General features: G+C 35.3%; 7 protein-coding genes and 1 non-coding gene across 10 annotated transcripts; 4 read left to right on the forward strand and 4 right to left on the reverse strand.

The window, feature by feature from the left end:
* Positions 1 to 2,421: 2,421 nt before the first annotated feature.
* Positions 2,422 to 4,531, reverse strand: LOC145598838 (trihelix transcription factor GT-3b-like). The gene is made up of 2 exons (XM_081655232.1): positions 3,890 to 4,531; positions 2,422 to 3,315 (listed from the first exon to the last, which is right to left on the reverse strand). Exons 1-2 carry the CDS (start codon positions 4,220 to 4,222, stop codon positions 2,719 to 2,721), a joined length of 930 nt encoding a protein of 309 aa, XP_081511358.1. The 5' UTR covers positions 4,223 to 4,531; the 3' UTR covers positions 2,422 to 2,718.
* Positions 4,532 to 19,350: 14,819 nt separating this feature from the next.
* On the forward strand, positions 19,351 to 24,496 carry LOC145598916 (selT-like protein). The gene is made up of 4 exons (XM_081655319.1): positions 19,351 to 19,802; positions 19,889 to 19,953; positions 23,165 to 23,480; positions 23,990 to 24,496. Exons 1-4 carry the CDS (start codon positions 19,629 to 19,631, stop codon positions 24,107 to 24,109), a joined length of 675 nt encoding a protein of 224 aa, XP_081511445.1. The 5' UTR covers positions 19,351 to 19,628; the 3' UTR covers positions 24,110 to 24,496.
* Positions 24,497 to 39,255: 14,759 nt separating this feature from the next.
* On the reverse strand, positions 39,256 to 58,013 carry LOC145598108 (uncharacterized). Of its 3 annotated transcripts, none has more exons than XM_081654421.1 (24): positions 57,801 to 58,013; positions 57,233 to 57,360; positions 56,656 to 56,740; positions 47,869 to 47,922; positions 46,186 to 46,277; positions 45,980 to 46,083; positions 45,484 to 45,559; positions 44,469 to 44,925; positions 43,387 to 43,725; positions 43,107 to 43,298; positions 42,896 to 42,994; positions 42,733 to 42,805; positions 42,514 to 42,641; positions 42,091 to 42,382; positions 41,777 to 42,003; positions 41,574 to 41,698; positions 41,352 to 41,466; positions 41,175 to 41,230; positions 40,974 to 41,064; positions 40,696 to 40,876; positions 40,557 to 40,610; positions 40,341 to 40,456; positions 40,118 to 40,180; positions 39,256 to 39,949 (listed from the first exon to the last, which is right to left on the reverse strand). In XM_081654421.1, the coding sequence occupies exons 1-24, from the start codon at positions 57,852 to 57,854 to the stop codon at positions 39,836 to 39,838; spliced, it is 3,315 nt and encodes a 1,104-aa protein (XP_081510547.1). In that variant the 5' UTR covers positions 57,855 to 58,013; the 3' UTR covers positions 39,256 to 39,835. The 3 variants fall into 3 exon arrangements, with proteins under 3 accessions (XP_081510547.1, XP_081510545.1, XP_081510546.1); XM_081654419.1 differs by having other exon boundaries at positions 57,233 to 57,363; XM_081654420.1 differs by having other exon boundaries at positions 41,777 to 41,996; positions 42,087 to 42,382; positions 57,233 to 57,363.
* A 6,112-nt stretch (positions 58,014 to 64,125) lies between these two features.
* LOC145596780 (uncharacterized) lies at positions 64,126 to 65,127 on the forward strand. The gene has a single exon (XM_081652977.1). The coding sequence runs from the start codon at positions 64,126 to 64,128 to the stop codon at positions 65,125 to 65,127; it is 1,002 nt and encodes a 333-aa protein (XP_081509103.1).
* A 6,877-nt stretch (positions 65,128 to 72,004) lies between these two features.
* Positions 72,005 to 72,077, forward strand: TRNAA-AGC (transfer RNA alanine (anticodon AGC)). The gene has a single exon. It is a non-coding gene; the product is annotated as a tRNA-Ala (tRNA).
* A 107-nt stretch (positions 72,078 to 72,184) lies between these two features.
* Positions 72,185 to 89,247, forward strand: LOC145598076 (acyl-coenzyme A oxidase 4, peroxisomal-like). Its single transcript, XM_081654376.1, has 14 exons — positions 72,185 to 72,314; positions 73,347 to 73,451; positions 74,775 to 74,881; positions 75,023 to 75,100; positions 75,179 to 75,302; positions 75,460 to 75,533; positions 75,621 to 75,680; positions 75,756 to 75,865; positions 77,606 to 77,765; positions 79,950 to 80,026; positions 80,114 to 80,285; positions 80,367 to 80,459; positions 81,927 to 82,054; positions 88,957 to 89,247. The coding sequence occupies exons 1-13, from the start codon at positions 72,290 to 72,292 to the stop codon at positions 82,047 to 82,049; spliced, it is 1,308 nt and encodes a 435-aa protein (XP_081510502.1). The 5' UTR covers positions 72,185 to 72,289; the 3' UTR covers positions 82,050 to 82,054; positions 88,957 to 89,247.
* Positions 83,661 to 88,129, reverse strand: LOC145596781 (uncharacterized). The gene is made up of 8 exons (XM_081652979.1): positions 87,287 to 88,129; positions 86,432 to 87,211; positions 86,119 to 86,298; positions 85,390 to 85,976; positions 84,695 to 85,299; positions 84,224 to 84,609; positions 84,072 to 84,140; positions 83,661 to 83,981 (listed from the first exon to the last, which is right to left on the reverse strand). The coding sequence occupies exons 1-8, from the start codon at positions 88,127 to 88,129 to the stop codon at positions 83,661 to 83,663; spliced, it is 3,771 nt and encodes a 1,256-aa protein (XP_081509105.1).
* A 2,506-nt stretch (positions 89,248 to 91,753) lies between the features above and the next one.
* LOC145599388 (protein RESPONSE TO ABA AND SALT 1-like) lies at positions 91,754 to 99,853 on the reverse strand. Its single transcript, XM_081655779.1, has 2 exons — positions 99,431 to 99,853; positions 91,754 to 92,267 (listed from the first exon to the last, which is right to left on the reverse strand). The coding sequence occupies exons 1-2, from the start codon at positions 99,808 to 99,810 to the stop codon at positions 91,895 to 91,897; spliced, it is 753 nt and encodes a 250-aa protein (XP_081511905.1). The 5' UTR covers positions 99,811 to 99,853; the 3' UTR covers positions 91,754 to 91,894.
* Positions 99,854 to 142,922: the final 43,069 nt, after the last annotated feature.

The following is a 142,922-nucleotide window of genomic DNA, read 5'->3' on the forward strand; positions in this document are numbered from 1 at the left end:
ATACACACTAATAAACTATATAACGAAAGTATATGCACCATATATATAATAAAAAATTGACAATATGCTACAACTATAATCTTGTTTTAGTGCTTCCTAATGCTTTCTTTTTTCCTCATAGCTTTAATACTTGTGTTAGACCTATTATTGTGAAAGAAAAGGGATGGATGGAGCATTTTACAAGACCTGCCCGTGTATGTCTATTATTTTTGGTTTATAAGTAAATTTATTTTGATCAAATACTACAAGTACAAACTATTTTTCTAAATGATAGATTAGAATGTGAAAAGTATTAATAATGCTTTTTTTAAGGACGCCGGTAAGAAGGACCCTAATCGTATTAGCCTCAACTTTTATGGTTTGTTTAGTTCAGTATTTACGAGTTAATCACTTTAAGAGTAAGGGGTCAGGGAAGAGTTAGAGATTCCCAAGCTATCCTCAAAGTGACTCTAGTGGAGATGAACCTTCAATCTCAAGGTTAGACAGTGATATCTATCTATATATATACTAAAACATAGGGCACTCGAAACTCCACTCTAACTATACTTTGACACGTGTCGAGCTATTGTTAAAAAATTTCCCGCTTCATTTTTCACTCCTAAATATAGCAACTAAATCAAAGATTATATGTTATAATATAATATAAATATTTTATACTCATTTACTTATTACCATAATAAAACTACTTCCTTCTTATGATAATGCATGTAAAATCAGGATATAATCTCTGATTATACTTCCTTATAATGTTGTACATCTAAATATTTTTATTTATTTTGATCTTAATATTTGCTCTTAAGATTTTTTTTTTTTTTTTTTTTTTTTTTTTTTTTGACAAGAATATTTGATGGTAAGATTCATGATCTTAAGCCGTGAAAATTCTTAATTGCACTATGAGCATGTATGTTTTAACAATGGGTCGTGGGTTTGCACTTCATCATTATTGATGATGTAGTTTTTAAGAAATATACAGTATAAGAATTTTTAAAACAGTGCAATTAATTTACCTAAAACCGTGAAAATTTTATTAGATATATTAAAATGATGAGATAATTGATCTTATATAATTTTGTGGGCACATTGTGGCCTGGGATAGCGAGAAAGTGTTATAATGTTGATTAAACCTAAAGTACACATTTTAAAGGCAATCATAAACTTTCATATGTTAGGTGCTACAAAATCAGTTAAGCCACATTTTTTAAGAAAATTGGTCACGGGTTACTCGTTTAGTCAGGGTTACTCGGTCAGTTAGAGGTTACTTGGTTAGGGGTTACTCGGTCAGTTGGAGGTTACTCGGTAGATCAGGGGTTACTCATCGGTTAGTCATGGATTCCGGTTGGTCAGAATTTACTTGGTTAATTAGGGGTTACTTGGTCGTGGTCAGGGGTTACTTGTGTCATTGTGTGTTAGTCACTTACAAAAGTTGCTGAAAGGTAATATATACGGAGTAATATATATAAATGAGCATAAGTTATCCGTATTTAAAAGTTAAAATATGTAAAGGCCATAAACCTTTTTATATCTCTAAAATTAAATTTTTTTTATGTAACATTTAAATAAAATTCTAATACACAATACCATGATAAAATGGGTACAGATAAATGTGAATTTGCACGGGTATTAACATGACAAAAACCATAACTAACATTAAGCTAATTTTAGTTTCAAATTTCAGCATATATAAAATATAAACTTTCAAAAGGTATTATACTAGTATTATTATAAATAAGTGGCGGTACAACTAAGGGCTTGTTCACATTTACTTAATTTTAGTTCAGTTCATCTCAGCTCTGCTCTAATCAGTTCAGTTCAGTTCCTAATTTCTCTCTCTCATAAAATATTCATTTCAGCTCAATTCAGTTTGGTTAAGTTCAGTTCAGTTCAGCTCCAATCAGTTCAGCTCAGCTCAGTTCAGTAAATGTGAACATGCCCTAATACATCAAATTTGTATTAAGTTCCTTTGTTTATTGCTATAATGTAAGTTCACACACACATGATCGAAAATCTCCACTCCAAAAAAAAAATGCAAATTCTGTATACCAGACCATATATATATGCACATGCATACACTATAAATCAAGAACCTGAGTATGAACTCTTTTACTATATGCAAAAATGTTGTGAAAGATAGTATAAACATCAGACGTACATGCATGCACACACGGAATATATAATATGAAAATCTTCAATACAAGTATAACAAAATGCTACCAAAACCACCGAATTCATGAATTATATTTGAACTTATTAAAGTAACAGGTTAATAATTACCTTACTTTAATTTCATCATAATGGCTACTAAGCTAATAATTGATAATTACGTACCCTAAATTTTGTAAGGGAGATTAATTAGTACCCAATGAAATAAAAGTACTCAAGTCTCAATTAGTAGACTTTATAGTAGAGACAAATCAATTGAAGTGCAATTAAGAAAATTCATATAATATAAATAAATATGAAAATTAAACATGTAGCTAGCTAGCTCAACTTAGCTATTTTCCTTCCATTAAAACTACCTAAGTAAAATAAACCACTTGATGAAAAACTAAAGAAAGAAAACTCTTGTGGAAATTGAGAAAACTAACCTGTTGTATGATCTAGCTAAGCTAAGCTACAACATTTGAAGAAGAATAAAACCATGTAAATTTGAGAACATTTACATGTATGACCACAATTCACGAGCTTGTTCACGAGTTGTTCATGAGCGTATCAGCTAATTTAATCTTCTCTTCTGAGCTTATTTAAAAGAGTAGTAATAAGAGCATCCCTCTTTTCAGCCCTAGCTTCCTCCCTCATTTTCCTCTGCTCTTCTCTTTCTCTCCACCTCCTCTCCATCACCAACCTCTCATTCTCCAACGCCTCCATTCTCTGCCTCCACTCCATCTCCGCCCTCCTCCTCTCCTCCTCCCTTGCCTCGTACGCCTCCCTCCATTGCACCTCCATTTGCAACTGCTGCTTCATAAAATCCTCCAACATCTCCTTCACCGCGTTTATACTATTATTAGTATTCATAATTATACTACTAACATTAGCACCAACACCACCACCACTACTAGTCATTGTTTTCGCCTTCTTGCTCGCTTTCTTCTTAACACCGCCTTTCTCTCCGTCTGTGTCTTCATCCTCCTCCTCCTCCGATGTCATGCCTTGGCCTTGAGCTAGCTTGTTCTTCTTCATTGTCGTAGACGATGTGCCCGGTCCGCCTTCTTCCTCCGCCCACAGCATCCTCTGCATCCTAGCCGTGAATATCGCTTGCATCTCGTTGTAGAATGGGAATTGTTGCCTCATCACCTCCGGTTCCATTGTCTCACACCCCTAAGCTTCCCTCAACAAATATAATTTCAAACAAACTAATATCAAAATTAATATCCAATAATCCAATCATTTTTGTTACACTATTATCGATCCATACAAATAAGACAAGTTATTGTAAAACTGTCTCATACGAAATACTATTTTGAATTTAGCATGTCGGACACACAAACACATTTATATATAATAATAATAATTAAAAAATAAAAATAAAATAAAAAGCAATATATTAGTTGTTCTAAATCATGAAAACAAAACGCGTTGTGTTTTTTTTGAACAAACCAAAAAAAAATAATTGTAGGAAGCTAATTAAGATAGCTAGCTAGAAAATACTCTCATAACACAATTGTTTATGTAGTGAGATAGTACAAGTAAATTTAAACTAGTTTATGAGCTCTTATCTCGAGATTATATATAAATAATTTGTACCAAAAAAAATAATAATAATAATAATAAAAACTTGATTTGCAATAATATTTCTGCTTAGAGCAAACCCGTGTTTTACCTAAAAAGGGTACTGTAAAAGAGGCCGATATAGATATATATAGATATAGAAATAGATATAGAAATAGCTAACCTTGTAACGGGTGACGAGGTTTTTCCATTTGCACTTACACTGCTCAGCGCTACGATTAAAACCTTTTTCTCTCATTTTAGTAGAGATAACTTCCCAAAGAAGCTTGTTCCTTTTAGTTTCCATGAAATTCCGATCTAAATCTGCTCGAATAATTAAGAACTCTTTTGTCTCTTGAACACTCCACTGCGGGAATCTATCCCCTGTATCCACCCCCACCGTACCACTCATTTGTTGTTGTTGCTGCGGCGGCGGCTGCTGATGTTGCTGTTGCTGTTGCTGTTGCTGTTGATGATGATACTGGTGTTGATGATGTTGATGCATATGCCCTTCCATTTACGGAGTACAAACCAAAACATAAAACACTTTCAAAAAAAAAATTATATATATACGAAGTATATAAGAATTTTAAAAGAGGGGATGATTTAGATTATGATATATTTATACGAAATGAAAAGGTATAATTATTGAAAGATTGTAATCGGAACGAAGTTAATAAAGTGGGAAAAGTAATATAAGTGTGAAAGAATTTAATTAAGAGATTGATGAGACGATAAAATTGTATACGGGTTTGTAAGGAGGGCGATTCATGTTCATAAAAGAGAATATCAAATGAATTTTGAGGGAGAAGAGAAAGAGGGGAGAGAAAGGTGTTGCTGAATGTTTTTAATTTTATTTATTTATTTGGGGTTAATGAATGAATATATTTGTAGATGTCTCAATCAAAGAAGTCTAATTACCTCATCTGTCTACGCGGAATTCTTTCCTTCTCTTTTTTTATTTTTCTCTCTCCTGAGATATCACCTGTTTTTTAGAATATCCTTTTTTATATAAAAATAATAATAAAGTTCATTTTTTTAAAGGATAGGCATTTACTAGAGAATATGGAATGTGAGTTTAATTTTTTTACTTTCTCCCTTTTATTGCATACTCCTTTTTTTTTTTTTTTTTTTTTTTTTGTTTGAAAATCTTTATTGCATACTCCTTATGTCAAATAATTTGTCAAATCATTGCAAATAATATGAAACGAAGGAAGTATAAATAATTTAATTTAATTTAATTTAATTTTTTTACTTAATTAACTTTTCGATCTATTCAATCTTCGCATTTATTACTCCGTAAGTTTTAGTAGTCCATATTGTTTTACAATGTTTTCCATCGACTCAAATAATGTTTTCCTTCAACTCAACTCATTTACAATTTTAATTTATATCCGCCTACAACATGAGACTCGGATTATCTTTAAAGGTTCATGAGCGGTCCATACATCTTATACGTAGTATATTTTCTTCAATTAATGGAGATACAACTAGAGAGGAGTACTTAGGAAACCAGAGATATTCGTATATGGGTAAGAAGGTAACCGAAATGAGTACTAGCTTGACATTTGAGTTGTTACATGGTTCTATATATCATAACAAATAATGATGTCATAGTAAAAACGATAGATTTATGGTAGATTGTGAATTGAATGGATATATCTCCACTATCGTGAGTGGTAATTAAAAAGAGGATTTATTATGTTTTATGATAGTATCATAAAAGATTCATCAGCTAGTCTTCCACTCTTCTATGTGATGCAAAACACTCACTTTATATATGGTGTAACATAATTAATAGCACCATTAAACATCAGTAACCCCTACTACTAATGCGTATCCTATCAAGTAGTAACCTCATTTCAACTCTAGTGATGCTTATTGGTGAGCTTAATTAGCTTATATTATACATAATGAATAACTTAATACTCCCTCGGTCCCTCCGTTTTATATTGATCGATCTTCCTATTTAAAATCTATTATGAGGTAAAATTATATTAGTCAAATTAATGTAAAAGGAAAAAAATGAAACAAGTAAAATAACAACATTTAATTTGAAACCGTTAAATTCTTAGTTTAATAAATTCACAATTTTAATCAATATGTAATGAATATTTTATTGATCAAAGTTATATTTTGTAGACTCAATGTTGCAACAAAGTTGTGCCGAGGGAATGGAAATAATATTATGATAGTAAGATTGATCACACATTTTTCCAAAGTAGTCAAGCTTTATATATTAGACTACAAAACTGTTTGTGAATTGTGATTACTGTATTATTAGTAAGCATCAAAATATCAATTTAATTATTGAGGATCATTTTCATTTAATAATGAGTGATGTTAACACAAATGAACAAATAATTAATGACGAAAAAAATTAGAGCAAGTCACTAAAAAAATTTCCCTTTTGGATATAATCTTATCTGATATCATTTCAATTAAAAATAGTACTATAATGTCTGATTCGTTTCTTATGATCTTTGAGGGTCCATCATTTTTACTTTTTAAAGGATTTTCCCATTTGTTCCCATTGCGTTGAGGTGACATCATGCTTACGTAATACGGAGTAACTATTACTAGTAATATTTAAAGAGTAACTATTAAGGGTATATTTGGAAAATAAATTAATTAATTGTTATACTACGTAGTTTTTTATTTTTGTTTTATTTAAGAAGGATGTAGGTAAAAGGGGAAACTTGCAGCGTAAGGAAGCTAAGCTAAGGTCCGTGTGTGTATAAAAATCGTTAAGAAGTGTATACATCACAAAAGTCAAGTCCATCTCCTTCCAGAATGTACGTTTTTCAGTCTCATCAATTCATCATTTGCTTCTCTTTTTGGATTTTTTCCCCGAATTTTTTCTAATTGCATGTTTGGCCTAATTGCATGTTTGGCTAGTGACGAGTTCAAAAACAAATATTTAGTGCAATCAAATAATAATTGACATGGGTCAAAAAGTACATCAGCATTATAATAAAAATCACAATTAATAAAAATAATAACAATAATAAAAAATAAAAAAAAGTGAGTTAATTGACTCTACAAATTATAATATAGCTTTGCAAAACCATATGGCAATAGGAGGAGTAGTCCCTTTCACTTGTGATGATACTTGGAAGGTTTATTCTTCAACACTTTCCTTTACATGTAAGATTTTTTTTTAACTTTGTCTCATGTGATTTTTCGGGCTAGAGTGCTTCTTCACTCCCTCTCACATGGACCAACTCTTGGCCCAGTGAACTTTAGCTATTTAAGGTCCCATATCATGGGTTTGGCTCTGATACCATAATAAATATGGGCCTGGGCCATACCCGCAAATCAAGAAAGAGAGTTCACTTCACAAAATCAAAGGAGGTTCCATCCCAAAACCATATGGCAATAGGAGTAGCCCCTTAGCCTTATAAAGTGTTTAACTCTTTCTTCTTCAACCAATGTGGGATACTTCCATGTGGTGATACACTTCAACAATTACAGAGTAAGTTTTTAGACAATACCCTATACGACAGCAGCTCTAATAATCATTTTTGGTGCTTCTCCTAATTCTTTTTCATATTTTTTATTAAGAAAATGTGTGACAAAGATAGAGCAAGAATATTAAACGAGTTTGGGACTCTATGTTATTTTAGATTACAAGAATAAAAAGAAAGTAATTGCCTTTTGAGATAGAAATTGTACCCTGGCCTCTTCAACCTTACCTTAATTTAATCAGCATCGATCACAACTGTTCACTTATAATGCTATAGGAGTTTTGTCAGATGATGAATTGACATTTAAAAAATAGACAGCTAAATATAAGCTAGATTAGAAATTAATCATATCGTAGTATATATTTCCTATTCCCCAATTAGGGATCAATAAGATCGAGTATAATTGGTCGACAATTTCTATTGTTCTCCAATTAAAGATCGATAAGTTGTGCACAATAGTCAAAACTTAAGTTGATAAAATTCCATTCGATACAATAAAATCAAGGTGGATATAGATCTAATAAAGTCTTGAGATTCTTTTGGTATAGATTGAACTAACATGTGTGTCATCATCTTGATTGTATAATTAGAAAAATAATTAATATAACACATTGACAAGGTTGATTGTGCTTTCTCACATACATACACAAGATACATGTTAGCTAGACTAATCACTTGACTGACATGACTTGAGGGAAGAGATAAGTATTAGATGATCATCCGTGAACTAAATTTATCTGATTAATATTTTAATCAATTGATTTAACTCAGATCATACAAATGTTGCAACATTACAGCAATGGTATAAGAAAATTGTTCTGTGAAAAATGTGACTATACATACAGTATCTGTTTTGGATATATAATGAAAGTGTTTTGGTCCTGTTAATTTGGAGGTCTATACTTGTAGGAAGTTGAATATATTGCTTTATAGATCATTCCAATCATTTCATTTTTTTTTTTTTTGAGAACCTTCCAATCATTTCATAATTAAATGATATATCAAACATATTATACTGTAAAAGTTTATATCCGATGCTATGGTACGGAGTATTAGAAATGTACTCTTTTTTTTTTATTTTTTTTACTACCTTCGTTACACATTATTTGCAACGATTTGACATAAAGTAGAGAGAAAAAATGTCTAATCGTTGCAAATAATGTGTAACGGAGGTAGTATTAACATTTAGAAGTAGTTCATCCAAATATCCAATTAATTAAATTTTAAATTATAACTATTTACAATTTGTGGTAATATCCAATTAATGGGAAACATTAAAAAATTCCAAATAAAATTGAAGGATGAATGTAACTATTTAACTCAGTACTAATCATCAATCAATCAATAACTATATACTAAAAGACACACCAGCAATGACACGTGTCATCTTCTAGTGTGTCCTTAGTATATTTTTTTAAAAAAAAAATAGAAAAAAAAATAGAGAATATTACGCAAAATATTTTCTTCAAAAATTTAGGAAAACAATCGTAAAATAATATATTTACCAACTTAGATATCTAATCCTATCTTTCTACTTCTATATAAGTAATTGCTTTTTAATGTATTTAATTATTATTTATAGTAAAAAAAAAAATCATGAATATAATCTTTCAACCTAACATAATTAGCGAATGAAATTTTTTTAAAAATGTGAAATAGAAAATATAAAAAAGAAAGTTTGAATTAAAAATATAATATGTAGTCATAAAAAAAATAGTAGTATTTTAAGTTGCTAGATTTGGGATAAAATAAAAAATGACCAAATTATTTTTATATTAAAATATAGTTTTAATTAATACTCCGTAACAAAGAGTGAAAAACCGTGCATGGCACGGGATCTAACCTAGTTAATATTCAAAGTACTCCGCACTTTATGTACTCCGTAATATACAATGAGTACACGTTATAATTGAAAAATGGATGATGTTTTTTGTTTTTTTTTTTTTTCTTTATTTGGAGCATAATTGGAGGAAGGAAGCCCTAATGTATACGTCTCAACTCTCGACATTAAACACTGCTTTTCTAATTTCTAATAATATAGGAGTGCCAGCTATTGAATATTTGAATTGACAAGTTAGAGTAGATGTAAACGGAGAATTAAAAGTCAACTCATCTCAGGTGAATCAATACACTAATACTCTATTAATTTCTTTGTTTTTATTATTTGTCTTCATTCTATCATCAACATTTTTTTTTTTGGTGGTCGATTAATTCGTTGCTTTGTAGAGCAGTACTTTTTTGTGCCTACCAATTTTAAGGAAAACAAAAGTTACAGTAGATCTTAGTGACTTTTCTTTATGGTTGAGAAACACCCCTAATAATACAACTGTTTTAATTCTTACACATATGATTTTTCTAATCTTCTATATCATGTCTATCGTATGCTCTTAACTCTCTAAATATACCCAATTATCTATATACATTTTTACCCTCTTCCCCTCTCACTTTCAAAGTGTCTGACCCGTGAATATTGAATCCAAAAAATTGTGAGGGTTGATGTATGGCCAAGGTTCTTCTTCTTATACCTTAAAAAAAAAATCATATATTCATTGTCATGCATAATGAAAATAAAAATGTAATTTACCTATATTTATGCATTTGTTCGCAAGGGCCCTTTTGGGCTTTCGTGTTTTGAGTTTTTATTTTTGTAAGGAGAAAAATCCTACCGGATCGGAATCTCTCATAAGTCCTCCTTGCCTGGGGCCTCTTTTTGTACATACCTTATCCTTTTTGTTTAATTACTTACACAAGTACACCATAACACATTAACACAATTGATCTTTTAGCGAGGACTATAATAGATAATTACAAAGCGTAGTTTTTTTTTTTTGAAAGGGTACAAAACGTAGTTTAATTACACCAAAAGATGAATATATTTGGGGCAAAGCACGGGAATATGGGATGGTCCAACTATAAACGAAGAATAATAACTTTGTGGGCGTATTTTTTTATAAATATGATCATGATACTAGCTGTATCATACGACACACGATGCGTATTGTATACAATTCCGTAGTCCGTAGTATACTGGTATGATAATTATGAGATGGAGTACAGGAAAAGGTAGAGATTAAGCATCAACACTATGTGGCATGTCCCACCTCACGTGTGAACGCTTACCTTGCCCATCCACGTGTCCATCATGCAGGCGGCGTTGCTAGATTGCCTGCTGTGCAAGAATGTGGGCCCCTTCATTTCCGTTGTTCACACCTGACACCTCATTATTTTTACGTATACCGTATGTTATACCAGTATTCCCATCCTATCACTTTTTTAATTCTAACATTTCTAACCCTTTAATTTTTTTTTTTTTTTTTTTTTTTTGAAGGGGGGAGATTATATTCATTAATAAAAAGCCATACGGCACTTACATAAGAGATCAAAATCGAACAATACAAAGACAACCGAACCAATTACAAGTTCGAAATAAACGAAACTACAATTGCACGCGCAGAATGACTTTCTTAAGTACCCTTGGCTCATATAACGCTGTCCTATGCAGCCTCTTGCAAGGGGGTCTGGCAATATGATGTAATTTCTGACGAGAACCTTCATTGGCTTAGAATCTCGTACTCCTCGACCTGAAATCAAAATTGGTGTCGTACACTTCACCATAGACAAGATCAACTCCGATTCAAACACGGATATCGGCATGGAAGCAAAACCCTTTAGCCCAAACCAACAGAAGATCAAACCGAAGCCCCATAGCCAAAAAACCCGGCTTAAATCCTGCACCAGAAGATCGGTACACCGATCTGCAAGCCCCATATCACTCCAACACACCACACAAACAGAAAAAATAATAAAACTAAAAAACACACAACGACTTCTAAAAGGAAAAACAGAACGAAAACTAAACCCTAAAACAAAAAACGAAACCCTAACATCCCACCCCACCGCCAAACCGAGTCCCACCACCCACGCTATGGGATTCACCGACCCAGCCCACGAACCGCCGGAAATAAACGCACGGACCACCGAGGCCCGCCAGAGAAGCCCGAACCCCACACGCCCCTGAGCCGCTGCAACAACAACCCTACACGAGGGACTTAGAACGGCCCTACACGAGGGACTCAGAGGGAGGAAACTCCCCCTCCCCGTTCTCGTAAACCACGTCGCGGCAACGGACAAAGGGGTGGGGCGAAGGCGCGGCGGGGAGGCGGTACAAAGAAACGACGACAGGCCGGCCTCACAGTCGGAGAGGAACAACGGCGGCGGACGAAGAGGCGGTGCGGCGCCAGATGAAAGGCTGAAAAAACGAAAAACCATAACAGAAAAAGAAATAAACAAGCTAGAGGGGTAGATCGGAGGCTCGCCGACGCTGTGGCGTGGGCGGTGAGCCACACGCCCGCCGGCGAGCCTCATAGCCGGAGAAGAAGAAGAGGGGCGGCGGTTTATGGGAGAGAGAGAGGATTTTTAGAGAGAGAAAGTTTATTAACTTTATTTCGTTCAATTATCATCAATTTTTTCTAACCCTTTAATTAATGTAAGGATTATTTTTTTTAGAAAAAGAAAATAATTAATGTGAGGATTTTAAGAGTGAGGAATATACGGTTCAAGTGGTCCCCCTCACTTTTAAGGGATCTTGGATCGATTTTAATCACATGTTTTTGTGGCTCTTTACTACCAGAAAAAAAATACATATGTGGCGGCCACATCATGTGGCCAGAATTACTTATTCAGAGTCACTTATTCAGGGGGCGCTTGGATTGATTAAGGGGTAATAAAAGTCAAACCAAGCAAAATTAAAGCAAATATAGGATAGGATGAGCTAGTGATGATGTGATTGTAAGAAGATTTATATAGTGATGGTATGGTGATAGGTGAAGAAAGGGATCTATTACCCTTATTTTAGAGGTAATAGGTTACACTAGGGGGAGGGTGGGTAACCTATTACCCTCATTTTGAGTGTAATGATTCCTCCATCTCTCTCTTTTCCTTATGTCACTACAACCTTAATTCATTCATAAACACCTTGTCTCCCTATAATAATACCTTTAATCAACTATAATCTATCTAGTTTGACTTTTATTACCCCCTTAATTTATTACCCCCATTCCAAACGCCCCCTGTGCTAACCGACTGAGTAAACCCCTTAATAAGTATTCCTTAGCTAACCGAGTAACCCTTAAATAAGGAAACTCCAGAATAAGTAACTCCAATCACATAGAAAAAACACCGAAAAATTAATGAAAGGCTTTTTTCAAGGGAAATAGATTTTTTAATTAATTAATTTTATTTAAATAACTCCCTCCGTATCTAAATAATTTTGTTTAGGCTAAGTTCACTATCCTAAGCCCAATGTCCTGAAATTACGAAAATACCCTCAGTGACCCAGCCCATCGTTAATGGTTGCAAAGTACTGAATTGCCCCTAATCTGTCCACTCAAGTTCAAGATTGCCACCTGAAAAGTACAACTATAAATAGTTCTCCAATCATTAATGAAAGGGACTATTTCCTAATTCTCTCACTTTCTCTCTCTACTTTCTCTCTCTTATTACTCTTTCTCTCACTACTTTCTCTCTCTAGAAAGGGCATTCACTGACTTAAGCATCAGAGGGGCTTTCCCGGGGCAGCTAACCTTCCCTGTTTTGTAGGCCGAGTCCTCGGACTTGCAAGCGGAGCTCTCGGACTCACTCCAGCCAGGCTGAGCTAAAGGACACTTAGGCATTCGGACATTAACTTTTGGACACCTTGATATATCTTGTAATACCCTAAGACTCCCAAGAGTATTTCTGTTTCCAGAAACAGTTTTTCTTATTTTGACGGTGATTTCACAACAAAATAGTTAAAGCTCAAAAGCAGATCGAAGATAGTATATGATTTTTTTTTTTTTTTTTAAAAAAAAAAAAACATGTATTGATTGATATACTAATTTAAAGGCCTGTTCTAATTTACTGAATTGAGCTGAACTGATCTGAATGAAGTTGAACTGAACTGAAATGTTTATGCGAGAAGGAAATTAGAAACTGAATTGAACTGAGTTGAAGTGAGCTGAATTGTGCTTAACTGAACTGAGCTGAACTGAAATTAAACCGAAGAGAACAGAACCAAAGATGATTATTTATCTTTATTTTTAACTTCATCACAACTGTTGTACTTGTACTACTTGTATACTTGTATTTTTTGTTTTTCAGAAATTTTGGTGTAAAAAGTGTCATACATAATTACATAGAGATTAAAGAGCGGTGTACATTAGCATATACTCCCTCCGTTTTTAAATACTTGCTCCACTTTTCTTTTCCGGCCGTTTTTAAATACTTGCTCGTTTTCTTTTTTGGAAAGCTTTTACAATAATTAATTCATTTTTCATACTTGGTGGATTCAACATAATACTCTCTCTTCTCATATTCTTCCACTATTTTTGCTTTTCACAATTATTTATTTTCTCACCTACCCCACTACCTCCATATTTTATTACTTTATCCAATTTCTCCTAAAACTCCGCGAATGGAGAAATGGAACAAGTATTTAAAAATGGAGGGAGTACTAAACAAGAATTTAACACCTAATGACATTGAATAATTTGGATTCTAGCAAGATAATATGAAGTTCTTCAACACAAGTTTGCATAGGTCATTATTATTTTATTCAAGATTTTCCTTTGTCAACGAACGACAACGAAATATTTGAAGAATTTGACATTGTAAAATATAATTTGTTAGTTGGGAAAAAAGTCACCAAACGTCCAAAATCCACTCTGTTGTCTTCTGGCTTTTTTTGAAGTGGATGGTAAATGACTACTTTGTTTTTGTTAAAAATTTACTTGGACTACTCAAACTTAAAGATTTAGGCCCTGTTTGATTCACCTTAATTTTGATGAACTGAAATTATTTTTATTGAACTGAACTTATTTTTACTGAACTGAACTGAATTTTACTGAACTGAAATTATTTTTACTGAACTGAAATTATTTTTACTGATTTTCTATTATAATTCATCTTTAAGAAAACTGAATTTTACTGAACTGAACTTATTTTTACTGAACTGAAATTATTTTTACTGAACTGAAATTAATTTTACTGAACTGAACTTATTTTTACTGAACTGAAATTATTTTTACTTAATATTATTTTTTTTAAGGTGAAGAAAACAAGGCCTTACTTTCTCACTCCAAAGTTAGCATGTAGGATGTCCAAGTTATTCTGTAATTATAAGCTAAGCGAATAATCTATCTATAACTAATACTAAAGTAGCAACCGCTTACATCATCCTTTCCTAAAACTAGACACATGCCAGGTTGTCATTAAAAATTTTCCCTCCAAAACTATAAATGATGTCATCATGATATTTTATTTGATTTAATTAAAATTCTGATTAGCTATTTTATTATAAGTGTCAAATTTCAAAATAGTTTATCCATCTAATAATAATTTATTTTTCCTTCCTCACGTAGCCCTTTTATTACTCAAGTTTTATATGAACTCTAAATTTTATTTTTAATATTTGATGCATTGTTTATTTCGGGATTTTATTTTTTAAAAAATTTTGTCATGAAAAATAAACAAATGTTAAAAAAATTATTTGTTTCAATCGTGCATCGCACGAGACTAATCTAGTAATGTAACAAATAAGTTCAAACAAAGAGTAATAAGCTAGTTGATACTAAACGTAGGATAGATTAACTGATTAGAGGTGTCAATTCAGGTGACTAGGTCAAGTTTAAGTTTGAATCACGCTCATAGTCCCATACGAATCAAAATCTAAATCGAATTATTTTCGGATCAGACACTTCACTTTTTGACATCACGCACTAAGGTTAACACAATATGACAAATTAATAAGTCCAAATAATGGTAGCTAGTACGAGTAGTACCTTATTACTGCAGTAAACATTAGGGTTAGCTTTGGCATATTGGAAGCATGCATGCTGGGTTATGTATGCCTGGCTGTCTGACTTGATAATCTTCAACACGAGACAAACTAAAGACGTCGGCGGACGCGGCAATTATCTGTTTACCATAAAACCTATCATTGGATTAAAAATAATTGCACCTGTGTATGTGTTGGAACTCTGTTCAAGTAATATTTTGTTCTGGATTTATTAGTCCTTCCATTTGTGCCATATTCTACGGTTCTACCGACATGTACATTCACATGCATAATTTATTGTCAACTCGACTACTCGTTCACTATAATTTTACATTATTTAGAAAAATTAATCCACTACACAATTGCAACAACAACAAAAATAAAAACAAAAACAAAAAAACTTTTATACTGTTCACATCATAATATACGTAGGATTATCTTTGATTAGTTTTGTTAGTTACTGTTACTAGGCTTACTAGCTCCACAATTATTGACACAGTCAAAACTTGACATACATCCTAATGCACTAGTTGGCATTAAATTTATAAATAAATATTACTAGTAGTAAAAGTTAATATATTATGAAACTTTAATTTATACTAATATCTTTTCAACAACATATTTCATAGTAAATATTAGTTTTATTCCCGTGCAAATGCACGGATTTATAATATAAGACTTGAAAATAATAAAAGTCAATAAAAATGGAGTTAGTTTAAATGAAATGGCTTATATATAACATTTTTTTTTTTTTGAATTTGAATTCATATCATTTCTATCCTTAAAATTCTCTTGTTAGATACATTATTTAAAATATTTTATAAATTATTGTAAGTTTTTATTCATTAAATTTTTTTATCATGTTATTTTTTAAGGGAAAAAAAGAAATTAAAAAAAAAACTAAAAAAATATTTGGGCGGGAAAATTTTTGTTGTGAATGTGACATGTGTACTTAAGGGATAACTCTGGTGATTACTTTAGTATATAGTATAGATATTGTGTTCGCTGAATACATTACCCAAACACTCAAGTTAAAAGTTATTAGGGCCTGTTCATATTTACTTAATTTCAGTTAAGTTCAGTTCAGTTCAGCTCCAATCAGTTCAGTTCAGTTCAGCTCCAATCAGTTTAGTTCAGTTCAGCTCCTAATTTTCCTCTCTCATAAAATATTCATTTCAGCTCAATTTAGTTCAGTTTAGCTCTAATCAGTTCAGTTCAGTAGTTCAGCTCAGTTCAGTAAATGTGAACAGGCCCTTAGTGTATGCATCGATAAAATAGTTAGTACATATGCTTTCATCATCATAAAAGGAAACAAAAAAAAGAGGTTAGTATATGAAAAGAGGATAATTTTAGGAGCGGTTCACTAGTAGGGGTGGCAATTCGGGTCGGTGGGTCGGGTTCGGGTCAGATTTCGGGTTATGTTTAGAAACAATCAAAAATAGTGTAAAACTTAATATTATTACGAAATATGAAATTTTGGTCAAATCGGGTCGATTCGGGTTATTCGGGTTTGGATCGGTTCGGGTTCGGGTTTCTCTCAGTAACTTCGGGTCGGGTTCGTTCGGGTTATCGTGTCGGGTCAGGGATTGCCAGCCCTATTCACTAGTGTTTGTTTCAACTGTGTTGAGTTTACCAAGTTAGTTTCATGACTTACTTGGAAGTAGGGATGGCAGTGGGTTTAGGACCCTACCCAGACTCTAGGCCTTACCCTAAATTATACGGGTGTGAATATTAACTTTCTACACCCTATAGGTCTGGGTAAGGTATGGGTATAGATTAAAATTTTCGGGTTTGGGTATTACTAGACCCTACCTATTTCCATCTCTACTTGGAAGTGGAGGAGGACACATCCAAGCAGTATAACAATCAGTGGCACAATGCGTGGATTCATCAAAAGTTAATCAAACTGAAGGAGTCAACTACAATGTCATGCATGTAAGTAGGGATATGTACATAGTTATTAGAGGTGTCAAAACCAACCTAACTAAAAAAATCATCTGTTTAAATTGTAACCAACTTGATTTGACTCGAGAAATTCAAGACCCAAATCCGATCTATTACCGATCTGAACTCAGCCCTAATTCGAATTCGAAATGATATGAACTTAATCTGACACCGTTTTACTCAACCTAAACTCAATTCGACACTGATTTGACTCAACTTGAACTCAAATCGACACCAGTTTGATTGACTTGATCTCAACCTGACCCAAAATTAACCCAACAAATACCTTATTCAATCGGATCTGTTTTGACCTAACCTGATATTAACCCGACTTGATTTTAACCCAGCATGATTTCAAACCGAACATAATTTTAAACCCAACCTATTATTGACCTTCCTATTTTTTAACTTAAAACATAATTGGTACTTCGATTCATGTAATTATTGTTTGTTTCATTAATCGTTAATTAAGAACTTTTTTTTTTTACTTAAACATAACCCGACCACATAAGACAATTATCAGTCAATCTGTCATTAGTTCATTACTTATCGTCTTACTTATGCTATGTTAAGTCGTCGATAATTTGATTTTAATTTGGCTTAAAGATAAAACTGATATAGAAACTAATCTAATGAGAAAACTAATAAGTGTTAATAACACAATAGAAAAAATGACACATAAATGACCTGATAATTACTCAATAATAAGGTAGTAATTCAATAGTTACTCTGGTTTAATATAACCATATTTGAATATCGAATTTGGTCAATCCAACCCAAATTTATCAAACCAAAAAAGTATCTGAATAAGAATTAACCCAATACTGAATTAACCTTATCCTAATCAAATTGAACCAAACTTAAACGAAGCTGAATCTAAACAACCTGACCCAAAGTCATATGTCCCGAAATTGGCAGAGTCAAACCCGTTTTGAACCCGATACAAATTAATTTGAATCGATTTCAGATTTACAAGTGATATTAGTAAGGAGTATGTACCGATTAAGCTAAGATTGACTTAGTGGCCTGTAGGGATGGCAGTGGATTTGACCTGGATCCGTGGATCCGGATCCGTTTTTCACGGATCTCGGTCTTCAAATTTTAGACCCGACGGATCCGGGTCCTGCTGAAAAAAACGGATCTGGATCCGGGTCTGGCCCCTAGATCCAGATCCAGATCTGTTTACCTGTCTTTTTTTATTTTTCAATTAAAAAAAAACCTAAAATTGTGTGTTTCTTTATTAAAAATGTTGATAATGTTAGTAGTGATAAAGATTAGCCCTTTCAAGAGATGAATTTTGGACGCTCATATCAAATACATCATCGCTGTTTTTTCACTAGCTCATTTGTAAAATCATACTTTTTTCGTTGTTTATAATTTTTATTTCAAAATGTAAGTATATAAGTTGGTTATTTTGTGTTTTTAGATTAGTTGTATAGCTTTAATATATGTTGAACTTAATAACCCCCGACGGAAGTTTGTAATGCATTTTTTTACTCAAACATCACATTTATTGCAAAAAATTAGGCAAATTATATTGGACCCGTTTGGACCCGGATCCGTTGGACCCGTCGGATCTGGATCTAGGTCTTCATTTTCTAGACCTGACGGATCCAGGTCGAATATGAATCCTTAATACAAAAACGGATCTGGATCCGGGTCCATCCGGACCCGGCCCAGATCCGACCCGTTGCCATCCCTAGTGGCCTGGTAAGGATAGGATCTTCCAACTTTGAAGTCAGGTTGGGAGTTCAATTTCTACTAGGGGTAGTTTAAAGATGAAATCCTGATTATTTATTCGTTTTAACATCACAAAATTAAAAGAGCTCGATTTGTTCCTTAAAAAAACTTTTATTGTATTATCCTTTAATAAATTACTAATTGGATTTCACTACCACTTAAATAATTTCATCCAAGAATACGTTAAATGGGGTTCACCTTATCCGACACCTCATCCGCTGCTTAAACTACACCATACCACATTTCTTGCTTCCCTCCATCAAGCATAACCCCATCTTCCTCTCTCGCACACTCATTGCCACAGCCACAATATCACCTTACCAAGCACCAAAACACAGCAAGCTTAGCAGCGGACACCAACAACACCACCTTCAACTTCTCCACTCACACAACATCGTCATCAAATCATCTCCCTTTCATCACCGATACAAGCAGTCACCCCATTGCTGCTATCGCCCCTCTTCCCTCATTGTCACCGGCCCACAACAACCAACAAACACAACAGTTGAGGCACCCAACATCCTCACGAGCCACCCACATCTATTGTAACACCAACAAGGAGTTCTTTTACAAGATTATGCGTAGGGGTGTTGTAGTGTATCTCTTAGACGACACTTCATTATACGACTAACTCAATTTGTAACACATATTTTCCCCCTTCAATTTATTAAAAAAAATCTTTTACAAAAATAGGTGTAGGTTTAAGATATTATGTGACTCAGGTTAGCTTAGTTCCTTAACTCATTAAGATGTTGGTTTCAGATCGAGTCAACCGAAGTCGAGTTCGAGTTGCTGGCGAGTAGACACATCGATCGCCAATCGCCACAAATTGTCAACCAATCACCTAGTTCGAGTCATTTTTTGAGAGTTGACCATCTATAAACACAGAAACTAGTACGAGAGTCTCAAAACCCAAGTCTTTCAACTTCTTCTTCTGGTATCGCAAAATTCAGGCGATAATGGATCGAATTCAACTTCTTCTAGTCGGACTTCCTCTGTTCTTGTTTTCCACTGATATCATCAACCTTTTTCTCTCTTCTCCTCCTCCCAAACCCTCTTCTCATCACCATCATCAACAACATATTGTTAAACCCTCTTCCCCAATTCAACAAACCCTAGATTTCCCATCTCAGGTTTGATTTTCAATTGAATTTTTGACGATTTTGTTAAAATTTTGATTCAATCTGTTTGATTGTTGATATATGTTTATTTGTTGCAGCAATCGAATGCTCTGGGTTATGGACATACTGTCACTATCGATTTCTGCTCCTCTTGCTCTTACAAGTAATTAATTCTCTATTCCTACATTTTTTGATTTATTTGGAATTTAAAATTTGATGCAATTTTGGATTGAGGCTCGGAATTTTGAGAGAGTGTAGTCAAATTATTTATGATTGATTATCGAGCTAGATTTTATTTGGGTTTTCGATATTATAATAATAGATGTTTGCATTTGGAAGTGAATTTTAGTTGTGAATGTAATTAGGAATGTTTGTAGAGGTTGGAGGAGGAAGACGGGCACGGACATACCGTGAGTTTGGGATGAATTTTCTTACTGTGAAACTTAGGTGATTGTTATGCATTTATAGGCGATTTTTAATGTTGGGAAATCCCTCATCTGATGCAAGGAAGTGTACTTTTCCGAAACTTGGGATACGGATTGAGATTTGTAGGGTTATTGCAACTTGTGATGGTAATTAGATTGGATCCCTTAGGTGCTGAATCCAGTGTTTGGATACATCTCAGCATCTGCGATTCCATGGGGGTTGGGGAGCTTTTCTTGCCGGACGGATAGAGACGTCTAATATTTCTTATTTCAGTGTGAATAATGTTTGGGGGTTGGGGAGCTTTTCTTGTTCTTCGTGATGTTAGGTATTCAGATTTTGGTGTGTACCTATTACTTGAGAGTTGAGTGAGGGTTAACTGATACCCTCTTAACTATTACACTTACCTCTTCTTAAAGCGGAAGTACCTCTTCTTACCCTATCAGGTTGTGAGTATTAAAGTCTGGAAAACTAATTACTGTATGAATAACCACTCTATCTGTAATAAAAATACCAATTATAGTTCTTGACGCGAGTGATTTGCTTACCTTACAAGCCGTTAGTGATTTAATTGCATTTTCTTTGACTTGTGGTTGCAAGTATTAATATGTACTCTATTCTTTAGTACTGAATCTCAACATCTTGAGTGTTTAATATACAGAAGTGTTGCCTTTTTGAAATGACTTGGTGACTTAGTGTTGCCTTAAGTGATGTGAACAACCTATTTAAATACATGTACAAGGTACACTATATCTAATTGAAAATTCGTGTTACTAATTTGTTGATCTGAGCCCAAAGTTCATTGACATGTGCATTCATTATGAACTTCAAACAAATTGAAGTATAATTACATGCTTCACAACTCAAGAAATTGGAGCAATGAAGTATTTTCAGCAAAATTGAGTGTTTCTAGTGTCGGTGGAGGCAGTGTGTAACAGGGAGCAACTTAACTGTTATGTAAGCTAATTTAAAGGACTATTATGATGTGGACAAATAATTAAAAATTTGCTTCATTTAGCTGCAACATATGATGAATTCATATTCTGATATCAGGATATGTTTTTGTATGTAATTGAATATGATTAGATTAATCTTGAGATTTAGTCGTAGCTTTAAGTTGAGGTTTGCAAGTTGCAACTGCTCATATGCTCTATTATCTTTTCTTTTGTCAGCTATTGGGTTTCATAATCTGTTTGAACTTTGAAGTCATTGTAGAACAGAAGACTGAGAAGAGTGAATCTGCTACAAGCAATATCATTACGGATAAACTTGAGTTGTGAAAAGGATAGTTTTCCAATACCTACTTAAAAAAATTGATGTGAAAAATATTTATTGCTGGTTGAATCCATTTGCTTCAATATCATAATTTTTTATCCTGTATTATATGTTAATTTTCCAATATCTACTTTCAAAAGCTCTAAATTCATTCAATAGTATCTAATCTCACTACCGTGGGTGTAAATGGAAATTCTAATCCATAATTTTGAATTTAAATGATTACTCTCTCACAAATAAGATTTTTGGGTGTTGATGATCTGTCACCCATGTATTAAGGCCATACTACATTATTATGCACTCAAGATACCATGTACAATTAACTTTTTAATAGACAAACTTAAAAAGTTACATGTCCCTTGAAATCTAACTTAATTCCTCCTATACAAGGGCCTAAGTAATAGGGACCTAAAATTTTAGACTCTTGATAGGAGCATACTTGACTCTTAAAACCCTTTAATTCTTTCTGTACAATGGCACCACTGGACAAGAGTATCCTATACACCTTAGCAATTTTTGTCTTCAACCTTTTCCTCTTTGTCAATAAGATATAGCACTCATAACTATAGATTGAACCTCGGTGGTATTCTTTTTTTTTTTTTTTTTTCCTTTTATTTATTTATTTATTTTTTGACACAAAATAACAGGATTGGCTCATAACTAGTTTAGTGGTATTCTTGATGCTAATAAGAAGTACTAAAGAGATAGAAACTATGGATAGAAGAGTAAAATTATCAAAATAAGTTCATATGACTATACACGTTTTGAAGTCCTGAAATAGGTATGTGCCAATGGTTTTGGTTATGGGTTTGTGTATGACCTTGCCTGCAGACCTACGGTAGTTTCTTTGAGCCAGAAAATTCTAGGCGCATTTGAAAATCAAATGTCAATTGCTATACCATCTATACAGCTTTGATACTAGTGATTGCTTTCTCTTCCTTTTTATTTTATTTTATATTTTTTTTTAATGTAGCAATTATAAAGGAAAATGGAGGGAAGGGAAAGGAGAGAGTTTTTTCATTACTAACAAATCTTTCCCAGTCTACAAACATTTGATTTGGTTAAAGGGAAAAGATAATGGATCACACCACTTCCCTTTTTTCTTCTTTCAGCCATGTCATATCCAGCTAGGGAAATTGGTAATTTCAACTCTGTGTGTGTGTGTGTTGGAGGTGCTGGTGCAAGCTTTTTGCCTCCCAGACTTCCTATGATAAGTGACTAAAGATGACTTTATTTAAGGAGTAGAATATCTAGGATGCTATTCCGGCTCCACTACTGATCCTATAGATACAGTAGATTTGTTAATTTTAAAGGAAATATGTAAAATGCTTTGCATCAAGCGCACTGCCAGAAAAGAACTGTGCTACTGCATAGTGGTATCTACTAGTTTGAATAGCAGAATGTGTTTGATGTTTTACATTATCCCTTATAAAATGTTGCAAGGACTTCATGGATATTAACTACTCATGGGGTATACATGGGAGCAAGATAGTGATAACTATAGAACTGTTTTGTGTTGCATTTCTTGTAGGCTCAAGAATCCACTCTTGAAGCTTTATTGAACATCATTATTTGCTCTCCCTTGTGTGTTTTTAACCATAGAGCTGTTTGTGTTTGCGTTTCTACTATTTGGGTTTAAGAAAATTTTCTGAGATCAAGCTATTTGACTGCATCAGGGGTACTGCTGTGGCAATGAAGAATATGCTGGAAACTCAGTTTCCTGGAATTAATGTTGCTCTTGCAAATTACCCTCCACCACCTCCAAAACGTATCCTGAGCAAATTAGTTCCCGTTGCTCAAGTTGGAGTTTTTGCCATTATAATGGCAGGTGATCAGATTTTTCCTAGATTGGGGATGACTCCACCTCCATGGTTTTACACATTACGTGCCAATAGATTTGGAACGATTTCTGCAACCTGGTTATTTGGGAATTTTATTCAGTCTTATCTACAAAGCTCTGGTGCTTTTGAAGTGTATTTTGACGGAGAACCGGTAAGTTGTTTGGTTGTTTACTGTTGTCATAAATTGGTTTTTTTGTTTTCTAAAGACTTCCCATTTCTAGTGACAAGAGGTTGCACCATATTTTGATTAACTTTCATATTTTTGGGAATTTTTCTTGGAATCTGCTGAGATTCCTTCACTATATTCATATATTGTGATTTGATGAGTTACAATTGTTTTATCTTAGTGAACCTGAAGCTTCTGTCTTAGTCATTGTTCTGTTCAACTATTATCACTGAACTCAACTGATTCTTGTTTAACTTCATTTATGCTGTGAATTTATCGATTAAAATTAAAATTAATTGATTAAATTTGTTTTTTACTCGTTAGAATTGATTTTTGATTCTATAAGCTGTAGTGAGCAAATATTCGAAGTCTTCCTCTGGGTCAGTGTGTTGATAATTCTGCCTTGTGCAAAAGAGCATGTTGGCTAATAGTTTCACATGCTTCTCGAATGTATGTTGTTGCTGATCACCTCTCTGTATTATTGAACAATGTAGGTGTTTTCAAAGTTGGCACAGCAAAGGTTTCCTGGTGAAATTGAATTGAGGGATCTTATTGGCAAAAAGCTTGCTGTAACTAAAATTGTGGATGGTGCAGGGGCAAATTTGTGGTCTTAAAGCACTCCCACCTTGATTTTGGGAAAAAGAAGGTAAGCAGAAAATGCGTGCCTTGGAGACAAACAGAACCTGGTTCTACCCTAGTATTGTTAACTGAGAAATTTTATAAGCCGGTACATTTTGCTTGTAAATTTTTGATTCACCGGCAGGAAATTGATCATTATCTGACTAATGTAATCGAATTTGAAATCATAGCATGTGCTTCAGTTTATAACATGATGATTATTCCTTTATTTCTATGGTATAAGCTTTTTGACAAACAAATGTTGAACTTTAGTATGTTAAGTCTTTAGTCAGTGAGACCTAAGGTCAGGGTTTTGGAAAGGCATTGTTGAGCCTTGTAGCCTCTCTATGAACACAGATATTGATGGAAATAAAAGTAACTTTTTGCTCATCGAAGTATATAGGAAAATAAGCAAGCTCAATTTGGTCTTCAATAAGCAAGCTCAATTTGGTCTTCAATAATAATTGTGGAAGTTGGTTGCGAGCTACGTACAATATGCTCAAGATCTGATCCTTAATACTCTGATAAGGATGCAGGTTACTCCGTAGTTCACTATTTGCGGAAAGCTGATGTCTGGGGGTCTATGGGACTCATTCCGATTGAAACTAGGGTGGTACCAACTTAAAAGTTCACAATTATAAAAGTCTTTATAAGAGGAAATGAAGACAAAGGTCTAGGGGGGGGAGTAGGGGAGGGAGGTTCCATTTTTTATACTACCCCCGGTCCAATTTACTCGCAACAAAGGGGTATTATTTGTGAGACATAAAATATTCCTTTGTTGCGAGTAAATTAGACCGGAGGTAGTATTAATTAAACATCATCTATATACCCGTCAAAAAAAAAAAAAAAAAAAGTTAAATCTTGAAAGGAAAACAGATATTCACATTTCTATCCCTTTCTTTCTCCTCACCACTCCTGTTTTTGTCTTGTTATCTAGGGGTGAGCAAACCGGGTACCCGGTCAAAATTTTAGGACTCGGACTTGGAATTGGTTGGAACCGGGTCCTAAAATTCGGAACCGGAATTGAAATTGGTTTAACCGGGTCCTAAAATTTAGGAATTGGAATTGGAACCACCGGGTACCCACTTATGTATGTAATTGTTAAAATATAATACAAATTACAATTCTTATTTTAATTAGGTTCATTTTTAGCGTTTAATACTTATATTTATGTATGCATTAAGCTATTTGTATTTATGTTAGGTATTAACAATACTTTTTTATTTTACAAATTATATGCATTCAACATATTTTAATTATTTAAAATTTATTTAGTTTATAATATATTGGGTAACCGGGTACCCAACCGGTCCCGGTTCCAAAAAGTTGAGAATTGGAATTGGAATTGGTTATAACCGGGTCCTTAATTTACTACCCGGAATTGGAACCACCGGGTCCAATTTCAGTTCCGGACCCGCCAGTTCCTAACCGGTTCCAATTCCAATTCCGGGTACCCGGAATTTTTGCTCACCCCTATTGTTATCTATACAAAAATACAAAGTGCTAACTCATCGAAACAATGATATCACGACTTAGGCCCTGTTCTTTTGAGCTTCTGGGCAGAGCAGAGCAGATTTCAGCAGAGCAAAGCAGAGCAGATTTCAGCAAAGCAAAGCAGAGCAGAGCAGATTGAAGCAGAGCAAAGCAGAGCCGAGCAGATTTCATTATTATTATTATTATTATTATTATTTTTATTATTATCATTATTATAATAATAATTATTATTATTACTAATATTGTTATTATTACTATTATTATTATTATTATTACAATTATTATTACTACTACTACTACTAATACTATAATAATAATTGTAATGCTTTATTATTGTTATTAAATATTAAATATTATTATTATTATTATTATTATTATTATTATTATTATTATTATTATTATTATTATTATTACTACAACTACTACTACTACTACTATTACTATTATTATAATCATTAAATTTTATTATTAAAAATTAATTATTATTAATAATATTAATATTATTAAATATTAATTATATTATTATTAATATATTATTATTAAATATTAATTATATTATTATTAATATTATTATTATTAATATTATTATTATTAAATATTAATTATATTATTATTAATATTATTATTATTAAATATTAATTATATTATTATTATTAAATATTAATTATATACTTCCTCCGTTTTCTTTTACTTGCAACACACCTTTTAAGCACGCAGTTTTAGGAGATGATTAGTGAGGGTAAATGAGCGATTTTATCAATATAATTTTTACACGAAAATTAGAATAGAGTTAAGTATCATTTGTAAAAATTATAATGAAAAATTTGTCCATTTACATTACATAAACCACAGCTCAAAACACGTGCCACAAGGCTGTGTTGCAAGTAAAAGAAAACGGAGGAAGTATTATTATTAATAAATATTAATTATTATTAATAAATATTAATTATTATTAATAAATATTATTTATTTATTTATTATTATTAAATATTAATTATTATTATCATTAAGTATTAATTATTTATTATTATTTTTATTAAATATACATTATTATTATAATAATTCAATATTAAGTATTAATTTTAAGCAGAGCAGAGCAGGGCAGGGCAGGGCAGAGCAAATTGAAGCAGAGCAGAGCAAATTTCAACAGAGCAAAGCAGAGCAGAGCAAAGCAGAGCAGATTTCAGCAGAGCAAAGCAGAGCAGAGCAGAGCAGAGCAGCTCTAAAGAACGGGGCCTTAGTGACAACATAGAGGCAACCTTACCGATTTTTAGCCCATAAAAAAAAAAGTTAAATTTTGAGTTAGTATTCTTAGCAATGCCTCTATTTGTCTTCTTGTTTATCTTTATTTGAGTTAAAAATAATATAAAATTAGATGAAGTCCGTGCGATGCACGGGTCGGTCTATTATATTTTAAAAAAATATTTTTCATATTTATGTGATACATTTGTTATTTTATTAGTTGTACGTAATATATCATTTTCTCCGTATTTGTTTTAAAATATTAGATAAAATTTCTAATCTCAAAAGATAATATTTCGTATTTAATTAATGTAACCATTAAAGTCACATTGGTCAATTATGCTTATGTGGCACTTGAATTATTTATTAAATATAACTATAATTTATAATCCTACGTGGCACGTTAACTAATCTTAGGTGGCATTGTAGACACCCATTTGTGTCTCCCCAAAACCAAACCCAGTGATGAATGCCTTGTGCGTCGTGTCATAATCGAATTAGGTGAAAGTGATTCGAAAGTCAAGTGTCGCGGTTTAGTTTTAATTAATTTCTTTTCTCTCTGTTTTTGAAAATGGCTTTATTTATTTGAAAATATCCATTTCAGTTTATTTTGGTCCTTGATAAGGGTCCAATAATGGTGTAGATGGATGGGGCTCGAAGAGACCTTTCCAACGATATATTATAAGCCCAATTCCGATGAATATTGAGGAAGTTATGGCCAAAATACTAAACTGGGCCCGGTGCTTTATTTTAATACGGCCCAATGATCTAGAGGAGGGCCCAATATTAATTGTTATTCCTAAAGTTATTAGGATTAATTATAGTTTTCTAGAAGTTTCTAGAAAGTTCTTTTTAATTCTAATATTGATAGGATTAATAATTAATTATCTTTAAAGGTTTTTTTATTTGGAATAAAATATTGTTTTATTATCTTAAATACGTATCTTATCTTCTGTACGGATTCCGTAGATCAAGTTGATTAAAGATCGGATTCCGTGTAAAGATAAAAACGCGCTTATACAGGCTGTCGCCAGACGACAAGTCTGTCGCCACGCGACAGACCCTGTCGCCGCACGACAGACATTGTCGCGTCGCGACAGAGTCCATTCCTGGCGACAGCGTGGAGTTTTATTCCTTATCGAATTCCGTGTTTTTCTGGATTATTTTCATTATAAATAGCGTCCGGATTCCTGTTTTCAGAAGGATCAATTATCAATCATCAACAATTAATTCTCTTTTCTCTCTTGAGCACTATATGCTTTCTTTCTCTCTTTTCTAGTTTTACAATATTCCGCATACATTAGACTTAGAGTCATCTAGCCAAGTTCGAAGTTGCCTTCGCCCTAGACGTGCAAGGTTTGATATTTTCTGAGGGTTTGGTCCAAAACTAGTCTAAACTTTATTTAATTTGATTTCAATTTAATTCTTTGATTATTCTTTATTTATTTTCATTGAAGTTTACTAACTTGTGTATTTTGTTATTAGAAAGAGGTACGAGGCTTCAAAGTAAGTAGATTAGCTTACTCCCTATTTCTTTCACAATGTAGATTGCATGCTTATTATTGTTTAATATTCCTAGTATCATGTTAGGATGTTATTTTATGCTTTCTAGAATCATGTTTAGGGTGCCTCTTATCTTTTCTAATATCATGATATCATGTTAGTACCATGTTAGGTTTAAAGCTTTGATCTTTATTGCTTAGTGACATGCTAGGGTTTGTTATTAATCTTGTTAGTATCATGCCTAGGATCTTGCTATTATTATCAAGCTTTATTATGCCTTATCATGCTATCATCGTTATTGTTATTTTGTTTATTCTTATGTTGCTTGATATTATATTATTATTGTTATTGCTTGATCATGCCTTTTATGCAGGTTTAAAGGGAATTTGTACTTGAAATCACGCTTAATAAGATAATTAATAATTTGGTTTAGGCTAATGTGATTTTAATTCAAGTGATCGCCAATAATAGTATTATTTGTGCATTAATTTCAACCAACATAGATAAACAGGGTAGGATCAATATAATGTTTGTATGTTATTCGAAAAGCGTGCATGAATACGAGCAGAACAAAGTAGAGGCCTATTTTTATAGGGCGGGTCCTTTCTTTTGTAGATTGGATTCGTACCCTCATCCCCGGACCCTGTTTGGTTCAAGACCTTATGGAGTAGTTGATGGTCCTTTTGGATTGTCTTTTGGGTTTACAAGTTCCTAAAACTTGTTGGCGACTCTTTTTTTTTGCTCTTTGTCTTTCCCTTTGGAACGCCACCGTACTTTAGTGTATGATCACAGTGGGGTTCAAGTTTGGGGTTATCATAACGCTTGAAATATTCCCTCCAGTTTTTTATATGGATCAGTAAATCACAGGTGAAGAGCCTTAATTTCCAAAAGATTTGAGCAGATTTGGTTGTAAGGAAACGACCAAATTGAAAGTTCGGAGCGAGACCGAGCAATGAACAGCAGCAACAGTGGTAGAAATGAAAAAGAAATCTGTCGCCAAACGACAAGGTTTGTGACACTACCTCGTCTCGACCGTACTTCGCCGCTAAACAATCTCCCTTTATGTTGAGACATCGCCAAAGAATCACTCTACCTATTGACCCTTGATATCATCATTGCTTTTATATTTGTGCCGGTACTTTGGTGCTTTTTGCCTTTGTGAACCATTACTTTGGCACATCTACTGAACCAATATTTCGGTGCCTTGAACCATTATTCCGGTGCCTTGAACCATTATTTCGGTGCCTTATTACGAGCCGCTCTTCTCAAATCTTGATGACAACTTCCACAATCTTAGCGGGCGTTGTCGAAGATTGCCCATCTCGTGCTATCTTCTCAAATCAAGTGATAACCTTCACAATCTTAGCGAAAGCTATCAAAGAACGCTTCATCTTGAATCGTTCTTCTCAAATCTAATAATAACCTCCCCAATCATAGTGAAAGCTATTGAAGGTCGCTTCATCTCAAACCGTCCTTCTTAAATCCAAGCAATAGACTCTTTTCAATCTTAAAGCCCCCTGTTGAAGGCTCCGTGATCTCGAATCTTCAAATCTTCTTCCATCCTAGGAATCGAAATCGTTGTGAACCGTTATTTTGGTGCTTGCGATGAGCCAATACTTAGGCGCTTAAAGTTAAGTGAGACGATCTTTTGTCAGGTCGATCACTCATTGTGATTGTAATCGAGCCGACTACTAAATCATGTCAAATTGCTTATAGGGGCTAACTGGCTTACCAAGGAACCCAAAATTGCTGAGCCAGGTCTATATGACCACATCATGAAGCCACGTGACCTGTCGCTGCACCAGCGCAAGCCAAAAGTTCCTGTCGCCGCGATATCGCTCCGAACTTTTAATTTGGTCGTTTCCTTACAACCAAATCTGCTCAAATCTTTTGCAAATTAAGGCTCTTCATCTCCATATAATTTGCTCAAACTTCTCTCATCTTGGAAAAGTTTCATACATCTATACTCGCGGTTTTTCGAAAAAATCCGGAAACATTCTTGCTCGCTGGAATGTACCTGCATCTATATTTTAGACTATAGGACTTTGCTCATCTTTTATTATCTTAGGGTTGACCTAAGGCTTAGTGTTGCTTGACTCATTGATTTGACATGACTTAACTCAAATCGTTTGACACATGTGTTAGACTCCACTCGATGTGATATGACACGACATGACTCAATGACTCGTGTGTGAAGTGCGACTTGAAAATGCAAAAAAGCAAAAATTTTCGATTTTCGTCATTTTTGTGGAGGGTACCGACTTTCTCCCGAAAAAGAAAGACGTGAAAAAGAATCGAAGTGTTTAATGGTGCATGTTGAATGAGCTTAATCAAGTATATGCATTTGATACTATCCCTCAAGGTGCAAGGATTAATCCATCCTAAACTATCTTAGTTGACTCGATTATGAAAGTATTTGGGTAACTTAGGCGCGGAGGCTAAGTACTTCATACTTTGATACAATGATGATTATAAGCGATGAGTGATGTTAATATGACAAAGCATGCTTCAACATTATGTTAAGACTTCATGACAAAGGGTTCCTAATTGGGAATCTATTTGGTCATGTATCCGTGATGTGTGTGAAAGTGACACTAAGGTTAGGCTGCAAAGGCTAAGGGTATAAAAAAGTATTATTTGATAAGAGTCAAATAATGATGACTCTTAGGCTAGGTAGGCTAATGATGTAAGGATCAAGCCCCTAAGTCTAGCTCTAAGTAAATAGGGATGAGCATTGGAAATCCCTTGATATGATCATGGTGTAAGTGTGTGAATGTGAAAATGAATGCATTTTTATTATGGCCGCACCTCAATGTGAGATTGCCTACGTATCCGTTAGGAATCAGGCCAAACGTAGCTCTAGCCGAACCTCGCACAAGTGTGTGTATACCTCAAAAAGGTCTTTTTAAGGGTTGTAACGTGGTTAGGCTAAAGGTTAGAGAAGAAGGGGATAAAGGCTCAAGACCCTAAATAAGCCCCCAAGGTGTGCAACCTTGCTTTTAATTTGAAACTTTGTATTTTTATGCTTGAGGTTTTTTTTTCACTTTTGAGCTTTCTTTCTTTTTTTGTTTATTTTTTGCTCTATCTTTTTTTGCTTTTGCATTTTTTTATTTTTGTAAGTGTGGGCAATCCCGATCATGCGGTCTATCACTCACTTGGCATTCATGTTTCTCAGGCACGGTACCGAGCACTCGATAAGAGACGCAATCTGAGACATGTTCTTATCAAAGATATTTTTATATCAAAGACATTGGAACACTTGCCCTTTTGTACACTTTTATTCATTTACATTTTTTTTTTTTTTTTTTTTTTTTTGAGATCACTCAAGCTTTCATATTTGGAACTTGTATAAGTTACACACCATCCCATCCCAAGGTTAGTAGATGTGGGTTGAAAAAATGAAAGGTCTATCGTTAGACGAGGCTCAAAGTGGTTTATCAAAAAAAGGATTATGTATTTGAAGGGTGAAAGGTAATATGATATGGTTACAAGGGGTGCCTCAAATCATTGGTATACCTTGTGCTTAATTCGGCGTTTTTTTTTTTAATGCAATGATCATATGCAAGGAATTAAAATGCTCATTTTATTAAAAGGGGAAAAAGAAAAAACCTATGTAATAAATCTAAGGTAGACAAAGGGTGCCTATGCTAGACTTATTGGGGAAAGGTTTGAAAAAAGAAGAAGAAAGCATGAAATCTTAGTGAGAAGCTTGCCTTGTGTTTTGTCTCATCATTACTCCTTTTTTTTTTATTATTATTATTGTCAATCACATGACTCGAACTCGATTCAACATGCATAGATGGGAAGAGATCATGAAAGAATGAAGGGAATGATATGTGTGGAGAAAGTATGTGGAGAGTAGGAAGATGATGGATGGAAGAATATGGAAGAAAGTATGTGGAGAGTGGAAAGATGATGTGGATGGAAGAATATGGAAGAAAGTATGTGGAGAATAGGAAGAAGATGTAGATGAAGAAATAGGAATAGAATGGACCCCCACTCAAATGACGGAAAAATCGACTCATGCATGATCCTAAGACATGGTCATGGTAACATGTACAAAGTGTGTGCTAATACTAATGAGTGTAGGTGACATGTTAAGACTTGTGTCATGACCATGTGGCTAGACTATGTGACTAGACTTAAGCAAAGACTAAATTAAGACTTCACGTATGTGCATTAAACCGGACAGGCTGTGGTATTTTAGTCATAACTTTTAATCTGTGATTCTGATTGGGACGAAACAAACGCCAAATTAAAGATAAAACTCGGGGCTACAGATCCATAGGTTATACGACTCGTGGTTCTTCCTAGAACTCCGGCTATGACCAAAACAAGTTGATGCATGTGCAGTATACGGGAATAAAAATCCAGGTTGACTAAAAGGAACTATGACTCGATTTTAGGCTTTTTTTTTAATTCAAATTAATTAATTAATTAATTAAACAAAGTCTTTGACTCTTAGTGTATGATCATTGGACTTTAAGTGCCTAAACACAATTAAAGACTTAACATGGTTTGAGCCATTAATAAATTGATAAACTGATTAGTAGACTGTGAATTAGACTCGTCGTGATGACTCGAGCAAGAGAACTGGACTGTCGCTAAAACAACAGGACTGTCGCCACTGTTTAGAGCCTGTCGCCAGACGACAAAATTGTCGCCAGGCGACAGACACTAAACTGCAGCGCCACGGTCCAAACTCCTGCGCCATTGCTGGAACATTAATCTGGACTGTTTCCAGTAATTTTACTCTAAATGGACATACCTAAAGTCGTACTAAGTCGAATTGATTAAATTATTAGCCTTTAATTAATTCAAGATTAATTAATTAATTACTTAGACAAAGTCCTTTTAGTCATTAGTCAATTTATTAGTTTTGAACACAAGTCAAACAAACGGTTAGCGCACATATAATATATACACGCAAAAAGTACACATAGTTCACATAGTCACAAGATGAGTTTGCAACCTAACCATGGCTCTAGTTCTCTAAAGTTCGAGGATATGGGTTAAGTCAAAAAGGTCCATGGTTAAGAATCCACATGCATTGCACACAAGCCTGCCAAGAGGGTTGGAGCGAATGGACAAGATTCCGCGAGTGCGATAGGAGATCGGACTCGACGCCATGGTTGGATGGATTCACAAAACTTACACGTCCCCAAATCTGAGCTTTGCACAAAATAGTGGAATACTCCATTGGGCAGGCGAAGCAGGAACCCCCAGAGGGTTATATCCATATGTAGAACACATATGGGTTTCAGAAAAGTGAGAAAACGACTCAATCAATAAGCAAAATCGAGCCAACAACACTAGAAAAGGTCAAAGCAAGAAGACAGAACCCTGGCTCGGTATTGGAAGAACTTGGCGCCAGACTACAGGGACTGTCGCCGCAAAAAAGTCCCTGTCGCCAAGCGACAGAACTGTCGCCAGGCGACAGAAACTTTTTACGGGCGACAAGCCCTGTTTTCTAGACGCTAGTTCCTACATGCCTTGGCAAGTTTCTGTGTTCTTCGAATTTTCCAGATTTCGTATTATCTTTTCGATTCTAGTCATGAAAGATATTTCCCAAATTTCCTACGTGTAAAATTCCTATGGATTGACTCATGGGGTACTCCCATGAGGACCTTTTAATGCATATGACAATAATGTTAATCAAATCACGCACATGAAATACTTAGAATTTTTCGAGTCTCATCCGCTCATTCTAAATAATTGCCAAAATTTAATAAATTTCAGGAATATAAATAGAAATCCTCCCCAGTGGAGTCGCCAAAAACTGTAGGGAATATTTCAAGCGTTATGATAACCCCAAACTTGAACCCCACTGTGATCATACACTAAAGTACGGTGGCGTTCCAAAGGGAAAGACAAAGAGCAAAAAAAGAGTCGCCAACAAGTTTTAGGAACTTGTAAACCCAAAAGAAAATCCAAAAGGACCATCAACTACTCCATAAGGTCTTGAACCAAATAGGGTCCGGGGATGAGGGTACGAATCCAATCTACAAAAGAAAGGACCCGCCCTATAAAAATAGGCCTCCACTTTGTTCTGCTCGTATTCATGCGCGCTTTTCGAATAACATACAAACATTATATTGATCCTACCCTGTTTAATCTATGTTGGTTGAAATTAATGCACAAATAATACTATTATTGGCGATCACTTGAATTAAAATCACATTAGCCTAAACCAAATTATTAATTATCTTATTAAGCGTGATTTCAAGTACAAATTCCCTTTAAACCTGCATAAAAGGCGTGATCAAGCAATAACAATAATAATATAATATCAAGCAACATAAGAATAAACAAAATAACAATAACGATGATAGCATGATAAGGCATAATAAAGCTTGATAATAATAGCAAGATCCTAGGCATGATACTAACAAGATTAATAACAAACCCTAGCATGTCACTAAGCAATAAAGATCAAAGCTTTAAACCTAACATGGTACTAACATGATATCATGATATTAGAAAAGATAAGAGGCACCCTAAACATGATTCTAGAAAGCATAAAATAACATCCTAACATGATACTAGGAATATTAAACAATAATAAGCATGCAATCTACATTGTGAAAGAAATAGGAAGTAAGCTAATCTACTTACTTTGAAGCCTCGTACCTCTTTCTAATAACAAAATACACAAGTTAGTAAACTTCAATGAAAATAATAAAGAATAATCAAAGAATTAAATTGAAATCAAATTAAATAAAGTTTTGACTAGTTTTGGACCAAACCCTCAGAAATTATCAACCTTGCACGTCTAGGGCGAAGGCAACTTCAAACTTGGCTAAGAGACTCTAAGTCTAGTGTATGCGGAATATTGTAAAACTAGAAAAGAGAGAAAGAAAGCATAAAGTGCTCAAGAGAGAAAAGAGAATTAATTGTGGATAATTGATAATTGATCCTGAAAGTTGATTGAGAGAATTGATGATTCTGAAAACAGGAATCTGGACGCTATTTATAATGAAAATAATCCGGAAAAACACGGAATTTGATAAGGAATAAAACTCCACGCTGTCGCCAGGAATGGACTCTGTCGCGACGCGACAATGTCTGTCGCGAGGCGACAGGGTCTGTCGCGCGGCGACAGAGTCTGTCGCGCGGCGACAGACTTGTCGTCTGGCGACAGCCTGTATAAGCGCGTTTTTATCTTTACACGGAATCCGATCTTTAATCAACTTGATCTACGGAATCCGTACAGAAGATAAAATACGTATTTAAGATAATAAAACAATATTTTATTCCAAATAAAAAAAACCTTTAAAGATAATTAATTATTAATCCTATCAATATTAGAATTAAAAAGAACTTTCTAGAAACTTCTAGAAAACTATAATTAATCCTAATAACTTTAGGAATAACAATTAATATTGGGCCCTCCTCTAGATCATTGGGCCGTATTAAAATAAAGCACCGGGCCCAGTTTAGTATTTTGGCCATAACTTCCTCAATATTCATCGGAATTGGGCTTATAATATATCGTTGGAAAGGTCTTTTCAAGCCCCATCCAACTACACTATTATTGGACCCTTATCAAGGACCAAAATAAACTGAAATGGATATTTTCAAATAAATAAAGCCATTTTCAAAAACAGAGAGAAAAGAAATTAATTAAAACTAAACCGCGACACTTGACTTTCGAATCACTTTCACCTAATTCGATTATGTTTCGACGCACAAGGCATTCATCACTGGGTTTGGTTTTGGGGAGACACAAATGGGTGTCTACAGAAGCCCCCACTTTGACTGAGTTTGAAGAAACTTATGTTTCGAAAAACGAGAGTCAAAGTATCGATAGGGACGGAGAATGATTCAAAATGTTCTGCAATTCCAAATCATTCTTATAACGCCGATACCTGCAAACTAATCATTAGTTAAAACAGATAAAAGAGTTAAGAAACGCGTATCTTGCACCGTCGAGCACACGTCTCTGAAAGTAACCGTTTTGCTGTTGCATCGTATATTGTTTATGACAACCTCCACCGTGCCTCGTGAACGCCATCCTTGAAGATAACCATATGTCGCCGTCTTCAATATTCTTGGTGATAATCCTCCACAGTATTTCGGGAACATCATCGAAAATAACTGTATGTCGTCATCTTCTAGGTGTGGCCATACGTCGCCACGGCAGTATGTCGCCGCTATAGACAATCTCTTCTTTACCTTGAGGGACCGTCGAAGGTGACCTTACTTCGCCATCTCCAAGATTTTTGACAACTCTCCACATCCTAGGGAACGCTGTCTATCATTGCTGCTACATCTCGAGCTTTTCCTTGAATCATGGTGACAACTTTCACAATCTTAGCGAATGTCGTCGAAGACCGCCTCATCACGAACCGCTCTAACAACAAATGCAGCAAAATGGTTACGTTCAGAGACGTGTGCTCGGCGGTGCAAGATACGCGTTTCTTAACTCTTTTATCTGTTTAACTAATGATTGTTTTGCAGGTATCGGCGTTATAAGAATGATTTGGAATTGCAGATTATTTTGAATCATTCTCCGTCCCTATCGATACTTTGACTCTCGTTTTTCGAAACATAAGTTTCTTCAAACTCAGTCAAAGTGGGGGCTTCTGTAGACACCCATTTGTGTCTCCCCAAAACCAAACCCAGTGATGAATGCCTTGTGCGTCGTGTCATAATCGAATTAGGTGAAAGTGATTCGAAAGTCGAGTGTCGCGGTTTAGTTTTAATTTATTTCTTTTCTCTCTGTTTTTGAAAATGGCTTTATTTATTTGAAAATGTCCATTTCAGTTTATTTTGGTCCTTGATAAGGGTCCAATAATAGTGTAGTTGGATGGGGCTTGAAAAGACCTTTCCAACGATATATTATAAGCCCAATTCCGATGAATATTGAGGAAGTTATGGCCAAAATACTAAACTGGGCCCGGTGCTTTATTTTAATACGGCCCAATGATCTAGAGAAGGGCCCAATATTAATTGTTATTCCTAAAGTCATTAAGATTAATTATAGTTTTCTAGAAGTTTCTAGAAAGTTCTTTTTAATTCTAATATTGATAGGATTAATAATTAATTATCTTTAAAGGTTTTTTTATTTGGAATAAAATATTGTTTTATTATCTTAAATACGTATTTTATCTTCTGTACGGATTCCGTAGATCAAGTTGATTAAAGATCGGATTCCGTGTAAAGATAAAAACGCGCTTATACAGGCTGTCGCCAGACGACAAGTCTGTCGCCACGCGACAGACCCTGTCGCCTCGCGACAGACCCTGTCGCCTCGCGACAGACCCTGTCGCCTCGCGACAGACATTGTCGCATCGCGACAGAGTCCATTCCTGGCGACAGCGTGGAGTTTTATTCCTTATCAAATTCCGTGTTTTTCCGGATTATTTTCATTATAAATAGCGTCCGGATTCCTGTTTTCAGAATCATCAATTATCAATTATCCACAATTAATTCTCTTTTCTCTCTTGAGCACTTTATGCTTTCTTTCTCTCTTTTCTAGTTTTACAATATTCCGCATACATTAGACTTAGAGTCATCTAGCCAAGTTCGAAGTTGCCTTCGCCCTAGACGTGCAAGGTTTGATATTTTCTGAGGGTTTGGTCCAAAACTAGTCTAAACTTTATTTAATTTGATTTCAATTTAATTCTTTGATTATTCTTTATTTATTTTCATTGAAGTTTACTAACTTGTGTATTTTGTTATTAGAAAGAGGTACGAGGCTTCAAAGTAAGTAGATTAGCTTACTCCCTATTTCTTTCATAATGTAGATTGCATGCTTATTATTGTTTAATATTCCTAGTATCATGTTAGGATGTTATTTAATGCTTTCTAGTATCATGTTTAGGGTGCCTTTAATTCTTTCTAATATTATATTAGCATGTTAGTACCATGTTAGGTTTAAAGCTTTGATCTTTATTGTTAGTGACATGCTAGGATTGGTTATTAATCTTGTTAGTATCATGCCTAGGATCTTGCTATTATTATCAAGCTTTATTATGCCTTATCATGCTATTATCATCATCGTTATTATTTAATATTGTTTATTCTTATGTTGCTTTATATTGTTTTATTGTTATTGCTTGATCACACCTTTTATGATTGTTAAAGGGAATTTGTACTTGAAATCACGCTTAATAAGATAATTAATAATTTGGTTTAGGCTAATGTGATTTTAATTCAAGTGATCGCCAATAATAGTATTATTTGTGCATTAATATTCAACCAACATAGATAAACAGGGTAGGTTTAATATAATGTTTGTATGTTATTCGAAAAGCGCGCATGAATACGAGCAGAACAAAGTAGAGGCCTATTTTTATAGGGCGGGTCCTTTCTTTTGTAGATTGGATTCGTACCCTCATCCCCGGACCCTGTTTGGTTCAAGACCTTATGGAGTAGTTGACGGTCCTTTGGATTGTCTTTTGGGTACAAGTTCCTTAAAACTTGTTGGCGACTCTTTTTGCTCTTTGTCTTTCCCTTTGGAACGCCACCGTACTTTAGTGTATGATCACAGTGGGGTTCAAGTTTGGGGTTATCATAATGCTTGAAATATTCCCTACAGGCATAATCCTATTGTAACGTTTTAAAAATATTAATCCTATGTGGCGCTCTAATAATTTTTAAAAAATAAAAATCCTACATGGCGGTCTAAAAATTCGGGAAAAAACTCTCCTATATATATATATATATTAGATTTATACAAGTGAGGTTATTGGGAGTGAAACAATAATAAAATAGTAGTGAGTTTCTACCAAATCACAAAGAGTTGCAATTATATGAAACGGACAAAGTACTTATTGTCCTCCTCACCAAGCGTACAGGATACTCATGATGTTGGTTTTGCTTCAAGGAAAAACAGAGTGATATGCCACAAGCCAATAAAAAATGGAAGGTGTATCTCCTTCCACTCATACAATGGAAAGATTAATGGCTTAGAGACACGCATAGCAAAACGTAAGAATTGTCATTCCCGGAAATTACATGGATTGTGTTGCTTTGCTCGTATAGATATCAAATATTCGAGCTCAATGCTCACGAACAACGAAAAAATTACATCAAACTTAAGTGAACTTTCACTACTTCCTCATCCCAAACTTCAAATAAAAAATGGCATTATACATATCTGCAAAAATGGACACTGTATACAATAATTGTACACTTTTTTGGAACCAATCCAAACACAATGGAACGTATTAGGAATTCCCCTCGTGAGGAGGGTTTCCTAATGTTATCTTTTTTCTTACCATTGTTAAAAAAAAAAAAAAAAAAAAAAAAAAAAAAAAAAATCCAAACACAATGGAAACCTGTACAAATATCTTCCTCACTCAATTCCTTCAACAATAGGTTTGCAAGGTTCTGAACAGGCAGTTTCATTCTTCCAAGTATCCTCTTGCAATCCGCAGATAGCTTCATCAATCCAAGTATCCTCTTGCAGTCCACAGACTAAACATATCACACCGCAGCAACAAAATCAAGCAAATAATAAGGTTGGTGTGTCAACTTTATATCTTCCACCATTTCTTTTTCCTATTTTCCATTGTCTTCACAAGCTCATTAGCCATCGATGCAAAATTTTCAGCTTCATAACGCAGGTCTTCAGATCTTTGGTTGATTCTCTGATCAGAAGGATAAGCAGAAATTATTCATGAATTCACAAATTGCTACGGAGTACATAAGATGCATTAGAAAACTCGAGCCAAGTGGATGAGACAGCAGGGCATTTGAAAGAAACATATCTTCAGCTACAACTTTGATCTTTACAAATCGGTCTTATTTAATATTACCTCAAGTTTCTCCTGGCGTTCTAAAAGCTTGTTTCTTGCACGTTCAGCTGCTGCAGATGCATACTGAAAAAAAATATCCCATTAGAAAATGCAAACTTGGATGTATATATAGCACCTTCACAAGATACACATAGACTAACAAAGGAAAAGAGGACCAAGGCTCCCATATTAGCTGCGAAGAGGAGGAAAGTGATCCAAAGTGAAATGAAATCTAATTAATTACCTCAGTTCCCTTGTATGCGGCCATAATTTCTTCAGGTGTTCTAGTTCTGGGTTTAGGGTCAACAGAAGCCCCTTCAAATAATCTGTCTCTCTCTGCCTTTGTTGTTTTTCCCTTTGCTGAAATGCCAATGCAAACATATGGTTTTTAGAGGAAGTACAGGAGAAACAGGACCAGGGATATGCAAATATGCCTAATCTTCATAGAGTTCAAGATTACCTTGGTGGGATGAAGTTGAAGACACCATAACTGGTTCATCTATTTCAATGTCATCTGATTCAAAAGCAAAAGTATATTAGTCAGTAGAAACTAAAAGAGAAATTAAGAATGCAGCGTTCTCATTGAAAGGGGCTAGCACCTATGTCAAGCTCCTCCTCCTCCTTTTCTTCTACAGTGGTTATAGATGAATCAGGAACAACTGGCCTTGAAAAAACTTCCCGTAACTTATACAAGTTACCAGGAGGATTGTCTTTAGCATTATTTGATTTTTCCTTTTTAAAGCCCTTCACAATGTCACCAATGATGCCTGTAGGAGGAGCCTATCACACACAAAGTCATTACACTTCAAAGAAAGGTATTATGTGAATACTGACACGAGGATCGAGACAATAAATACCATATAGCTAGTGATCTCACCTGTTTCTTTTGTTTCATCGAGACGGAAATAGCTGCATCAGCAGCAGCAGCCACAATTTTATCATGAAGCGAAGGCAAAAACTCCAAAAACCTAAAATTTCAACAAAGTAAAAACTTGGTTAACATTTTCTAATGAAAGATAAATACAAGTATTAGAAAATTTGCAGATACAATTAAATAATTAACCACTGAAGGCAGAACCTTGTCTCAAATTCAGATGTAGACAAAGAGAGGAATGCCAACTCACTTCCATTTGCCTGCAATCATTAGAAGATTAGACTTCTGAGTCAGAGAATTGTTTATAAAGTAGCTATAAGTGGTCAGGTGATTAATGCACACTTTTCAAAACTAGTGTGTTATGACACGGAAACATGTTACCAGACAAATTAGTCCATGATCTGTACAACTCGCCAGCCTCATATTCGGCCTCATATTCCACCTTAGAACTGAAATTAAGGAGCTTTCTGTGAGCAGCTCCAAATCAGGAAACGACCTGCAGAGTCAAAGCATGAAAGACCTTTAAGTATGCATTTCAAGGCTAAAAACCTACAAGCATCATTGTGTCATGTAAGTTTGAGCTAGTTCTTTTTGGTATTTTACCTGACTTCAAGGTCCCCAGACTGGTAGACCAAGATAAGACCAACAACCTTGTCATCTTTTTTGAAAATGGAAGTCCAAGAACATGGTTTTGCAAGTTTCACCTTAGAAATTGGTTTGTCTTCGCCCTAGATACAACAGCAGGTAAGCCTATACACAGTGAATTGAATGATATCTACAAGGAAAGCAGAAGGCTATTGTGTTACCTGCATTACGGATTTGGTATGATATAAACGTAATGTGTTTTCACAGCAAAGCAAAAGTAGAGAATCCAGCAACCTTTCTCCAGCCACAGAGAGATGTCCAGCTCCAGTGTCTTTCAAGTCACCTCTTTTTGAAGAAGCATCTTGCTTGGACTCATCCACGATATTGGTTTCCTTATTTGACTGATCATGGTGCTCCGATGATGATGCAGACATGAAACAACTGCCTTCTAAAATGCAAAACCAAGTTTAACAACAAAGCCCAAACAGAAAAAGGCATAAATCAACCATTATTTTGTTGAATGTTTATGACTTGCCTAAGACATACATACTGACTGCTGTATGCTCCTTCAAATGCAAAGGCCGGGAGCTGATAGGACTGCCAGTCTGACAATCAACAACACTAACTTTTGCATCCTGGGTTACGGTAAACAACAACTCTTCTCCAGGCTGTTCCATATTCTTTGTCCCTAAATGCTTTGGGCCTCTGCTATAGCCATGAGCATCTGAAAATTCTTTTGAAATGATTGAAATTACTGGAAAACTAGAGTTGGCTACAGAATCTGTTGAAAACAAAACTGACAGCGAGATCATATCAAGAACTGCTACCTGAAAGATAGGGCATAAAGAGAGTAAGTTGGATCATCAAGCAAACTAAAACAGTGAGGGGAAGTAAGGAACTATTAGTAAAGGAAATGGCATCCATTTAACTAAACTCAAAGTAAAAAGAAGCTACGGACATGACTACTTTCAAATCCCACAGCAAGTTTGGCTCCAGAAGCAGAAAATTGAAGTGACTGCACTGAAGAATTCACCAAAGAGAAAACAGCTCTGCATTGAGGGCCCTTCTGTAATGGTACATCATAGACTGCAGATAACATAAAACACTGTCAGTTATGATTAAGAAGATCAAGATACCAATCTATAAATACATTGCTTACATGATATACACTACATACCAATACGTTCAGCATGATTAATCCAGTGAAGTTTTGTTCCCCCAGCTTCATTATTGAGACTGTATACACGGACCTAAAACAACATGATTGCAAAGTTAAATTCAAACATAGATGCGGACTGTTGCTAACAAGTCATCTTAAAAATATGAGAAGCAATTATCACCTCACCACAGTGAGTGCCAACAGCCAAATTCATCATTGATGCGCAAAAATCTATCTTCGTAACAGAAACATTTGAACCAGCATTAGCTACACCATGCACCTGCAAACAATTAATAATATCATTAAACAGAACAATGACCAAGGTTCATCATCCACATATTCAAGCTGATGAATGCATACATCATCAAGTTTGATGGAACAGGAACACCAACCTGACCTTCTATAACGGAAACGAGTGGAAATATCGGATTTGTGGCATCCCAAATTCGGACAGATCCATCTTGGTAGCCAACTATGTAGATAATTTTCTGTGCATTTTCTTCACCAGAGGTTATTTCCCTTTGTAAACCCCCAGTCAATGGCCACTTACTCCCTTCAGCTAGGTTCAAAGAAACTGCAGCCATCTACAATTGAAAGCAAAAAAAGGAATGCTCAGGAATGAATCTGAGAGACTATCTTAATGACCATTTTACACTGTATAATACTATGTACCTCTGAAAGCCACTTTGCCAAATTCCCATCAGAAGGTTGCAAGCTCATTTTTGCTACGGTCATTAGAGGATCAGAAGTGGGTATTACCACAGGCGACTCTGTACCAGATACAGATGATTTTTTCTCTGACTGAGAAAGTAAAGCAGACAAATCCTCTGTACAATAAAACTGCAACTTGCCCGGCCTAGTCAATACAAAAAGGCCATCAAAGTTGCTCTTCACTGTTGTCTCTAGAGATGATGATGTAACCATATCCGCAAAGGCCCCAATGAGGGAAAAGTCCACACGACGAACACTTTTTAGCATCTCCATGCCAGGAGACCATTGAAGACTCACTACCTGTCACAACCCACAACTGTACAAGAATGAGCAGAGCCAAGCAAACCCCTATGCCAAAAAGAGGAGCATATATAATTTTTTTTTTTAAAAAAAAAAAAAAAAAAAATCAAAGTTGATAACTAGACTCCCAAACATACATGATACATGAAATCAAATAAAATCAAAGATGGTCGCTATACCAAGACTCCCAAACATACATGCAACCAAAGAAAGTACCAAAAAAAAAAAAAAAAAGACTTGAACACAAAACCCCAATTTTTTTTAAAAGCTATCTTGTTTCAGCATCACCAAAATTTGCAGTCCAAACGCAATGAGCAAAAACTGATGCACAACGAAATGCAGCGAGTCCTTAAGATAAGATGAAAGAACCAATTCAAGAATCCAGAGTTGCAAATGTGCGATACCATGCTATTTGCACGTTCATTTACAGCTTCAGGAAAAATAACGAGCAACTAGCAGTCAAAATAGAAATTTGAATAATCTAGTACCACAGGAGTACTGAACTAGATTATGTATCCGAAAGAGTATAAGGTATCCAGGGCTATTCAAACAAGTTGCCGGAGAGGATGTTTTAAAGCCATAGGCTCATAGTTCATAGCAGACTAGCAGTATAGCACACAATCTACTAAGTAATATTCTACTCGTACTATAACATGGGCCAACACAGGGAAGGTAATACCCAAACATACTACCATTTAGATAAGGAAACCAAAAAAGTGAAATAAATAATTCAAATTACCAACCGTTATAACTTCTTCAGATCCTATTTCACAGCCACCATACACAAAAAGTTGGCCACCACAACTGCTTTGAGATATACTGCTTTCACCCCAGCACAAAAAAATGACAGGAAGTCTCTTTTCAGCTGAGGATAATTGAAGCTTCACAACATCATCATATGATACACCAGCGTTTTTACTTTTCGATAAAGAACCTCTTGGTATGTGCCATAGCAAAATGTCTCCATCAATATATCCTACAGCAAGCATTGAGCCAACTGAAGATGCCCAACAGAGAGCACTAATTTCTTTCTCATTCATATGTTCATGTGCATCTTCTAGTGGATCCGCGGCTAAATTACTTGGAGATTCAGATAAATGATCTTTTATACGCAAATCATTGTCACCTTTCAAGACTATAACCTTAGATTCAAGAACATCCCATAATACAAATAACCCATACTGATAGGCAATCAGTAATCTGCAAAATAACCACAGTATAAACAATCATCAGGTACATTCCAAAATAAATGTCCTGAGTGCAGCAGATTGAATGGAAATTCAGTTTTATAAAAATATTCAGTAGTAATCTATTGGAAAATTCCACACAGTGTACTCATTTTTGGGTATTTGATATAGTGCGTAGTACATTTTATAAATCCAAGATGTTCCTTTAGTCTTGACAACAATTTATATGGCGACCTTGTAAATATTCAAGTCAATTTTTTTTCCGGACTACCTTCAATCTCTCATTCTCTCCCAACTTGCATGATGACACTATCAGATGGCTGCATGGCTTATAGGAGGTGCAGGTGAAAGATTTCTCTTTAATCTGTTCAATTAGTTCAAAAATTATCTTTCTATCCTTTCATTATAATTTTTACAGTTGCCTAAAAGGTTATGAAGAACTTCAGAGGAAGAAAGAGGATACAGACTGTTAGTTATGATTATGTGCACAAGTAAATAAATCTCAATGAAGAAGTTAATAAACGAAAAGTCCAAAACATATGGATTTTCCCTAAGTTGCGGAATGACTTGCCTGTTGCCAGAGCTAGAAGGTTGAGGGAGAACTCCAACAACAGATTGATCATTAGAGAATGAGACGCCAGTCTTTTCTGCAAAGCAAGCAACATGGCTCATTGACTAAACAGAGAAAGCAGCGCAATACATCTCAAGACACATTACAAGGTAATTTAGCTAAATTAACTAGAATAGATTTAACCCAAAAAAAAAATAAAAAATAAAATAGATCACGGACACCAGATCCAACATTTAATTGACTAAACAGAAGTCATTTGCACTTCCAACATGAATAGACTGGAACACAGTCTAGTATGCTAAATTGCTAATTGAAAATAAATAACTTGATTATAAAAAAAATAAATAAATAAAATAAAAAAGAGCTCCTAAGAAAATGTCTGGCAATCTGGCGATTCATGCCCTAATCTCTAAATATGTCAAACCCCTCTACCAGGATAGTTCTCATCACTCAAGAAGCAAAATGAAAATTAGTAAATGTGAGAAGATATGATCACCAGAGATATAATCAGGGGAAATATGGTACGGCATATTTACAAGTTTTTCATCTTCGGTACCATACTGCAACACAGACACCTTACCATGCTCGTCCCCAACAAACCTACACAGTGGATCATGACAAAGTTTCACAAAATATTTGAATACTAGAGCTAAAATAACGCATGTTATAAAAATATTTTATAGGTCAGTGTTGGTGCTATACATGAATGAGGAACCTGAAATTAAGGAAAAAGCTGTGATATTAGACTCCCATTGCAAACTACATGTAATGCACTTGCTCTCCAAACTCCAAACCTGAAAACGAAGGCACCATGTATTTCAGCATTTCTAAAATAAGACATGCTATATGCAGGTTATACAGTCCTAATACAGCATGAAGAATGCAGAAAGGCTCACTAACTCCTCAACATTAAGCCAGAATGTTGTACAGTGATGTCAGAGGCCTAGTTTTCCAGAAAAACCATTGCATCCTACTCCCTCTGTCCCTCTTTACTTTTCTCCATTGGATTTTTTAACACAAATTAATGAATTTGGGACATAACATGATTCAAAAGTAAATGGTGTCTTCTTTTTTTTAGTTAATCTATGCCACAAAAGAGAGAGAGAGAGAGATTGCAGTTAATTCATTTTGGAGATTAGAGAGTATTGATGGTCTTTTTAAATTTATAGTGGACACATTATTAGGGAAAACTTGAGGATATGTCTTTAAAATTTTCCAATGAGAGCATAATGGGAATAATTATGGCCATATAAGGAAATGGGAAGCACATTTTGGGATGCAAAAAATGGAAATGGGAAAAGTAAAGAGGGACGAAAGGTTAGTCCCAAAATGATTTGGGGTCGGCTAATCATGAATCGTCATAAGATACCGTCCAATAAAGATAAAGGGACGTATCAAGGTAATCAGTTGAAAGAGTTTGAAAAAAGGTGTATAAAGTGAGAAAATTTGTTATTAACTAAAAACCATCAATTAATAGATAAAGTAGAAGTTGATGAAGTTGAATTTAAGAAAAAGGATTTAAAATTTAAGAAAGAGAATGTTTCCCTAATTCAAAATCCAATGCTTTCAAAGAATTGATATCCATAAGAAGGTTATGAGCTCGAGTTTCACGCTCATTAACTTCATATTGAAGAGCTATATATGACTATGACTTGCTTTAAAATGTTTAGGTTTTGTTGCTTATCAAAGAGTTAGAGAGGCTAAATGGTTTTAGACTTTTAGCAGAAGCGAAATAAGGATATCTTTACTAGAATAAAAACTCAAATTTTCCATAATACATCAAACATGTTATATTTCAAAATTATTATGTCTCGTGCTAAATTCAGAGTTCCAGAGATTATGTGTTAGAATCATTCAAAATACTTCAGAACTCATTCCTACGTCTTTGGCACACATATCCAGAGTTAAATGGTGAAACACAGTTTCTTTTACTGTTTAATTTCTGATGTTCAACTGTGTTTATCAACAGGACGGGAAAAAAAAAAAAAAAAAAAAAAAAAAAAAATCTTACAGCTTAAATTTAGATAAAGCCAAAGGACCGACTCCACCAATAACTTATCACATGCTAAATGGCCAATCGACACCCTAATTGGTGGCTTGGTGCATATCAAGTGACTATGACTCGGTATGTCATTGATATGGATGTGCGAATGTGCCAACAAGGCAACATGGCAGCAACTCACCTAATATCGTCCATCATCTTTCTTTGTCTTAAGTTTTAATAAGCTATCTGTTAGAAGGGTAAAAATATACTCGAGTAGTCACACCCTATCAGCTTGCACAGATTAATAAGGTGTCTGCACTCACAATTTCCCAACTAAGATCCAGAAAAATCTTGAAAACACTAGACAATGAAATTAACATGAAGAGATTATGAGAACCAACCTGAATATCATTATCGTTCAAGATGCCAACCAAATAGCCTTGGTTTTGCATAAACTGTCAAAAAGAGAGAAAAGGATGAGGATTTCCGGGCTTCTGGCCAATTTACAGAATCCTACAAACAGTGACCATCAGGGCATCAACTGTCTTAATATCTAACCACACCTTCAAGCAACATGCATTCAAATATAATTATTTGTAATAGAAATTCCCGGCAAAGCTTTACAAAAAAGAAATAAATAAGCTAATAGTCTGTTCAAATTTTGGGGTTTTAACATTACTATGATTTAATATTTCAGATAAATTTGGTTTTAATTAAAAAATCAACTCATTAAGGTCCATAAGACCATAAGAAACCTAAGGGGTTGCCAAACCTTGATCAACTAGTGTCTTTCACATCTTAAGTTCTTAACAGGTAAAAGGTGACGCTTGCAACAAGGTTCAGACTAGCCTAAAACCTCCTGTATTGGTTTGTATAACCCACTAGGCATATCAAGACAACACCAACCTCACTCTAGACTGATCATGATGATCCCACAATATTGCTTCAACCTGTCATGTCTCATGGTCATGGCTCAACACATGACCACCTTCTGGATCACTAAACCCATGAATACCATTGTTCATTAAGATGACCCCATTAAATGCTATTCATGGACCCCCAATCAAGAACATCAAGCTAGCTTTTGAGTAGGTATGTTCAACAAACTATTACCTTTTTTTTATGTCTCTGACTCTCCTGCGCTCAAAGTGTTCCAACAATTAAACAGGTAAGATCCATTCACTTTGACATGATCAAGAGACATGGTAGCCAGCTTATGAGAGTAAAACTGCTCCTCTTAGGTGAAAGTGTGAAACCTTCTTCTCCTTACTCTTATCAAAACCTCGAAAACTAATTGGTAGCCAATCTATCATAAAGCCAAAGTTTTGCCTATCACATTCTGCAAAGGCATCAAGGTTCAAAAGATCCATCTAATGCATAATTACCAAGTGTGTCAGGTCCTATATAGTGGTCTTGAGGTTCCTAGTCATGCAGATAATTGGCATCCTCCAGGAATATCACCAAGCTCATATCCATATGAAGAAGCTCAAGTAGGTTACGTTGAGTATTTCCATAAGAACCTCAAAAATTAAGAGAGCTAACTAGCTAAGAAATAAGCACTCATTCCTCTATGTAGGATTTCTAAAGTTTTCACAAATTTTCAAGCGACAGGGCATTAACTATGCATAACGTTGATACATACAACAATTTTCCTCATTTGCCAATCTATAACTATTACTTAAGCAAAAGCTAAGCAGTAAGCTCTCATTCCTCTGTGTAGGATTTCTATAGTTTTCACAAATTTTCAAGCGACAAGGCCTTAACTATGCATAACGTTGATACATACAACAATTTTCCTCATTTTGCCAATCTATTACTATCACTTAAGTAAAAACCACTATTAGCTTTATTTCCCTCCTAAATCCCTTCAATTTCCCTTTTTATTAACTATTTTTTTACTCCCTAAATTTTAGGAAGGTTTTTTAACTTTTTTTTCAAAACACTCTTAACAAACTTCGAAACTATTGTAAATGGGTCAATTGATAGTTAGGTAAAATAAGGTTAGTTTTAATTTCCCTTGAAATATTGATTTTGAATATTAAGTTTACTATATTCTACAAGATAATTTTTTTTTTTTTTTTTCAAATAAACAACAATTTTTTTTTTTAAAAAAAAAAAAAGTTGAATAATTTTTATTAGTCCATCATTTATTTTTTGTTCATGTCGAAGATAATTAAAGATTGTGATTTTTTTTTAAATAATTTGTACTTCGAGTAAGGAAAATTTGTGTACAACTACCCATTTTTTGGCTCTTTAGTGAACAACTACCCATTTTTAAGAAATTTGTTAACAATTACCCATTTATTGCAAAAGTTTGTGAACCACTACCCACAAACAAATTTTGTCCAATTTCACCGTTTGTGGGGCCCACTTTTTCGTTTCCCACCCATTAACCCCCTTCCCAACCTAATTAACCCCCTCCCTACCCTAATTAACCTACTTCCCAACCTAATTAACTCCTTCCTACCCTAATTAACTCCATTCTTGCCCCAATTAACCTCATTCCCACCCTAGTTAACTCCATTCCCACCCCAATTAACCTAATTCTCACCCCAATTAACCCCATTCTCACCCCAATCAACTCCATTCCCACCCCAATTAATCTCTTCCCAATCTAATAACCCCCTTCCCAACCTAAACCCTAAATGATATCCCTTGATTTGTTGGTTGTAGGGAAGAAGAGGTATTTGGGAAAGGGTTTAATTAGGGTGGGAAGGGGTTAATGGGGGTGGGGAGGGGGTTAATTAGGATGGGAAAGGGGTTAATGGATGGGAAACGAAAATGTGGGCCCACAAATGCTGAAATTAGACATAATCCATTTGTGGGTAGTGATTTACAAACTTTTGAAAAAAATGGGTAGTTGTAAACAAATTTCTTAAAAATGGGTAGTTGTTCAGAAAAGAGCAAAAAAAAAACAGGTAGTTGTACACAAATATTTAATGCCAAAAATTTTAATAATCGTATTTAAAAAGATTTATTTATTTGCATATAACTTAAAAATCCGATTTGCTTGAGGATTATCTAGTCTACAAATAAGAAACCAACCATGGGTTAACCCATCACTAAACCGCATTTAAGACCTGTTAAATTGTGCCTTGAATAAGATTGTATGACATATAATATGTCAACCTTGGGCACCAAGTATTTTACTTGGGCACCAATCTTGGTAATACTTGGGCACCAAGTGTTATACTTGGGCATCAAGCTTGGTAAAGTTTACCTTGGGCTCCAAGGTTAGGAGGTCTATAAATACTCCTTAGGATTAGTCATATTCATTTATCAATTTCATTAGTATTTCATAGGGTGATACTCATGGGGAATAATCATGGGATATATTCATAGGGATATTGAATGGGGATATTCAATATCACTTTGTAATATATAATCTGTAATCTGGAAAAGATCCTCAAGATCAATAAAACATTTTTCTCTCGTCTGTTCGTGGAAGTAGCCAATTTAATAATTGGTGAACCACGTAAATCTATGTGTTCTTGTTAATACATTCTTATTTTGTTTCTCCCTCACATCCGTCATAACAAGTGGTATCAAGAGCTAAGGTTCAATCTTAGTGAGGGAGATGTCTGGGGTGAATGTGAAAATCGACAAGTTCACGAGGAGAAAAAGTTTTAGACTATGGCAGATCAAGATGCGGGCGTTGCTGAAGCAACAAGGGATGTGGGCACCATTGACAAAGAAGTCAGTGGGTCCGGAAACCGTTGAGATGGCTATTCTGGAGGAGAAGGCACACTCGACAATAATGTTGTGTCTTGCAGACGATATCATCACCGAGGTCGCGGAGGAGGAAACCGCATCGGGTCTGTGGTTAAAATTGGAGAGTTTGTACATGACAAAGTCTCTAACCAACAAGTTGCTTTTGAAGCAACGTCTGTTCAGTCTTCGAATGAATGAAGGTACACTCTCAGAGATCACCTAGATCAATTAAATACAATTTTGCTAGAATTGCGTAATATTGATATTAAGGTTGATGATGAGGATGCAGCTTTATTACTGTTAGTTTCTATACCGCTTTCATATGAAAATTTTGTGCAATCTTTCATTAATGGTAGAGATACTATGACCCTAGAAGAAGTTACATCTGCTCTTCATACTAGGGAATTACGCTATAAGGCATCTGGCAGTACAGGTACAGACAATCAAGCCTCTGGATTAATGGCCAGTGGAGGTAAGGGGCATGGAAATGCCGGGAAAAGGAAAAATTAAAAACCCGGAAGTTTCAAGGAGGGTCCTAAACCAACTGATGTTTGTAATTACTGTAAAGAAAAGGGGCATTGGAAAAAAGAATGTCCTAGGAGAGTTAAATCGCAAGAAAAGTCTGGCTCTGCTGCTGTAGCAGAGGAGAATTCAAATTCTGAGGATAACATAGCTCTAGTTGCAGGTGAACAAACACATTATACTGATGTGTGGGTTCTAGATTCTGGAGCATCATACCATATATGTCCACGTAGGGAGTGGTTTACTACCTACGAGAAGGTAGATGGGGGAAATATTTCAATGGCCAATAGTGCAATCTGCAAGGCAATTGGGATAGGCTCTATCAAGATCCGGACACATGATGGTAACTTTTGCACTTTGAACAATGTTAGGCATGTTCCACAACTGACTAAGAATCTGATTTCTCTTAGCATGTTAGACAGCAAAGGTTTCAGTTTCAGGGGTGAAGGTGGAGTAATGTATGTCTGCAAGGGTTCGAATGTGGTTTTAAAAGGTGTCAAGCGTGGTACTTTGTTTTTTCTACAAGGGTACACTCTATCAGGTTCAGTTGCAGTTGCTTCATCTGAAGTGCAGAAAGGGGATACATGACCAGGTTATGGCACATGAGGCTTGGACATATGAGTGAGAGAGGAATGCAAATCCTCTCTAAGGCAGATCTTCTAGGTGGTCATAAGGTCACGGACCTTGACTTTTGTGAGCATTGTGTTTTTAGGAAATTACATCGTAGCAAATTTCCTAAAGGGCTAAAGGCATTCACAGAACTAAAGGCACTCTTGATTATATTCACTTGGATTGTTGGGGCCCTTCACGTGTGGAATCGTTGGGAGGTCATAGATATTTTGTGTCGTTCATTGATGATTTTTCAAGAAAGACTTGGTGATCTTAATGAAAAAAAAAGTGAAGCTTTCAAGAATTTCCAACAACGGAAGGCGTTAGTGGAAAATCAAGTTGGGAAGAAGATCAAGAAGCTACGAACTGATAATGGTCTGGAATTTTGTTGGTCTGATTTTGATGAGTTTTGCAAGAATGAAGGGATTGCTAGGCATCATACAGTGAGGGATACACCACAGCAAAACGGTATAGCAGAACGAATGAATCAGACACTTTTGGAGAGGGCTCGGTGCATGCTCTCTAATGCTGGATTGACTAGAAGGTTTTGGGGAGAAGCAGTCAGTACGGCATGTTATCTGATCAACCGTGGACCGCATACTGGAATTAACCTCAAAACACCTTATGAGGTGTGGTCTGGTAAGCCTGCTAATTACTCAATTTTGAAAGCTTTTGGTTGCAATGTTTATTATCATGTAAATGAGGGTAAGTTGGAACCACGAGCAAAAAGGGGAGTATTCGTAGGGTATGGAGATGGGGTTAAAGGATACAGAATATGGTCTCCATCGGAGAATAGGGTAGTAGAAATGTTGCCTTTGATGAAAATTCTATGTTTAGCCCTACTGTAAAATCCACAATTGGATCAGATAGTGGTAGTGTTGACAAACAGGTGGAGCAGCAAGTCACTCATGATGAGAGTGATGAGGAAAAGGAAGAAGATGTTCAACACAATATTTCTGAAGCGCCAAGTTCTTCAACACCAATTTTGAACAAGCTTCGTCTAGCTCTGGATCGCTCTAAAAGGGCGAATTTTGGGAAACCTCCAAATAGGTTTGGTTTTGAAGACATGGTGGCTTATGCACTACAGGTTGCCGAAGAAGTAGATGTCTACGAGCCATTTACTTATAACGAAGCGGTTACATGTACGGAGTCTACCCATTGGCTTGCTGCAATGGGAGACGAAATTGAGTCACTTCATAAGAATAAGACTTGGGATCTTGTTCATAGGCCTCCAGGGAGAAAGATTGTTACTTGTACATGGGTTTTCAAGAAAAAGGAGGGGATAACATCTGAGGAGGGGATCAAGTATAAAGCTCGATTAGTTGCAAGAGGGTTCACACAAAGGGAAGGAGTAGACTACAATGAGATATTCTCACCTGTGGTTCGACATACTTCAATCAGGGTACTACTAGCAATGGTTGCACATCAGGATTTGGAGCTTGAGCAACTAGATGTTAAAATAGCTTTTCTACATGGAGAGTTGGAAGAGGATATATACATGACCCAACCAAATGGTTTTCAAGTTCCGGGAAAGGAAGATTTGTTTGCAAGTTGAAAAGGTCCTTATATGGGCTAAAGCAATCTCCCAAGCAATGGTACAAGAAATTTGATAGCTACATGGTGGAGCTAGGCTACAACAGGAGTCCGTATGATTGTTGTGTATACCACAACAAGTTGGCGGATGGGTCTTTCATCTACTTAGTCCTGTATGTAGATGATATGTTGATAGCTGCAATGAACAAGTCTGATATTCAGAAGTTGAAGGGTCTCCTCAGTGCCGAGTTCGAAATGAAGGATTTAGGTGCGGCTCGAAAGATTTTGGGCATGGAGATTTATAGGGATCGGGGTCAAAAGAAACTTTTCTTATCACAGAAAGGTTACATTAAGAAGATTTTGTCTAGATTCGGCATGTCAATGGCTAAGTCTATAGATACTCCAAGCGCGACCAATGTTCATTTGTTGGTTGCTTTTACGCCTAAGTCGGTTGAGGAGAAGGAGTACATGTCTCAAGTTCCCTATGCTAGTGCAGTAGGGAGTTTGATGTATGCTATGGTTTGCACTAGACCGGATCTTGCACATGCTGTCAGTGTTGTCCCCTGGTAAGGAGCATTGGCAGGCAGTGAAGAGGATTTTTCGTTACCTTAGAGGTACGACTGATGTTGGTCTCATTTATGGTAGTGATGTGGCATGCTTAGTTACAGGTTTTTCGGATTCCGATTATGCTGGGGATGTAGATGGTAGAAGGTCTATGACTGGTTATGTGTTCACTCTTGGTGGTTCTGTTGTTAGTTGGAAAGCTACTTTGCAGCCTACGGTGACTTTATCTACTACCGAAGCAGAGTACATGGCCTTGACACAAGCGGCTAAGGAGGGAATCTGGCTAAAAGGACTAGTCAGTGATTTGGGAATACATCATGATCGGGCAACGGTGTATTGTGACAGTCTGAGTGCAATATGCTTGGCCAAGGATCAAGTACATCATGAGAGAACTAAGCACATTGATGTCAAATATCATTTCTTGCGAAGTGAGACGAGAATTAAGGTGAAGAAGGTAGGTACTGCTAATAATCCTGCCGATATGTTCACCAAGCCGGTTCCGCAGAGTAAGTTTCAACATTATTTGAACTTACTCAATGTTCGAGGTTGTTAGTAGCCCTCGGGGGCTAATCTGGAGCTCTTACGAGCTAATCTGGTGTCCTACGGGGCAAATCTGGTCTGGTTGTCTTTTAGGACAAATCTAGTTGCAGGGAGAGTCTGGGCATTGTGATCAATGCATCCGGTTTTGTGAGAGGATTCAAGTCAAGGTGGAGATTGTTAAATTGTGCCTTGAATAAGATTGTATGACATATAATATGTCTACCTTGGGCACCAAGTATTTTACTTGGGCACCAATCTTGGTAATACTTGGGCACCAAGTGTTATACTTGGGCATCAAGCTTGGTAAAGTTTACCTTGGGCTCCAAGGTTAGGAGGTCTATAAATACTCCTTAGGATTAGTCATATTCATTCATCAATTTCATGAGTAGTATTTCATAGGGTGATACTCATGGGGAATAATCATGGGATATATTCATAGGGATATTGAATGGGGATATTCAATATCACTTTGTAATATATAATCTGTAATCCGGAAAAGATCCTCAAGATCAATAAAACATTTTTCTCTCGTCTGTCCGTGGAGGTAGCCAATTTAATAATTGGTGAACCACGTAAATCTATGTGTTCTTGTTAATACATTCTTATTTTGTTTCTCCCTTACATCCGTCATAACAAGACCAAAGCCTACAAACTCACAAATTCTTCCTTTGCTTTTAATATATCATGTATAGTAACTTAGTCCTACAAGTGATGCTTCTAACACTTTGTTTTGATAGAAAATTAGAAGGAAAAGGAAGGGGAAGAGAAAGAAAGGGAGGGGAAAGGTGCATCAACTTTCTTTCCCAATCTCTACAATTTTGAAGGCATAATATTTATTATAAAGGTAGGAAAAATGGTTCCTCCTCACTCTCAGTCCCTTTAATTCATTCCCCTAACCTCTTATCTAAACAAGGGACCTTATTCCTTTCCCTTCTCTCCTTTTCCATCCTAACAAAGTGTAAAACTTATTCCTATAAATCGTATTAAGGAGCTTAGAAAATAGAAACTAAGACGAGAGACAGTATGAGGAAGAGAAAAATAGCAAATAATTGTATCGATATTCGATGAAATGTAACCAATAGCTTTTGAGAGCTAGTATCTCGCAATACTTTACATCAAGATGCATTTTGAATGATAACCTTTCTTCTTCTTTATTTGTTGTGTTACCTGTATATTCCCTCAAAAGGCATAATTAACTTTCTAACAAAAGTCCCTTATCGCCTTATCTTTTCGGTGGTATTGGACTTGTCCGAAGATTCCTAACATTATTTTTGACACCTCAAGATGAAGTACATTAATCTTAGGAAACACAAGGATCACAATCTGCTTTGATAGTGTGTTCGTTTTGCAGTCTTTTTTTTTACTCTTGAGACTAAATAGAAATATAGAATCATCACAACTATCAGTAGCAATTCTCTTGAGGCACAAGTTGTCTTTAATTTTGCTTCGTGATTTTCAAATGTCTTATGTATAGCAGAAATACGGCTGGGAAAATCATCAATTTTGTTAGACAGCATCTAAAATTATCGTCTTATTTATATGATTTAATGACCTACAGAGAATATATTGGTTGCACCTTTTATAAATTTCACACTAACATCAAGGACAATTAAATTTTTTACTTTAGCACTGACCTAATAGATGAAAAGAGGGATAAAAAAAAACAGAGCTCTATTCAAATTACATAATTGAATTTTCAGTCAAAGTACCTCCAAATTTTTGTAAGGCATCTCTCGTGGAGATATAAGGAGAGCTTCGATATTATATCCTCCAATCACTTTTATCCTACCATCACTGCATAAAACACAATAAACAGTTGAGTCAATGTTCATATAAGGAAGAAAACCCCATACAAAAGAGAACAAACCAGCCAAATCAGTATTCTGTATTCATAGATAACGAAAATTGTCCCCAATAGCCGGTAGTCGCATCAAAATTAGCAACCTACCTTGTCCTACATTGTACTCCCTCTATTCACATTTGATTGTCTCCACTCTCCAGACTCTCCACCCTTCTTCCTTTTTTGGAATTAGTGTCCTCTTTCAACATCAAACACCAATTCTCATAAACAACAAGACAACCAACTACAATTTTTTTAACATGGTATAATTTCCAATACAAAAGTTGATTACTATACAAACTACTTTATCACCCCATACTGAATACTCAAACAACTTACTCCACAATCCACAAAACAATAAATTAATACTCTACTATTCATATACGATAACACGATAAATGGGATCATAACAACAGACTGAAAAAATGGTAAATTCAAATACTCACAGTGTTCCAACAGCCAACAACTGTTGAATTGGATCAATAGCTAGAATTGATGCAGTACTAGGAATACCAAAGTGAATTCGAATATGCGGATCCAAGTCCGTCGGCTTAAGATTTCCATGTGGTAAATCCTGCTGCATTGTCAACAATGATTCTTAATTTTCAACAAGAATATACCATTCATCTCTATACACAAACCTTCCCATACATTTACATGCTCAATTTGCAGCAATGTCTCAGAATATAACTTTGAAAGGATTAATCTTTTATCCTTCAACTCATTATAATAAAAAAAATATTGCATTTTTGAAAAGGGGTAATGCGAATAATTAGAAAGTATGAATGAAAAATAGAAATAGAGAAAATTTTGAATTAATAAACAGACACCCAGATTAAATTGAAAAATAATAAGAAGAAGAATTTAAGATCTCATAAAACAAAACAAAATTTTAAGCTGATTCATAAGCATCGCAGAGATAATTTCATAAATTTATTAATTTTAGCAAGCAAAAATGAAAATTGAAATAAAAATGAGAGCTGAAATTATTCAAAAAAAAAAAAAATGGTGTACCTGATTATGATGATGATGATGAGTGGCTTTCTGTAACAAGCGTTTAGCGAACATTGTATTGAAGGAGAATCGGGTTTGGAAAATGATAAAGGAAAGATTGAAAAATTAATACTAGTATTAGAAGAAAATTGGAAGATTTGAAATTTGAGTAATTTTGGGGGATTGAAAACTTGAAATACTTTGGAGTGTGTTTGTTCAAGTCAAGCAACTAATTATTTTGGGTGTATTTGGCTTTGATTGGCCTGCTTCGTTTTTCTTTTTGTTTTGTCGGACTTTTATTTTAATGAAAAATTATTGAAAATAGGTAAAACTAGATGAAGCCCGTGCGATGCACTGGTCGATCTATTTTTTAAAAAAAATATTTTTCATATTTATGTGATTACATTTGTTATTTTATTAGTTGTACGTAATATATCATTTTCTCCGTATTTATTTAAAAATATTAGATTAAATTCCTAATCTCAAAAGATAATATTTCGTATTTAATTGATGTAACCATTAAAATCTCATTGGTCAATTATGCTTATGTGGCACTTAAATTATTTATTGGATAAACTATAATTTATAATCCTACATGGCACATTAACTAATCTTATATTAGGTGGCATAATCCTATTGTAGCGTTTTAAAGATATTAATCCTATGTGGCGCTCTAATAATTTTTTAAAAATAAAAATCCTACGTGGCGCTCTAAAATCTCGAGAAAAAATTCCCCTTTTTATATATATATATATATATTAGATTGGACTCAACAACCCGAATTTTTAACAAGGTGCATATAATAACAGCACGAAGTTTTGACTAGTAGTCGTAACAGCACCAACTTCTTTATCATGTGCACAAAATATCATACTCTTTATATGAAATCTGTGACCGGAAATTTTGTCGAAAACGTGGAATCTTTAATATTTTATTAACTTTTTGCAAATTTTGACATCATATTTATTCCTCGGGGTCCAAATTAACCCAAGACCTTAACCAAGACTTTTTTATTGCACACAAATCGATGCGTGTTTTGTAATTTTGCTGAATTTGATCTCAACATATTGACTAAATTGACCTCCAAAATATCGCTTTATTATTTTTTTTCGCATGCAAATCGAGGCACACGATACTAGATGACTTTTTTTATAATAATAGAATATTAGATACCCTGTCTTCGACAAAATCTTTAGTATCGAGCTTCATTTATGATATTTAGTGCACCTAATGAAAAAGTTTGTGTTGTTATAGCTACTGTAAAAGTTTATGCTGCTACTTGTACCTTGTTATAAGTTCGTGTTGTTGAAGCCAATTTCGTCAAATTTTTATATAGATTATGTGTGTAAGATGCACTTAATGTTTCCCGTAAAAAAAAAAATACTTAATGTTATTTTTTTGCTCATCTGATAATTAAATGAAGGATTCTTTTTTATAACACCACAAAAAGATAAAAAATGAATTATAACACCACAAAAAAGTTAAAAAAAATCCAAAAATTGAATTTCACCCCCACTTATCAAATTTGGAAACCCTTAGTAGGGCCCACAACAAACACGTGTTAATAACCTATTAGTTTTAAAAAAAAACAAAAAGAGAAAAAAAACACTAAAGGCCTAAACCTTAACCCATGACAGATCCACATCGGTAACCGTGACCCCCCATCGACGATAGCCCAACCCTAGTCGTCGACACCCCTTAGAGGTGATCAAGTTGAGCCCGGCTTGTTGGCCTGGCTCAAAATTGTCCCGAAAAGCCCGCATGGCCCGCTTAGTTTGGGCACACATTTTCCGGCTCGAAGTTTGGTCCGGCCCGGCTCGACCCGCTAAATGGGCAAATTTTTTTTACCTAGGCCCGGCCAATTGATCACCTCTAGGCACCCCTACCCTCGCTTTGACCGTTGAAACCAGCCCAGCCACCAGTCCACCACCGACAGGCTAAAGTCGTATCACCTAATCAAAAGTATTACTTAAGTCCTCTTACTAATGTAGATAGAGAAGTAGGGTCGAATCCACAAGGAAACAAGTCTTTTTATTCCTAATTAATTAATATAATCTAAACTATTAAGTAACCAAATTATTAATGATATAATTGTGAGAGGAATTAAACTAAGGAGATTAGAAATCAATAAATAAAAGCCTAGCTAGGATCACAGGTTCACCAATAATTAATATTCCGGGATAAAACATAACAATCAATAATTAACATTGCACATATAACATGATTAACAAGCTCTCGCAATTTATTAATCAACATAGATCTAACAGGCTATCACAATTTACTAGATCTAAGTTCCTATTGAAAAAAGCCTTAATATCAAATTAACATATGCTCGATTCATCAATTCAATATCGCTATGCTTCTACAATCAAATCACATCTGCTCGATTCATATATAATCTAATTGTAAAGCATTAAAACAATTTAATAAGAAATTATCATATCAATAATTAATAATAACAAGTTATCTCTTCATATTAATTATAGATCCCCCAAGAACCCTAGAATTAAACTACTCACACATATTTAAATCTAAACTAATCAAAGCAAATAAAGAAGACATGATTAAGATCAAAGCAATGAAAATAAGCAGTAAAGGAGAGAAGAGATAATACCAAAAGAAGGAAGTATGAAATTGCATAAACCAAGAGTGTAGAGAGAGAAACAAGAAAGATAATCCAAAAACTTAAAACTAAGTCTGAGAATTTAATTAAGGAGTGAGAGTGAGAGAGAGCGAGAGCGAGAATCCTAAACTCGCTTAACAAAAGCGTACTTATACTAAGCTAGAAAATCCTAAGCTTAAACAAAGTAAACAGCCGCTTAATCTCCCTCAAGAGACACGTGCCCGATCGGGCCCGCCTTTTTGCTTCGCCTTCGTAATCAGGGTATCCGCCCGAACGGGCCCGAACTTTCTCTTTGGCTGATCTTTGCTTCTCTTTTACTTTGGGCTTCAACTCATAAGAGGCCCAAACCTTGTCTTCCTTGGTCCATAGCTCGAACCAACTCCACGAACCAAGCCCTTAATCACCGATACGATTGGTCATGGGCTACAATCAACAGTCATGAATGTGCTACAAGCTTCAATATCTCATAGTGGCCAAAAAATCATAGGAATTACCCACAAATCCGGAAAATTCCTACAAAAGAAATGTCAACTCTACAAAACACTCGAAACCACACATTAGTACTAAAAGTAGCTTCGAAGAGCTCAAATACGCATATAAATAACCGTGGGACGGGGGATAAAATAGCATATAAAACACATATATCAACCACCCCCAAAACTGGCGACTCCACTACTAACCCCTCCCCAAAAACCACCCCAACCCCTTTGACCCACCACAAATACCACCCTAACCCCTTTGACCCACCCTAAAAACCACCCTGTCCTTACCCCTTAACCCTTAAAATGACTTAAATCGACCTTCGTAGCCCCAAAAATGGTTGATTTCGAGGTGAGGCGAAGGGCAGGGGTGGTTTTCCGAGAGAGGGAAAAGGGGCTGGGTGGTTTGAAAAATTGAAAGGTTTGGGGTGGTTTTCGGGGAGGGGGAAGGGGTGTAATCACCGGTTTTAGGGGTGGTGTTACACTTGGGCTAATTTTGACGGTCAAGGTGAGGATACTAGATGTTAGGTTGGGTTGTCGGCGGTGGGGGGGGCACAATTGGGGGTGGTATGGCTTGACCGGGTTAGTGTTTTTTTCTTTTTAATTTTTTTTATTCTTAAGTATTTTAATTAATGTTTTGACAAATAGGCTATTGGCACGTGTTTATTGTGAGCCCCACTAAAGAATTCCATCCAAAATCCGTTAAGTGGTGGTGAAATCCAATTTTGTATTTTTTTTGTGGTGTTATTATAAAAGGTTTTTTTTTTGTGGTATTAATCCATTTTTCATTTTTTAGTGGTATTATTTATCAAAAATACTAAAGAGTAAATATTACAAAGAACTAGTAAAAATATTTAAATTTTAGCAAAATTAATTCTACTTAATATTTATATTTTACTTGAGTATGACCATATCCCCTTCATCTTTTTTATTTTATTTTATTTATTATTATATTCTTTTAATCTTTAAAAAGTTTTGTTTTGAATTTTGCCACCTTCATTAAATTTTATTATATTTTACTACCTTTATAACAATTTTTATTTTATTTTTGCTATAGGTTAACATTTTCTGTCAGGTTCCCGCTTCCGTTAGTGGCCCCCTTAGAAACAAATTATTAATTTACATTTAAAAAATTATTTGGTTAAAATTTTAGGGTCATTTTCTCCTTTAATATCATAGTTTGATTTGGAATTAATATGAGATTGGATACCCTAAATTATCTAATGTGAATCAGATTTTCGAATAACCAAATCTTTAGATAGTTTTTCTTATCTTAAAAAAAAAAAAAACACACACACACAATGATAGTTCTGTTGTAATACGCACCGTATTACGTAATATGAACGGATTAAGAATACCGCCAAACATCACCGTTTAGCTTCCCATGCAAAAGTAAATATCGCCGCTCGGAACCTCATGCTCGATTAGACATTTCACTGCGTGTTTAACAGTACATATCGAGTAAACACTGTTCATGCAAGGGTACTATAAATCCCCGCATAATCTGAAGGAAATATACACAACAATTATCGGAGTATCTAAAAGCTTTCTTTTGATCTCTTTGAAATCCTTTGTTGTAAAACACATTATCAGCACCAATTTGCTCAAATTACTCAAAAGGTAGTTTTGCTTTTTCAAATTTTAAATTTAACTATCAAATTATTCATTACTCAAAAATGGAACACCAATATAATGGCGTTAATACATTTTTGAATAATATATCACTTTCACATATATATTTCGTAGTAGAGCGTAATGTCATACCTTGTGGTACAATACAACCAGCCCGAGGAAGTACAAATCAAGCCCGAAACACTAACGCCGCCGAAGCCGTTGAAATTCCACAAGTTGTCCCTAACCTCAATGAAAATCCCCCAATACCACCAACCGAAACCGAACCCCCTCCTCCAGATACTAATAAGAGAGGAAGAGATGAAATAGATACCGCCACCACCGCTACTACTCGTAGTAAACGTTGCCAAGGCGACTAGGCCACTAAGCAAATTAGCCACCTTTATGGAGGGCAAGATTTGCATTTTAAGCCGCCTATATGGACGGGCCAAACTCTCAAAATGCCGCCTTGATGGTCGGCTTACGTTTTATTTTGAGAACAAGGCCACCTAAAATGGTAGGCAATTTATGGCCAGAAGTACGAAGACAAATTTTCCGTTTATTACATGAATTTAATTTTGCCTATTATTTCATGAAGCAAATTTATTTTTGACTATAAGCAATTTTCTTCTCCTAATTATTTTGTATGAATATTTCTTTAAGAAGGAGGAAGAAAGAGAATTAGGATATTAGTAAGAAGGAAGAAAACAAAAGGATGACTATAGACGCAAATATGAATGATTCTTACCCTTTTTAGTGTTCACAGTGAAGAGATAAAGATGATATATATTACATGCATACTCATTTACATGTGGCAAATTATATTAGAAGACAAGTATAAGCAACTGATACATGTTACAAGCTCCAGTTTTTGCATGTACATGCAAACCTACATGCAAACCAAACCTGACAAAACAAAATACCAAAACCAATAAAGACTTTGAAATGCCTGTAATGGATTTTTTAAGTTCTGATGTTGGAGGTTGCATGCCAACGGCCATATTGGGTTTTCTTTTGTTTTTTTTTCAACAAAATTAGTAATCGCTTATGGGGAATGTTTTTGCTAATTATAATATTAATTTGTCCAAACAAAAGGCATCCACGCTTTAGGACAATTTTTGGGAAATTGTTAAAGAGTTGAAATGGATGTGGATGGTGTCCCCAAGGTTTATAAAAAAGTAAGTTTAAAAACATAACATGCATACCAATAAGTGTACAAAGACCAAAGAATGAGTTTGGTACAAATATATATGAATAATCGGAAATATGTTGTAATGAATAGATCCAAGCACCCAAAATCATAATATCACTTTAGTTATTTGGGTTTTGAAATTTATTTTAGTCAGTTTATGTTTCAAGTATTATTCTTGTTCATTGTTCGGATATAATAAGTACCATATTAATTAAAGTTTTAATAATAATTAAAAATAAAAAAATATGCAGCCTTTATTAATTTTGCGGGGTTTATGCTTTTACCAAGTTTCGAACCCCTAACCTCTTATTTGTAAGTTAGGTACTCGAACCACCACGGCTTGCATTCCATAGTGATATTTTCTAATCTTTAAAACCTTATATATACAAAAATATTTAACTACCCTTTTACTAATTTCTAAAAAATTTCGTGTAATCAGAAATGGCTCAAATTGCAAACCGGGACTTTGAAATTTTAGACATTTCCGGAGGAAGATACCTGGAATGGCGGGTGGACGCAAAAGCCTACCTAAGGGCACAAAGCCTAGAACACGCTATCGCCGAAGAGGGAAACCCTACTCCTCTAGAACAAGCTAAAGCTTTGGTGTATATCAAACACCACATTCATGACGAGTTAAAAACTGAGTATATTCTCATTGAGGATCCCAGAGAAATTTGGGTTTGCCTCCAAGACAGATTCGAACACTTACAGAGAATAATTGGGCCAAGGGCCCAACATGAATGGTCTACCTTGAGACTTCAAGATTTCAGCTCAATACGTGAATATAACTCTGCTGTACTCCGCATAACTTCACAATTGAGATTATGTGGAGAACCAATCTCTGAAAGAGCCATGATTGAGAAAACTCTCACTACAATGCACGCAAATAATATGGTACAACAAGAACAGTACCGAGAGAGGCGTTGTGAAAGGTTTTGTGACTTAATTTCCATACTATTAGTCGTAGAACAAAATAGTCAAATCCTATTGTCCAATCATAATCAGAGACCAGCAGGTACCAGTGCAATACCAGAAACAAATGCCACAAAAACAGGCAGGCGCTGGAATAACAATATTGTACGAGGAGGTTTTCAGGGCAGAGGTCAGTACCCCAATAAGGGTAGAGGAAGGGGTAGAGGACGTCAAAACTGGCGTCAAAATACTTCCAATACTCCCACCCTGAGAGGTAGAGGTAGAGGTAGAGGCGGTAGAGGAAAGGGAAATTTTCAAAACCAAGGAAGGCCACAAGGAAAGTGTTTTAAATGCGGAATACAAGGTCATTGGGCTAAGGATTATCGTACGGAAAAATACCTTGTGGACCTATATGTTGCCTCAAGAGGAGGCCAAGGGAAACAAGCAAAAACTAATTTTGTCACACAAAGTTCCCCTAACCCAGAACTCGATGTAGCCGATTATCTTGTTGATGACATAGAAAATGTCTAGACTACATCGATCATGTGCTTGTCCTGTGGTGTTTGCTTCATCGACATTGTCATATATTTTTTGAGTTGTTTGTCCGTTGTATTTGTTATTCCTTTTCATCCGGAATCCTAAGTTTTCTTTAAGCATGTTTTCCTAGTATCAAGTGTGTTTTAATATTGTAAAATATGCTATAATAAAGATGTGTTTTTTTTTTTCTCATACGTGTTTTTATAGATGCTAGTTTTACTAATCCTTTCTTTATTCATGTGAATACAATGGAAAATAACAACACAAATGCTGAAAAATGCCTAATTGATAGCGCAACCACACACAACATTTTGAGCAACAAGTCATACTTTACTCATATCAAGCCAATAAATACCAATCTCAACACGATTGCCGGCACTGTCAATATGGTTGAGGGCTCAGGAAAAGCTTGCGTAATATTACCAAAAGGTACAAAAGTAACAATAAAAAACGCATTATATTCTAGCAAAACACGACGTAATCTATTGAGCTTCAAAGATTTATGTCTGAATGGTTATCACATGGAAACCGTTAATGAAAATAAAAAGGAGTATATGTACCTTGTTAAAAGAAAATCTGGCAATAACGAGACTCTTGAAAAATTAGAAGCATACTCCTCAGGATTGTATTTTACTTATATCAGCCCAATTGAAACATATTTGGTGTCTAACCACAAGGTAGACAACCAGGAAATGTTTAATATATGGCATGACCGCTTAGGTCATCCTGGAACAAGCATGATGATAAAAATCATTAAAAGTTCAAATGGACATCCGTTAAATAATATACGGATCCCACAATCAAATGAACTTCATTGTAAAGCTTGTTCACTTGGAAAACTGATCATTAGACCTTCAAAAGGTAAACTTGAAGGTGAAAATCTTGCATTCCTAGAAAGAATACAAGGAGACATTTGCGGGCCAATACACCCGACATGTGGACCGTTTATATATTTCCTCGTGTTAATTGATGCCTCAACACGTTGGTCACATGTTAGTCTTCTCTCCACCAGGAATGTTGCATTTGCAAAACTTCTTGCGCAAATCACACGTTTAAGGGCTCAATTCCCGGATTATCCGATCAACAGGATTAGGCTAGATAATGCCGGAGAATTTACATCCCGAACATTTAATGACTATTGTATGTCGATTGGGATAGACGTGGAACACCCAGTAGCCCATGTTCATACACAAAATGGCCTTGCGAAATCATTGTAATACCCCGTATTTTTATACGTATTTTATTTAAAGTATGTATTTTATAAAGTATTTAAATAGTTGTAATTATTTTAATTATAGTATTTTAATTAATATTATTATAAAAGAAAAGTTTATTTAATTATTTAATTAAAAGTTGGGGTTTTATTTTAGGAAAGTTTAATTTTAACAAGTTTTATTAGGGAAGGAATTAGGAAAATCTAAAAGAGGAAAGTTTAGGGAAGAGGGTTAGTAGAGAAGGGGTATAAATATCCCACTTATGAGGCAAATCAACTTTGCCCAGAGTGGAATAAACCCAAGGTAAACTTCTCTTTCTCTCTCCTCCTTATTTTTCTTTCTTTTTCTTTTTCACCCTTCCCCTTATTTTTTTCGGCTGCTCTCTTTTCCCCCCCACCGCTGCCAGCAGCGCAAGCCGCCGGCAATAGGTGGCCGCAGCTGCCAGCAGCCGACAGCCGGTGGCTGCCATTTCCTCCTCCCATTTTGTTCCCCTTTTTCGAACCATAAAAAAAAACCTTAGCTTTCTTATTTTAATTTAATCTATGCCTAGATCTAATTATAATTTATGAGTTTTGGGATTTAATTTTGATGTTTGAATGTTGTAACTATGCTAATTAATTTTCAGCTTTGGTTTTAATTTAAAAAGCCCCAATTTTTGAAACCCTAGGTTCTTGATTTATGAAATTATGAAAGTATATGATGTATTAATGTTTAGATCTTCAATTAAAGTGCTTTAAGACTAAATTACAGCAAGTTTTAATTAGAAATAAAGTGCTGGAATTTTATGTAGAACACTTAATATTATGTTTTTGAAGGAAATTTAAATTACCCATTAAGTGGGACTTAATTATGGTGTTTTAAACATAATTTCAGCTTACTCTAATTATTTTTTAGGGGTTTTGAAATAGTATATATTGCTGGAAATTTGTTTAGAGTGGATTTTAATGCTCTATTATAATTTTAATGTGTAGGAGACTTCGAAGTGAGCAATTTTTACTAGTCGTGGCGATTTTAAGATCGTATTCAAGGTACGTTCGCGTACTTAGCATAGTTATGTTGATGTAGTAGCATGCTAAATGTGTTTGATTAATTAAAAATAGTATCATGCTAGGTTTGGAATGAAAATTTGTGATTTGGATGTTATTAGTGATTGAATTGAGAAGCATGATTTATTTGTGATGAGTTATTGAATGGAAATTTATAGTTTGGAATATTATTTATGAACCACATGTTTATTTATGGCATGATAGAGAGCATGTTTAATCAAACTAATCGTTTAATTATGTTTGGAATATTGAAAAGGAATTTTATTAAGGTTCATATTTTTTTATTGATGCTTTAAGCATGAGGAAGAAGCTATATAAGTGTCTATGTACACAAGGAATAAATAGTATGTTGGTGCCTTTGTGCACTTAAGGTGTTTTTAACACCGAGGGATACGATTTTTGGCACTTTATGCGTTTAAGGTGTCTTTGACACTGAGGTAGAATTAAAAAGGGTTCAACATTAAATATTATGTGGTCACTAAATATTCAAGAATTAAATTGGTATGTTTGATTGATTGAATTATTATTGTTGATTGATTTACTATGCTTTGAGAGTCATCACCAATTCCAATAACATGTAAATAACGTAAAGTGAAAGAGATTACGCACCAAAACTCTTGGAACGTATATACCTTGAGTATGAACAATGGGGGGGGGGGAGTTATGGGGTTTTATATTCAACCATAACTTCTAATGGAGTACAAGACGTTGTACATTCCTTTTTATTTATTATTATGCGCAGGAATTCCGCCACCTTTGAGTGGTTTTGTTGCTGGCACGGTTAGCTCCCGTGTCAGTTAACCTCAATTTATTTGGGGGAGGTATAGTTGGAAACCCGTTCGATGCGTAATCATCGCTAAATGGATTATTTTAGTGTCTAGTTAAAGTGTCTTGTTGATTGTTGTGTGTGCTTGTAAACAGGTGCAATGAGGTGAGTGTGTGATGATAGGAGAAAGCATGTTAGTGTGTTTAATTACGCTTATGTACTCAGCTTTGCTGATTGTGTGTGTTGTATGTGTTTGGCCATGTCTTTGTCTTGGCCCTACGATGATCCATTCTAAATGGAGAGTAGTGGGGGCAAGTAGAGATACACTTTTCAAGTATTGAAGCATGTTCATGACGGGGCATGAGTGAAGAGAGAATCATGCTAGCTTCCATTAGGATATGATGTGTTTTATGCATTGATTATTTTATGATGTTTATTTTATGGACTAACGCAAAAGTTTGGTTTGATTCGGTTTTGAATAAGGGCCTTAAATGGTTTCAAGTTGTAGTGGATTTTACTTGACTTTCGTTTTGTTGGTTTTCAACTTTACTTTCGTTGGTTTGGCTTTTGAATTGATTTATTTAAATAAGTTTTGATTTTAAGTCTTCCGATGTGTATCTTTGATAGTTTCCATAGCCGTTTTCACGGTGGCGGTAATGTCTTAGATATTCCTAAAACGTATTTTCAAAGAGTAAAGTGTGTATCTTAAGGAAAGGAATTTCTAGGGTGTTACAATCATTAATAAAGCGATTACAATTAGTCGCTAGGCCATTACTCATGAAATCAAGACTCCCATCTTCTGCATGGGGACATGCAATAATACATGCCGCCGCTGCTCTGCTACGACTAAGACCGAGCGCGACATATAAGTTATCTCCAATACAACTAGTAGTTGGAAAGGAACCTAGCTTGGCACATCTAAAAACATTCGGATGTGCAGTCTATGTTCCCATAGCACCGCCCCAACGTACTAAAATGGGCCCACAGAGAAGGTTGGGAATCTATGTTGGCTATGAATCACCTTCCATCACAAGATATCTCGAACCATTGACTGGTGATCTTTTCACAGCTCGGTTCGCAGATTGTCACTTTAGTGAGACATTCTTCCCAACCTTAAGGGGAGATAAAGAGGGCCCATGTTGGAAATAAATATCATGGAATGCCCAAAATTTATCATGCCTTGATCCAAGGACAAATGCGTGCGAACAAGAAGTGCAGAAAATAATACATTTGCAAAACATCGCAAATCAATTGCCAGACGCATTCACTGATACAAAAGGAGTGACATAGTCACATATACCTTCAGTAAATTCCCCTGCTAGGATTGAAATCCCAGCAAAGAAAATGGATAATCCACTTTCAGATAAAATTGCAGCACGCAAAAGACGTGGCAGACCCCTCGGAGCTAAAGACCTAAAGCCGAGAAAATCCAAAAGAGTGAAAATGAGGAATAAAAAGAGTGAAAACCCCTCAAATAAAGTGGATCAAATCCAAAATGATGAAAATACAATCAACCCCCAAGATGAATCTAAAGAGTCAGATGGTACATCTGAGGGGGAGCGTGAAAATGAAATCGTCGACAATCATGAAATTTCGATAAATTACGTCCACACTAGAAAACAGTGGGATAGAGTAAAAACATATGTCAATGATGTATTCGCATACTCAATTGCCACAGAAATCATCACTGATGTTGAGGACACCGAGCCATCATCTGTAGGTGAATGTCGACGAAGGAGTGATTGGCCAAAATGGAAAGAGGCCATTCTGGTTGAATTAAAATCTCTCGCAAAACGCGAATTTTTCAGTCCTGCAGTCCTGACTCCAAAAGGAGTGAAACTCGTCGGATATAGATGGGTGTTCATACGAAAAAGAAATGAAAAGGACGAAATTGTAAGATACAAGGCTAGACTTGTAGCCCAAGGTTTCTCTCAAAGGCCGGGAATCGACTATGAGGAAACATATTCACTTGTGGTAGATGCCACGACACTAAGGTTCCTCATAAGTGTATCAGCATGCAAAGGACTACAAATGCGTTTGATGGATGTTGTGACTGCATACCTTTATGGGTCACTTGATACCGACATCTATATGAAAGTCCCCGAAGGACTTGAACTACCTGAACCTTTGAGGTCACAATTTCGAAAGCTACATTCCATCAAATTGAAAAAATCACTCTACGGTTTAAAGCAATCTGGGAGGATGTGGTTTAACCGTTTACGTGGGTACCTACTCAAAAGAGGTTATAAGAACGACCAAATTTGTCCATGTGTATTCATCAAAAGGTTTGAAAAAGGTTTTTTCATAATAGCAGTGTATGTTGATGATTTAAACATCATCGGAACACATAAGGAAATCGAAGAAACCGCTAAATGTATGATGAAAGAATTTGAAATGAAAGACCTTGGAAGAACAAAATTTTGTCTCGGATTACAAATTGAACATCTAAGAGATGGTATCTTAATTCATCAATCCAATTATGCCGAGAAAGTATTAAAAAGGTTTTATATGGACAAAGCACACCCATTGAATTCACTAATGATTGTTCGTGCTCTAAACATCAAAGAAGATCCATTTAGACCCCGACAAGAAGGAGAAGCTGTACTTGGTCTAGAGGTGCCATACCTAAGTGCAATAGGAGCTTTGATGTACCTGGCCATCAACACTAGGCCAGACATTTCTTTTTCGGTAAACTTATTAGCAAGGTATAGCTCTGAACCTACAAGCAGACACTGGAATGGAGTAAAGCACCTACTTCGCTATATACGTGGAACAATTGATTTAGGGCTCTTCTATCCAAGAAATGGAAATCCTACTCTCATGGGATATGCTGATGCAGGTTACCTATCAGATCCAGCAAAATCAAAATCACAAACTGGTTATCTTTTCAGCTACGGCAATACAACAATCTCTTGAAAGTCAACCAAGTAGACACTAACAGCAACTTCATCAAACCAAGCTGAATTGATTGCCCTTTATGAAGCTGATAGGGAATGTATATGGTTGCGATCTGTGACCCAACATATACTAAAAGAAAGCGGCATCAAAACAGTCAAAGAAGACCCAACTACAATATTCGAAGACAACACTGCTTGCATCTCACAAATTAAAGGAGGCTACATCAAATGTGATCGAACAAAACACATCGACCCCAAGTTCTTTTCTACTCATGACTTGGAAAAGAAGGCAAGATTGATGTCAAGCAGATCCAGTCATGCAACAACTTAGCCGATCTATTCACGAAGGCATTACCACCTAGCAAATTTCAAGAACTCGTGCATATGACCGGCATGCGTCGTCTTTGTGATCTGTGCTAACTTAGGGGGAGCCCTATATGTGCTGTACTCTTTTTCCTTCGTCCAAGTTTTTATCCCACAGGGTTTTTCTTGGCAAGGTTTTGATGAGGCAGATAAACATATAGGTACAATAGCGGTAACATTTTAACATACATGTAAATTAGGAGTCACCCTATAGAAATCCGTTCAAGGGGGAGTGTTGTAATACGCACCGTATTGCGTAATATGAACGGATTAAGAATACCGCCAAACATCACCGTTTAGCTTCCCATGCAAAAGTATATATTGCCGCTCATAACCTCATGCTCGATTAGACATTTCACTGCGTGTTTAACAGTACATATCGAGTAAACACTGTTCATGCAAGGGTACTATAAATCCCCGCATAATCTGAAGGAAATATACACAACAATTATCGGAGTATCTAAAAGCTTTCTTTTGATCTCTTTGAAATCCATTGTTGTAAAACAAGTTCTTAATATTAACCCTATTCTTTCAAGAGTTTCTACATATAGTAGATTACTGGAAAAAACTTAAACATTGCAAAATGGGGATGTAGCTCAGATGGTAGAGCGCTCGCTTAGCATGCGAGAGGTACGGGGATCGATACCCCGCATCTCCATGATTATCTGTTTTTTTTTTCCTTCTTTTGGGTCCACACTTTGCCGCGTCATTTATTGCTGTTTTGTCTTCAATTTCAGATAATCACGATTCTTCATTTTATAAGATCTTCAATTTACATTTCCCAATTTCCTCCTCTTTGAACTCCGTGCCATTTAACTCTCTTTTTTCTCTCCCCTAAATTCCTAATTTTCTTTTCCTGATTCTGCAAAAATGACAATTTCTTCTACAAATAAAGGTTAGTTTTCATTCTAAGATCATGATTTTTCTTTTTTTTTTTTTTTAAATTAATTTCTGGTGAATGTATTCAATTGCATGAATTTTAATTTTCAAGATCATGAAATTTACGATATTTTTTATGCAACTTTTTGGCATTATATTTGATATCATAATTGTCTACCAAATTCGACGTTTTGTGGTTTGTTTTCGATTTTACACTGTGAAATGGAATTTTGTTTAGCTGACTCATAAACATACACCAATCTATTCATCTTCAAAGTTGATGTTTAAATTCTTCTAATTTTGAAAAAATAAATACTGTACTGTTTCATTGGCTTTAAATTAATTAATTATTGTTTTTGTTCAATTTATTTTATTGTAAATTAATGCTAATTAATATTGCTTGGCTTTGGCAAATGGCAATTACTTGGTTTCGTTTGGGATACGATTTTGACTTGAATGTAAATACGAGTACTATTATTGATTTCAATGTATTATTGACTTTGAATGTTTTGATGATTAAGACTAAGGCTATGTTCAATTCACCTTATCCGAAATATTCTAATATGATCAAATCTGGTTTGCTTTAATTTTCAGATTTGGCTAAACTTTAATTTATTTGCAAACTATTTAAACTATATTATATACTTATAGAAAAAGATGTCGTGAAATTTGTATTAATGTATATTTTTCAAATATGAAGTTTTCATAATTTTTTTTAGTTATGGAGCTAGATATTTAGTGAGTATCAAGTAAATGCACATGAAAAGATCAAATTTGATCTAATCTGGTCTGATTTGATCAATTTTGAAACCAGCAAACCTTTGCTTAAATAAGCCAAATTGAAGTAGCCTAATTATATGGACTATCCTGCTTTTCAGTACATGCGGAGTTTGTAATGATCCCTATTAACTTAAGTTACGGCCTGTTTGTTTCATCTTATTTTAGCTTTGATAAATAAGTTTAGAAAAAAATAAAAAATAGCTTTCGGTAGTTGAGTAATTTTTATCACTTTAATTGTTGATTGGATGCTGTGATGTTTGCCTACTAGGTGACTCACTAAAGGATGCGAGGAGTTCGTATTTCAATCTGCCACCACTTGATATATCAAAAGCATTCCCCCAAGCAAAATCTGCATCCATATTTCCTCCTTGTGGTGAGATTGTTATTCTTCATTCCTGTAAAGTTCTGATAAATTTTAATTGATTGCGAACTTTGTAATGCCTTAGGTACCATATGTCCTTAGGTCACCCATGTGTAACATATATTTTTTTTGGGAATGAAAATTAATACTTGTATAATAATGTAAAATATCACAGTTGCTAAGTTTAGAATCAATTTAAATTTCTAGTCATATACTGGTAGATGATAATGCATAGAATTGAAGGAGAGAATAGAGTAATTTGTAGAATTTCATGTCCTTATTATCCCCTTAGGACAATCGAAAAATATTAATAGAAAAGAGTTGGAAAGTGGAACCTTAGAATTTACAAAGTTGTAAAGTATTCTAGTGCAGTTTACGAAATCATGGCTTCATAGTTGATGATATTGCTTTAATCTTTGGATGAGGTCTTTCAGATGCATGTGTTTCTTATTCTTTTTGAATTCCAATATCTTTTATTCTGTTAAAACTCTATTCGTTTTTACAAATTATCCAAGTCTTGCCTCAATTTTTATCTTACGTAGTGGATTTAGGTAATTTTATAATTGTAATGCATTCAAAGAATCATTTCAGTATACTATCGAACAAGTTACAAGTTAGATATGGGATTACTTGAGCCATTTTATTGTATGCATCCATCCTATCTAAGAATCTACCTACACTAAAAGCAGTCTAGAAAGAGGAAGAAGTTATAAGGATTAGTCATTTAGTTAATTGTTAAATAGTGTATTTATACCCAAATATACATTCAAGCAAATACTCATTTCCAGATTAAAACTCATATTCACTTGGGAAACTAAACATGCTTCCCCCAAGATTAAATAATTCAGTATAATGCTGAGATTGATTTGTTGAATGGCCATGAACCTAAAAATAGACGGATTCTTGTTGTAGAGTGCCATAATTTAGACTGTTTCTCTCATTTTTTTTTCTGTAATTGGTCACAAGTTGTCATTTATAGTCTCAATCTATTTTAGTAGTTTTCCTCTAATAAACTGTACTTAATCTACTTATCACTTTTGTGACACATAAGGCTTAAAACATGCACAAAAATGTTCATAAAGGAGGCAATTGTGGGTATTAGAGGTTTTTGCTGGCTGGATCAATTAATGAACTGTCTTATTCCATTTACTTTCGAACTTATGTTCCTTTATGTCTGCATCAGTTACAGGCTTTTCTCTATATTCACCAATATAGTTAACATTTTTTTTTAAAAAAATATCCTACTCAGCTATCTTCCTTTGATTTCTTTGCTAAATTAGTCTCATTCTAGATGTTTATTTATTTATTCTTCCCCGTGCCTCCTTTGGATTGCAGCATCTGACTATTATCAATTTGATGATCTGCTGAATGATGAGGAGAGGGCTATTCGTACAAAAGTTAGAGAGTGTATGGAAAAAGAAGTAGCTCCTATCATGGCAGAGGTGTTTACCTTTACCTAGTAACTTTGATCCCTACCAGCATGGCCTTTTATTGGTCATTATGTAATAAATAATTCTAACATCTTTATATTATCTTTAGTTGCCAAATTAAGCAAGAAATGTAACACTATTTGTTTATTGCAGTATTGGGAAAGAGCTGAGTTTCCATTCCAGATTATTCCAAAGTTGGGGGCCTTGCATGTTGCTGGGGGGAGTATTAAGGTAATTAATATACATTGGGTTTGACTTTCTTTTGTTGTGACCACCTTAAATGAGGTATTCACAAGTTTCAGTGCTTAGGGTTATGGTTGCCCTGGTCTTTCCATTACCGGAAATGCTATTGCCACGGCTGAGATTGCTAGGGTTGATGCTAGTTGTTCAACATTCATATTGGTGCATTCTTCTCTGGCAATGCTTACAATTGGTGACCTCCTCAACTTTTGTATATATAAACTTATTTTTCTAGCTGTTTGATAAACTTGCAATTTCAGTACATATCATGTCTCTTATTTAGGTTTATTGGGAGGCAATATCTGATTAATAATTTACTTTTGGTAACATTGTGGTGTCTGTTGAGATAGCATTGTGTGGCTCAGAAGATCAAAAGAAGAATTATTTGCCTTCCTTGGCACAGTTGAAAACTATAGCATGTTGGGTAAGGTTCCCCTCTGCTGCCATTCATTAATTTAGCTGGCTATTGGAACTTATGCATATAATCTTTCTCATTTCCTTTGTCTGTCAGGCATTGACTGAGCCTGACAATGGAAGTGATGCAAGTGGTCTGCAAACAACTGCTACAAAGGTTTAAAATCCCTTTTTTCTCAATGCATTTCCTGTTCCTTTCTCAAGAGGCACGTCTGATTGTAGCCATTTATAGGTTGCTGGAGGCTGGATATTGGAAGGTCAAAAGCGCTGGATAGGTAATAGCACATTTGCAGACTTACTCATCATATTTGCTAGGAACACTGCAACAAATCAGATAAATGGGTAAGTGTGAAAATCCTCTAAAATATTGAGTAATTTAATCCTTTGACAGGATCCTTGAAAGAAAAAATTATTGGTTAATGTTAAAGAGCTGAAAAAAATTTGTAGAACTTTTGCCAAAGTTTGCATTTAGACAAATACTGAAGAATTTGTAAGAATTTGCTTTAAGGGTTTGGATTATGGTCTTAGGGACAAGTATCTAAAGTGTTCGACACTTGGGATTGCATGGGATGTTATGTGGCATCTAAGTGCGAACAATTGATTATCTGTTGGAATTGTTAGAATCTTACTGAATCTGATTATGGTTGATTGAGTGATGAGCATTACTTTCTATCAAATGTCTCTATTACTACTGAATATATACTTGGAGAATGCCCCTTCTCTGTCCTTGATGCCTTCCCTTATTGCTGCTGCAACATCTTGCTCTTCCCTTGCCAGATAGTTTGGCAGTACCACATTAGACAACAGCCTGTCCATTGTCAATGAAATATGTGTATTTCTATTCTCTGACTTTTAATTGACCTTTGACTAAATTGTAATGGTTATTAATTGCTATATACCTATTAAAGTGTCGTGAAGTAGCATGCAATTGTTTTTGTAATTAATCAAAGGTCAATTTGTATACTCGATCTTCCTTGCCTTTAATCAAAGGTTTTGGGCTATGATGATATTAATTTTAATGTATGATGTTAGCAGAACAATGAGTCTTCAACCAAAGCCTTGTGTGTCTAAACTGTCACTAAGGCCTCTGGCTCCCAGTTAAATGATTGACAATATTTTGTAGACTTGTTTTCTTCAAAGCTCTGCTATTTCTTTCTGCTTGCCAGAGGTTTTGAAAATGGTTGATGAGTCCATGCTTTTAGTGAATATTTTATATCACTTTTCATCGAGGACTTGGGAAATCTGTTGCTGAAGCTGTCACTGTTGTAATATGTGGGATGGGGGGAAACACAGGTGGAGAAAAATTGAAAAACAGTATGATCTACATAAGGAAGTTACAGCACATGTATTATGGTTTTGGTAATTTAAACAAGATACTTCTAGGTTTGTGATATTTGACCAATGCTCTGGGATCCTCTTGAATCTCTACACATGAGGGTATCTAAATGCATGTCCCATTAAACTTAGATGACATGTTCCCTTCAAAATATAGAAACACAATTTAAATTAGACTTTAAGTCTGACCCTCAAATCTTGGCCCATTTGTGCAAAGTGAGGAAGAAGGAACTTGCTTTGTGATATGATAGTGTTTGCTGAATCAATTGTCTTAAAATTATCTGTAAAAGGCAGTATATAAAGGTAGTTCCCATAATATTATGATAGTCAGAGCATGCTTAACTTTTTAAGTGCACAATTTTGCCATCAAAGGTTATAAATTCTCCTCTTTTTCACATGATAGGGGATATACTTCTTAATATTATCGGATGAGGTTAATTTACCTGTTCATGATACATCACCTGATCACCAACTTGAATGGTCTAAGAGGTCAAGATGTAAGAAGCCATACCTTTGGCTCAGAGTTCAGAATAAAATAATGTTGGGATTGTGTAAAGTTTAACATCATTCCACAGTCGCCTTGTAATAATTTGAAAAAGCTCGCGTATCAATCTTAATCTGAATTTAATCTCGATTGTTTGGTGCAACAAGAGCTTGATGTTGGACCCAGTGTAGTTTTAACTCGTTGATATCCATACTACTCGTCCTCTTTCCCCTGTTCTCTTATCAACAGTCCACTCTCCACAGATACATTGTCAAAAAGGATTCACCTGGGCTCACTGCTACAAAAATTGAGAACAAGATAGGCTTGCGGATTGTTCAGAATGGAGATATAGTCCTAAAGAAGGTTTTTGTCCCTGATGAGGATAGGCTACCTGGTGTCAATTCTTTCCAAGACACAAATAAGGTAATGGAGGGTACATAACTTCAGTTACTGAATGTCCTTACTCTTGTTTTGTATCATGTTCCTTGTTCTGATTAGGATCTTGCAGGTGAAGAGAATAAATAAGTTGGAGAATTAATGTGGGTTCATTATGTTTCTAATTCTGAGAGAGCTTTGCTATAGACTCACCTCTCAACTCAAGCAATGAAACAGTAACACACAAGGAAATAGGAGAAAGGCTTGATCTTTGATTAATATGGAGATGGAGATTACAAGCTACAACTTATACTAGGAAGAGATAACTAATATAAAGATTGAATCTTGCACTATTCTACTTCTACTGATAATTCTAGAATAACATCAAAAACGGCATAACCTTCCCATACCCTACTCTCTCCTTTTTATATCAAGCATTTACAATCATCAGTTTGTCTTCTACTGCCTATGTGGCTTGCACAGAATTTCAGACCTCCTCCCACAATTCTTAGTGGTCATTTTTTGTCTTGTTGTTGCTGTCATATGGCTGCTCTGCTTGTGCTCTGTTTGTGTCCTGTGCTGCTGATTTGTGCCTTCGCATATACACCTTGAATGGCTGCTGCGGCTGACTCACTTGGTCCATAGCTTGCTTTTGCTGCTCTCTAGCTATTTATGAATATTTGTAACTTATGTCAGAATATAAAACCTGAATCAGATTATTAAAGCGAGGGTAAAGAACTTGATTATTTTCAGCTTTTGGTTGTTTTTGCTGATTTTCCTGTTCTACTCAACTTAATGATTTGAAATGATTGGCAGATCGTTTGCCAGGCATTTGTTAGGAGATCTAGCCACTGAGGTTTTCTCTTGCTTAAATGCTAAGAAGTGGGGAGGGGGGTAAGCCTAATGCACATAATGTTCATTATGTTCTTGGGTACTCTGGTAGTTAGCTCTACCCAAGGCTATTGTTGCTCGTTATGGATTCCTTTTACTCATTTAGAGCAATTAAAATGAGTAAATAATTTACCCTGGAAAACCTAAGAACTTGTACTTTACACGTCACTGTTATAATTATTACTAAAACAAGCGACTGCTGACATTATTGATTGACATGTGCCAGCTTCTTATGAAAATTTTTCCTGCCTTAATTACTTATGACATCATTTTTTTTAGTCCTTCCAAGTTCCAAAACTAAGAAAATATTGGTTTCAAGAAGGATGCCCCACTATCTTGACAGCCAGATGATTTTCTCCTATGGAAGCATGATGGAATTGGGCCTAAAAAAGTCATTCAGGTTTGCGCGGGAAGGAGGCCTAGAAAAGGTCAGCAGGCAAATAAAAAAAACTTGACCGAAAAGATTGAAAAAATAGGTCATTTGCAAACATACTTTCAAAAAAAAAAAAGGTCATTTGCAAACATTGATGAAGGATTCCTCTGGTGAGATTATGCCTACACATTTCCCAAGTAAAGAATAATGATTATCCTCTAAGAAACCTATTTAAATAATGCAACATTAATCTAGCTGAGGGATATTGGTTGTCTTTTTTAAGAAAATATCATAACATTTTTCGGTTCTTCCATTAAATTGCATTAGTGATTCAGTATTTCAGTGTACAGTGTACATAGCCAGCTGAGTAGCCTCATCTGGGGCATCGGTGGAGGCGAGGCAACCAGCTGTACCACTTGCAGACTGCTGTGCCTCGGTGCTCTCTGATTGGACCATAGTGCCTTTTGTTGCTTTGTACCTCAGATGCACTTTTTAAAGCTAAGGTGCATTTGGTAGGGGATGGGGGAATGAATATGATGCTTAAATTTTAATGAGTGTCAAACGTAGTTATGGATTTAAGAATTTGACATTGAAAACTTGAAACTTGACTGAGATATGGTTACAAGGGGCCAATGTTTTTAATGGACACTTGGATTCAGGATCTATCATCCACCTTTTAAGTAGCATCTAAATATGAAATTCCTTGCTGATTTAGCAATGGCTGTTGGCTGCCTAATGTGATCTCTTTGATGGGCTGGCTAATAAATAAGGATGAAAGGAGAGCAAAGTGAGGTCACGGAAGGCAACTTGACCTGTTACCTGAAGTAGGGTTTATCAAGTTTCTATACAAACTCAATAGCAGTAGGAAAATGCCTTTGGTGCTTAGTTATTCTGTAAATCTGCTGAAAAATTGTTAAATTTATTGTTCATTTTGCAATTATGTGACGCAATTCTCTTGATGTGAGCAGGTACTTGCAGTTTCACGGGTCATGGTTGCTTGGCAACCCATTGGCATTTCCATGGGTGTTTATGACATGTGTCTCAGGTATTCTGATGATTTACTGATATTTATGTACGGAATGGTAGTTCCCTAACATGCTAGCATTACTTGGACTGAATATTGCTCCTGAAGGTACTTAAAAGAGAGGAAACAATTTGGTGCACCATTGGCAGCATTCCAAATAAATCAGCAAAAGCTTGTGCAGATGTTGGGAAATGTTCAGGCAATGTTTCTTGTTGGTTGGCGCCTTTGTAAATTGTACGAGAGTGGAAAAATGTCCCCTGGCCATGCAAGCTTGGGAAAGGTGAATTTAGTTCACAAGCTATGATTATCCAAAGTCTTTTGACAGCTGTTCTAATGACAATTTCCTCTGTGAATATATCAGTCATGGATCTCCGTCAAGGCAAGAGAGACAGTTGCTCTTGGTCGCGAATTACTAGGAGGCAATGGAATCCTTGCCGATTTTCTTGTTGCAAAGGTCTTGTACTTGTCCTACTTTCAGTACTTTGCGTTGTCTTGCCTATATATTGTCTATCATGTCCTTTTTGAAGATTGTGGGAAAAATAATTTACATTGGAGTTTTATTATATATATGAACTAAATGTCAATTCTTTTGATGCTAAAGATGTAAGAAAGTTAATTATTAATTCTTGCTTAACAGAACATGTCAGCTGACTCTTTATTTCCCAATAGTTAGTCAATTGGCAGAAAAGAGTATATAGTATATTTATATATCGTATTGTATGTCTTAATTTGATTTACTTGTCTTTGTGAAATCATGCGCACTAGCTGCTCCTTCCGCTTTATGGTTGAAAGGACCTGATGTGCTTAGCGAATGAATATAAGCCTTGCTTCAATCATTTTATTGATGATAAATGTAGCTTATGACATTTCTAATGTTGTAAGTGGTTAATTTGTTGTCTCGTCTCCTTGTTCCAGATGTTCCTTGGTTCCGATTGTATTAATTCATTTTCAGGTTTCTTAGTGATGTTTTTCTTGTGCATTGCTGAAACTTGAATGTTAAATTATCATGAATAAAATTGAGGGGTACTACTTCTAACAAGAGTACTGAATTTATCTGATATGGGCCTCCAATGGTTGTCAAATTGTTGGTCAGATCCAGATCCCATCTCCACGAAAATCTGAGAAACTTGCTGGCCAATTCTTTTCCGGCTGGCTCTCTTTCTTTTTGTCTTTCCATTTATTACCATTAGTTAATTAGTTTTCCCCTGAACAATTTTGTCTCATGATTTGTATGGTTTTATTTGCAACAAAATATAAAGTATTCCCCCCGTTTGTTATAAATGGGAAATTTTTTATCCTGTCCTAAATTATACTGTAATGGAAATGCAATCTAATAGCTGGAATTTCAAGTGTAAAGATGACTTGCTTACTGCTAGAGGAATATGTTGCAGTATTGTCAGATTATTTATGTTATCTGTACTTGCCAGATCCCTTGCCATTAGTAAGCAACATTGAACAGGATAGCTTTCTGTGCTTTGAAGATGAGTATTGGTAACATGTAGACCTAAAACTCTGGCAATGACGAGAAGGGAGTATGATGGAGTTGTTCAAATTTGTGATCTTGGCAAGTTAACTGATAGATAATTCAGATCTGCTGTAGGGTGAGGGAAAATGGATAGGAGAGAGAAACTAACAGATCAAGAGAGATCCTTTTATGGCTTAATTTTCAAGCATGAGACCTTTAAATTACTTTCTGCTTTGTGACTTAGTCCCTGTGTCTGCTGGACTGATTTGTCAATCAAAATGTCAAATACCTGTCTTCTACATCCAAATCCATTGAACGTATTATTCTTGAGTTCAAAATCAACTTTTGGATATTTTGTTATGATAGGAAGACCATTTCCTTGTGACAGTTCTTTATCTTGTGTTTCACTAAGCAGTCTTTCCTGTATTTTATTATTTCTGACACTGCAATTTCCAGGCATTCTGTGACCTTGAGCCCATCTACACATATGAAGGAACATATGACATCAACTCATTGGTGACAGCAAGGGAAGTCACTGGTATTCCCAGCTTCAAACCTGCTGCAAGGAGTCGCTTATAGTGCATGTAAACATTTCTCTTTGCTTCTTTGATTTGTTTTCTGCTTTATATATATGTTCTGCTCTTGCTATTTTTGCTGCTTGCTAAAATCTTCAAACCAAGTGGAATGTCAGATAAAATAGAGACAAGTTTGGCTGGCAGTGAAACTAAAAGTCTATATTTTGTTATTCAACAAGAGATGTAAGAACTCAAAAATCAGAAAATATGAAAATACAACATGGCTATGGCCTGTGGCATGTGATGTGTCAAAGTTCGAGATGAGTTTTTTTTTTTAAAAAAAATAATCTGCTACACTCTAATATGTTCAGCAATTGGCTTTCCTATGTCAAAGTTAAACTTTGACCATCGTTTTTAAATTAATATATGCAATTTATCATTTGGGATCTTGTTAACTTCGTTTCAAATAATATTCTTGAAATTTAATATATATGATTTTTTTAGTCAACGCATATTGAATATTTTAAAAATCAAAGATGTGTCTTGGAGATTGTGAAAGTTCTATGTTGCTTGTATTAAAGAACGGATGAAGTATATACAACTAATACAAGTAGTACAACACTTGATGAAAGGCCATTTATGCTAAAAATACGAACTTGTTGCTTGAACTTTAATCCTATATATTTTTCTATTTACTGCTTAGTATGGGAAGAGGAATAATAGCACTGCTAAGCTCAAATTTGTCCAGTGTTAAGGGTAGCATTGTCAACTATATAATGTTGTAATAAAATGCATCAGGAATTTTGTATTGAGAAAGTTCAATCACGTTTGAGGATAGTTAGATCCCCATACCCAGTACCCGCTTTCAGTTGGTGGAGCTAAAGTGGGTACCATAAGCAAAATGGTATTGTTTGTTGCAGCTTCAACAAAAAGTGCTAGATCTATGTATGCCTCTTTCCAAAGTGAGTGTTAAAAACAGAATGTTCTTTCTTTATTTTTTTTTTTTTTAAAGAAAACAGTTCTTGGATGTGCAAAAATTGGGCATACAACAATACTAGTTTTAGAGAGCCTAGCTTGAGCCTGTTACCTTATTAGTTCAATTAGTGCCTGAAATGTGCTCTAAGCTCAGTTGTATTTTTGTAATTGTAAAGATGTAAATTAATCAAACTCTAGAGGAACCCTAAGCTCACTTAACAAAGCAAAATTCGAATATGTACAGCCGTAGAGGTGTAGTAGCTCCTCTTGATTCAGGCAGTGTTTTATTGGTGGTTATCCTATATTTAACACTTCTTTAACCGAGAATTTACTGGTTTACTGATAAGGTTGAAAACCTTATCTACAGATTAATCTGTAATATAGCTCGAAACAGAACAATGGTGATAGAGAAGAAGAACAGGAAACGGTGAGGGAGGAAGAAGAAGAAGAAATAGAGAGAGAGAGAGAAGAGAGATAGAGGAAGTTTGTTGTAATCATTCATTGAATTGTGATCCTTTCATTACAACACTAAATACCAGCTAAGCAACTCAAGATTCCCTTAACAAAACCGTAACAAACTTGCTAAAGGACAAAAGCTGTTATAACAACTTTTCCCGCCCAAAACTTAACACAAAGTATAAATTTGTTATTTGCATAATTCATTCTGTATCATACCTTCCCCCATCAAAAAGACTTCTCCTCAAGTCCAAGGTAGGAAACCAGGAAACTGAGCTTGAAAATCAATCTTAGGCATCCAAGTAGCCTCATGAGCAGGTAAGCCAGACCAATGAATCAAGAGCTGGTCTTGAGGGTGTCCTGCAACCTGAATCACCCTAGAATCCAAAATAGCTGCAGGCTTCTGAACAGCAGAAGGAGATGTGTCATTCCAATCTGGAATCAAAGCCACAGTAGGCAAAGGACCATGAAAAGCTTTCAACTGAGGCACATGAAAAACATCATGGACTCTAGCATGAGATGGCAGCTGCAATTTGTAAGCCACTTTGCCAATTTGAGCAATGACCTGAAATGGCCCAAAGAACCTGGCAGCAAGTTTTCGATTACTGCGATGCTGAACTGACTACTGCCTATACCCCTGTAACTTCAACCACACCCAAGCTCCTACAGCAAAACTTCTCTCAGACCTCTTTAAGTCAGCTTGAACTTTCATTCTGTTATGTGCCTTCAGCAAATTCAGTTTCAAAATAGAAATCATTTCTTCTCTTCTAATCATACACCTGTTTACCAACTCATTGTTTGATTCACCAGGTAAATAAGGTAAGTGAAGAGGAGGGGGTTGATTATACACAATTTCATAGGGGGTGAGCTTAGCAGAACTGTGAAAATGGGTGTTATACCACCACTCAGCAAGTGGTAGATACTTGCACCACTCCTAGGTCTATCACTGGAAACACACCTCAAATAGGCTTCAAGGCACCTATTTATCACCTCAGTCTGTCCATCAGTCTCAGGATGGTAAGATGATGACAACAAGAACTCAGCATCACAAAGAGTAAACAGCCCTTTCCAAAATTGGCTCAGAAAAATAGGGTCCCTGTCACTTACAATACTTCTAGGCCACCCATGGAGCTTAAAAACATAGTCAAGGTAAGCTTGAGCAACCTCTACAGCAGAAAAATGATGCTTCAAAGCTATAAAATGAGCATACTTGCTCAATCTGTCAACCACCACAAAAATCCACAAAAATGACAGACATACCCATAGACTAAGGCAAACCAGTAATAAAATCCATTGAAATGTCGGTCCATATCAAGTCAGGAATAGGTAAAGGCTGTAGTTTACCAGGCTCAGCAAAGGTATCATATTTTGAAGCCTGGCATGTAACACACTTTCTCACAAACTGACTCACATCCTTAGCCATCCCTTTCCAATAAAAAATGCCTTGTAATCTCTTCAATGTTTTGTCTCTTCCAAAATGACCAGCTTCTAAGGAAGCATGTTGCCAATTGAGCAATTTCATCCTTAGACTCTCATCAGACCCAACCACAATCTTGCCATGTCTCTTGATTAGACCATTCTGTAAGCAGTAACCTGGAGTAGAAACAGAACCACTAGAAAGGGATTGAAAAAGAGATTTAGTGTTATCATTAAGAGCATGACTGGCTTGGATCAAGGTAGCTAGATCAGAATCTACAACTGAAATAGCTAATAACAATATGCCAGATCCCTGTAATCTAGACAAAGCATCAATAGCAAGATTATCCTTCCCATCCCTGTACTGTATCTCATAATCAAATCCCATTAGTTTTGACAGCCAAAACTGCTGAAATGGGGTTGATATCTTTTGCTTTAGCAACCATTTTAAGCTCTTCTGATCAATTCTGACCAAAAAATGAGAACCAGTCAAGTATTGTTCCCATTTCTGAACTGCAAAAACCATGGCAAGCAGTTCTTTTTCATAGACAGATTACCTTTGCCACTTAGGACCCAAAGACTTACTGATAAAACCAAGAGGATGATCTTCCCGCATTAAGACAGCACCAATGCCTGTTTTTGAAGCATCTGTCTCAATGACAAATTGCTTAGAGAAATCAGGGACAGCTAACACAGGAGCACTAGTTAAAGCCTCTTTGAGAGAAGAGAAAGCAGCTTGAGCAATATCAGTCCACTCAAATGCTCCTTTCTTTAACAAGTCAGTCAAAGGTCTGCGAAGAGTAGCATATCCTTTGATGAATTTTCTGTAATAACCAGCTAGGCCTAGAAAACCCCTTAGTTCTTTCACACTAGCAGGAACAGGCCAAGAAATTACAGCATCAACTTTTGCTGGATCAGTTTCCACTCCCTTTACAGAAATGAAATGACCCAAGTACTCTACTCTAGAAGTAACAAATGAACACTTACTCAATTTAGCATATAAAGAATGTTGCAGCATTAAAGAGAAGACAATATTAAGATGTTGCCAGTGCTCATCTAAGCTCTTACTATAGACCAAAATATCATCAAAGAAGACCAACACACATTTCCTTAACACAGGCTTAAAGACTGAATTCATCCAACTCTGAAAAGAGGAGGGAGCATTTGTCAAGCCAAAGGGCATGACCAAAAACTCATAGTGTCCCTCATGAGTTTTGAAAGCAGTTTTGAACACATCATTAGGGTGAATTCTCAATTGATGATAGCAGCTCTGAGGTCTAGCTTACTGAAAACAACAGCCCAGCCAACTCATCAATAAGTTCATCCAAAACTGGACTTGGGAACTTATTTTTCACAGTTTTTTTGTTCAATTCTCTATAGTCAACACATAACCTCCATGTTCCATCCTTTTTACCCACTAGCACTACTGGAGAAGCAAAGGGACTAGAGCTGGCTGAATAATGCCCCTTTCAAGCATTTCATTCACCAACTGCTCAATGATATATCTTTTTGCTTGAGAGGGTATCTATATGGCCTGATATTGACTGATATTGACTGCCCTGCTACCAGGATCCAATGGAATCCTGTGATCAAACACACCTCTACTAGGTGGTAAGGAATTAGGTTCCTCAAAAATACTAGCAAACTGAGTTTTAAGCTGCTGCAACTGCTCAGGATCATCAACAACTGAAACAAACCAGGTAAAACAGGCTGTGCTATATCAGTAACCTGCATTAAACAGAACTGAGCAGCCTGCTGAAATAACTTAGAAGATGGCCCACTCTCAGTCACCTTTAACTTAGCAGCAGGGATACCTTTCAGCTCAACCAAGTCATTATTACAGTAAAATTGCATTGTGAGTTGCCTGAAATTCCAGGAAATAGAACCAAGAGTACTTAACCATTGCACACCTAAAACCATGTCACAGCTCCCCAATGCAATTAACATGACATCAGCCACAAAATCATGACCCCCAAGAGACCAACAGAAATTCCCGCAGACAGAATTACATAGTAAATTGTTGTCATCAGCAACTGTGACAAACAGTCCAGCAATAGGTTCCACCTTGCACCCCAAAGACATAGCCAATTGGCTATCCAAGAAATTATGAGTGCTGCCTGAGTCAATTAAAGTCTGCAAAGGCCTATCACCCACCAAAGCTTTGACTCTCATTGTGTGAAAATTCTGACTACCAGTTAGAGCACTCAATGAAATGCTTGGATCAAAGTCAAATTCAGTCTCAAAAGCATATACATCATCATAATCATTGTCCTCCATCCCAACTGAACCTGGAATTTCTACAGTGAAGAGTTGAGGTTCAATCTCATCAAATTCAGTTGAACTTGGAATTTCTACAGTGAAAAGTTGGGGTTCTTTAAACTGACAAACATGGTTCTTATCATATGGTGCATCACAGTATTAGCAAAGACCCTTGGCAATTTTCTCTGCTCTTACCTCAGCAAGAACATATCTAGGTCGTTGAAAGGGTTTTGTGGTTGATTTAGAGAAGGGAAATGGCTTGTTTGGTGGGGTGGGTAAAAGTGGTGGTTTAGAGGAGTTGACAGGAAAGGAAGGCTGTTGGTTCTTTGGTGTGACAAATGAGTTAGGCTGGGAAAATTTAGTGGAATTGATCGAGATAGATTCAGTTTGTAATCTAGCATACTGAATTGCAGAAGCAATGGATTGAGGCTTAAAAGCCTTTACAAATGGTCTAATAGCAGGTTTCAGACCACCTATAAAACACTCTAGCAAATACCTCTCAGGAAGCACATAACCGTGCTGCAGCATAACAGCTCTTAAGTTCTCAAATGCATCAACATAAGACTCAATACTACCAGATTGCTGTAACTTATTAAATTCTTCCACAACATTCACCCCAACATCATCCTTAAAACGGCTATTGACATCAAGGACAAAATCATTCCAATCAACAGAGGATCTAGAAGACATGTAACTAGTCACCCAGTTTTCAGCCTTATCAATCATATTAAGAGATGCTAGATCAAATTTTTTATCATCAGGAATTTTGCATAGAGTAAAATATTTACAGCATTTTTTTATCCAAATTCTAGGATTTGAACCATCAAATTTAGGGAAATCAAGCTTAGGAGAATACCCCAATCTAGGTGGAAGAGAGCGATCCTCAGATCTAGGTGATCTGAAATCAGTGATTTGATCCTTCAGAGACTGAATCATGTGCAAAATATCCTCAAACTTCCGATTAGAGTCCTGCGAAAGGTCCTCCAGCTTCTGATCAGTAGCCAGAGAATGTGTCTCCAAACGTTTCTCAGCTTCCATTCTGGTCACCCGAGTCGAGAGTGTAGGTGCCAGAATGCAGAGCGGGCAGCGTCTGCTCTAATACCACTGATAAGGTTGAAAACCTTATCTACAGATTAATCTGTAATTTAGCTCGAAACAGAACAATGGTGATAGAGAAGAAGAACAGGAAACGGTGAGGGAGGAAGAAGAAGAAGAAATAGAGAGAGAAGAGAGATAGAGGAAGTTTGTTGTAATCATTCATTGAATTGTGATCCTTTCATTACAACACTAAATACCAGCTAAGCAACTCAAGATTCCCTTAACAAAACCGTAACAAACTTGCTAAAGGACAAAAGCTGTTATAACAACTTTTCCCGCCCAAAACTTAATACAAAGTATAAATTTGTTATTTGCATAATTCATCCTGTATCATTTACTGTATTTGTGCGAGAAGCAGTTATAAATTGATTTTTGTTTGAACTGGAGATGTATTAATTTAGTTAGCAGTTGTTTAGAACCCCACGATGTGGTTTATCTGCTGTGTTTGGCTTCTTTCCATCCTCTTCTTAACGGGCATGATTGATTTTTGAAATTCCTTAATCAGCTTATGTTTTTTTGCAAATACTCTTGTATTTTCAATGGTGTGTCCAAGCTCATATATTTAGATTTTTGCGACTTGCGAGGCTTGCACCTTGTATACCACATTCGAACATGTTAAGTTTGTAAATGCAGGCTGCTAATTTAATCATGATCCTTGCTGCAAAATTCATACATTATTTATCTAAAAATAAATAAATGTTGTTCTTTGGCTCATTGTTCTCTGTAAACTTTGCCTTGACATTTGTTTTTTACTATGTGCATTTCAGGCTGCAGATATATCCTCACATACCCGAGAACGGACTAGTGAGCTAGGATGTTGCTGCTTGCTGAACCAAAAGAGCACTTTATATGATATGATCATGTACCTTAGTATGTCTATTAAAAATTGATAGAGAATATCCATAGAATATTCTCATCCTAAGTTTAGGATATATTTTGTGTAAGATTATCTTTGATATCTGTACATATCTTATAGTTACCTAATATGATTAGGTTTCTCATTGTAACCCTATAAATATTGATCAATAGAAATCACTCTGACTGAGGAGTTTATATTATCTGACATGGTATCACAGCTTAGGTTAGATCTTGGGATTGTTTGGATCTAAAATTTTCTCTTCCCCTGCCGGTGGGTTAGAAAATTAATCCCACCGGCGGGATTCACAAACAATTATACAAAACATAGTTTTATTTTGCTTCCGCGATTTAATTATGGAGTACGATGGTTGACCAGCCTGGCAGCTTCTCATGTGCTCCGACTTCCCACCACACACCAAAGATTTGTCCACCTCTACCTCTTGGTTCCCCACCTAATACGCCACCTTACTCACTCTCAGTCCTCCTCCTTTAGCCTAATCTGTGAGTGAATTGCAAGCTTGCATAACGTTTCGCCGTCTTGGTTAGTTGGTTGAACCAGACTCACGAACCACCTTTTTTGTTAGTCTTTTTCTCGATGTCGTTGTTGGCAGGATCTTCCTCAGCAACAGCACCACCACCAACAAAGTCGCCCTCCACCACCTTAATTAGTTGTTGTCTCGCTCACTCCGAGCCCCCTTCCCCAGCGGAGGTCATATTCTTTGGTTGGAGCCTTATTCAACTATTGTACAACAACTTAAAAGGAAGGTGTTGGATTATTTTTGCACTAGCAACAATTTTTTTTTTTTTTTTTTTTTTTTTTTTTTTTTTATTTTATTTTATTTTTGTCACAAGTGCATAGCCTCAACTTTGGTTATTTTTGGTGGAATTTATCTCCTTTTGTGGGTCAATTTTTTTTTTTTTTGAGGTAATTTTATCAAATGGTTAAGTGGTGGGATTTTAGTAGCTTCTTGAGCAAATTTATTTGCTTTTCTTCAACTGTGATTTCATGTAGTAGTGTAGTGTCTTCTTCCCGATGATAGTTTGATCCCTTAACTTCTTTTTCTCTGGATCTGCAACTTAGCCCAAGTCTGTGTGCGGCTCTTCTCCTTCTCCTCCGGCCTAGCAGTGCTTATCTCTACTCTACGTAGGTTGTGGTTGTTGCTTCTCGTCGTCATCACCGGCACATGTCTACTACTTCTCTTTTGATCATGGGTTATCATACTATCCTTACCGTTCGATGCGTGATTCAAATCCAGTCTGAGCATCCGATTTTCTCCTGCTTTGACTGCGGGGGTGTGATAGAGAATATCCATAGAATATTCTCATCCTAGGTTTAGGATATATTTTGTATAAGATTATCTTTGATATCTGTACATATCTTATAGTTACCTAATATGATTAGGTTTCTCATTGTAACCCTATAAATATTGATCAATGGAAATCACTCTGACCGAGGAGTTTATATTATCTAACAAAAAAAAAAAAAGTACCTTAATATGTTTGAAATCCTGTTGTTATACCTCTATGAAACACAAAGTAGGTGTTGGGATAGACAATTTACATGGAAATTACACTAAGAGACGATGTAATCAAGTATAGTTTTTAAACTTGTTTTTAGCAATGTTATCATGCTCCTATGTATCAAGCTGTTGTAAATTTGAAAGTATCAATCATTGCGTATTATTTGCAAAATACACTGAATGATTTAAGTCAATATTCCTCTTAATAGTCCGGTATTATTAATGATACAAAAGGAACATTGCCCCAACTTATTTATATCATACTTTTATGTAGCAATTTTGGTTAAAAAAAAATAAAAAATAAAAAAAAAAAAAAAAAAAATTCAATTTCACCGTCAATAATCTGCATTGTAGAGGAAGATATAGAGCTTACTAACTTAATGTAATACGTGGTAGGAAAAAAAAAAAAAAAAAGTCAATAAAAGTTTGAATGTGTATATATTGCATGTGTATATATATTTGATACATGTGAGGAATGAGGAGATGGAAGGGTGGTGAATCCCTCCATCTCCCCCCCATGTGATGGGGGTTCGATTCCTCATAGCCCCCTTTCCTGTGATAGGAAGGGGGCCCCTCCCCGTAGTTTACCGTGTAAAATATATATATATATATATATATATATATATATATATATATATATATATATATATATATATATATATATATATATATTTGATACATGTATATGTAATTTAATTCATATAAGTAGATCATTCTGAATATGTTGTCTATTCTAATATTAAATAATATAATTTTAAAAAAAAAGTTTTACCCTGTTGATTCAAACTTAGAATTGCCATGCATACATATATAGGTATGATTACAATACATTTTAAGATCCCTCCTTTGAAAAAAAAAAATCGTACATCGATTGTACAAAGTAATGACGTAGTAATAGACCACACACAACATTACATTATACCCACATTGTACTTCCATACCCCTGATAATCTAATACATCTCCCTAACATGAAGAAATTTCAATTTCTCAAAAACAACCATAAAATATGAGACAACCTTTTTTTTAACAAAGGCTCAAAAACAACAATCAACCTGCTATAAGACATATAGGAATCCCACTATACCAAGACAAACCCCTCTGAAGTATCACAAGAGGTTTGTTCTTTTTTTTTTTTTTTTTTTTTTTTTTCTCTTCTTCTGCTTTTTGGGGTTTTTTTTTTTCAATCCGACTTATCTATGCCAATCACAATCATAGTAACATACTTCGTACAAAACAATACTTATATATATTTTTATAATTTTTTTTTTTTATCTATTTCAATATTAGCTGCATTATTTTCTTTTTTAAAAAATCGAAAATGAAGCATCAACCTATATATATATTTATATTACTTCTATCCAAGTCTCCTCCAAGATTATCTCTTTCCATCCCTGTACTCCTCATTCTTTGCATTAGTCTCATAGCAGCTACAAGGAACCTCAAACATTGAGTTGGCCTCAAAATCTCGGCTGCCTTTGCTCCCGTTGTCACCCTCAATGAGTCAGCATTAGCTATGACTGCTTCAAGTGATGCATTCAACCGTTGTATTTGCTCATTCGTTGTTGTTAAGGATTGCCCCTCTGATAGCCATGCAGCCTCGCGCATGGCATCAATTAGTGGTGGTGCTGCCGCTGTCTCTTGTATCCTTGCTAGCTCGTCTTCCACCGCCTTTTCATTTATTCTTGTATCTCTTTTCAGCCTAATTAGGAATTTTATGAAGATATCAAGATTTATTCAAAAATTTTGAGCATCGAATTGAATAACATAGAACTTAAATTATTTTGGCATTGATGACAAATTATTGTTTTGTTCAATTTTAGTTCAAACACCAACTTTAAGAGATATATACTCATTTTGGCACCACTCATTTGTTGTCCTATTTTTTTATTTTTTTTTTTTTTTTTTTTTTTTTTTTTTTTTTTTTTTTTTGACATAGGTTTTTTGTCCTAGTTACTATCATATGAATAAATGAAAATACATTCAATGAAAATCAAAGAACAAGACGTACATTTTTACATTTTATACATGGGAAAATATAGATTTAAATTATTCAAAACATACACGATTTTGCAAAATGCAACTAGACATGGATCTAAGAAAGATCTGTTACGAGTAGGAATGTTCAACCATATTGATTATGCTAGAGGGGCCATTAGCTAAGCCTTGATTATTAGTCCTTTACCCTTTTAAAATGCATGTAAGCATCAGGTTTATTTCTTATAATGGTACTTAATAAGTTTATAAATAATATTGACAAACATGTGTATATCGGTGCATTTATATTATGCTTTAATAATTTATATTTTAGCTTCTTATCTTACTCTGTAATATATGCCGCTCTTAAAACTTAATTTTTTTTTTCTATTAAGTTTATCGTTCTGGTTAAATGTGCTTAAGGGAGGATAAACATGCACTAGAATTGATAACTCTAAAGTAACCTAGTTTTAATCCTGCCACTATGACCCAATAACCTAAAACCCTAAGCAAAAGAAAATCTTGGGACGAAAATCAAACATAACACATGTAAAACCTAACTAATACAATTATAGAGATACTAGCCATACTACTAGTTATTTACAATAGACCAAAAATCCAAGAGCAAAACAGAGCAAAGGGCTACTGAAGGAGCCCCGAACTAGTGCCAAATAACTGTGAGACTAATGGAAGAGACAGAAATCTGAAGTATGAGTATGACAACCGCTAGCTAGAAGATGCTCATGAAACTTTGGCCATGTATTTAACGTATAGGGACGATGTTATTCCCGAAAAGCCTAACTAGAGAGAATCATAGATTCATAGTACCATGGTATAGAATATCTAGCATGACTGCACCAGTGTAAAACACCATAAATGATAAGATAGATAGATGGAGGGTGAGGGTCCTAGCGACCTAGCATACAACTCTACAAGGATACGACGCCTAAATGAGGTCGCACACAACTTTATCCCGAGTCTCACCAAAGGCCACCCATCTGTTCTTCCACATGTTTTTGATGAAAAAAAATGATATTTTTGCTATATATACATTGGAAAAGAAAATAACCACTTAATTTTGTTGAAATTAAACCTATTTCAGCCTAATTCAAATTTAGTTTAAATTTAACTAATGCTTATAGGCTTTTAGCATTAGTTATTAGGGAGGTGAAAAAAAAAACTTAACATTTATTATACACCTTAAGTATACCCAAATTTGTGTAAAAAGTAAAAAGTTTTTTTTTTTAGGTACATAGAAGAAATTTGATCAAACCTCAACATCAAGAATTTTTTAGTGTGGTATTTGACTATTTGTGGATTAGACACTTTAAAAGTGAAGGAGAATGAAAAGAGATCTCCACTCTCAAAGTGTTCTAGAGGTTGATAGACTGATAGTACATTTGTATATGTATAATTGCTCAAAAAGCAAAACAAAGATACTACTATTTTATTGCAAATTCCTCTACAAAATACTTAATTATATTTTCCTCGAATTTGCAATTTTGTACTCCCTAATAAAATTATTTGGTTGCTCAAGAAAGTTCCACGTAAACAAATTGTGAAGTTCTATTCTTATAGGTTCATACAACTTTTGATTGAATTGTTTAATTTAATGAAATAGAAGCCTCAAAATGAAGAATGAATGGGAGATTAATGAAGTGCACAATCCCAGATGTTTGGCTAGAAGTAGACAAACCTGCGAGCCTGCGGCAACAATCTAAAGATTGGATCTAAACATGGGCACGGGCCGTGCCGGCACGTGGGCGTCACGAGCCCGGCACGGCACGGCGGCCCACCTGTGGGCCGTGCCGTGAACAATTTTCTGGATTTTGGCACGGGCACGGCACGTGGCACGGCGGGCGGCACGGTGGCCGGCACGGCACGAGCCAGGCACGGCCCGTCATATAATAAAATAAGTTATTCTTCAATTTTTTGTGTTTTCGGATTATCGCACTCGAATTTTTTTTTATTATATGCATTGTTGTTTTTTTGCTAAATTAATAAAATTGTTTTTATTTGTTTAAATAAACTTAAACATAATTATTAATTAGATAAATAATTTATATAACCTAAATTAAAATAAAGTTGTTCAAAAAATGAAAACAATATATATTAACATTAACATAAACATAAATTAATCACATATATTAAGTTGTACTAAAAAAAAAATATATCGTTTAATTCGTTTTTTTTTCATTTATTAAAAATAAAAAAAAAGGGTGGCACGGTTTGGCCCGCGGCCCGGCATGGCACGGCCCGCAAGGCACGTGGGCCGCCTTGCGGGCCGTGCCGTGGGCTGGGGTGTGCAAATTTCAGGCACGGCACGACCCCCACCCCGGAACGGCCAGGCACGGCCCGCGGCGGCACTGGCACGGCCCGTGCCCATGTTTAATTGGATCCTTTTTAGGTCACAATACAAGGGATTAGGGACCCACGCCTCATTTTGCTTATAAATTCTTAAATAAACCTGGTTCACACTAATTTATTGTGGACCACTAATATTAGAGAAACTACGGTTGTTTTTATTAATTCTTAAAAAAAAAGTCACTATAATAAAATGAAGGTCACTATGTTGAAAATAAAATTCATTTTGGTAATATATAGGCTATAAGAGGTTAATTTTTTAATCAAAAATTTTATAAGGTCATATATATAATAAAGGTCACTATGTTAAAATTAGGGTCATAACGTCGTACTTCAAGTTCACAATAGTATTAAACGTTATACAACTTTTGATAAAGGTTACTATGTTAAAAATAAGGTTACTATGTTAAAAATAAGGGTCACTATGTTCAATATAATGTCAGTTGCGTGTGTATAACCCTCGGGTCCACAATAATATTATTGTGGACCAAGTCCACGCAAGTATTTCTGCATTTTGCTATTTTTTTTCTTACCTTAGGTTTGAGCGAGGTAACTAATGCTCCCCCCATTTCAGAATGATGTTTCTGTTTCGTAAATCGATACAAATTTTTACCCAACTTTGACCGCAAATATCTTTAATCTCACATTACGAAAAATTATAAAAGTTAGATATTATAATCTACTCACCAAGACGAATCAAACTCCCACATGATTATATTTATTCTTCTAGATTAAGAGAAATTTAAAAAATTCTCTCTTTCCTAAAAATGTCAAAGATTCCAAACAAGAATATTATTATGGAACGGAGGGAGCAATTCTAAATAATATGGTAACTTTTATCTAAATCTTTGTAACCAAATACTTGGTAGCAAAACTAATTTAATTGAATCCATTTCCAACAAAAAAAAAAATTGCTCTCTTACCAAACATGCTAAGGGTAATTAATTCGTCACAAATTCTTAATTAAGGTGGACTTTAATTAAGTTATTATAAGACGGGTTATAGTTACCTTGAAAATATTTAAAGTTACCATTTTTATAATAAAAACTTTACTCTCAAAACATATTTATAATGTATTATATTATTCATATTAACCTTCAAAGTATGTATTATGAGAAATTACACATTAAAATACAATCAATTCAAATTTATAAATTAAAAGTTATTTTTAACGGGGTTAAAGTTACCATAAAAATTATTAAAGTTATCCTTAAATTGACCGTGTTACAATAAGATTAACGTAAGCTCGCAACTTTTAATTCGTAGAAGATACTTTTAATAATAAATAGTGTCAAGATTTTAAAAGGAAAAACAAAACGAATGGGAAGAAATATTACAAAAGAAAAATATGTTTAGGTGAGATATTAATAATCGAAATTTTATGCTAACCAACAAATAAATTAAAGAAAGGAAATGTCTTCAAAAAAAAAATATTAAAGAAAGGAAATAGTAGAAATTAAAGACAACTTTTAGCTTTAACTTTTAAGGGGTTTATTTTTTCTCAGTCTGCCAAAAGCATTGGTAAAACCTTCTTAATTACCTTATGGCTTATGCATTGTCGTTGTACCTTGCAAGGTAGACATTTTTGTAAATTTGTTTTATAATTTTGACATTTTTAGTAATAAATAATAATAATGCTTTCATAAAATGAAAAATGTCACAATATATGCAAGAAACTACAATTTGAAAGTGTTTTTTTATTTTTTATTTTTTATTTATTTTTATATTATTTTATAAATGTGGTTTTGTGTTCCATCTGGTTTACCCTTTGGCGAATTCGGATTCAGGGATCAGTTCCCGGTATAACTTATGGCTCACTTAAGTATATTCATAACAATCTTTTAACCATTTTAAATGTGTTAAATAATGTGAGACCCATTTTTCTTCAATACCTTGAAAAAGTGTGTGTTATAAGTATAAAAAAACGGAAGAAATACGCCACTCTCTCACTAAACTAAAACTCAACTCTCCAAAATTAAAAATAAAAAACAATAATTTCAAATAGAACTTAATTAATCAATCGGAAAAGAAATACCATTCATTCGATGAGGGGGGATTAATAATATGAAGTGTTACTAATGTGGAAAAAAAAAAACTCAATTCTCTCTCCAAAATCATTTTTAATCATTTGATCTACTAATACAAGTCTACAATAGAAAGAAATTTCCATTCCATTAGGATACCAAATTCAATTCACAACAAACACACACATTTTAAGTCTTGAACTAGTATTTTTGCTTGGACAATATGTCCAGGCCATTACATAGAATTTGCAATATAAATTTTATACATAAACCAATCCTTTCTTAAATATTATTTTAACAATGTTGTTCACAATTTGTTGAAGAATAGACATCTCAAGTATCACCAAATGTAAGTCTCCCACATTGGTTGAAGAAGAGAGAGTCAAAAACTTTATAAGGCTAAGGGGCCAAACCTCCTATAGCCATATGGTTTTGGGATGGAACCTCCTTTGGACTTGTGAAGTGGACTCTATCTTTTGATTTGTGGGTGCAGCCCAGACCCGTGTTCGTGTTTGATATGGTATCTGAGCCTGGTTCACGATAAAGGATCTTAAATGGCTAAAGTTTACTGGGCCAAGAGTAGGGCCATGTGAGGGGGAGTGAAAAAGCGCTCTAGCCCGAAATCACATGAGACAAAGTTAAAAGGGACATTATATGTGAGGGGAAGTGTTGAAAAATAGACCTTTCAAGTATCACCACATGTAAGTGTCCCACATTAGTTAAAGAAGATCAAGAGATAGTTAAACACTTTATAAGGCTAAGGGGCCAAACCTCCTATACCAATATGGTTTTGAGATGGAACTTCCTTTGGACTTGTGAAATGGACTCTCTCTCTTGATTTGCGGGTGCGGCCCAGACCCGTGTTTGATATAGTTTAAACCTGAATAGGTTGCTCATTTCCACAAACTTTAAATTTCGAAAACAATTATGTTTGATACTTTGATGTTGTGATTCAATGAAGTTAGTTGTTAGAAGGCAATGGTGCATGCAAGCAAGTTGAAGACCCAACAGTAGAGAAAAGTGAAAAGTTAAACAGTGAATTTGATTATTAAATTGGACTACATTATTCCAATTATGGCTATCTAAAATGGTGGACATTATTAGTGAAAGAGATTATTAGAGAAGAATTGAGTTTTTTTTTAAATTTCTTTTTTTTGTTTTTGTTTTTTTGTTGATTTTTTTTTTTTTTTTTTTTTTTTTTTTTTTTGACAGGAGAAGAATTGAGTATATTAGTTTGAGGGGAAAATGGGTATTTATATGAGTTCTAACATTTTCTAATGAAATCGGATGAGAAATTAAATGAAGTTTATATTATTGAGCTACATGCATGTTTTTTTAGTGGAATGAGTTAAGCAAGGTTGTATCTTGCAACATATAAAATACAATTTTGGCCAAATCTTCTAGTAAAAAAAACTAAATAGTACGTTTCTCGCTCTATAACGTTGACACGCGTTTCCATTTACATTGATTCTTCAAATGGCATCTTTCTTACTATGTCGATAATTACGATGAAAAGATACTAAGAAGTCCCCACAATACTCTAATTCTTTTGTTAGATACTAAGTATAACTAGACCTTTAGCACGTAATCAAATAACACTATAGCTTTTTTAGATGTAAAAATGAGGCGGTAATCGATCAATTCAAAGTCAAAATTTGTAATAAAAGTTTACCCTAAAGTGTTTGTAGCTAGAAAAATAAAATAAAAAATAGAAAGAAAGAAAAATCGGAAATATGGTTTGGCAGAGCACTATAGCACATATTGGCATATTGCAAATAATTTCAAAACAAGTTCTCAGTGTTACACTGTCACTTTACCCTCACTGACTACATGTTTACATGCAACTACCCACCACCCTTTTAATAAGTATTTACCACCCAAATATTCCATTTATTGGGTCTCATTTACTCAATACCTTTAACCACTACACTCACCTTTTCAAAATTAACTTTTTTAAAAAATAGTACATTTTTGTTGGTATATAAGTCTCAATTTTGAAATATACATATAATTATAAAAGGACAGTAATGAAATAGACAAAATTTGATCTCAGATATTAATTTTTTTTATTGTAATATCTTAACCAACCTATACCTTAACTAATTATTAGCCCAAATATATATAAGAGAGATCAAGTATTTTAAGCCTTTGTGTATATAAAAGATCTTTTTAGCCAAGAAAAGTCTACATCTTGACTACTTTAATCCTAATTAAACAAATCAACAAAAGGAAAGAAAAATAAACATCTAGGCGCACGTGTGGAGAACATCCCACTCGCACTCTTGCTCATTAGCCTTTTTCACATTTTCTTTCTACCTAGAGAAGGTATAGTTTGCACCAGCCAGCACGGCCTATGATAAATCAGCAGAGTCTCAAGACACGTGCCTGTATACATTTTATTGCGCATGCAATACATGTGTCAACCATAAATACATACAAGTGCACAAAACACATCACCAGATTCATAAAATAAAAAGGAACGGAGGGAGCATGTATGTACCTGTCAAGCGTTTGAGTCTGCTGAGCTGACAAATCCTGAACGGAGCTAGAGACGAGGTGCAAAAGAACCCGAGGCCGAAACCCGGCAACCCAAAGGAAAGCACATTCAAATGATGAACAAAAATTAGGGGAGAAAAGAGCAAATCCATTGAGATGAGCAGCACGAGACTTATGCTCATAGTATTCCTCAAAATGACCGAGAGCTCGCGCTATTAGTAGCCTAGCATCCATGTCCTCAATCTGGTTCGCTTCGCCATCCTTCGTATCGACAGCGGCGGTGATCTCGGCGGAGAGGCGGTCCAAGCGGTGGCACCAACCGCGGAGGAACTCCTCAAAGGAGTAAGAGTTGGTGTTGTTTGGTAACGGTGAGCCACTTGGCATGTTTTGAGGGAAAAATAATTTGTGAGTGAAAAGAGATGATAAGAGAAAATTTATAGCACAAGTATAAATTAAAATTAGGATGTGATGAGGTTGAGGTTGCTATATAAAGTATTCGGATTTTATTTTATTATAAAGTTTTAAGGGGTGACGGGTGACGGGTGACAACCTCACGACCACAAAAATGAGTTGCATGCTGAATTGCTGATGTCTCAAGGACAAACTATGATATATAAATGGGAATGATATGAAATAAAACTATATCATATGATATAATTAAATTAAGTGGGTTCAAGTGACCAAATGACTCCTCAACGAGGGAGTATGTTTTCGACACGGCGGAGGAATCTATTTAATATTATATATAGGTTTATTTCTATCCATCCATTGTATTATTTGTATAGTTAGGTCTTGGGTCCGTCCAAGAAAATATAGTTTTGGATAAGACGGTGTAACCGTGTAAGTGTAATTCTCGGTTATTCGGTTCTTATTTACTTGTGACACTTTAACATTTATTATCTTATTTATAATCGATGGTTAATGTTATGTATCAAAAAGCATAAAACTTTAACGTATTATGAATAGTTGTTAATGATGGTTGATGTTAGGTTTTAAAATTTTCACTTATAATTTCTTTTCGTGTTGATTAAATATGTCACGAAAATGGTTTAACTTGATACGAGCTTGCTATAACTTAGCCTCGACATGGCATGAGATTGAGGCACACTAGTAGACCATGTGATGTGCATGGACATCGTATTCAATTCAAAAGTTGACATGATCCGACACAAGCACAACGGGCTACTTTGTATGTCGGCTTGCCTTTCGTTTTAAACCAATTTATTAGCTAAGTACATAAAATTACAAATGGGATATGGAATTTGTTGGAACGACACAACATTACATAAAATGACACGTCACATGCATCAATCGTGCATGGGGGTTGGGGCCTTGGGGGCTTTGTTTAAAATAACATGAACTTAACACGGTACAACTTTTTCTTAGCTCTTTCAAGACACATCCTGTTTAAATAGCAGGCACACTAGCACAATACATCATTACATAGTCTACACAATTCGACTCATACCCTTCTTATACCCATCTTTAATACGGAGTATTAGTCTTAGAGGACATCATGTTCAAGATATAGTAAATATCACTTGAATATAACACAATTTAATTATTTTATAGTTTGCCACTCTCCGTAATTGTAGACACCTAAAAATGTCTCCCCAAAACCAAACCCGATAATGAACAACCTTTCACCGCCACTATTGGTCGGGTTCAGTATTTAATCCCGAGAGTGCTTAAAAAATCATATTTAATTAAATTCATTTTTTGAATAGTCCATGGATCAGTCTTGATGTTTGGTCAAAGCATAGTTTTAATTTTAGACCAAACCTCTTTTTTATTTTATTGTTTATTTTTGGCCCAAACCTTTTATTTATTTCTTTTTACTTATTTTCTTATTTTAGCCCAAATAATAATAAATCAGGAAAAGGCCCGAAATTATCAATCGGCACTTAAAATGCTGAGTGAAATTAGGGTTAAAAAATGTATTTAGATGAAAAAACGGACAAAAATCTCCCGCGCCACGGCAACAGTTCTCCGTGACACGGGAAAATCTCCCGTCTGACGGTGGGATTTCTCGTGTCACGGGATACCTGCTGTGACACGGGGGCATTACGTGTCCTTTCCGCGTAAAACCTAACGCGTTTTCTTCCCCGTTTGCTAAAAATACCCCGCGTCACACAATAACTGCACCGTGTCACGGGAATGGTTCCCGTCTGACGGTGGAGCTTCCCGTGTCACGGTACAATTTACCGTGTCGCGGGATACTTTTTTAGGGTTTTTATCATTTTAGGGTTCCGTGTGTTCCCTCAGCACTTTTTTTCTATAAATACCCCATCATTTCTGATGTACGGGGCATCAATTAACTCTCTCATTTCTCTTCTATGCTCTAGCCTAAACACTAGCCTACCCTTTTCTCTTTCAAAATACCTTCCTTAAGCACTCCAAGGAGTCCGTACTTTACCCGAGGTTCTATCCTTAAACCACGGTGTGAAAGGCAGAACTGTTTGAGGGTTTGGCCCCAAATCAACTCTATTCAATTTAATTTAATTCCATTTTAATTATTGTTTAATTAATTTTCCTTGAAGTTACTAACGCGTTTATTGTTTTTATAGTAGCAAGCAAACAAAATCAAAGTAAGGAATCACGTTCCTTTTATTTCTATTATTTTTCTAACGATTTTATATTATTGGATTTATTGCTATATTGCTTTCAATATTAATGTTTGTTTATTCTATATTTATTGATCACCATATTGCATGTTTAAAAGGAATATGTAATTGAAAATCACGCCTAATAAGATAATTTGGACAACCGGTTTAGGTTTCTTTTTAATCTTGTTGTTTAATCAAGTGGTCACGATATTATAGAATTATATGTTGCATTAATATTCAACCAATTTAGCATAATAATAGTTTGGAGCAAATTGAATATTTTGCTTGTATGCCTTTAAGATCACATGAATACTTTTCAATATAAGAATCGAGTAGAGGCCAATACGGGCGAATGTGACTCCATGACTCACTTCGTACCATCATCCCCGATCCTCCTTTCGTGGTTCCGAACCATATGGAGTTAGTAATCTCATGGATTATGAATGGGGTGTAACCTTCACGGGTCAATCGTTGTTGCCTTTCGTTGTCCCTTAATCGTGGTTGCCTTTTATGATCCGTGAACGGTTTATAAGTTCCTTAAAAACTTGTTGCGGCTCCCTACTTTCCTTGTCCCTAATCGTGTCCCTAATTGTATATGTCAATTCCCACTTCCTATGGGTGCCAAGCATATTCACAACATGCTTAACGTAGGCGCACTTCAAGCGACGCCTACAATTTGGCGACTCCACTGGGGAGGATTCTTGGTTATTTATCGATTTGAGTGATCGGTATTTAATTAAGATGAGTGGATGAGACTTGAAAGATTATTGAAAAATATTCCTGTGATTAATTTGGCATTTTTGCATAAGCATAGACGTTTTAACGTCGCATTTAGATCTGTCCCGTAGGAAAAATTGAACAACTTGATTGCGTACGAAGAAAAACAGGGCACCAGTCAGATTTTCTGACTGTCGTGTCACGGCAGAATCTGCCGTGTCACGGTGCAGTTTACCGTCTGACGGTGGGAAGCACCGTCACACGGTGCTCATTGTCGTGACACGGCAGTCCTTAAATCAGTCCGGTGGCTTATTTATTCTTCTCACAGTCAACTTCCTTCGGTTTTTCTGAAAAACCGTATGTGTTCTACATACGTCTTAGCCCCGGGGGATTTAAGCTCTATCAACCCAAAAACGCTCATGGCAATAAGGGTTCATCCGAGTTATTAAATCCACCCAAACCATGGAGTCGAGTTCGATTTCATCACGAACTCGCGGAGCCGCCCGTTGGCATACACCCTCAAGGGAGGCTGCCTTGCTAACGCGTCCAAACTCTTAACCATGGCACCCTTTTGACACCCAAAGCTTGACCATAGTGGAACATAGAACTTGACCTTAGGTTGTGAACTCTTCTTTTCATCATTGTGGCTACGTGTTCTATGTGTGTATATTTGATCGTTTTGATCTAACCTTAACGATCTTTCTTTGTCTATGGTGGATTATTTTATGACTAACAATTGCCAATGGACCGTACTCACTTAGTAATTAGCGTCAAAAAAAAAATTGTCGTGCCACGTCAGCTTCCACCGCGCCACGGGAAAGCTCACTGTGTCACGGCATAGTCCACCGTGGCACGGGAAAGCTCACCGTGTCATGGGAGAGTCCACCGTGGCACGGGAAAGCTCACCGTGTCACGGCAGAGTCCACCGTGGCACGGTGGATTTCAGCAAAAAAAAAAAAAACTTCCGTGCCACGTCAGCTTCCACCGCGCCACGGGAAAGCTCACCGTGTCACGGCAGAGTCCACCGTGGCACGGGAAAGCTCACCGTGTCACGGCAGAGTCCACCGTGGCACGGTGGATTTCAGCAAAAAAAAAAAAACTTCCGTGCCACGTCAGCTTCCACCGCGCCACGGGAAAGCTCACCGTGTCACGGCAGAGTCCACCGTGGCACGGTGGATTTCAGAAAAAAAAAATTGCCGTGCCACGTCAGCTTGTGCCGTGACACGGTACAGTTTGCCGTGTCACGGTGCCTAGAAAATAAGTCCAGTCAGTTTTCCTTTAGTCTTTCGTGTTAATTTGGTCCTTGCATCAGTCATTTTGGTTACTGTTCACATGTCTAGCCATACGATCATACCACGAGTCTTATGACATCACTTAATCACTCACGAGTCAAGAATAGTCCACACACTTTCTTTATGTTCCGACTTGAGTCGTGCACCATGTCGTTTATGATCGTATACTAGGTTCATGCACCCCCATTTTCGTCATAAAAAAATGAGTGGGGTTTTCTCACCTATTTTCAAATGTCTTTTTTTCCTTCCTTTCCAATGAGTCAAACAATTAAGTGATTTTATTTCATTTCACAACACTTGGTCAAGAAGCAGGGGTAGACTGTTACGGTTTGAGTCGCTACCTCAACAACCTCTTATACCTAAGAAGCGTACAAGAAAACCACCACAAGCATCCCCACGTAATCCATCTCCCATTTACTTTCAACCAATGGCCACTAAGGAAGATTTGGAGAACATGAACCAGGCCATCGAAAGGTTGTCTACTATGATGGAAGCACTCACTACCAGGGTTATCACGGTAGAGCAAAACAATCAAAGCAATGCTACTGTAGCTGCAATAGACAAGATCAGAGAACATATGAGTAAGATCTCTAAAGAGTTTACCTATTTAGAGCAACCTGCCACTTCTCTAAACATAAGGAATAGGCTTCCTGAGAAGTTTTCCACCGCTGACATTCCCAAATTCAAGCCTACTGATAACCCTATGTTTCATTTGAAGGTTTTTTCTGCAACCATGGCTCTTAAGGGATTGGACGTAACACTCTTCCCTACGGTGTTCCCTCTCTCCTTAGAACATGCTTGCCAACAATGGTTTTATTCCCTAGATGCCAAGCGTACTGCGACTTGGCAAGATGTCACCGACAGTTTTATGAACCGTTACAAGTGTAACATTCAAAGTAAGACTTCTGAACGTGAACTCTCAATTCTCAAACAGAAAGAGAATGAAGGCTTCACTGCTTATCTAAATAGGTGGAGGAAACAGCCGCGCTCTTGGTAGATCCTCCCAAAGAAAAAGAGATGATTCGCCTCTTCATCCAAAATCTGACTCACAAGTACAAGCAACATCTCAAATTTCTTCCGTTGAACACTTTTGAAGCTGTATATGACATTGGCATCAATATCGAGGACGAGCTAATAAAGACTGCTGGTAGTAACAATAACAACACTTGGAAAAACAAGAAGAACGACCTTCCTTCTTCTTCGTCTTCTAAGCAGGAAAGTACTACCAACAATATAAGCCAAGTTGATCTCAATGAAGTATTAGCTCTTGATGCTCCATTTCCCAAGAAAAGGAGAACCTACACTCCTTTAGGAATGACTTATGATGCGGCCTTTTTTCGCCTTTACGGACAAGGCTTGATCACACCTATTAGGCCATTTCCAGAGCCTAAACCTGAATAAAGGAGCGCCAAATGGAACCCCAACGCCCATTGCAAGTTCCATCAAGGAAGGGGTCACTCTACCGAACAATGCTGGAATTTGAAGGATGCTATTCAGGATCTTGTTGATGCCAACAAACTTCCAGTCCCTCCAGGTGGTAAAAAGTGACAAGCAGCAATGAAGACAAGGCGCGCGGCGAGCTCCTCGTGCAAGATTTCATGATTCTTTCCCTTTCCCCTTTTAAGTCTAGTATAGATTTCCCTTCCTAAGTTTAGTGTTTAGATTTCCTTTTTCTATAATTTGATAATTTTGTTATCTTATTCACCATTTCCATCAATAAAATGAGCATTATTCCTTTATATCTCGATCGTAGCAATTTTCATTTTAAAAAAAAAATTGCCGAACTAAACACAAGGTACACCCATGATTTGAGGCACCTTTGCAACCCATTCATTCCTTTAAAACATTTTCAAACACTCATTCCATTTCTTCGTCAACTACTTTGAGCCTCGTCTAACGATTGACCTTATTTATTCAACCCACATTCACTTAACCCAGGGATTGGAAAGATGTGCAATTTATGTAACAGTAAGAAAGCAAGTTCAAATAATAAAAAATAATAAAAAAAATAAAAAAATAAAAAAGTAAATAATAAAAAACAATGTCTAAAGGCAAGTGTTCCAATGTCTTCGATATGAACACGTCTCAAATTGCGTCTCTCATCGAGTGCTTGGTACCGTGCCTGACAAACATGAATGCTAAGTGAGTGATGAACCGCATGATCTGAGATTGTCTACATTGATTCAAAAGAATGAAAAAAAAAGAGAAAGAAAAGAATTTCAAAGCAAAAAATATGTGAAAAATAAAACTTGCAAATTCAAAGTTTTCAAATACACAATTACACATCTCGGGGGGGTTTCTCTCGGGTCTTGAGCCTTTTATCCCTTTCTTCCTTAAACCATGAACTTAACCACATTACAACCCTTGAAAGACCTCTTTGAGGTGTACATACACTTGTGCAAAGTTCGGTTAGAGCTACGTTCGGCCTGATTCCTAACGGATACGTAGGCAACCTCACATTGAGGTTCGGCCACATTCATATTCATATCCATGCATGATCGAGTCAAAGAATATCCGATGCTTACCCTTACCATTTAGAGCTAGACTTAGGGGCTTGAACCCACATCACGTAGCTTACCCAGCCCAACAAGAGTCATCATCTTTGACTCTTCTCACATCTATTTCCATCACCACAACCTTTGCAGCCAACCTTAGTATCACTTTCACACACTTCACTCACACGTACATAGCCATATCATCCTTCCCTTTAAGAACCCTCTATCATGAAATCTTGTTTCAACACTGTGCATGTCATCATCTTTCAAGACAACATTCATTAGAAAAAAACATTGTATACTTGCTTAGCTTCCTGACCTGAGCAATATTCATTGTTTCATGCATCGCATAATGTGCCGAGTTACATTTATATATCTGTGATTTTTAATCATACAAAGCATATCGTTCTTAGCTCATTGACTTAAGCAACGTTCATTATGCAATAATCACTTCGTCTATATACGTGCTTAGCTTCTAGACCTAAGTGACGTTCAAGATCGTTTCTTACACCATATATGATGCTTAGCTCCATAACCTAAGTTCATTCATCTATCGTGTCACATGATGTAATTGTCCTTAGCCTCCTGGCCAAAGAGCATGCATCATGCATAAACTGTTTTCAAGACAAACAATTCAATTCATACGATTCATTTCGTCTTGCTTAAGGAGGAAGTTCAAAACTTCTTCCCCTTTTTCATTATTTTCTTTTGGGGAAGTTCAAAAACTTTTTCAAAATTGTCTCATCGAGGGAAGTTCGAAAATAAAATCTTTTTCATATCTTTCTTTTTCGGGAGAAAGTCGGTACCCTCCACTCATGACAAAAATGACGGAAAATTTTTGCTTTTGCATCTTCGTTTGCTTGTGTCTGCACACACACTCAAATCATACATATACACACACACACAATCACAAGTCATACACATGTCATGTCAAGTCGTGTCAAGTCAAACTTGGTCAAGTCAGTTGGTCGAGTCAATCATGGTCTATACGAGTCCCTTAGCAAATTTTATTTTGCAGGTCTCAACTACAGCCCACGTCCGGGGACAAGCGGACCATCTACAGCCCACGTTCGGGGACAAGCGGACCATCTACAGCCCACGTCCGGGGACAAGCGGACCATTTACAGCCCGCGTCCGGGGACAAGCGGACCATTAACAGCCCACGTCCGGGGAAAAGCGGACCATTAACAGCCCACGTCCAGGGACAAGCGGACCATTCACAGCCCACGTCCGGGGACAAGTACACCATCTACATCCCACGTTCTGGGACAAGCGAACCAATTACAGCCCACGTTCGGGGACAATCGAACCATCATCATTTTAGTGATCATCTCCTAAGTGAAGACGATTCACGGCGCAAGGTTCTCGATAAACAGAGACTTGCAATTTCATCATCAGACAAGTTTTTGCTCAAGCATGGAAAATTGTCATCTATCGACTTTCCTCAAGCATGGAAAGTATCTCAACCGGTGGGTTTCTTCAAGCATAGAAAACTACCAACATCGTCTGTCGACTTTCCTCAAGCATGGAAAGTATCATCCGGTGGATTCCTTCAAGCATAGGAAGCTACCAAACTCATTTGTCACCGATACACTAGTGTCAGATACGTATTCTATCCCTTTACTCTTTTATCTGTGGAACTAACATTTTTCTGCAGGTATCGACATATATAGAGTGATTTAGGATCGCCGAACGTCTTAAATCATTCTCCGTCCCTATCGACACTACTAGAAATAAGCTGAATTCCGACGGAAGTGTTCCGACGGACATGAAAATCCGTCGCAAATCACAAAAGTTACGACGGAATAACTTTCCGACGGATTTCAAACAGTCCCGACGGAAATTTCGTCGGAAAGTATATTCCGACGGAAAAATCCGTCAGAAAAAAATAATTTCCGACGGATTTAAATCCGTCGGAAATTTCCGACGGAATTTTCCGTCGAAAAGGCATCTGACCATATCTGTTTTAAAAAAATAGAAAATTTCGTATAAATACCTAACCCTAAACAAACCCCTCATTTCAGTCCCCTTTCTCTCTCTCCTCTTTCCCTCAGCGCCGCACTCCATCTCTCTCTCTTCATTCTCTCCTTTGCTACTCCCTCTCTACTCTTTCTCTCTCCTCTCTCAATCTCCTTTGCTACTCCCTCTCTACTCTTTATCTCTCCTCTTTATCTCTCCTCTCTCGATCTTCTTTGCTGTTAATTTCCGAAGCTCAAGAAGCTTTTCCGATTTACTTCCCGACCACATTCCCGGCGTGTTATGGTTTTAAGGTCAAGTTCGACCATGGAAACGCTAGATCTAGCGTTTTCATGGTCGAATTTGGCCTTATATAACCAATTTTAAGACCAATTTCAAGACTAACCATGGTTGAATCGTTGTGGTAAGTTTATAGTTCTGAATTTCAACTTTTTTGTTCTGTTTACATTTTTTTTTTCGGGTTTCAAGTTTACTAGTTTGAATAATGTGGTTGTGGTGGTTGTTGGAGTTCGGGTTTTGGGTGTTGGGATTTTAATTTTTTTTTATTAATTTTTAGGTTGTGATGGTTGTTTCGACGATGGCGGTGGTGGTTAAAGGTGGGCGGTGGGGTGGTTCGCCTGGGTGGGGTGGTAGATCTGGGCTTGTTTGTGTGGGTTATGGTTAGGTAGGTTTGGGTCTGAATTTGGGGGGTCTGGGTTAGGGGTTTGGGTCTGAATTTGGGGGGTCTGGATTAGGGGTTTGGGTCTGGGTTAGGTCGGGTCTGGGTTAGGGGTTTGGGTCTGGGTTAGGTTTGGTTTTGTGGTGTGGGTTAATTTAGTGATTTAGTGGGTGGCGGTGGTGGTGGTCTGTAGTGGCGGTGGTGGCGGTGGGTAAAGTTAGGGTTTGAGAAGGTTGGTTTGGTTGGGGTTGACAGGCCTTTTTGGGTGGTTGGAGGTGGTGATACGCCGTGCCGGTGGTGGCACGGCGAATTTTTTTTAATTTCCCGAAAATAGTTTCCGACGGATTTTCCGTCGGAAATTTCCGACGGAATTCGCAGGTACCAGAAATTGTCTTTCGACGGAAAATTCCGTCATCCGACGGAATTTTCGTCGGAAAAGGTGGTATTTCCTACGAAGGCATTTCCGACAACCTTTTCCGACGGAATTCCGTCGGAAACACCTTTTCCGACGGATTTCAAGGTGTTTTCGAAGGAAAAATTCCGTCGGAAATGGGCCTTTTTCTAGTAGTGCGACTACTTTGACTATCGTTTTCGAAATTTACGTTTCTACAAACTCAGTCAAAGTGGGGGCTTCTGTAGACACCTAAAAATGTCTCCCCAAAACCAAACCCGATGATGAACAACCTTTCACCGCCACTATTGGTCGGGTTCAGTATTTAATCCCGAGAGTGCTTAAAAAATCATATTTAATTAAATTCATTTTTTGAATAGTCCATGGATCAGTCTTGATGTTTGGTCAAAGCATAGTTTTAATTTTAGCCCAAACCTCTTTTTTATTTTATTGTTTATTTTTGGCCCAAACCTTTTATTTATTTCTTTTTACTTATTTTCTTATTTTAGCCCAAATAATAATAAATCAGGAAAAGGCCCGAAATTATCAATCGGCACTTAAAACGCTGAGTGAAATTAGGGTTAAAAAATGTATTTAGATGAAAAAACGGACAAAAATCTCCCGCGTCACGGCAACAGTTCATCGTGACACGGGAAAATCTCCCGTCTGACGGTGGGATTTCCCGTGTCACGGGATACCTGCTGTGACACGGGGGCATTACGTGTCCTTTCCGCGTAAAACCTAACGCGTTTTCTTCCCCGTTTGCTAAATATACCCCGCGTCACACAATAACTGCACCGTGTCACGGGAATGGTTCCCGTCTGACGGTGGAGCTTCCCGTGTCACGGTACAATTTACCGTGTTGCGGGATACTTTTTTAGGGTTTTATCATTTTAGGGTTCCGTGTGTTCCCTCAGCACTTTTTTTCTATAAATACCCCCTCATTTCTGATGTACGGGGCATCAATTAACTCTCTCATTTCTCTTCTATGCTCTAGCCTAAACACTAGCCTACCCTTCTCTCTTTCAAAATACCTTCCTTAAGCACTCCAAGGAGTCCGTACTTTACCCGAGGTTCTATCCTTAAACCACGGCGTGAAAGGTAGAACTGTTTGAGAGTTTGGCCCCAAATCAACTCTATTCAATTTAATTTAATTCCATTTTAATTATTGTTTAATTAATTTTCCTTGAAGTTACTAACGCGTTTATTGTTTTTATAGTAGCAAGCAAACAAAATCAAAGTAAGGAATCACGTTCCTTTTATTTCTATTATTTTCTAACGATTTTATATTATTGGATTTATTGGTATATTGCTTTCAATATTAATGTTTGTTTATTCTATATTTATTGATCACCATATTGCATGTTTAAAGGGAATATGTAATTGAAAATCACGCCTAATAAGATAATTTGGACAACCGGTTTAGGTTTCTTTTTAATCTTGTTGTTTAATCAAGTGGTCACGATATTATAGAATTATATGTTGCATTAATATTCAACCAATTTAGCATAATAATAGTTTGGAGCAAATTGAATATTTTGTTTGTATGCCTTTAAGATCACAGGAATACTTTTCAATATAAGAATCGAGTAGAGACCAATACGGAGGAATGTGACTCCATGACTCACTTCGTACCATCATCCCCGATCCTCCTTTCGTGGTTCCGAACCATATGGAGTTAGTAATCTCATGGATTATGAATGGGGTGTAACCTTCACGGGTCAATCGTTGTTGCCTTTCGTTGTCTCTTAATCGTGGTTGTCTTTTATGATTCGTGAACGGTTTATAAGTTCCTTAAAAACTTGTTGGCGGCTCCCTACTTTCCTTGTCCCTAATTGTATATGTCGATTCCCACTTCCTAAGGGTGCCAAGCATATTCACAACATGTTTAACGTGGGCGCACTTCAAGCGACGCCTACAGTAATAAAAAGATCTGAATATTGTAGGATAGATAATAGATTGAAAAAAAAAGGGAAAAGGAATCTGGAAGAAGTAGGCAAACGTGTATGAAAACCAACCATAGCAATCAAGAGAATAGGAAAAGACGAGAAAAAGAGCAGCAAAACGCACACCTAAGAAGGCCAAGGGGATGGCTACACATGGAGGATGCACACAGTTGACATTTGACACCTAACACCAACTCACCAACTCTGCCTTTGGTTCCGTTCATCCAGCCAATGTACCTAGTCTCCTTCTATGCACCTCTCACTATTTTATTACTCTTGCTTTTGCCTTAACCATGAAGTAACCCCAGCAATATATACAACACGTAAGTTGAGATATTTTATTAACCGAATAGCAGGGTAATTAAAATAAAGGAAAATATTATACACAACCCTAAGTCCCTAACGGCTATATACTATATAGTATGTAAGAAGTTAAAAGAGGAAATTATTAATGAAATATATTCATTAATTACACTAATTTGTGCATGATTTTGTCATACATTCCTAAACTAATATCAAATAAAGAAAGATAGTTAATGCTTATTTGTAACCCTAAGAGCTACATATAGCATTACCGTTAAAATAATATACAAGTTGAGGAGAATAAAAGTATACTTTGTACTTATGTATAATAAAACAGGGATTAGTTCATCTAGAATTCTAGATAAAGTTTGACAAATGATACAGAATTGTAAATAAATCAACAACTTTTGTTTAATATGGGTCTAATAATTAATGCTGATATAATTACAAAAATGTTATACTGGCTGAACATTTTTGTTGATTCATTTTAGAGGTGGTAAAGTCTATACATCAAATCTCATGTCAAAATCAACCACGAACTTTTTGGACTTTTTCGGGCTAAGATTTGAGTTTTAAACTATAAATAGTGTTTTTATCTTGTTCAAACCTGCCCTTTATTTGAGTTGGGCTAGCGAGCCAAGCTATAATTAATCACCTTTATTTGCAACATTGTCATTTGATTTGTAATACGTTGCAACAAATTTAAAAATGCATAATCACAAGTTCACAACACTTATGATAACTTATCCTGCGCGTGTAGCATATGACCCTTGCACGCGTAGCTCTTGTTATTGTGCGTGCCTTGCAGCTCCTAGTTCGCTACTGTTTCAAATTTTTTCATTCGGGTATGTGCTCGTATCAAGTTGTACTCAATTACGAATCACACCAACTGTAGAATATCTCTAATAAAAATATTATTATAAACGGGATTTCTTCATATATATATCACACTTTGTACTTTTTTCAATACTTTAACCAGCTAATCTAATTCGTCTCGTCAATTTGCCGTTTTCGAAGTGTTAAATGCATATGATGTCACATCTATCTATCGATTGTTGAGTCAGAGCCATTGTGGGTCATTTGGGCTGGCAACAAAGTCCTACGCCATCCTAGTTGTAGTTTGCAAAAAAATGACATCGTCCCAAAATAGTTCAAGAAAAAGGCAAAAATATGGGGAAGATTCACACGTGTTGAATTACACATGGAAGCATCACAAAGAAAAAGAGTAGGTCCAATGTATGACTATCCAACGTTAGTATTCCTTGTGCTTTCCATTTTTCCTCCACCAAAAGTCACGCCGATGCATGCATGTGGGTTTGATGCATTCATTTACTGATTTTGAGATAAATGACTATATATATCATTATTAGAGCTGTCAAAAATCGACCCGAATTGGTGATTCCGAATTGTTCCGAACTGTTCCGAAAAGGAACCGAACCGTTAACAACCCGTTATGTTATAACCGTAAACTGACCCGACCCGATTTTTTAAAACCTGAAACTGAACCGATCCAAATGTTTGAAAACTGTTAAGAAACCGTACCCGTTTTCAAGCGAACCGATGCAACCCGAAATCGAGAACAACCCGAACCGAGTACTGCCGAACCCGATAGTAACCCGACCTAGTGTAAACCGAAACTGTTAAAACCCGACAAAAACCTGATTAACCCGAACCTTTTATTACCCATAACCAGTTATGACCGAACCGTTTACAACCCATAACCGATTACGACCGAAACGTTTAAAACCTGTAACCGGTTATGACTGAACTGTTTACAACTTGTGACCGATTATGACCGATCAATTTATAACCCATAAGTCCATAACCTATTCAATCAACCCAACTTGTGTTATGACCCTTATTAATTAATTGTGACTTTGTGAGTTAGAATTTAACCCAATTCTTCATAACCTGCTCAATTATATCCTAACTCACTTGATTTGTTTAACTCACTATTCAATCAACCCAACTTGTTTTATGATCCTTATAAATTTAACGGAAAAATTGACTTTTGCTACCTGTTAAAAACGCGATTTCACTTTTGCTACCTATGAAAACTTTTATTTTATTTTACTCCCTCCGTCCCATAATTACAGGCAAATAACTCTAAAAAGTATGGTTTTTAAGGAGGATAGAAAAAGTGGAGGAATATTGTAAGGAAAAGCTAAAAAGTGAATAATGTTGATAAAAAATAGAGAATATTGTATGGAAAAGTTAAAAAGTAGGTAATGATTTTTTAGGTATGTGTGTATTTTGTATGAAAAAAGTAAGTAATGATTTTTTAGGTATGTGTGTAATTTTATAATTTGTATGGAAAAGGTAAAAAGTAAGTACTTGATTGGGTGTTATTTTTAGTAATAGGAGGAACATTTTGGGACACCCAAAATAATATATGTGCCTGTAATTATGGGACAGAGGGAGTACTACCTATCAAACCCGTTTTTTAAATTTCGCTACCAGTTAATGGAATCCGTTTATAATTCCGTTACTGAGATCAAGCCACCCTCATTACCACCTTCCGGCCACCACTCCCTCCTTAGCCGACCTAAATGCCTCCCCGTCAGCCACAAAAAAAAATAAAAATAAAATAAAAAAATAAATAAGAAAACCAGCCATCCCTGTCACCCCTCCCCTAACTTGCCACCCCTTCCCTCCCCTCTGCCGGCGGCCGGCGCCCTGAGCTTCGGCCGGCCCGGCGCAAACCCATTCCCCTCCCTACGCAGCCCCCTTCCCTTCCCCCCCCCCCCCACCCCCGTTCTCGCTGCCCCGATCCCCACCCCAAACCGAAATCCCCCACCTTATTTTCCCTCCCTCCACCGGAATCCGCCCCTAGCCCTATTTCCCCCACCGAAATCGACCCCCCTCCCCTTCCCCTATCGTTTTCGGCCTCCCCTAACCCTAAACCACCACCCCAAAACCACCCAAAACGAAACCCTAAATTCGTTTTTGGTGGTTGTGGGGTGGTGGTTTAGGGTTAGGGGAGGCAGAAAACGGTAGGGGAAGGGGAGGGGGGGTCGATTTCAGTGAGGGGGAACGGGGCTGGGGGCGGATTCAGGTGGGGGAAGGGGAAAGGGGGGTGGTTTTGCTTTATGGGGTCGGGGCTGGGTGGGGGAAAGGGGGGTCGGGGCTGCGTAGGGGTGGGGAAAGGGGGGCTAGGTGGGTTCGCGCGCCGGCGCCGGCCGAAACTATGGGTGCCGGCCACCGGCGGGGGGGGGGGGGAGAGAAGGGGTGGCGGTTGATGGGTGGCAGGGGGTTGCTGGTTTTTTTTTTTTAATTTTTTATTTTTGAATTTATTATTATTTTTTTTAAAAGAAATTATAAACTTAACGGAACCCTAACAGATTGCATTAACGGGTAGCAAAATTAAAAAAATGTGCATATGTTAGGTAGTAAAATAAAATAAAAGTTTTGATGGGTAGCAAAATTGAAATCGAGTTGTTTCACATGTAGCAAAAGTAAAAAAAATCCTAAATTAACTGTGACTTTGTGAGTTAGGATTTAACCCAATTTGTTTTGAACCAAAACTCGTTTTTAAATCGATTGAGTTCAGCCGGAACCGATTATGACCCGAACCGATTATAACCCAACCCGATTATAACCCGACCCGATTAGGACCCGATCTGTTTTGACCCGAAAACCGTTCTAAATTGGAAAACCCCGTTTTCAAACTGATCAAGTTAAACCCGAACCGATTATGACCTGAACCGATTACAACCCGACCAGATTAGGACCCTATCTGATTTGACCCCAAACCCGCTTAAAACCGAAAAAATCCATTTTCAAACCGTTGAATTCAACCCGAATCAATTATGACCCGAACCGATTACAGACCGATCTGATTAGAACCGGACCCGAATAGAAACCGTAGTTAAAAAAACCCAAACCGAACTGACCCGATTTTATTCAAAACCGAACTGAACCGACCCGTTAATTATTTAAACCCGTTATAAACCGACCCGTTACAACCGAAATCTGATAAACAAAACCGAAAACCGAACCGAAAAACCGATTGACACCTCTAATCATTATAGTAGGGCTAACTCATTCAGATTCATTCAACTTACATATATCAAAAAAGAGATAATAATTTATTCAGTGCAATTGTTTGCCATTTCATAGCATATCTGGATTTAGGCCCACAAACGGGTGAGCTAAGATTCCGGCTTTCGAATTCGAATCCAGAGCTAGTTAAATTGGATACATGTATTGGGCCAAGTACAAGCCATCGATATAAGAGATTACAAACTCAAGAGGGTTCATTATAAAATTAAATCAAATTATTAATAGTCGGTATAAAAATAAAGGAATGTAATTTGAATAGTATTTTAAATTATTTATATTTTTTATAATTTCATTATATTAATTGAAAAATAAATGAGTATTGCTCCACATAACTATATAAGAGAAGTTGACTTATTCATTTTATATCTCCCATTATTAAAAAAAAAAAACTAAAATTAAAAGTTTTATTTTTAGCCAATTAAATAAGAGATTAATAATTTTTTTTAGAATTATTATATATAAAATATTATCTTTTGATGGTAGAATTTTTTTTTTTTTTTTTTTTTTTTTTTTTTTTGAAGCAATTGATGGTAGGAATTTTATCTAAATATGTAACAAATTTTAGCACATAAACACAAAAAAAACAATTATTTTAAAAAATTCAAACAATATCCACTAACTTTTAATTGTATACAGATAGACAACAATACGAACTTCCGAAGCAAACACATCCTTCATAACAAACTGACATACCCAACCCACGCTCTTGTAGAGCAATCAAGGGGGGTTAAGGTGTGTTGCAGCATGACCAACCTCCTTATCTTCTCTAGAATACGCACATACTCAGATAATAGATATGCAGACCTTTTGCTCCTGGCAAACTCAGATAATGCTAACGTTCCACTTGAAAACGTTACATTCAATGGAGAAAATGGTCTCAACTGGAGTAGGGGACTATCAAGCTTGCACCTGGTTTTCGCATACCCACCAATTAACACATTCCAAGAAATACCAAGCATCATTCAATTTACCCAACCTCACAAACATGCTGAACAATACATTTCCAAGTCAAATGGGGTTTGCTGCGGTTTGGTTATAAGTTCGGTTTGTATACAGACTATGCACCCTAACTATGAAAGGTAAATGGGGCAAAAAAACAATAGAGACAAAGGGAGTACATGCTAATGGGACTTCTTTTATAAATAAAATAACTTAGGACCCCAAACTAAAGCAAGACCACTAGCAAAGTACGGAGTAACAAATAATGTAAGCATGGGGGATAGGTTCATGCATTGATGTCTAAATATTGAGGAGGGAAAAAAAATACTACATAGTAAAGCAAGATTCGAACTTTAATTTCACGGAGAAATCCCTTTCAAATTCACAGCCCTGTTTAGTTTAATGGAAAACATTTTTAGTGGAAAATTAGTTTTCATGGAAAACATATTTTCAAGGAAAAACACAATTATAAATTAGTTTTCCTTTGTTTGGTTGCATATAAGAAAAGTTCAAGAAAAATAAAAAAATGGGAGTGGAAATGTAAGGTTGAATGAGAGGGAAGTAAAAAAGGAGGTAAGGAGGAGAGAGGAAAATTCGGCTTCCCTTGTTTTTAGAAGGAAAATGTTTTCCATCATTAACGATGGAATTTTCCACCCTTTGACAAACCAAGCAAAGGAAAATGGGTAAAAAATGGTAAATCATTTTCCATGAAAACCTTTTCCATTAAACCAAACAGGCCCACATGTAAAACCAATTTAGCTGTGAAAAATGGGTTGTTAACAACTGTAAAATTAAGGAATTCTCAAAGAGAATCATGGAGGTGGCCATAGCCTGTCTACCCAAGCCCCAGAACAGTCTGATTCTGTAACTACTCTAATTCTGATAAAAAGGAGCATTAAAACTAAAATGAACATCCTGATAATGGCACAACCAGACAATGAAATAAACCTAGAAATACCACAAGTTGATTGGAGATATACGAGTTTCCGTAAACCAAAAAACTGAAATTCAGTTCAGCAATCACCAACCTGAGCTACATTTAGTACCAACTAAGCAATCAAGTTCATACTATTTTTTCCATATCCGTTAGTTTTCACATCTGATTTACAAAAAATAGGCGTCTAATTTGGCTCCCCACCTCAAATTTGAAGAGTAAAAATGTCATGTTGCCATCTACATCTTAAATTCTCAATTCCCCTCTTGACAGGTCTGCATTCTCAGAAATAGTGCCAGCAATCTGGACAAATATAAGATTAATATAACACATTACAACAGATTATCAACAAAATATAAACAGCAAATGATCTCCAAGTAATACAGGTCTAATAACAAATGTAATGATGATTTAGAAGCATTATTTTTTCCCAATAACTTATTGAAAATCCCATCCCAAAAAGCTTGGGAAGAGAGCGAAAGATAATTGACCACTCACATTATTCTAGTGAAACGTAGGATGGGATTAGCATGAAGTGATGCCATGGAGGGGAAGGGGTAACAAAATTTGTTTATCTAATGGCATTTTCGTAAATATTTCAATAATTCACTCCAGTCAGCATGACATTTTTGTAAATAAGTTAACAACTTTTATTAATATGCGGGTCCCACAAATGTTAACTTATTTACGAAAATGCCATTAGATAAACAAATTTTGTTTATCATCAAGATGAACTTGTATTTTCTCGGTAACTACTGCATTATAAAAGATGGTTTAAATGGGAAATTCCCTGTTTCTTATGGTGAGAAAATTCGTTTCTCACGGGGGCATTTTTGTGAATAAATCAACAACTTTTTTATTATTGTGAGCTCCACAGTTGAATAAAGTTGTTGGTTTATTTACGAAAATGCCATGTCACCGTGAGAAACTGGGGCATCCTCTGGTTTAAATGGCTTGAAACTACAATTTAAAAGAAAAGGTAAACAATATGTGCGAATAAAAGATGGTCTACATAGCCAAAAACTACGATTAAAAGAAAAGGTAAACAATATGTGCATATAAAAGATAACTACAATTACAAAAAAAGTTAAACAATACGTGAGTATAAACAATGATCTAAATAGCCTAAAACTACAATTACAAGAAAAGGTAATTAGGTAAACAATATGTGAGTATAAAAGATGGTCTAAACAGCCTAACACTACAATTAAAAGAAAAGGTAAACAATATGTGAGTATAAAAGGATGGTCTAAATAGACCAACACTACAATTACATATTTACATGAAAACACAAACAATTTGTGAGCTTTAGCAGAAAGCTTTTCCATTTTCCATATAAACTATTCAATAGAAAAGCTAACAGGTTTACCTAAGGATCACTTATCTGTCAACTCCAGCCTCCCCATAACTTTCCCTGCAACTGTGAAAGGCCGTTGATCAATGATCAGTAATTTGAATATAAATATCGCCAAAAGCAAACTACTAACTCCGTTTCATATTATTTGCAAGAAATGCAACTTTGGAATATTTTATATCACACAAATAATACCCAAAACAGAGGTAGTAATAAAAATTTAAATTAAGCTCCTAATATACAGCAGTACACAGAAAATCAAAGAATCAATCTGGATATAGCAGAAAGGGAACCAAATTAACAATTAACAGAGGATTTTTGAAATAAAAGTTCGTTCAGAAATCAAAGAAGGTTTAAAAGGAAACAAAAAAGGTAAAATTAAAGAAATCTAGATACAAAGACACGCATAATCATCAAAGCCTACAACACTAATGATAATAACCCAAAAGTTGAACTAAATTATACTGTGAAAGTTTCGGCAATAGAGAATTCAAAAGAACATCCAAACCCAATATCAACAACTTTTGAAAGAATCGATCAAACTAAAACATACCCAGTTAATAATTCCGTGTGATCATAGATTTCTCGATGTAAATTAGCAATTTCCTGTTTTTTGGCAGCAATCTCAGCCCTAAACCAGGTGAGATTACTGGATGTTACATGCAATACATCCGAATCTGGGTTTAAAGACATAGAATTTTCATGATATCGTCGTAAATTCTGATTCCTTTCATTAAAAAGCTGAAATAGTTGGTCTAGCTGAAATTCTAGGTCAATTTGGAGATCATTGATGATTTGTTGTATTTCTTTACAAATATAACAATTCATATTGAATTCCATTGTTGGTGAAAAATCAAGATAAATTTGAAAAAGAGAAAAACAGAGAGAGAACAAATTTGGGTTTTATGAAATCTGAACGATAACTTAGGGTTTTGGAGTATATATACCCCTTTTAAAATCAGAAAACAATTATTTACAATCATGCCATTACTAAAATTCCACCCCCACCAAACAACAAATTTTAAGATGCACCATGGATCATGGTGCAACTAAAATAGGTGAACCAGTGCACCATGCTTATATTTTTGAACATTAAGTAAAAAATATGAACAATTGCAAATTTGAACATGTTGTAAAAATATCTGAACATCGCAAATTTTGAACATTTAGTTAAAACATCTGAACAATAGCAATGCATCACGCCTATACTTTTGAACATTTAATAAAAACAATCTGAACAATCGCGAATTTTTAACATTTAGTAAAATAAAAACTGAACATCAAAAATTTTGAACATTAAGTAAAAAAAATTTGAACAATCGCAATGCACCACGCGTATACTTTTGAACATTTAGTAAAAAAATAGGAACAATAATAACTTTTTTGAACATTTAGTAAAAAAAAAAATATGAACAATAAGTCAATAATAACTTTTTGAACATTTAGTAAAAAATTGAACAGTCGCGAATTTTGAATTATTACGTGTCAGACAAATTTTGCAAGAAGTTTGTTTGACTCGTAATAATTCAATAGTTTTGTAATATAAACTAAACATTTCTTTATAAAATATGAACATAAAATTGCATGTTTATGTTCAGTTTTTGTGACATGTTCATATTTTTTTCTTTTACTAAATGTTCATTTTTTTGTAAAATGTTCAATTTTTTTATTAAATGTTCAAAAGTATAGACTTGGTGCACCTATCTCTAGGTGCACCTATTTTTCTAGGTGCACTATGGTGTACATAATACTAATTGCCACCAAACTTCCCTTTGGGCCACTAATTGGTCCTTTAAAAACTCCTCCTTTTAAAACCAACTAATCCATTATTTAAAACTAGTCTAATATTTAATTTTTCCAATTAATTACTGATATTAAGGGTCTGTTCACATTTACTTAATTGAGCTGAACTGAACTGATTGGAGCTGAATTGAACTGAACTGAGCTGAAATGAATATTTTATGAGAGAAAGAAATTAGAGGCTGAACTGAACTGAAATTAAGTAAATGTGAACAAACTCTAATTCATACAAACTTTAATTCTTAATAATACTAGTACTAACATTGACTCTTTTTTTACTATTCATATATACTGACATTGACCATCCAATATACATATTCCCTCCATGTTTTTTTAAGTGATACATATTCCATTTCCGGCCGTGTTTTTTTAAGTGATACATTTCCTTTGTTTGGCAAAACAATACATTAAAATATTATATCTCTCTCCTCTCATGGTCCCCACCCAAATCCACTACTACTTTTTTATTATATCTTTCCTCTCACATATATTACTTTTCAATAAACTATTAACCCCACTATCTTTCTTTAACAATTTTTTAATACTCCACTACCCCACTTACCTCTTATTTTATTTGAGTCAATTAAATTGCCTAAAACTATGTGCCGGTCAATATGTATCACTTAAAAAAATACGGAGGGAGTATACATGTTTGACCTTTTTTTTTATTATTTATATATACTAACTTTGACCACCATCAACTTTTTAGTAATGTTAAATTTTTTCTTGAAGTACTCCCTCTGTTTTTTTTATATGCATCACTTTGACCGACACATTTGCTGAGACGTTACTTTGACCATTAATATCTTTAATTGTGCATTAGTAAAAATTGTAACAAAATTATATTATAAAACTAAACATTATGACAAATCTAATGATATATTATATAATAACATTTATTTATTTTTTAGAGGTGAAAATATTAAGTCAATCATGGTATGTGAATAGTGCAATTGATTGTCAAAATGATGCATATAAAAAAAAAACGGAGGGAGTATATTATTAATATATATCAATATAAAGTTTCATAATATTAGCCCACCTACAATAGGTGGGTAGCAATTTCAAAAAGTTTATAATATCAAAATTTAATATTTTTTTTTATATATTTAATCATATATATCTAAGGTCAAACTAATACATTGTGTTCATATATATATACTACTTCCTCCGTCTCCAAAACTTCGGCCCTTTTGGCCTAATTTTGGTCCCAAAATGATCGATTCATTTGCATTAAAATACCCACCAATTTACAACAATATTTGTGCAAAATTAGTTTCCCTATATAAAATTTTATTTTTTCATGTATTTTTAATACTTTATCTCTCTCTACTTTTTTACAAATCCCATGTAAATTGATCTTTCCAATATGATTTTATTTCTTTTTATTTAAGTTTCTTAATAATCGCCAAATCAAACCAAAAGGGTTGAAGTTTTGGGGACGGAAGGAGTAATTACTAACATTGAACTTCATTTGATTGTGTCAATTATTTATGAACGGAGGGAGTATTTGTCCTCATTAATGTTATATGCGTCTTTTTTTTTTAAAAAAAAAAAAACTCTTTAAGAATAGTATCCCAGCATTATTTATATCCGTAACAATATTAGGCCCTGTGCTCTTCACCTTAAAAAAATAATATTAAGTAAAAATAATTTCAGTTCAGTAAAAATAAGTTCAGTTCAGCAAAAATAACTTCAGTTCAGTAAAAATAAGTTTAGTTCAGTAAAAATAATTTAAGTTCAGCTAAAATCAGTAAATTCAAAGAAGAAATATAACATGAAATCAGTAAAATTAATTTCAGTTCAACAAAAATAATTTAAGTTGAGTAAAAAAATTTAAGTTCAGTAAAAATAATTTAAGTTCAGCAAAAATAAGGTGAAGAGAACGGGGCCTTAGTTTACATATTTTTCTCTTATTAATATTGTCAACAACTAACACAAGGTCAAACCAAATAATTCCACGAAAATAGCTAGTTATGACATGCATGCTTCAACCATCCTAATTTCTAAAAAAGTACGAATCTTTCCAGTAAGCATACAATTATCTTAGATATTTTTATAAAATGTCACATACTCAATCAAAAATAATTATAATTATCAACATTAAAGGCGTGACCTAATGCAATTTGAACCGCAATAACCCAACACCCACAAAAACTCACACACACTAACACAAACACAAAAAATGAATAAATATTGGTTGCATTGGTAAATGCCTAAAAGGATGATCAAAATAAGATCATGTTCACTACACCTTAAAAAAATAATATTCAATTAAAAAATATCATTTCATCAAAAATAATTTCAGTTTAGTAAAAGTAATTAAGTTCAGTTCAGTAAAAATCAGTACCTTTAAGAAGAAAATATAACAGAGAATCAGTAAAAATAATTTCAGTTCAGCAAAAATAATTTTAGTTCGGTAAAATTAATTTTAGTTAAGTTAAAATAATTTAAGTTCAGAAAAAATAATTTCAGTTGAGTAAAAATAATTTCAGTTCAGCAAAAATAAGGTGAAGTAAACGGGGCCTAAGAATACATTAAAGAACTATAAGGTGGATAAAAAGGGAAGGCATTGCCCAGAAAAACTTTCTAATCTTGCCAATACTTGGAAGTAAGCATAAAATTAGTTGATTAAGGAAATCAAGATTTAAAGAGAGCACAAATTCTTAAATGAACATGGTTCACACTAATTTATTGTGGACCACTAATATTAGAGAAACTATGGTTGTTTTATTGATAAAAAAAAATGTCACTATAATAAAAATAAGGTCGCTATGTTGAAATAAAAGTCATTTTGGTAATATATAGGCTATAAGAGGTTGATTTTTTAAATGAAATATTTTATATATTGGTCAATATGAATAATAAAGGTCACTATGTTAAGATTAAGGTCATAACGTTGTATTCAAGTTCACAATAATATTAAGCGTTATACTTTTAATAAAGGTTACTATGTTAAAAACAAGGTTACCATGTTAAAAATAAGGGTCACTATGTTTAATATAATGTCAGTTGCGTGTGTATAAATCTCGGGTCCACAATAATATTATTGTGGACCAGGTTCACGCAAGTCTGTCTATAAAGAGAGTGAGGAAAAGCTCAAGTGTTTAGAGTTTCCCTGCCAATTTTAGGAGATCCTATGATCGATTCTCATCCCCGCCCTAGTGACTCTTTTTAAAAAAACATAAATAAATAAAAAAAGGAAATCAAGATTTTGCAATAGGTCTTGGTTGCACTCTAGTGCAGCCATCTTAGCTGCAACAGGCCCAATATATACGCACGTCCAACACTATAAACACAGCCCACGGATTTTCACCCCAATAAAACACAGCCCACCCTACGAATTTTTCATGCTCCGCCTTGTTTAACTGGCATATTAATATTTTATAAATAAAAGTTAAAAAAAAAAAAATCAATTTCTGCACTCTTGATTCTCTCTCCTCTCTATCTTTTTCTCTCACATATCTGAAAAACCACCATGGATGGTCAAGAAGAAGAAAAATAAGATAAATTCTTCATGTGAATATTATTTGCTTTTGTTTGAATTATTAGATACTCTATTAATTTTGAGGAATATGTACTATACTTGTATCGAAATTTCTTGAAAAATCATGAATGAGATCTATCACAAAAAAGATGAAATTATATGCAAATTGTTTAGATTAGTTTTAATTTACATGCATTCATTTAATTTCTACAGTTGTATTCATAATTTGACGCCCCCATTTCACCAAAAAAAAAAAAAAAAAAAAAAAACTTCAACAACTGATGAAAATCAAAATTAATTTTTAAATTTATTGTTACATTGTTGATCTATATTATTTTTGTTTTAACTTAAAAAGCTAATTAACTTGAATATCCCACTTAGTCAAATGTTCAAGATCAAATTGAAAAAAGATGTGAAAAGTCCAATTGAAAAAAAAAAAAAAAAAAAAAAAAAAATCTGAATGAGATAGCGAAGGAAGTTCGAGAACAACATGAGGAGAATTGGGAAAATAAATATGTTCATTATTTTAATTCTTATGTTTATTTTCTCAAAACTTTATATTCATAACCTTTGTTTTCTTTTATTCATTCTTTGAGAAACTTTATATTCATAAAAAAAATACTGTATGTACTTAATGCTTATGTTCATTTTTGAAACCTTTATATTCATAAACGATATGTTCACTTTCTAAAATCTTTATATTCATAATCTCTGATTTTTTTTTTTTTTTTTTTTTTTTTTCTATTATTCATTGTTTAGAAACTTTAGATTCATAAAAAGTATATATGACTATATGTTCATTATTTTAATGCATATGTTCACTTTTGAAATCTTTATGTTCATTATTTTTTGCTAATTTATTATCATGCAGTGTTGTGGTATTCATTTCATTTATGCTTATGTTCATAATTTAAAGCTTATATACACTTTTTTGTTTTTGAATATAATTATATATATACACTTTGTTCATTCCTTTTATCTTCGTACTTCATATTGATTTACTTTTTGTTCATAATCTCTTAATGCTCACTTTTTGGACAACTTGTTACTCCAAAGATGATCAAGCTGCAAATATAAGCACTTTTGGACTACCACCAGTTGATCAAACACAAGCAGATAAAGTTGAAGTCCAAAAAAGAATGTAAATTACAATTTGGTTAATGTTCATTCAAAAATTGTTTGTGTTCATATTTTTTAAACATATATTCATTTTTATTATGAAGTGAAGTGCATAAAAAAAGAAGTCAACACAGACTTCTAAGAAATTAAGAAGAAGAAGCCAAACTTCAGAAACAAAAATTCAAATAAGTAAAGAAAATCCAATGAAAGTAAAAAAAAAAAAATTAAGAAAGTTAAGGGTGTAAGTGGTGTAACATCCATCCTATATTCATTCTTTGTATACTTGATGTCCATAATAACTTAACTTTATGTTCATATTTATTTTGTTTTATGTTCATAACATGTTAATTAATTACCTATAGCTCATAAAAATTTATGAAGCATATGGAGTCATACACTTCAAATCCTTTGCAAGAGTGGATTTGTGACTTAAAAGCTTATGATGTAAGTTTATTCAAATCTTAAAATTTCATTTATAAACGTGTGTTCATTTTTAAATTTTATATGTTCAAAAATTTTATCCATTTGTTCATATTTTTGTTTTCAGACTGATCAAATTTCCCTCAATAACTATTTCCCTCAATAGTACGAAACCCCTTTCCTCCGAAATCAATCACCAAATTATGAACACTAAACAACCCTCGTCTCCTAACACTCAATAACTTCCTTTCAAGATTGAAAAATCGATAAACGCAGATGAAAAAAAATCACTATTTTACATGATTTTTCAGACAAAACACTACCCAAATCAAAATCAAACTTCTTTCAAATTACTTAAAGTAGCAAGTGAGAGAAAAAAACACATCGAAATTGAAATTAGCGGGAGAGCTAAGTAATTACTAATTAGCCATGTTGCGGCAACGAAATCGTCAAGAGAAAACAGAGGAAAGAGAAAATTAGAAAATACAAAGGAGAGAGAAAATGTGGGTTGAAGTGATCAAATTGGTATCAAAATTGTTATAGTGAAGAAAAAAACTAAGAAAAAGGAAAGAAGGAATTGCAGGGAAGAACATTAAGGAAATGAGGAAGAAGTTAATACTGCGTACCATTAAGAAACAATTGCGTTTAGTGATGTTGCGTTTCATACGCAGATGGCTGCGTTTTGGCTTGTTGCAGCTAGCTTGGCTGCATTAGAGTGCATCCAAGAAATTGTAGTATTTTTCCTTAAGGATGGTTTTCTCATCCTACCAATTTCTGCTAGAATCCGAGATAGGAAAACTCTCATCGTCACCATAGGCCTTATTCCATATGGTGTGTTTGGACCAAGTCAAAACATTAGCTAAGAAATATTAGGATGTTTGGTAAAGTAGTGGTATAAGTTGAGGTTAATGGTGACTAAAAAGCTAAACATCTAACAACTACAACTAATTTTGCCGAGCATCCATGACTATAATATGATGACTTCATATTTGTGTGGTTAGTCTAAAGAATCTACGGAGTATCTAAGAAGCCCGTGATAATAATTGAGTTTAAATTGCTTGATGTTTGTAGGATGCATCATTAAGGGCCTATTCTCATACGATTATTTGCAATTCAGTTAGCTCAGTTCAGCTCTAATAAGTTCAGTTCAGCTCAGCTGCTAATTTCCTTCTCTTAAAAAAAAACATTTTAGTTCAGTTAAGCTCATTTCACTCAATAAGAACAAGCCCTAAAGTAAATCTTTGTGTTGAACACAAGGATGTCTAGATCGGATTGAGTTCCCACATTAGATCCGTGAGCAGAGTATGATCGAGTTGGTTGTATTAAATCGTAAAATCTTATCAAAATTAAAAAAACAGAAGTATAAAAAAATGTTACTAGATAACTAGAGACTCATATTTCAAGTACTCCCTCCGTTTCTTTTTACTCGCAACAAACTAGTAATTTGTGGACTCCTAGGCAAAAATTCTTAAGTGTAATTATTGAAAAATAAGGGAATGTGCTTAGTATTAAATCCAATAAAAAAAATAAAAAAAATAAACAAAAATTAAACACTAAGCACCACAACCACAAAACCACCACCACCTAGAAAAACCACAACCACGAAAACACCACTACCCAGCAAACCACCAATGAGCCCAGCACCACCAATGAATTGAACCCAACGAACCAACAAATCCATTCACGCTAGTGCGAAGCCACCACCTGCAAATCCTTTGCGAACCCTTCGAACAACAACACCTACAAACCCTTCGCGAAGCCGCGAACCCATGAACCACGAACCAGCACCACCACCACCTACGAACCCACAAACCCTTGAACTACGAAAACCACAACCTACGAACCCAAAACCACCTTTAACCAGCGAACCCCGAAACCCAAAACCAACAACCCACGAACCCAAATCCACCACCCACAACCCCGAAACCCACCACCCACAACCCCGAAACCCACAACCCACGAACCCACAATCCCAAAAACCACAACCACAAACTCGAACCCAAACCTAGAACCCCAAAATTTGAAACCCACAACTCTCTATCATCAATTAAAGCTTTAATTGGTCAAATTTAAGCATCAAAACTCTAGATCTTGGTTAAATTTGATCATAAAACCTTCAAATTTAAGCTTTAGAAATAGCAAGAAGAGGAGAGAGAGGAAATACGACTTCCGGCGAGTCGGCGACAAACAGCAACGAAACACGGCAGGTCAGCAGTGGTTGCGGTGGAGATCGGGGGAGATGAACAAAGAGGGAGAAATTTTTGGGTAAATAGAGTGGAGATTCAGTGGTAGAAGTGGTGGTGGTGGTTGACAATTAAGGTGATGATGAAATTAGATGGAAGGAGAATGATTTTGGTAGAAATGCTTAAGTTAATACGATAAAATTAGTATTTTAATTAGGTTGTTTATAAAAAAGTAAGGGTAATGTTGTAAAATCACACAAAAAAACTTACCATAAAAGGAAATAAATAAGTTTGTTGCAAGTAATGTGTAACGTCCATTTATAGTATTTGTTACGAGTAAAAAGAAACGGAAGGAGTAGTATAAATGTTAAAATTCATACTTTATATATGACTTTATGTAGTTGGGCTGTCAATTTTAAGTTTTAACGAAAAAAGTTGTTTGCTTTTGGACTCATTTTAATAAGTAAATGTAGCCCACCTTATAGCAAAATGGGATACTCGTGGTAGCTCGGAAGTTGTTTGTTTGGGTTCATTTTCGCAAAGTCTTGTACTTATATATAGTAGATTCTGATTTGTAATATTCCTGCCTAAAATTTTCCTAAAAAAAAAGTAGGATCTATTAGAGTTTGATTGGGTTTATTATGTTAGTATTGTATTTATGTTAAGTTTATCTTGTTAGGAGTTTTAGGCAAGTCAGGTTTCCTATTGTATTGTGTATATATATGTGATTATGATAAATGCAAAGGCTAAGCCATTTTCTCCAGTTTCCTTGAGTTTAACATGGTATCAGGCCTCTCTAATTTCTAGAGATTTTTCTATCATTGGTTTGTTTTAATTAATTCCGCATATTAATTTGTTTGTGAGATTAGGCTTCGATTTTCTTTGATTTCCACATATTTTGATTTTTTAAGACGAAATTAGGGTTTCTTGATCCCTAATTTTGGTTCTGTTTCTTGGTGCATTTCTACGAGTGTGCTGCTTGCGTGGTTGTGTGTGGTGCACAGTTGCGTGGTTATTTGTTGTTATTGTGGTGTTGCGGTGCTATTGTGGTGCTGCTGTTGCGAGGTATGGTACGCGGGTTCTTAGCTTGTGTGCTGCGTTGTTGCTGCTGTTGTGTAGTGTGGTGTGCAGGTGGTTTGCTTGTGTGCTGTGTGTGGTGCTGCTGTGTGGGTAGTGCTGCGGGTGTGAGTTGTGTGTTGTGGCAGTGTGTTGTTGTGTGGTGCACAAGGAGTGTTCGTGCCTTGTGAGGTGCGTGAGTTTGCCTTTTTGTGTTGCTGCAGTTGAGTAGTTGTGGTGCTACGGTTTTGTGGTGCTGCTTGGTTTGTGCAAATTGGTCTTATTGATTAGTCGTGCTCTTCATCCTTGAGGTTGGTGTTTGTTATTTTTTTTACAAAAGGAAGAAGTTGCTAGTGCTAATTATTGAATTCAGGGGAAGCTCCTTCCTTGGTACGTGGTTCATTTTTATTCATTCACGTTGTCATCTCTTTAGTGGGTGCAAGTTGGATTTCTTTTTGCTTCTTCTTTGATTTGTGTACTGTGGTGGTATATCTATTTTGGACTTCGTCTTTGTCCTTTATTAGTTGGTTTGGTTCAATAGCTCACACTTCAGTTTCTTATTGAGCTAGTTTGGTGATTTGTTTGATTTTGGTATTCGTGGTTTCATAGCTCATATTTCCGGTTCTTATTGAGCTAGTTTGGTCATTTGGTTGGGGTTTATTTTTGGTGCGTGTGGTTTGTGCTTCATCGTGTTTACTGGGTGTTTCCCATCGTTCGGTTAATGTGTTGTTGAGCTACTTGGTGTTTCCTTTCAATGGGGGCTCAATCTAACCGTACATTTGAGCGTCTTACTGACGCAGATCGTAGGAGTGTTCCTACAATCACCGATGAACAATGGAAAGAACTTATGTCTGTCGTTCAGTGCTCGAGTTCTTCGTCTATTCGCACCTATAATTTTATCGATTGGCTCATTGATACTGGAGTTTCAAATCATATGTCTGGTAATATTGATTTATTTACAAATTTATCTGACATTTCATCTCCTGTTGGTTTGCCTAATGGGAAGAGCACTACCGCTACAAAAGAAGGGATAGTTATTTTGTCTGATAATTTAACTCTTGAATGATAATGTTCTTTATGTTCCTGCTCTAATGCAACTTGTTGTCCGTGTCTCAATTGTTAGAAAAACAATATTATTCTGTTATGTTCATTGACAAGCTATACATTATTCAGGACCGCAGTTTGAGGAACCTGATTGGAGCGGGGGAGCAGTGTGATGGGGTTTATATTTTTCGTCCGGTTCGTGCTCGGAATCCTCAGGCAAACAAAGTGGTGATTTCAGATGCAAGTTTGTTATGGCACAAACGTCTTGGTCATCCATCGATGCAAATGGTTAGTTCTCTTCCGGGAGAATCTCGTAATATTCATGGTCACAGTTCTTCTTGAAGGAGTTATGTCTTCGTCGTGTGCAATTACTAGATATATAATTGGATCAAATTATAGAGATAATTAAGTCCGGACATTTGGGTTGTTGTTTTGCCATAGCTAGAGGTACTTACGATCTTTGGACTAGTAAAATAGGCCAAAGCCCAATTGGACGGATCCTATAAGGTCACACAAAGGGGCTAGATCGAGCATTAGAGGACGAGGCCCATCATGGGCCTCATCACTCTAGGTGGCCGGCCATATGGAGGAATAAGGAGGGTTTTGGGCTTCGTGCACTAGTCTAATTATAATGGGATTATAAATAGACTAAGTGCCTAGGTTTGCATGTATGAAGTTTACTGATCTTTTGATCAAACCCGAATTAGCAAACACGAAACCCAACTCCTCTCATATTCCTCTCTCTCACGGCTCTCTCCTCCTCCCCGGCGCACGGTGGTGTCTCGTGGTGGTGGTGGTTCGTGCGGTGGTCGGTTGTCCAAAAAGGTGGTGATCGCGGTTTTCCTCAATCACTCGACCAATCTAGTATTAATGGACGGCTCGTTCGAATCTCGTGGACTAAGTAGAGGAGCAACACTTGGGGCTCTATTCTCTCCCTGATTTGCCTGTCGAATAGCTTCGTGGAATTCACGCTTCAAAGGTATGATTATGTGTCTTGTGTGTTATGCATGTGATTCTTGGGATTAGGTACTTTATTGAATATGATTCATATTATTTCCGCTGCGTAGTACCTATAAACTCCTACAGTGGTATCAGTTAGCTTCTTGCATGAACGCGCTAGATCATAATAATACGATTATTTGATGTCCACGTTAATTTTATAATCAATTAAGAGGGAGAATTAACTTAATTATGGTTCAATTATTATATTTAATGTGATTAAACTTTTGGAATCGATTAAATACGATTTAATTATGCTCAAATAGCTATGAAGAGGACCGAATTATGCCCTAATATGTTCGAAAATTTCGAGCCCTAGAACCCTAATTTCGAATTATTCGAAAATTCTAAGCCCTAAAATATGATTTTTGTGCTTGATTTTAATTTAATTCGATTTGTTTTATGCTTCATAATTTTAATTGGATTGATTATGCATAAAAACGTTTTATGTATGATCATAGATTTAATTCTAAAAGTTAGAATTAAATTGGGATTAATTTTATGATGAACCCTAATTTTAAAGTTGAATATGATTTAATTTTAATCTTATGGACTGATTTAATTTAATTATGATAAATGTTATTTTAATTAAATTAAAAACACAAAAAAAAAAATTATTTTGGTCGGCAACCGCGGCTGGGTGGCGCAGCCACGGCGGCCGCCGACCAGGTGGTTGTCCAAGAGGGAGGGGAAGGGGAGGGCGGCAGTCTTAGTGGCTGAGGCAGCAGCTGTGCAAACGTTGCACGCTGCTGCCGTGGCTGCCTCTGCTGCTGGTTGCTGCTGCGAAGCAGCCAGCCACCGTGGCTAGCTCCGGCTAGCCAACCACGGTGGCCAGCAACCGTGGCTAGCTCCGGCTAGCCAACCACGGTGGCCAGCAACCGTGCATCACAGTTTTTCAAAAAAAAAAAAAATTCTGTTTTTGAAAAATTATTTCAAGATAATTATGAATTATTTTGGGATAAAATCAGTTTTATTTTGGATAAGTTAAAATATTTTCAAAATATGATCTTTTATTTTAAAAGACAAAATTGGTTTTATTTGGATAAGATCTTTTATTTTAGGATAAAATCAAATATTCAAAAGTTGTTATATTTGATTATCCATATTTAAGTTGTTAAATTGGTAATTATCCTAAATTAAAGTGGTTAATTATGGATAAGATTGATTAGGATATTCTGAGCATATTCCCAAGAGGATAATAATTGATTTAAATAATGTGGTTATCCCATAATTAGATTAGGATGTAATTGATTTTAAAATTATTTGATTGGTTAGTAATTAGGATAGAATCTCCTAAATTAGTTAGGATAATCATGGAAGATTAAATATGATTTGATTCTATCTCATGACTAAATTAAATATATGATATTTTATGAACTGTCATGAATAATATATGATATTATCTAATTATGATTAAAAATATAAGAAGAAATGCGTTGACTTTATTATGAACATTTGATGTTGTACTTTAGACAAGCATGTTGAGTGATTTATTATATGGCACTTTTCTAATATATGATATTATGTTGCTATATATAGACTAGTATGTCCCATAGATTCTTAAATACGATCTGCGCATCGTGAAGTATTTTTGTAATCTAAATACGGTCTGCGTACCGTTAAGTATTTTTATAACTTTTATTTAATGTAAATAGAATAGTTATTTAAATGGTGTTAGCCCAAAAGAAGCCCATGAAGTGGAGGCCCAAAGGAGCAAGGTGGATGAAGATCCATGATGATTCAAGTGGGAGCATTTTTCATTTCTAGTTTTCTTAGGACTAAGGGGCCATACAACGTCATGTTTATTTTATTGCATTAGTAGATTATGCATGTTTAGGTTTATTTATGTTGATTGATGATGCACTAGAGTTCACTAAATAATCACAACATAATAAATCTAGATCCCAGTAATATTGAGGCAGCTTTTCCAATTAAAAACCCGACGAAACCTTCAATTGTTTATGATAGGTCGGCCTCAGCAGAGCATCATAATATATCTTGGGGAAGTGGGGGTAGATCACGTTCTACACTTTTAATTGGTTATACTCAACAAGGTTACCTAAAGATCAGTTTAGAACCTTGAAGCTAAGGGTAATAATTAAACATGTGATGGTTAATTATTCAACCAAGAGTTACAAGAGTTGTAATCAGTAAAGAGTTTACTCACCTTGAAAGTGTAATGGTTGATGGCAGGGCCTCATTCCGGTCAATTATTGCACAAATAAAGGATCTTGGAATCACTTAAAATTCAATTGGGATCATTTAATTATTGAATAAAGTGTTTTAAAGTTACCAAATGAATGCGTTTTGTGGTACTTTAATTTAATTAAACATAATTATTAAACTTTGCCTTATTTTGACATAGATGGGTAGCCGTAATAACAATGACAGCAACGTTTACAATTTGCGACCATTCCTTGAGAAGGATAGGTTGACAGGGGAAAACTTTTCCAACTGGGAAAGAATGCTAAGGCTTGTTCTGAAATCTGAAGGTAAGGAGGATGTCATTGATACCCCATTGCAACAAGCCTCCCACTCAACTTCTGAAATAACCGGGAAACATCCTTTATAATCTCCAGTTACGGGTAGACGTTTGAATGTACCACAGTTATAACATCCATTGAATGAAATCAATGTTCCACTCATGTCAAAGGAATCCACTAATATATACGGAAGCTCTATACTTGAACTTCAAAGTAGGTCAATAGTTCGATCATGCATCATTCATGCATATCCAAGTGATTGACCGAGCATCACTATGCCCCTATAGCCCATGAAACTGCGCTATCCAATCAATCTTACATGCTAGTCCATTCATTGAAATCATTTATGTCCACTTTAATGATTTCGAACTAGGAACTTAAATAATGGATGAATTTTGTTCACCTGTGGGGTTTCATTCAAAAGGTCATTAACCTAGTGAGCCCATCAATTCATAATTATTTTGGACATTTTATTTAATTTCCAAAACCATAATTAAATAAGAGAAATAATAATTTCTGTTTTAAACATAATTCTGCAAATTGATGTATTTCTCATGTAATATATTTTCTCAAACATACACAACTTAAATTACATAATTTGCTTCAATCCAAGACTTTAATATGACTTTCATTCCTTTGTCTATGGAAGGGGTTTAGTGATTTCTCACTCATAATAAAACTTTGCAGAACATGACCTCCCACTGGTCAATGATCTCATAACTGAGGCGATATCTCATATCCATTTGTTTGGATTTGTGATGTGACCCTAGCTCCTTTGTTCTTGGGAAAAGGTGACCCTTTAGTCACATGACATTTTGATGAGTGTCATTTCTGACACTATTTTATATATATGTTCCTTAGATTTTGGATAAGTTTCTTTAGCATTTTAGTGTTTTTATTTAGGTTTCTGATATTTTGTGGCTTGTTTCTCATTTGTGTGTTTTTATAGGTTATTGAGTGGTTTTAGAAGGTAAAAAGATCAACCAAATGAAGGTATCAATGCGGAGTGCAACTGGAAGTTCCAACCGAGGAACTTGAGAAACTGACGGAGATGAAAACAGCTTGCTGGGCACGTTTTGTTCGTCTAGGTTCACTGAATCCACGAATTTGGGAAAGTCTTGGGGAATAATTTACAAGATCTACAGCTGTTGGAAAAGATATATTTTATTTAAAAGAAGATCTTATCAATTGGTTAAGATATGGAAGAGATATATTTTTCACAATTTTATCTAATTACTTTCCTTATCTTTGAAAGATTCCCAATTATCTCTTAGCCTATTTAAAGCCACGAAATCATAGAGAAAACAAGCCAGACACTGAAGAAGACACGAGAGAGAAGGGAGGCTTCACTCCAAAACCCTTCTAGGGTTTGGAGTTGTTGGTCACTGTTCATGATACATTGCAGCGGAGGAATTCGGAGTTGCCTGAGACGAACTCAGATCCGAATCTGAGGAAATTAATGGGTTCTTGTTTTGTTTTCTTTTCTTATCTTTGTATTATGAGTCCTTAGCTTGTTATGCTCAGTAACTATTAGTTTGAAGCCATGTATTAAGTATTTGAGACGAGTATTGTTGGTTTTAATGATTAATGCTTTAGAGTATTCTTGAATTATTGTTTTGTTCATACGAATGATGATTTCTTATAAGTAGGTGTACAACTATTTGTTTGGGTCTGATTTCTTTTGCTAATTAATACTACTAAGTCCGTAATTGCTTGGGAACATTAATCGAGTAGCAAACAATTGTAGAGGAGGACGTTCCACTCTATTAATTGAAAAGTAATTCTTGATCGAGGCCAAATCACGTAAGTTCCGGAGTGTTGTGGTTGTCTTGGCCTGATGTTTTCCTAGTTCTTAATGCTGTCATCAGGTTAAATTCCTTTCTCGTAGTATAGGGGTTATCTGTTGGTTAGGGTTAGTGAAAGTCGTACGGGATCTAACCATTAATAAGGGAAAACAGAGGAACTTGTTCCATAAGTCAAGCTATTCTAAAGGGTTAAGTATTATGTCTGTGATTATACATTTGCATGGTGGATTTCTATATATAGTTGCTGAGTATCTCAAGTTCCTTATCTGTTCTTGCTGTTATTAGTTTAAGTTCCTAGTTGTTAGTTTATCTTTATCCTTAAACACCCCCCAATCATTTTCGTTGTTTTGAGTCTTTGTTAAGTGTCTTGGATCTTATTCTTAGTTATTTGCAAGCACATTCTTCGTGGGATCAACCCCTACTTCCGCTAATTACAAGTTAGTAGTCTTAGGGTAATTATTATTAATTTGTGTGCGTTTCGACACCGCATCACATTTTAATCCGAACTTCCTCTAAAACTATCCGACTATAGCTTAATACACATATTGTGACATTGAGCATGCAATAGTGCTCTGCTTTGAACTCTTCAAGCTCACTGTATTTCTCCATACTGACAAAATTTTACATCTAGATCAACTTCTAGAATCATCTTGCCTGTTTGGAAAAACTTGCATCCGTAAAACCTTTTGACAACTTGTTTACCTCTAACACCATAAACTAGAAAAATTCCTTTAGCGCTTCTCAAGTACTCAAGGATTTGTTCTTGGTAACTCTCCGTATGCTTATTCTGTATTCGCTTGAAACTTGCTACACATGCACAAGTCATATGTAACAACTTGCTTTGTACATTTCATGGCATATGTAATGGACCCTTTTGCAAAAGCATAAGGTACATTACCTTTATAACTCAACTCTACTAGCTTTTTAACGGCACAGAGATTTACTGAGTGTAAAACCATGAGGCATGGGAAGAGATCCTCTCTTAGAATCTTGCATCTTGAACTTGTCAAGAACCTTATCAACATAAGTCTCTTGATTAGGTCCAGTCATCCTTCAAGATTCACTTTGTGGATTTTGATTCCCAATATGTACTCAACATCTCTTAAGTCTCCCATATAGAAACAATCTTTCTAACCACTGCTTGACTCATTCAAGCATTGGTATATCATTTCATATGAACTATATGTCAACTACATACTAGACTAAGAAGACCAATTGCTCCCATTAAACTTCTTGTCTCTACAAGATTTCTTTCGTTCTTTCAAGGTAATCAAACTGTTTAATTTCCTAATCGAAATGAATGTTCCAACTCCATGATGCTTACTTCAATCCATAAATGAATTTCTGAAGTTTGCAAAACATTCTAGGAATTCCTGGATTTCAAAACTCTTAGGTTGTATCATATACATGCCATCCATCAAGAACATTTCATGAAAGGTGATTTTTATTTCCATAACTAGAAATAATCCGAATAGGCTTACATGACTAATAGGTTTGACCCTATTTGTAAGACTATCATGGACTAGCACATCTTTACAGACATGGAGTCCATTCTGGATTTCTTGGCTTTAAGCCACTTCCTGAGTTGGCACTTGTCCAAAGCTTGCTTGTAGGTGTGGATTCCAACCATTTCAATAGGAAAATTTTAGAATCCACCTTTTACTAGAATTCCAACAAACTGTTTGTTTTGCTCCTAAGTAACCTACGATAGGTATGAGCGACAATAGAATTATTCTCTTCAACTCTTTGAAGCCTTTTATTCTAGTAGGACGATAGAAGTCTCGCTACTTGAATTAGCTTGCTTCGACACATGTTTTATCAAATTAGCTGATTTCATGCGCCTTCGTCTCTGATGTAGTGTTATCCACATCCATTTGTTGCTCGTCTCGAATCTCATCGAGATCTAACTTTACTCCCACTTGGCTTTGTAGGAAGACATTTCTTTCTATAAAGACACTATCGCGAGCAACAAACATTTTGTTTTTACGCGATTGTAGGAATAATACCTCTGATTTAGGGTTTATTATGTTATATTTGTAAACATTTTACATAGATTTCATAACCCTTGAATCCTGTTAGAAAAGATAACTTTGGAACATTTCCAATCTATAACTCTTATGACATCTTTTCTACTTCTTTGGTTAAGTTTCTGTTTAGTATATTCGCAATTGTTGTTGTTCTAATGCATATCCTCAAAATGATATTTGTAAATCATTAAATCTTGGATCGAACCATGGCAAGCAAAGTTTGATTCCTGCTTTATACATACATTTTAATTGTAATGTTCCTGGATTGTGAACTAATTCAACAATTCCTTTAGATGATCATTTGTTTTAGAGTTAAATATTTATCACAACAATCATATTGTGGTGCTAAATTGTATATCTCAAACTGATTTTACATTTCATTTTGGAATTTTGAACATTTCAATGATTCCAACTTTTATTTCATTAAGTAATTATCGACATATTTACTTAAATCGTTAATAAAAGCAATGAAATAGTTTAACCCTTTTGCTAAATCTTGAACTTATGGTACACACACATCATATGTTTGTGTTCCAAAAGGTCATTTTAGCTCTTTCACCTTTTCATCTAAAAGGTAACTTGGTCATTTTACATTATCAAACATGACTTCTAATTCTTAAGTGATTCATAATCATATAAGAGTAAGAGTCCATCCATAACTTTGGATGTGCAAATGGTTTATGTGACCTAATCTTACTTTATTTATAAGTAAGTTTACTTTGAATCATCTAAATTTACCTTTGTGATCTACTTATATCAATGTCATAAAACCAAAATTAACTCATGTCTAGCAAAATGAGGACAATTTATTACCTTAGTCATGGATCAACGTTTGTCCAAGCCAAGTAAAACCAAATCAGTATTCAAAACAAGAAACTGAAATATTGTCTCATTAAAAACTGGAAATTGTTCTAAATTTCATGATAAACTAATCAGAAAATAAAACTATGAAGCTATCTCTGGCCACTCAAAACTTCTAGTGCACCTTCAAGCTCCATCTCCATGCTAGCTTCACTTGTTTGCAGTTCCTACGCAACATCACAATGTTAAGCACTGCAACTTGGTATCACATACCTTAGTGAAAGTTAAAATGTTTATAGAATTATACCTGAGGTTGATGCTCCATTCTTCTTCTTGAGGAAATCAAGGTATTTCTGGCAATTGCGTTTCCAATGCCCCTTCTTCTTGCAGTAAAAGCATTCACTCTCACTTGCAGCCTTGGGTTTTGGATTCGCCTTAGGCTTTTCAGGAGCCTTGGCAACTTGCTTGCCCTTGCTCTTGGCACTAGCCTTTTGCCCCTTCTTCTTGAACCCCTTTCCCTTTTGAATCATAAGAACTTCCTTCTAAGATTCCTTAGGGATTTGTTTCTCAGCACTAACCAGCATTGCATGCAATTGATTCATAGTCTTTGCATTGGCAGTCATGTTAAAATTCATGATAAACTGGTTGAAACTTTCTGGAAGTGAGTGGAAAAATGATGTCTGTTGCCAAATCATCACTATATGGGTACCCTAGTTTCTCTATACTTTGAATTAGGCCGATCATTTTGAAAACATGATCATGAACTGTGGCACCCTTCTCCATTCTACAATCCAGGATCTCACGATGAAGCTCATACCTTTCAACTCTAGCTTGTTTCTTAAACAATGCTTTGAGTTCTTCCATGATTGAATAGGCATCCTGGTCCTCAAAACGCTTTTGAAGACTAGGTTCCATGGTAGCAATCATCAAGCAAGTGATAGGCATAGCTCTATCATGAGCTTCCTTGTGCTTCTTGATCTCTGCTGCAGTAGGATTTTTTGGCAGAGGTCCTGGCAATGGGGTATCAATGACATCCTCCTTACCTTCAGATTTCAGAACAAGCCTTAGCATTCTTTCCCAGTTGGAAAAGTTTTCCCTTGTCAACCTATCCTTCTCAAGGAATGGTCGCAAATTGTAAACGTTGCTGTCATTGTTATTATGGCTACCCATCTATGTCAAAATAAGACAAAGTTTAATAATTATGTTTAATTAAAATTAAAGTACCACAAAACGCATTCATTTAATTGGTAACTTTAAAACACTTTATTCAATAATTAAATGATCCCAATTGAATTTTAAGTGATTCTAAGATCCTTTATTTGTGCAATAATTGACCGGACTGAGGCCCTACCATCAACCATTACATTTTCAAGGTGAGTAAACTCTTTACTGATTACAACTCTTGTAACTCTTGGTTGAATAATTAACCATCACATGTTTAATTATTACCCTTAGATTCAAGGTTCTAAACTGATCTTTAGGTAACCTTGTTGAGTATAACCAATTAAAAGTGTAGAACGTGATCTACCCCCACTTCCCCAAGATATATTATGACACTCTGCTGAGGCCGACCCATCATAAACGATCGAAGGTTTCGTCGGGTTTTTAATTGGAAAAGCTGCCTCAATATTACTGGGATCTAGATTTATTATGTTGTGATTTATGTAGTGAACTTTAGCGCATCATCAATTAACATAAATAAAATCTAACATGCATAATCAACTAATGCAATAAAATAAACATGACGTAGTATGGCCCCTTAGTCCTAAGAAAACTAGAAATGAAAAATGCTCCCACTTGAATCATCATGGATCTTCATCCACCTTGCTCCTTTGGGCCTTCACTTCATGGGCTTATTTTGGGCTAACACCATTTAAATAACTATTCTATTTACATTAAATAAAAGTTATAAAAATACTTAACGGTACGCAGACCGTATTTAGATTACAGAAATACATCACGATGCGCAGATCGTATTTAAGAATCTATGGGCCATACTAGTCTATATATAGCAACATAATATCATATATTTTAAAAGTGCCATATAATAAATCACTCAACATGCTTGCCTAAACTATAACATCGAATGATCATAATAAAGACAACGCATTTCCTAAAATATCTTATATTTTAATCATAATTAGATAATATCATATATTATTCATGACGGTTCATAAAATATCATATATTTAATTTAGTCATGAGATAGAATCAAATCATATTTTAATCTAGAAAGATAAATCATATTTAATCTTCCATGATTATCCTAACTAATTTAGGAGATTCTATCCTAATTACTAGCCAATCAAATAATTTTAAAATCAATTACATCCTAATCTAATTATGGGATAATTACATTATTTAAATCAATTATTATCCTTTTGGAATATGCTCAGAATATCCTAATCATTCTTATCCATAATTAACCACTTTAATTTAGGATAATTACCAATTTAACAACTTAAATATGGATAATATCAAATATAACAACTTTTGAATATTTAATTTTATCCTAAAATAGAAGATCTTATCCAAATAAAACCAATTTTATCTTTTAAAATAAAAGATCATATTTTCAAATTATTTTAACTTATCCAAAACAAAAACTGATTTTATCCCAAAATAATTCATAATTATCTTGAAATAATTTTTCAAAAAAGGTTTTTTTTTTTTTTGAAAAAGCCGCTACCACCAACGCCGGCCACCGTGGTTGGCTAGCCGAAGCTAGCCACGGTGGCTGGCTGCCACGACAGCAGCCACTGCCGCAAGGCAGCAGCATGGCAGCTGCTACTGCTGGGGCTGCAGGCCACCGTGCGTGGCCAGCCGAGGCTAGCCACGGTGGCTGCTGCTTTGCAGCAGCCACTGCCGCGCAAGGCAGCAGCAGCGCCAGCTCTGGCAGTCGCGGCAGTAGCCGTGTAACGCTTTCATGCTGCTGCCCACATCCACCAAGGATCGCCCTCCCTTCCCCTCCCCTTCCTCTTGGACCGCCACCTGGTCGGCAGCCGCCGTGGCTGCGCCACCCAGCTGTGGTTGCCGACCAAAATAAATTTTTTTTTGTGTTTTTAATTTAATTAAAATAACATTTATCCTAATTAAATTAAATCAGTCCATAAAATTAAAATTAAATCACATTCAACTTTAAAATTAGGGTTTATCATAAAATTAATCCCCATTTACTTCTAACTTTTAAAATTAAATCTATGATCATACATAAAACATTTTTTATGCATAAATCAATCCAATTAAAATTATGAAACATAAAACAAATCGAATTAAATTAAAATCAAGCACAAAAATCATATTTTTAGGGCTTGGAATTTTCGAAATTAGGGATCTAGGGCTCGAAATTTTCGAACATATTAGGGCATAATTCGGTCCTTTCATGGCTATTTGAGCATCATTAAATCGCATTTAATCTATTCCAAAAGTTTAATCACATTAAATATAACAATTGAACCATAATTAAATTAATTTCTCCCTCTTAATTGATCATAAAATTAACGTGGACATCAAATTATCGTATTATTATGATCTAGCGCGTTCATGCAAGAGGCTAACTAATACCACTGTAGGAGTTTATAGGTACTACGCAGCGGAAATAATATGAATCATATTCAATAAAGTACCTAATCCCAAGAATCACATGCATAACACACAAGACACATAATCATACCTTTGAAGCGTGAATTCCACGAAGCTATTCGAAAGGCAAATCAGGGAGAGAATAGAGCCCCAAGTGTTGCTCCTCTACTTAGTCCACGAGATTCGAACGAGCTGTCCACCAATACTAGATTGGTCGAGTGATTGAGGAAAACCGCGATCACCACCTTTTCGGACAACCGACCACCGCACGAACCACCACCACCACGAGACACCACCGTGCGTCGGGGAGGAGGAGAGACCCATGTGAGAGAGGAATATGAGAGGGGTTGGGTTTCGTGTTTGCTAATTCGGGTTTGATCAAAAGATCAGTAAACTGCATACTTGCAAACCTAGGCACCTAGTCTATTTATAATCTCATTATAATTAGACTAGGGCACGAAGCCCAATAGCCTCTTAAAGCCCCTACATGGCCGGCTACCTAGAGTGATGAGGCCCATGATGGGCCTCGTCCTCTAATGCACGATCTAGCCCCTTTGTGTGACCTTATAGGATCCGTCCAATTGGGCTTTGGCCTATTTTACTAGTCCAAAGATCGTAAGTACCTCTAGCTATGGAAAAACGACGACCCAAATGTCCGGACTTAATTATCTCCATAATTTGATCCAATTATATATCTAGTAATTGCACACGACGAAGACATAACTCCTTCAGGTTCTAGTAGTGGTGCTAGTTATTTTTTAACCATTGTGGATGATTTTTCTCGTGCTACATGAGTATTTTTGATGGTTGGTAAATATGAAGCTTCACAGTTGGTTCGTGTGTTTTGTGCTATGGCTAAGACTCAATTTGGTCGTAAGGTAAAGGTGGTCCGTAGTGACAACGGTCAAGAGTTTCTCAGTTTGGGATGTTTCTTTGCTAAGAAAGGTGTTTTACATCAGATGTCGTGTGTTGACACGGCTCAGCAAAATGGTCGGGTTGAACGGAAACATCGTCAC

Source organism: Chenopodium album, chromosome 20, assembly GCF_948465745.1.
Source record: "Chenopodium album chromosome 20, dcCheAlbu1.1, whole genome shotgun sequence".
NCBI classification, from domain to species: Eukaryota; Viridiplantae; Streptophyta; class Magnoliopsida; order Caryophyllales; family Amaranthaceae; genus Chenopodium; species Chenopodium album.

Excerpts from the sequence above, each read along its gene's own strand:
- LOC145598838 (XM_081655232.1), bottom strand. The coding sequence starts at position 4,222 with ATGGAAGGGCATATGCATCAACATCATCAACACCAGTATCATCATCAA. Across the intron at positions 3,316-3,889 it reads ACCTCGTCACCCGTTACAAG|GGGTGTGAGACAATGGAACC; the intron begins GTTAGCTATTTC and ends AGGGAAGCTTAG.
- LOC145598916 (XM_081655319.1), top strand. The coding sequence starts at position 19,629 with ATGGATCGAATTCAACTTCTTCTAGTCGGACTTCCTCTGTTCTTGTTT. Across the intron at positions 19,803-19,888 it reads CCCTAGATTTCCCATCTCAG|CAATCGAATGCTCTGGGTTA; the intron begins GTTTGATTTTCA and ends TATTTGTTGCAG. Across the intron at positions 23,481-23,989 it reads TGTATTTTGACGGAGAACCG|GTGTTTTCAAAGTTGGCACA; the intron begins GTAAGTTGTTTG and ends TGAACAATGTAG.
- LOC145598108 (XM_081654419.1), bottom strand. The coding sequence starts at position 57,854 with ATGTTCGCTAAACGCTTGTTACAGAAAGCCACTCATCATCATCATCAT. Across the intron at positions 42,642-42,732 it reads TAATCATGCTGAACGTATTG|TCTATGATGTACCATTACAG; the intron begins GTATGTAGTGTA and ends TGTTATCTGCAG. Across the intron at positions 40,457-40,556 it reads TTCAACTTCATCCCACCAAG|CAAAGGGAAAAACAACAAAG; the intron begins GTAATCTTGAAC and ends TTGGCATTTCAG.
- LOC145596780 (XM_081652977.1), top strand. The coding sequence starts at position 64,126 with ATGGCTCAAATTGCAAACCGGGACTTTGAAATTTTAGACATTTCCGGA.
- LOC145598076 (XM_081654376.1), top strand. The coding sequence starts at position 72,290 with ATGACAATTTCTTCTACAAATAAAG. Across the intron at positions 72,315-73,346 it reads AATTTCTTCTACAAATAAAG|GTGACTCACTAAAGGATGCG; the intron begins GTTAGTTTTCAT and ends TTTGCCTACTAG. Across the intron at positions 80,027-80,113 it reads GTTTATGACATGTGTCTCAG|GTACTTAAAAGAGAGGAAAC; the intron begins GTATTCTGATGA and ends TTGCTCCTGAAG.
- LOC145596781 (XM_081652979.1), bottom strand. The coding sequence starts at position 88,129 with ATGGAAGCTGAGAAACGTTTGGAGACACATTCTCTGGCTACTGATCAG. Across the intron at positions 87,212-87,286 it reads CTAGATATGTTCTTGCTGAG|TTTAAAGAACCCCAACTTTT; the intron begins GTAAGAGCAGAG and ends CATGTTTGTCAG. Across the intron at positions 86,299-86,431 it reads TTCCTTACCACCTAGTAGAG|GGGCATTATTCAGCCAGCTC; the intron begins GTGTGTTTGATC and ends AATGCTTGAAAG.
- LOC145599388 (XM_081655779.1), bottom strand. The coding sequence starts at position 99,810 with ATGCCAAGTGGCTCACCGTTACCAAACAACACCAACTCTTACTCCTTT. Across the intron at positions 92,268-99,430 it reads CAGACTCAAACGCTTGACAG|GCTGAAAAGAGATACAAGAA; the intron begins GTACATACATGC and ends ATTCCTAATTAG.